The 144,179-nt window shown below is 45.0% G+C and overlaps 1 long non-coding RNA gene across 1 annotated transcript; it reads left to right on the top strand.

Annotated features, from left to right (window-relative positions):
• Positions 1–37,191: 37,191 nt before the first annotated feature.
• On the top strand, positions 37,192–121,127 carry LOC139232914 (uncharacterized). The gene is made up of 3 exons (XR_011588100.1): positions 37,192–37,243; positions 120,145–120,298; positions 120,995–121,127. It is a non-coding gene; the product is annotated as an uncharacterized lncRNA (long non-coding RNA).
• The last annotated feature ends 23,052 nt before the right edge of the window (positions 121,128–144,179 follow it).

Here is a 144,179-nt window from a genome sequence, read left to right as displayed (position 1 = left end):
GGTTTTGGGAGTAACTCATTTACGTTTAAAATTCTCCAATCTTTTGCGTTGGATTGGCCAATTCCGCCCAGACTGTGCTGATAGAACTTGTGGAAACTCGACTGTCTGTCTCTACTAATATATTAAAATCTTACATCTGCGCGTACTTATTGTCAACTTTTTCTACTATAAGTTCCTGCATCCACATTTATAATGGAAACTAGCAATGCAAACTTGCCGTGCTATAATTATACCCTCCCCTTTTAGACGTGCTTCAGCACCACCACTGCCATAGGACCATAGGAACAGGAGTAGGCCATTCAGCCCCTCGAGCCCATTCAATGCAATCATGGCTGATCTGTGACCTAACTCCATATACCCACCTTTGTCCCATATCCCTTAATACCTTTGGCAAACAGAAATCTATCAATCTTCGAATTAAAACTAACAATTGACCCAGCATCAGTTGCCGTTTGCGGAAGAGTTCTAAACTTCTACCACCCTTTGTGTGTAGAAATGTTTCCTCATTTCAATCCTGAAAGGTTTGGCTCTAATTCTTAGATTATGCCCCCCAGTCCTAAACTCCCCCAGCAGGAATAGTTTCTCTCTGTCTACCCTCTCTGTTCCCCTCAATATCCTGAAAATTTCAATCAGATTCCCCCTTAACCATTTAAATTCTAGGGAATACAATCCTAGTTTGTGTAATCTCTCCTCGTAACTTAACCCTTTGTAAGGTTCTGCAAAACCAACCACGGAGACATGTGGCAGGGAGAATGGGAAGATGCCATGTTTAAAATGGCCAACAGCCTGTAAACTGCGGAGGATGATGGGACTCTGGCCACCCTGTACAGTAACAGAGAGTGTTGCAGGGGCACGGAACCAGATGGGGGATGAGCCAGCTACTGTAAGGGGGAAGAGTGTACATTCGGTTCTTCCAGGAAAATGGATACAAGGCAACTTTATATTTTAAAAGGACATTTCTCCAGCTTCTCGCGTAAAACCCTCACAAAAGAGGCAACATGTCCAGGCAAGTCTCCCCAGTAATTCACAAGGCAACACAAAGGGTATCAGTTTGAATAATTAAACAAAGGCCCACAGGTCTGATGCAATCATTTTGGCCAGCCCAGACAGAGTGGCACCTGTCGAGATAGTGAACAATCATCTTCATTCACTCCATCAGCGAGCGACAGGATACAGGAGGTGTGGCTAATCTCCCATTCCAGACAGATCGATACACATCGAACTGCCATTCACACCCCATTTTATTCAAGGAAGACCCAAGACAATGGCATGCAGTTTTGGCGTGAAGATGAACGGACTATAAGAAAAGCTGCAAAAACACAGAGGTGGGAGGTGTTGGAGGTTGGAGGTTGAAGTTGGAGGTTGGAGGTTCGGAGGTTGGAGGCTGAAGTTGGAGGTTGGAGTCAGCTTTTTGCATTGTGGTTGAGTTGAGTTGAGTTAAAGGGGAGTTGAGTCAGCTCTTCACAGGGCCCTCGCTCTGGGGAAGGTGTGCTTAACTCCAGCAGCTTTTTGCTTTGGAGCCAACCAAGAGGCAAATAGAAGAAACCGACGCAACATTGAGGAGGAAAACCGAACCGACCAACAACGTAAAACCTACCCCAGAGGGACCCCGAGCTGGAATAAGTGCCCCCCCAGAACCCCGGAGTTGATAGGATTGTGAATATAGCCCAAACCTCCTCACTGACTCAATTTAGGATAGGAATTGGTAAGAAGGGTGAAAGTGTGGAAGTGGGAGGTGGGGTTGTGTGTGGGTGGAATGTTTCAACCTCTGATCTCCCCCTTCCCTGTTGTGAGAATTTTTCGTGTTGTTGAGTGAGATTGTGCCATTACTGCTATTTATGACCTCTTCCTATGCCCGCCATCTTTGTGTTTACTATTCTAAATAAACAACATTAGCCATTTTGCACTCTTACCCACTGTGTCTGGTGCCTCATTACTCACCCATCCTCATAAATCGCACGTACAGAACCTCAGGGGAGTGTGGATTCGAACCCACACCCCAGCTCCCCTTACATCTTGGAGTGCGGGTATCATTCTGGTAAACCCACGCTGCACACCCTCCAAGGCCAATATATCCTCCCTAAGGTGGGGTGCCCTGACAGTATATACAATTTGTACCCCTGAGTAATCTCAAGGTTGTTCTCTCATTTGTGCGTGTGGGGGGATGGGCCCGAGAGTGGGCAGGGTTCGACGGTTTAGGCTGCTTGAGCTTTGCTTTTGCAGTTCGTGACACCATTTGACCTCCACAGTCAAGTAGCCATGATTCGCTGTACAATTGCAACATAAAGCTTGTTTACGTTTGAACGGCATACACTGGACATGCATTCCAGTTTAAATACAACAGCAACAAATTAAAAAGTAACAAATGATAAGGCTTGCCGCTTAAATCTCTGAGTGGCATGCACAAACAATATGGTGATAACAATCGACGGGTTCATCAGACTGTGATCATCATTGCTGGAAGTATGTTTAATTTAGTGTGCTATCTATCAAATAGTGTGACCTTGCCTTATCTACTATTATGAAAAGTAAGATATGTACAGATAGATTTACTTTCAATATCCAGGTATTTGCGTATAAGCAGGATTACAGGATATTTTATCTTCCAGTTGCATTGCATTAAACCAGTTGAGCTGCTTCTTTGACAACATTGAGCAACAGACATTGTCTGAAAGCTCTTTGAGAAATCAGTCACCCTGATAGCTAATTTGAACAATAGTCTGTCATGTTGCACAAAAGAGAATAGTAAAGAAATCATCAAAATATTTATTTGTTGTTCTGTAGATGTAATGGAAAAACTCTTGTAGTGTTAAAGCAGAATGTCTCCCCCGCCCCCTGCCCCCCCACCCCCCCCCCCCCCGCCTTTAATCAGGAATGTGCAGATTCTGTCAGGCTTTACATGAAGAGAAACAAAAATCAATCCTTCAAAATGAACGATCTCGCATTGCCAGATGGTATTATATTTAAACACAGCGCAAGTTGTCGGAAATGCCTCTACTGCCTTCTTGATCTGAAAAAGGTCTTGTGTCCAGTACCTTTCAAATGTGGCACATGCTCATTCACTCTCTTAATTAGTCCAAGCTGGATTTGCCATGTGGGAGCAATTAGCAACGAATACTGTCGAACCTATCTCACATTCTATTTTGAGTGTAAGTGAATAAAACAAAGCTGCATTGAGTGCCTTCCAAGAATTTGAATTGGGGTAGCTTTTATTTGAACTTTCTGGGGATGAGCGCATTGCTGGCAAGGCTGACATTATCCGCCCCGAGTTCCCGAGGGGATGATGGCAGGCCGTCATTTAGAACCGCTGCAGTTATCCTTTGTCGCACTTTAATGCAACTGAGTGGCTGACTCGGGCACTTCAGGGGGAAGATAGGAGTCGACCATATTGGTGTGGGAAGGTGTTACATGTAGGCGAGTCCAAGTAAGGACAGCGAGTTTCCTTCCCTAAAGGGCATTTGTGAACCAGTTCAGTTTTTATGATAGTCCAACAGTTTTATGGTCACTGTTACTGACCCAGTTTCTTATTCCCAGATTTGTTTGTAAACTAAATTCAACATTATTAAACTGCCATGGTGGGATTTGAATTCACTGTCTGGATTATGAGTCCAGTAACCAAACCACCACACTACTGTGGCCCCAATAATTATATCTGCCAATAAGAAATTTTAACATTTCAACCAAATCATGGATTGTCCGCTTACACAAGGAGCCAAGAAGAATAATGAGCACGGATTTTGTTTCGTCATTATAGACGGAAAGAATTTGCATTTATATAGTGTACCTTTGAAATGGAGTTGCTGTTGTCATGTCGGGAGGCGCAACAGCCAATCTGTGCACAGCAAAGTCCTGCACTGAGGTAAATGTCCACTGAAATGGTTTTTAGTGATGTTGGTTGAGACCGAAATGTTGGCCAAGGCAATGGAAATAGGGAAAAAAAAAGTTAAATTGTCGCCAGAAGATCAACTTGAACAGATCCAGATGTCATAATGGTATCTATGGTAATTAGAAAATGATCCAAGATTGCTGAATGTTCCACTTTCTGACATGTTGTACTTGGCATTGTGATTTCACTATGTTCATACTTGCTATCTCTTTCTATTTTTTCTAATAATATAATAGTAGTTTGTTATTTCCATTGTGCATCTGTATGCTGCAGTTTTGGAACAAAGGTTGATGATTGCGGGGATGTAAGATTCAGTTCTAATTGCTTTACTTGCAAACGTTCAAACATGGAATTTGAACCAAGCAAAAGGAGTGGCGGTATGGGAACTAAGAATGATTCCGTTGAGGCTTTCCTCGGGGTATGAATTGGCACGGCTCACATTTTCGACTTCAGCCAATGTTGAGAAAGAATGTTCATGTGATTCAAACCGGCTCGGTTTGAGTTTATAAGTCGGCGGAGAGTGGGGTCAACGAGCAGGGATCTGCTGAGCGACCCCGGAGCAGGATAAGGTTGATGACAACATTTGTAGGCAGAATGATGAGATGAGATTGAATTTTTTGCCTCACATCTTAAGAAGAAATCTTTAATGTAAATGGGAAATTCCTCCATGGCAGCGAGGCAACAGACTCTGAATCAGTGAGGGTGGTACAGGATTGCTTTTGGCTGTTGTCCCAAGAGCCTCTCAAAGTAACTTTCATCAATTCCCAGAAGCGGACTGGCCATGTGAGAAATCTATATATTTTTCCATTTAAACCCCGAAGGGCTCCCTGCTCTTTCTGGGGGGACCTCGGTCTAGGCCTGCTCCTACAAACTCATTTGGATAATCACAAAGTTGCAGTGGGATTTTTAGAAACTACCCGGAGGGTGGTGGGGGTCTGGAACTCACTGCCTGAAAGGGTGGTAGAGGCAGAAACCCTCACCACATTTAAAAAGTCCTTGGATGTGCACTTGAAGTGCAGTAACCTGCAGGGCTACGGACCGAGAGCTGGAAAGTGGGATTCGGCTGGATAGCTCTTTGTCAGCCGGAGCGGACACGATGGGCCGAAATGGCCTCTTTCCGTGCTGTAAATTTCTATGATTCTTCTATGATTGTTGTGACCATTATTTGATTAAATTTAAGATTATTTGACATTTGGCCCCAGTGCGGACCAGAACAACACTACATCAGTGTTAAAAAAAAGAACATTTCAAAGGAACAAATGATGAGCTGAAAGAAATGAAACAAGAAATATTGTTGTTTCGGTTCAGAAAAGAGACATTGATTATAAAACTGTAATGTTGAGTATAAAGGTAAATATACACTCAAGTCAAATGTGTAAACTGAATAAGTATTCTCCAAAATGGATCAATAGATCAATTAAAATGGAATAAAATAGTAAAAGCAACTACGGAGGGTGGGAAAAAGAGAGGGATTTCTTGTAGGTATGTTGGCATTTGCTAAAAAGGATCAAATGAGATGTTAGAAGGACCCTAGAGAGAATATATCTGAATATTTTTAGAAGACTATTAAGTCCTTTCAGAATCGGAAGGAATAGTTTAATGCTGATGGGGACTGAAGGAAGATTTCTTCTATTTCCTATTGTATCAGCAGAATTGTGAAAGCATTAATAATTTTGCTATCAGAGCAAGTCTTAAAAGTACTTAGTGAGCATTGGAAACCTCCCTCCTTTGTGAACTGTACATAGTGCATTTGTCTGTAGAGTTGGCCAGAACACCATGCTGCATCTGATGCTGCATATTAATAATGTCATTACAACATTGGACAGGCTAACATCGATTCTAACCGTCACATTTATATCGAACAACAGTTATTTTCATATCATTGTGATTCTTCTTTTTTGCAGCAATGCCCATACTTTGCAATGCTGCTATCTTATTCGATACTCACAAACAAAATTGCAGGGAAAGGGGTAAACCATTTAGGACCGAGATGAGGAGAAACTTCTTCACCCAGAGAGTGGTGAACCTGTGGAATTCTCTACCACAGGAAGTTGTTGAGGCCAATTCACTAAATATATTCAAAAAGGAGTTAGATGTAGTCCTTACTACTAGGGGGATCAGGAGTATGGCGAGAAAGCAGGAATGGGGTACTGAAGTTGCACGTTCAGCCATGAACTCATTGAATGGCGGTGCAGGCTCGAAGGGCCGAATGGCCTACTCCTGCACCTATTTTCTATGTTTCTATGTTTCTAAGTTCAAATAGAATGCAATCTGTTTATTCGACTACTTTGTGTGATCTGTGAGTGATACTGCTGGTATATTGTGTAAAATTGTGTCAAAGCCTTAACCACTTCTGTTGTGTATGTATATACCCTGTACACTCAATGTACAGTTACAGAAGACCAATGAATATATCTTTACACTGTATACAATATGCCTGTACCACCAGAGGGTGCAACTGGTGGAGACCGAGAGGTCACCTGCACACCGCAAGTAACCAGGTATAAAAGGGAGCCCACCTCACTGTAACCTCATTCAGGAGCTGCAATATAGAAACATAGAAACATAGAAAATAGGTGCAGGAGCAGGCCATTCAGCCCTTCTAGCCTGCACCGCCATTCAATGAGTTCATGGCTGAACATGAAACTTCAGTACCCCATTCCTGCTTTCTCGCCATAACCCTTGATCCCCCGAGTAGTAAGGACTTCATCTAACTCCCTTTTGAATATATTTAGTGAATTGGCCTCAACTACTTTCTGTGGTAGAGAATTCCACAGGTTCACCACTCTCTGGGTGAAGAAGTTTCTCCTCATCTCGGTCCTAAATGGCTTACCCCTTATCCTCAGACTGTGACCCCTGGTTCTGGACTTCCCCAACATTGGGAACATTCTTCCTGCATCTAACCTGTCTAAACCCGTCAGAATTTTAAACGTTTCTATGAGGTCCCCTCTCATTCTTCTGAACTCCAGTGAATACAAGCCCAGTTGATCCAGTCTTTCTTGATAGGTCAGTCCCGCCATCCCGGGAATCAGTCTGGTGAATCTTCGCTGCACTCCCTCAATAGCAAGAATGTCCTTCCTCAAGTTAGGAGACCAAAACTGTACACAATACTCCAGGTGTGGCCTCACCAAGGCCCTGTACAACTGTAGCAACACCTCCCTGCTCCTGTATTCAAATCCCCTCGCTATGAAGGCCAACATGCCATTTGCTTTCTTAACCGCCTGCTGTACCTGCATGCTAACCTTCAATGACTGATGTACCATGACACCCAGATCTCGTTGCACCTTCCCTTTTCCTAATCTGTCACCATTCAGATAATAGTCTGTCTCTCTGTTTTTACCACCAAAGTGGATAACCTCACATTTATCCACATTATACTTCATCTGCCATGCATTTGCCCACTCACCTAACCTATCCAAGTCACTCTGCAGCCTAATAGCATCCTCCTCGCAGCTCACACTGCCACCCAACTTAGTGTCATCCGCAAATTTGGAGATACTGCATTTAATCCCCTCGTCTAAATCATTAATGTACAATGTAAACAGCTGGGGCCCCAGCACAGAACCTTGCGGTACCCCACTAGTCACTGCCTGCCATTCTGAAAAGTACCCGTTTACTCCTACTCTTTGCTTCCTGTCTGACAACCAGTTCTCAATCCACGTCAGCACACTACCCCCAATCCCATGTGCTTTAACTTTGCACATTAATCTCTTGTGTGGGACCTTGTCGAAAGCCTTCTGAAAGTCCAAATATACCACATCAACTGGTTCTCCTTTGTCCACTTTACTGGAAACATCCTCAAAAAATTCCAGAAGATTTGTCAAGCATGATTTCCCTTTCACAAATCCATGCTGACTTGGACCTATCATGTCACCATTTTCCAGATGCACTGCTATGACATCCTTAATAATTGATTCCATCATTTTACCCACTACTGAGGTCAGGCTGACCGGTCTATAATTCCCTGTTTTCTTTCTCCCTCCTTTTTTAAAAAGTGGGGTTACATTGGCTACCCTCCACTCCATAGGAACTGAACCAGAGTCAATGGAATGTTGGAAAATGACTGTCAATGCATCCGCTATTTCCAAGGCCACCTCCTTAAGTACTCTGGGATGCAGTCCATCAGGCCCTGGGGATTTATTGGCCTTCAATCCCATCAATTTCCCCAACACAATTTCCCGACTAATAAAGATTTCCCTCAGTTCCCCCTCCTTACTAGACCCTCTGACCCCTTTTATATCCGGAAGGTTGTTTGTATCCTCCTTATTGAATACCGAACCAAAGTACTTGTTCAATTGGTCTGCCATTTCTTTGTTCCCCGTTATGACTTCCCCTGATTCTGACTGCAGGGGACCTACGTTTGTCTTTACTAACCTTTTTCTCTTTACATACCTATAGAAACTTTTGCAATCCACCTTAATGTTCCCTGCAAGCTTCTTCTCGTACTCCATTTTCCCTGCCCTAATCAAACCCTTTGTCCTCCTCTGCTGAGTTCTAAATTTCTCCCAGTCCCCAGGTTCGCTGCTATTTCTGGCCAATTTGTATGCCACTTTCTTGGCTTTAATACTATCCCTGATTTCCCTAGATAGCCACGGTTGAGCCACCTTCCCTTTTTTATTTTTACGCCAGACAGGAATGTACAATTGTTGTAATTCATCCATGCGGTCTCTAAATGTCTGCCATTGCCCATCCACAGTCAACCCCCTAAGTATCATTCGCCAATCTATCCTAGCCAATTCACGCCTCATACCTTCAAAGTTACCCTTCTTTAAGTTCTGGACCATGGTCTCTGAATTTACTGTTTCATTCTCCATCCTAATGCAGAATTCCACCATATTATGGTCACTCTTCCCCAAGGGGCCTCGCACAATGAGATTGCTAATTAATCCTCTCTCATTACACAACACCCAGTCTAAGATGGCCTCCCCCCTAGTTGGTTCCTCAACATATTGGTCTAGAAAACCATCCCTTATGCACTCCAGGAAATCCTCCTCCACCTTATTGCTTCCAGTTTGGCTAGCCCAATCTATGTGCATATTAAAGTCACCCATTATAACTGCTACACCTTTATTGCATGCACCCCTAATTTCCTGTTTGATGCCCTTCCCAACATCCTTATTACTGTTTGGAGGTCTGTACACAACTCCTACTAACGTTTTTTGCCCTTTGGTGTTCTGCAGCTCTACCCATATAGATTCCACATCATCCAAGCTAATGTCTTTCCTAACTATTGCATTAATCTCCTCTTTAACCAACAATGCTACCCCACCTCCTTTTCCTTTTATTCTATCCTTCCTGAATGTTGAATACCCCTGAATGTTGAGTTCCCAGCCCTGATCATCCTGGAGCCACGTCTCCGTAATCCCAATCACATCATATTTATTAACATCTATTTGCACAATTAATTCATCCACCTTATTGCGGATACTCCTTGCATTAAGACACAAAGCCTTCAGGCTTGTTTTTTTAACACCCTTTGTCCTTTTAGAATTTTGCTGTACAGTGGCCCTTTTTGTTCTTTACCTTGGGTTTCTCCGCCCTCCACTTTTCCTCATCTCCTTTCTGTCTTTTGCTTTTGCCTCCTTTTTGTTTCCCTCTGTCTCCCTGCATTGGTTCCCATCCCCCTGCCATATTAGTTTAAATCCTCCCCAACAGCACTAGCAAACACTCCCCCTAGGACATTGGTTCCGGTCCTGCCCAGGTGCAGACCGTCCGGTTTGTACTGGTCCCACCTCCCCCAGAACCGGTCCCAATGCCCCAGGAATTTGAATCCCTCCCTGCTGCACCACTGCTCAAGCCACGTATTCATCTGCGCTATCCTACGATTCCTACTCTGACTATCACGTGGCACTGGTAGCAATCCCGAGATTACTACTTTTGAGGTCCTACTTTTAAATTTAGCTCCTAGCTCCTTAAATTCGTTTCGTAGGACCTCATCCCTTTTTTTACCTATGTCGTTGGTACCAATGTGCACCACGACAACTGGCTGTTCTCCCTCCCATTTCAGAATGTCCTGCACCCGCTCCGAGATATCCTTGACCCTTGCACCAGGGAGGCAACATACCATCCTGGAGTCTCGGTCGCGGCCGCAGAAACGTCTATCTATTCCCCTCACCATTGAATCCCCTATCACTATTGCTGTCCCACTCTTTTTCTTGCCCTCCTGTGCAGCAGAGCCAGCCACGGTGCCATGAACTTGGCTGCTGCTGCCCTCCCCTGATGAGTCATCCCCCTCAACAGTACTCAAAACAGTGTATCTGTTTTGCAGGGGGATGACCACAGGGGACCCCTGCACTACCTTCCTTGCACTACTCTTCCTGCTGGTCTTCCATTCCCTAGCTGGCTGTGGACCCTTTCCCTGCGGTAAGACCAACTCACTACACGTGATACTCACGTCATTCTCAGCATCGTGGATGCTCCAGAGTGAATCCACCCTCAGCTCCAACTCCGCAACGCGGACAGTCAGGAGCTTGAGGTGGACACACTTCCCGCACACGTAGTCGTCAGGGACACCGGAAGTGTCCCTGAGTTCCCACATGGTACAGGAGGAGCATAACACCCGACCGAGCTCTCCTGCCATGACTTAACCCTTAGATACACTTAAATTGGCAACAACAATGTTAAAAGTTACTGACTAATATAAGAAGAAAAAGAAAAACTACTCACCAATCACCAGCCAATCACTTAACCCCTCGGCTATGACGTCACTTTTGTTTCTTTCTTTGCCTTCTCCCTGTAGCTGCACCGGTACGCCTATCGCCGACCCTGGACTCGCGCTGCTCCGAGCTCCCGCCTCCTCGACTGACTGCTCGAACTGCTCGACTCCCGCTGGCCTTTATAGGCCTCTCGCCGACCCCGGACTCGCGCTGCTCCGAGCTCCCGCCTCCTCGACTGACTGCTCGAACTGTTCGACTCCCGCTGGCCTTTATAGGCCTCTCGCCGACCCCGGACTCGCGCTGCTCCGAGCTCCCGCCTCCTCGACTGACTGCTCGAACTGCTCGACTCCCGCTGGCCTTTATAGGCCTCTCTCCGACCCCGGACTCGCGCTGCTCCGAGCTCCCGCCTCCTCGACTGACTGCTCGAACTGCTCGACTCCCGCTGGCCTTTATAGGCCTCTCGCCGACCCCGGACTCGCGCTGCTCCGAGCTCCCGCCTCCTCGACTGACTGCTCGAACTGCTCGACTCCCGCTGGCCTTTATAGGACTAAGGTCAACAGTTCAAGTGCAATACCTTACCTCGTGGAGTCATTACTAGAGTGCTTACAGATACCACAATTGGCGACAAGAATACGAATTCCATGTGAAAAATGGCTAACCTTGGCAACTTTCAACAGTTCGCTGATGGGGAAGATTGGGATGCCTTTGTGGAAAGGCTAGAACACTACATCACGAACGACCTGGCTGGAGACACACCGACCTCGCTGGCTGATAAGTGCAGAACTATCCTGCTCAGCAGTTGTGGGCCCACCGTCTATGGCCTCGTCAGGGACTTGCTAGCCCCAGCGATGACGACAATTAAAATGTTCACAGAGTTCGTAACGCTGATACAGGAACAGCTTAAGCCAAAAGAGAGCATCCTAACAGCTAAACACCAGTTCTACACACACCAGAGGCCCGAAGGCTAAGAAATCGCAAAATATGCTGTAGACTTGAGATGATTGGCTGCACTTGTGATTTTGGCGACCACCTCACCGAAGTACTGAGGGACAGCTTTGTTATTTGAATCGGCCACGAAAGCCTCCTCCATAGGCTGCTCTCTGCAGACACCACCATAACCCTGCAGAAGGCAATTAACTTGAGCCAAGCGTTCATGGCCTCGGCCTACAATTCCAGAAGGATGATGACTCAACCTCAGGACTCTAACACGGCAAGTACAGTGAACCGAATGGCGCCTTTCAGAGGCAAGACTGTGACCCCAAGCCCCGCAACCCTGAGTCCGCCGCAGAGGGCCAACCGGCCAGCCCCATGCTGTGGAGGAAATCACAGAGCCCACCAATGCAGATACAGAGACTATATTTTCAAGGGCTGTAACACTAAAGGCCATCTAGAGCGAATGTGTAAAAGAAATTTTACTCACAGAGTCGCTGAAGAATTGGTAGATCACCCGGGCTCCAGCGCTGGTGAAGACGAAGAGAGAGCCCAAGAGGCAGCTCAGCCCCAGGAAGAGGTGTACGGAGTGTTTACCTGCTCCACTGAGAGTTCCCCATTGAAAATAGAAGTTGAAATCAACGGTGTTCCAGTCTTGATGGAGGTCGACACAGGGCGAGCCAATCGCTGATCAACCAGGCAACCTTCGAGAAACTCTGGGACAACCCTATCGAACAACCTAAAATGTTACCAATCCAGCTGAAGGTGCTCACTTACACAAAAGACACCATCTCAGTCATTGGCAGCGTGGATGTCCAGGTGTCCCATGGTGGCGCGATGCACAGATTACCTTTGTGGATCGTTGCTGGTGATGGTCCAACGCTGCTAGGAAGAAGTTGGATGAAGCAAATTCAAGTCTGTTGGAGCTGGGAAAGCCTCCAGCCCCTGGCGATCGACGTCCTAGGCGGCCCCAAATTTGGATCCATCGCAGCACTTGAAGATCCTACCGTCCAACTCGACTGCGCGGCGACGACACAGACCGCACAACTCAACAGCGAGATGATCCAACCCGAACGATCAGAACTCGCCTTCCGGGCCGTGGCAGGACTCCGAAGGGAGAAGATTGACGCAGAAGGTATTTCCCCGGCTTCAGTGGCAGAACCTGGGGAGAGAAGGATCACCGCAGCCTACCTCGAGGAGAGTGAAAAGATGGCGCCCGCGCCACGAGGCGAAGTGCCTGAAATCAAGATGGCCGCGACCAGACCACGAGGGGCAGCATTGAGAGAGCAACGCGTGATGTTGGGGTAAAGATTGCAAGGCCCTCTTAAAGGAGACTGACAACCCAGAACAATTAAAGGGACAGTTCCACTTTTTGTACAGCGATGCCAGTGATACTAACGTGAGAGATGTAATTAACAAATGCAAGTATTTAAATGGTCCCTAGAACGAGGATGACTTGCTTTCACATGAGTTCACAGATGTTTCAATGAAGGACCCGATGTTCCAGTCCTGAACTCCAATTGCCCGTCTCACTAACTATCCACTCATGCAAGGGATAGGAGCGCTTTTCGTCATTCCATAATACTGTTTTTTTTTTACGTAACCCTTTGTGGTTAGTGAGAAGTTAATTTAATGTTTTTTTTCATATAAAGGATCAACCTTCCTCACTGGGTGGTGAAAAGCTTCCATCTTTCAGTTGACATTTAATTCTTGTGGTGACCTTTTTATGAGATGCCTCAAAGTCAAACAAAATGAAGCAGCACTGTCAATCAAGCAGATCTTTGACTTGAGCTCCTTGCCCTACAGCACTCTTCGCCACTCAGCTGAACAGCGATGCAACTTCCAGCGAAGCATCTTCAAAGATAAAAGGTCGCTCATCAAGTCCCTGTCCAATCCTCATACTTATTCAGCCTTTCTGCTTTTACCTGCGGTCTTTGTGGGAAAGGTGAAGATACCCACATGGGTAGAATTTGAAAGATTGTTTCGGTAAACTGGCAGAGGCATGGATGGGAGCTGCCAATCGGCTTCTGAAGTATTTCCTTTGTTTCTTTGTACTTGCCCCCCCTCCCCTCACTTCAATTTTTCTTGCTGGCTTCTGTGTACCTTATCAGTTTCTCCCTTTTCCAGGTCCTTGGTTGCATACAAACTGACGTCTGTAATGCTCAGCAAGACTGTAACTGCTCTGTAAGTAAGAGTGATTGGTTTCTCTCTAGCTGAAGAGAATGGGTGAACTTTGCCTTCATTCAACTGAAACTAAGCACTTGTAGAAAGCGTCTTCTGATTAGAATGCTGTGAATTTGGTGACGAGAAAGATTGGTGTATGGAACTGAATTGTGCCTCTTGCTGAATTATATCCCTCGGACCAATGTCCACTTGAAACTGACATGTATGTAACGATGTCTGAGAAAGGAGCTAATTACTTATGTTTTGCATGTGCAATATCCTTTATAGGCAGAGTATTAACTGAAAAAGTCCGCCCTGATGTTTCTGTGTGATTCCTGCCATGTTTGATGAGGTAAAAGCACAAGTTGGTTTTGATAAACACTAAGAAAATGTTCCTCTCAAATTACCACAGTCCAATTCAAAGTTGCTTTCTGCTCAAAACAAATCTGAATGCTCCAGTAATTCGTATCACGCAATTTAAACACAATAGCACACGAGCTATTTTTGCATGATTTCAATTCAAATTAAGCAAATTCAGATGAAGTGGATGAAGCTACAGGGTTATGGGGAGAGAGCAGGCCAGTGGAATTAGTTTTGGATTGCTCCAGCAAAGTGCCGACAAAACACATTGGTCTGAATTGGCTTGTTCTGTGCTGTAAAATTGTTTTGGTTCTGTTGAATTAGGAGGTGTAGATGGTATCTCTCGATCCAAACGAATTGATTGATTGATTCAATGGTGGAAGTGGCTTGGTTGGAGAAGCAGTATAATGACATGGGTCATGCAACTGGAGAGGGGAATGAAATGGTCACTCAGATAGGTGGGAAGTTGTACTGCATTGATGGAATAATACTTAATGTACAGTTTTCAAAACGTTTGCATCGACGAGTGACTAGGGAATGTTTGAAAAGAATCTAAAGTCTCTTCAGGATGGGGCTCAGTCAGATCCCTGATTTGTTGTCCCATGACAAGATGGTAACCAGAATTTGGACATCACACATTTCCTGGCCCTGTGCTCAGACAATGGGAGCAAAGCATGTTTGTTTTGAATTAATACATTTTTTTGAAGTTGCTGATGTCATGTATCTCACACTACTGTACATAACTGTATCTTACCATGCTATACATGACTGTAACTAGAGATGACCTGTAACCACAAGCTTACCTTACCACCAGGGGTGCATTTGCAGGAGACACTGGATACCTGTCCCAGACAGGTATATAAGGACAGGTCTCAGGCAAGTGAGGCATTCGAGAGCAGTGTAATAAAGGTGCAGGTCCTGAGTGACCTTGATTTCAACATGTGCCTCGTGTGAGTCTGTACTGCAGGGACAGGACTTTACAGCTGATGGTTTGCTTTTGTGTTTCTCATCGTGCGGTAAAATGTAAACAACACCAGGATTGTTGGTGACCTGATTCTAGGTGTTTGGTGAGAATTAATTCCTCTCTCTCACTGTCTCTGCCCTGCATTTTTTTTTTCCTTTTCAAGTATATATCCAATTCCCTTCAGAAAGTTACTATTGAATAACTCTTTCTCGCTCACTCTGTGTCCCTTACTTTTTCGCTCTCGCTCTGGTCGCCCTCGCTCTCTCTCACTCGTCTCTTTGTTGTTGTTTCTCTCTCTGAGCGGGTGGCCAAATGTTCTGTCCGAAGAATTCTGTTGCCTGTAGCTGGCCATCGAGTGCGCTTGATGTTAAACTTCCAACTTCATTTTTCCCCGTGTCCTGCCTCTGGAGAAGGGGCTTGCCTCTGCTTCATGCAACAGCGGTCCGCTCATTTGCCAGCGTTCCTGTTTTTAAGAAAATAATCCCGCACTGAGTCGCTGAACATGTAACTTTATACATCGCCCTTTTCTGTTCAACGGACCTGTTTACGTAAATTACTGCAGACTTATACATGGGGAGTATTCAACATACTTACAGGTCAGAAGTTCCTAAAATACTCTGTGAACCATCTCCGATTATGTCTGATCTTTTTGTTCTCTATATTAAAAGGTAGAACATTAAAAGCATCTACAAAATCTGCTTTCATCATCTAAGTGGTGCAGGGCTGTAAGTCCAGTGTATCTGAGTTGATTAAAACATGAAGCGACAGCATTGCTGCAGGGGAGGATGCACAAGTGCTGCTCTACAAGTGCCATGCATTATGTAATAGCCATCATAGGTTGGACATTATTAAAGAAGGCTAGTCAAATGAAAGTAAAAATGGCAGAATACTGTCTGTCCTATTAAAACATAAGCAGCAAATTGAAAGGTAAGAATCCGATCTAGTGAGCTGAATCTTGGTAACAGTTTTCCAAGAAATGTGCTTGCTGTATCTTGAGGGGTAGGATGGAGTTGGATTGAGGGGGAACTTAAAAGTGGAACTCGTAGCTTGGTCATTTATCCAGTTACAGAATTAGTTAACAATTAATGAAATATCACTTCAATATAATAGGTAGTTTATTCAGTTATAATTGGCTGTCCAACTGTGCTCTAACGTAAATGTAATTATTACTTTTATGCTTTTTTTAATTGAGAAACTTGAGTGAACAGGCAAGGCTCATAGAGCAAGATGCCTCTGAAGTTGAAAAGGGTTGGAGAAGGTGAGGTAAATCAAGCAGCATTAACTAGGTTACATCAAGCTTGTATTCTCTTCAAAGCCTGAAGGTTGCTTTGGGGAGGAATTGCATTTTAGGTTGCGTGGAATAATCTCCCTCTCTGATTTCATCGCAATTCCCCGAGGTGGAACCGGTGCCCGACAATCTGGATGTTGTACCTTTTCCATAAACTACTCGCCCAGTTGCATGACCCACAGGATTGCCAATTACCTTATTTTCAGTAATCTGTGCACTGACTTAATTAAAGCACAATTTTCTTAGAAAATGGCAGCCTATCTAACACCAGCCACAGTTTGTACAGGCTAAAGGAATTAAAATATTTATTTACAATTTGATGGAAATATGAAGCATAACATAATTTGTCCAAATACTAATACAATACAATACAGAAATATAGAACAAAGCCTGTAATGGGATAATTACTTTTAAAAATGCGTTGAGATTGTCAGAATTGGCCTGTCTTTTACCTCTTGACCCCTTTTGATATTGGTGCGAATTGGAATTGGCTTATGATTGGATAATGCCAGGTTTACGTGACAAAGTCCCTCTTCACAGACAAATCTGAGAAGTTAGAATTGAACTGAAAAAAGTTCTTCATCTAATTTGTTGCTTGCCAAACTTGACAAGATTTAAATTCATGGAAACAAAAGGGTTCATTCAACAATTTAGATTAGATAGATTTCTTTCAGAAAATAGTAAAAAAATAACATTATGGGATACAGTATGAGTAATTTGAGACATGATATATTGTAAGTGTAACATGCTTCAGAGGAGCAGTTGACTGTGCCACATGTCTGGTCTACTTAAGACTAATTGATAGAGATTGATTAGCCTATAACTCCATTATCATTGTATCAGGATGGCAGAAGCGAACGAGATGGACCATGGTGTATTTTCGATCAGCAATTCCTAAGTTACTATGCAATTTGAATATATTTCTATGCAATAGTCAGCTTTACAGATATTTCATGATTCAAACAGAGAAAGAGATTTGTACATGTGACAGTCAAAACACCATCTGGAAGAATGTTTGTTTGCATCTAAGTTTGTGGTTAACGTATAAATGTCAACATACGCATATTGGCGAGTTCAAAAGGGAGTTAGATGTGGCCCTTGCAGCTAAAGGGATCAGGGATTTGGAGAGAAGGCTGGGGTGGGGTACTGAGGTTGAATGATCAGCCATGATCATATTGAATGGCGGTGCAGGCTCGAAGGGCCGAATGACCTGCTCCTGCACCTATTTTCTATGTTTCTATGTTTCACCTCATAGTGAAACAGTAAGTACAGCTATCTCCAAATGCAGCCTTTATCAATTTTACATAGGAAAGGGCACCTTGCTTTTACCTCTTGGAGGGGGGCGGGGGGGAAATTAGGTATGGTCTGAACTAGCATGGGCAAGTCTAGGCACTGTTAACAAAAGGAGCTGTTGAGTTCCACAGATTTGAGGACCTGTGAAAGAATGAATAGGAGTAGGAGACTGCTGGAATGATTCTTGATTTCAGCACAGTGATGTATTCAGCAAGAAGGAAGATCCTGTAAGATAGTGAAGAGCATGTAGAATGGGATTGTTGGAGCTCAGGGGGATAGTTGAAAGAAATACTTGGATTTATATAGCGCCTTTCACAACCACCGCTCGTCTCAAGGTGCTTTACAGCCAAATAAGTACTTGGAGTGTAGTCACTGTTGTAATGTGGGAAATGTGACAGCCAATTTGCGCACAGCAAGCTCCCACAAACAGATAATTGTTTTTTGTTACGTTGATTGAGGGATAACTAACCAGGATAACTAACCATAACTGGCCAGGACACCGGGGATAACTCCCCTGCTCTTCTTCGAAATAGTGCCGTGGGATCTTTTACGTCCATCTGTGAGAGCAGACTGGGCTTCGGTTCATCCGAAAGACGGCACCTCCAACAATGCAGCACTCCCTCAGCACTGCACTGGAGTGTCAGCCTAGATTTTTGTGCTCAAGTCCCTGGAATGGGACTTGAACGCACAACCTTCTGACTTGAGGCGTGTGCACTACCCATTGAGCCACATCTGTGACAGCTGAGTTGAGGACCAATTGCTAAAATAGAGAGTGACAGAAAAGATTTAATTAAATATGGATTCAGGCTTTACTTGCATCATGATTTCTATAAATGGTAGTTAAAACTGGTGAATTTGCACATCTTAGTACCGCAGACCGTTTCATCATCCAGTCAGCATCCCAATCTAATCAATACCAATAGAAAATAAAAAAACTCCTGTATTAGGCAAAAGTAATTGTGCTTCTCAAATCTGTCAGCTCCAAGTTAAATTTTGAAGTAGATTCAGCATCTGCGGATCTTTAACCGCCAGGGAATTAAGGATCTGTGTTGGGAACAGGGATTGTATGTCATGGATAAAAACAGGAAATGCTGGAACTGCACAGTATCTGTGGAGAGAGAAACGGAGTTAACTTTTCAGGTCGATGACCTTTCGTTTCTGGCGAACCATCGACCTGAAACGTTAACTCTGTTTCTCTCTCCACAGATGCTGCCTGACCTGCTGAGTACTTCCAGGATTTTCTGTTTTTATTTCAGATTTCCAGCATCCGCAGTGTTCTGTTTTTCCTGTATTGTATACTCATGTGATGTAAATTGAGGAATGCATCCTACCCTGACGTTTGACCATCTTTCACTTCAGATGGCTGTCTTCTGTTCTGGGACATGGCTTCCAACCACTCGACTTGCATTGTAGTCCCTGCATTTTAAATTGGTAAACTGATCTGCAGTCTGTGTGGTCACAGTCCGATTCGACACAAAACCTGGAGTGTTCCCAACTCCACCGGATTACAATCCAATTGAAACCTCCCATGGCAGTTGATTACTTGCTCCGTCTGCCGGTTCTTCCTGGGACACGTGCTTATTGCTATAGCTTTTGCGACACAGAGGCAGTTTGTGACATTCTGCGGAAGGTGCTCAGACATGGTGAGATCATCAGGCAGCTCTGCAGTGCTGCAAGCAACTGCAGCTGCAAGTGTGGCCGGATGAAGCAACACCTCTTGTGCTAAGTTTAATTTGACTATCTTCAACCACTGTAGCAGTGGACCTGACCTTCAGTCTAAAAAGACAGCTGAATAACATTTACATTATTCTTTATTGATAACCCTTTAGACCTCCGTGTGTGGAGATTGAATAATTCAAAGCTTCCTACATTTTAAAAGGCAAGATACTTTTTGGTACTGCAGGCAACAGGAACAATGGTAAAGTTAAATTTTGTAAATATGGAAAAAAAAAGTTTATATCCTGTGTTATGTATAAACATGAAAGTTATGTATGATGTTTGTTATAATAACTTCTTCATTAAGGAGGGAGAAGTGTAATGTCTGTAAGCTTGTAATGTTTGTAGCTCCACACTGTGGATGTGGACGTATTGTGTACTGCAAGTGCAGGGTTAATAATAAACAGAACTAGGCAGATTTCCGGAGGCTTCCGAGAGAGCTGCCTACCATGTTGGAAGCTGTGTGTGCTTGTACTCTGTGAATATATCACAGTTGGCGGCGAGATGGGATTTTGCGGATGATTTAAAGCTTAAATTTTGTTGGTGAAGGATTCAGCCAGCCGACAGAGAGACTTTGGAAGTTTCTATCTGTGGAAAAAAGCTACAAAATCTGAGGTAAAATACAGCTAGAGATTAAAATGGCAGGTGCAATCGGACATTTGATGGAATATAGACACGACTGGGAATGTTTTAAAGCGTATGTGGATTGGCTAGAAATGTATTTCACTGCAAATAACATAATCGAAGTTCCAGACAATGCAGTCCAGAACCGGGCTGTGTTGGAATGTAAGAAAGCGATCTTCTTATCGGAGGCGGGTCTGGCATTATACAAAACCCTTGTAAATCTGCTTGTGCCTGACGAGCCAAAGGACACAATGCTTAAAGAGATTTTAACAAAACTGGAGCAGCACTATAACCCCAAACTGTTAGAAATTGCTGAAAGCTATTGTTTCGGGATTCGGAATCAAAAGGCTGATGCAATTATCAGTGATTACATCATAGCATTAAAAAAGCTATCGATGCACTGTAATTTTGGAAACTTTCAAAACCGAGCATTACGGGATCATTTTGTTTGTGGGGTGAAAAATGATGCGATCAGAAGGAAGTTATTGATGACGGATGACTTGACTTTTGAGATTGCTTGTCAGATGGGCATGGCCGAACAATATTCCCGAGAATTAAATAATAATTACGGTCATCAGTCAACCGAGGTAAATCACCTGCAGGTTCAAAGTAAAAGACGGTGGGGGCCCAAAGTCTCAGAAACTGGAAATTTTAACAGAGTGTCGAAGTTGTGCTATCAGTGCCTGGGACAACACATTGCTCAAAGTTGTCCATACATGAAGGCAGAGTGTTTCTTCTGCAGAAAGACTGGGCATCTTGCGAAGGCATGCCGACTGAAGGGTAAACCAGCTTTTCAAGCTATGAGTCCAGCGTTCAAAGCTATGAGTAGAAATCCCAAGAGACTACATAGCATGGAAGAACAACAACAGGACGAGGAGATATTAGAGTTACACGTCATCAGGAGCACGAGGTTAACGGACAGCGATTCGGAAAGCATCAAAATCCACATAGATGTTGCGGGATTCAAGAGACCAATGGAAATTGACATGGGTGCGTCCGTGAGTGTAGTAACCGGAGTAGCTGTACCTCGACAAATTGCGTGATTTCCAACTGGAGAAATCCAAGATAGAGCTGCGAGGCTACTTGGGAGAGAAAATTCCTGTGGTAGGTTGTATCACCTTACCGGTGAAATATAAAGATCAATTTCAGAACTTGCCTCTAATAGTAGTGAAAGGAGACAAGCCTGCCTTACTAGGAAGAAATTGGTTGAGCTGGATTGGAGTAAGATTTTCTGTGTGGAAGTGAGATTTTCATCAATGGATGAGGTTATCAAGAAGTATCCGAAGGTGTTCTGCGAATTGGGCAGTCCAATCCAAGGCTTCAAGGCGAGTGTCAGGGTACAGAAGGATGCTAGATCGGTTTACTACAAGCCACGTTCCATACCATATGCACTCGAGGAGAAAATTGAGCAAGAACTCAAAAGACTAGAGACTGAGAACATTATTTCTAAAATAGATCGATGTAATTGGGCTACAACCATTGTTGTTGTACCCAAGTCCGATGGTAAGGTAAGATTGTGTGGTAATTATAAAGTAACCGTAAACCAGGTTCTAGAGGGTAATGTCCCCAATACATTGCCGAATATAGAAAATTTGTTCACAACACTGACAGGTGGTCAGATCTTCTCAAAACTGGATCTTACGAATGCCTACTTGCAGCTTGAACTAGATGAGGAGTCCAAGTCATGTTTGACTATAAATACTCATCTAGGCCTATATCAATTTAATAGGCTACCGTTGGGAGTGTCTTCCGGCCCTGCCATATTCCAAGGGGTGATGAACCAGATTTTGCAAGGTATTGAAGGGGTAGTATGTTATTTGGATGACATACTAATTTCAGCACCAAATAGGCAAATTCATAATAACATATTGAATGAAGTCCTCAAATGGCTAGAGAAGCACAGAGTACGAGTGTCTGCTCGTAAGTGTGAGTTATTTAAAAACTCAGTGGAGTACTGAGAATACAGAGTAGACAAAGATGGTTTACATCCAACCATGGAATAATTGGATGCGATCAGAAATGCACCCACTCCCAGGAATGTCACTGAACTTCATTCATTCTTGGGTCTTTTGAACTATTATGGGAAGTTCCAACCAAATTTGGCTACAGTATTACATCCACTGAATGAATTTTTGAAAAAACAGGTCCATTGGAAGTGGTCAAAAGAATGCGATACAGCATTCAAGGAGTGTAAAAGCAAATTGGTAGAGAGCACCATGTTAGTTCACTATGACATATCTAAGGTGATTAAGCTAGCATGTGATGCCTCTCCGTATGGAGTTGGGGCAGTAATCTCTCATGTAGTGGGGAGGAGAGACCAATTGCTTTTGCTTCACGCACTCTCAGTGCCAGTGAGAGTAATTATGCGCAAATTGAAAGGGAAGCTTTGGCATTAATCTTTGGGGTCAAGAGGTTTCACAAAAACTTGTATGGTCGTAAGTTTACCATCGTTACGGACCATAAGCCCCTAACAGCAATCCCCCATCCAAAGTCCCCAGTTCCAACATTAGCTGCAGCCCAAATACAGAGATGGGCTTTGATTTTATCAGCATATACATATGATATTGAATACAGACGATCAGCTGATCACAGTAATGCTGATGCAATGTCTAGATTGCCTTTCCCATCACAAGTTACACTCGATAGGGAAGAAGTGTTTTATTTTTCATACATTGATGAACTGCCAGTCACAGCTGAAGAGATTGGTAAAGCAACCAAACGTGACCCAGTGATGTCAAAGGTGTATGAGTATATTACAAATGGATGGCCAAACCAGGTAACAGACAAAGATACACACCCATTCTTCATTCGTAGGAGTGAATTATCAGTCGATAAAGATTGTATCATGTGGGGTGCAAGAGTGGTTATACCAAAGAAATTCATGTCCAAATTATTAGGAGACCTCCATGACCAGCACCTGGGAATGTGCTTGACCAAGAGTTTTGCACGCAGTTATTTATGATGGCCAGGTCTTGATAAAGATAGAGAGTACATCGTGAGTCAGTGTACGACATGTCAATCGGTAAGCAAGCAACCACCACCAGTACCATAACAGCCATGGAAATGGCCACCCAGGGTGTGGCAAAGGCTACATATTGATTTTGCTGAGTTCGAAGGACAACAATTGTTCATTGTGATTGCTAGCCATTCAAAGTGGGTTGAGGTGTTTCCAATGTAGAAAATAACAACACGTAAAACATTGGACATTTTACGAAAATTGTTTTTTTCATTTGGCCTCCCTGAAGAAATGGTTTTGGATAATGGACCACAATTTTGTTCAGAAGAATTTGCACAATTCACGAGCAAAAATAGTGTGAAACATACCAAGGTTCCACCATACCATCCTGCTTCGAATAGTGCAGCTGAGCGCATTGTACAGATTGTAAAACGTGCCCTCATAAAACCAATGTTAGATCCAAATCCAAGGAAACGACAGTTGTCATTGGATCACAAATTGGCTAATTTTTTGATTACATATCGAAATACTCCTCATACAACTACTGGTAGAACACCAGCAGAGTTGTTTCTCAAACGACAGCCAAGAACCAGATTCTCGTTATTAAAGCCAAATTTGGCACAGTCCGTAGAAGAGACACAATTAAGACAGAAAGAAAATCATGATAGAGGTAGAGTAAAAGAGAGAAGTGTGAAATTAAACCAGAAGGTGAGAGTAAAGAACCATCACCATAAATGGTTAAAGTGGTTACTAGGAAAAGTAGTGAAGATATGTGGTCCTCGCACATATTTGGTAAAGATGTTTGATAATGGACAGGTTAGGTTTGTTCATATTGATCATATTTTACAGACAGACATGGAAGAAGTTGAAGGTGGGAATGATTCAATTATTTCTGACTCATCAGATAGTTTTGATACACCAGTAGCAAATCCTAAATCCAATGTACTGGAAACAAATCCAGGAGAGAATCAGAATGTAAGTCCGAGTCCGAGTCAGGCAAACAAATAACCTGAAGTTAGAGTGAGTTCAAATGAAAATCAAGGAAATTCCATGGAGGAAAACATTCCTCAGGACGAGCCTCGAATGTGTGTGAAATCGACACCATGTTTGGAAGGTTCTGTTCGAGAGCGAAGGTATCCTCTTCGAAACAGAAAACAAGTGGTAAAGTTAAATTTTGTAAATATGGAAAAAAAAAGTTTATATCCTGTGTTATGTATAAACATGAAAGTTATGTATGATGTTTGTTATAATAACTTCTTCATTAAGGAGGGAGAAGTGTAATGTCTGTAAGCTTGGAATGTTTGTAGCGCCACACTGTGGATGTGGACGAATTGTGTACTGCATGTGCAGGGTTAATAATAAACAGAACCAGGCAGATTTCCGGAGGCTTCCGAGAGAGCTGCCTGCCATGTTGGAAGCTGTGTGTACTTGTGCTCTGTGAATATATCATACCGTTGAACAGCAATGCCGGTAGGATACGCGGAAAAGATGTAATTGATGAACACAAGTATCTAAATGTAACATTGTACAGCGATGGCGGTAATATACAGGGAAAATATGTAATTGAGGCGAAAGATGTAACCGACCAATGTGAACTGGTACCTGAAGGTGATCAGAACAAATGTATCATGAATGTAAACGATGGAATAATGTGAGATGCTGGGTTCAAGATGCACGCTAACAAAGCCAAGGGCAATCTCCCGTTTGAAGCAACCAGGTCCAGCGGGCTAACCGATCATGTAGCCTCCGGGACCAATGTGATGCCCCAAGGAGGATGGCCACACAAACAGTGGGAGCATACCCACTGCAGGGCCAGTGATCAGCGGACGGCACAGGCACCACTATTAGTACCCTGCCCCAGATCGGTCCTACCCTTCTGGCCACCGGGGCCAGCACCGGGAGCAAGAGGCTAGCACCCTCCAGCCCTCCGATGGGACCTGGGATGCCTGGCTCCCACTATCACTGAAGGGCAGCAGGGAGACACCGCAACCCTCAAAGGAGGACAAGGAAGCCACACATTCCTGTGGCTCTGCCCACCCCACTAGGCAATGGCAAAGGCCCTGAGACTCAGCCAGGTGAGCGATCCGAGCCTACACAGCTGGCAGGGGACACAGCGCCGCCATCAGACAACCTGGACACAGTCCGGTTACTCTGGAACTGGCGTCCTCACCCACCTGCACCTACACCCCAGGGGCAAGACTGTGATACCACGTATGTACCTTACCTGTAAAATGTACTTGTTCCACTACTGCAAAACTCAAACAGTCATGTAACCAATCCTATCTTTTGTACATGTATGTAAATGCAGCTGTCGAGCCACACACATGGTCTATGTATGGAGGTGGGGGGGGGCGGTGCTGGGAATGGGGTTATGTAACCATCGACACATGGATCACGCCCAGAAGCCACACAACTCTCACTACTGATCATTTCCCAATATCGTGAAAATAAGGACTTGGGGTCTACAGGGAGAGAGCCATTCCCAAGCAGACAAAGTGCAAGGGCTTTGGGCACTCAAGTCGAGGGCCAAAACACCCAGTTTAAAGGCCAGAGGCACAAGACTTAGGGGGGGAGTGTTGTTGTGTATGTATATACCCTGTACACTCAATGTACAGTTACATAAAACCAATGAATGTATCTTTACACTGTATACAATATGCCTGTACCACCAGAGGGTGCAACTGGTGGAGAGCTAGAGGTCACCTGCGCACTGCAGGTAACCAGGTATAAAATGGAGATCACCTTACTGTAACCTCATTCAGGAGCTGCAATAAATGGACTAAGGTCACAACAGTTCAAGTGCAATACCTTGCCTTGTGGTGCCATTACTAGAGTGTTTACAGGTACCACAACCTCCTCAGTATTTCCCTTGTGGAAGGAGTAAGTATGCAGGTTGGTGGCTGGCTTTCAGCGATAGACGAATGGGATCCAGGTAATTCTGTCTCACCTACCTTGTCATGAACTGGCCCTGTAACTGATTGAACGGTATCTCCTGCTACTCGATCCTGCCCTCTTTCTGGCACATCTACTGTCTACTGATGCATTTAGGGTAAGCCATTTAGGACCGAGATGAGGAGAAACTTCTTCACCCAGGGAGTGGTGAACCTGTGGAATTCTCTACCACAGAAAGTTGTTGAGGCCAATTCACTAAATATATTCAAAAAGGAGTTAGATATAGTCCTTACTACTAGGGGGATTAAGGGGTATGGCGAGAAAGCAGGAATGGGGTACTGAAGTTGCATGTTCAGCCATGAACTCATTGAATGGCGGTGCAGGCTCGAAGGGCCGAATGGCCTACTCCTGCACCTATTTTCTATGTTTCTATGTTTCGATGATGCAGTACTGGATGGGCCCAATGGGGGCACTACCTTGAATGATTACAGCCTCATCCATGCCTACTTCAACCATGTCACCGCTTTTGGGCACTTCCTCAGCATGTCCACTGACCTCCATGAAAGAGCACCTGTGAATCCGTGTCTCAAGGTTCTCTTAATCCAAGCACCCAACAATTGAAGCTGGTTAGTGGAATGTCTTGTACATTGGAGCTCAAGGAGTTATGGGGAGTGGACATGGAAGTGGTCCTGAGTCCATGATTGGATCAGCCATGATCGTATTAAATGGCCGAGCAGGCTCGAGGGGCCGTAAGGCCTACTTCTGCTCTTATTTCTTATGTTCTTATGTTCTATAAACTTCATTGGCTGTAAAGCGCTTTGAGACGTCCGGTGGTTGTGAAAGGCGCTATATAAATTTTAGTCTTTCTTTCTTTCTTATAGCAGGAGTGTAAGCATTTAAGAGAAACACACCCAATGCGTTTAAGACCTATATCTCTGAAGGGTCTGCTGCAGATGCCCTCTGAGTTATGGCACATTCCATTAAGGATCAGATCAGACTAATGAACTCCTCTGTTCTGCAAGCTGCACCTTACAAGATATTTTGCATGAATTCAGGTTGCTCTTATACATGACCCTGCTCACACTGCAGTATCCTTTTCTAAACAAGCCCCACAAAGTCAGAATCCCTCGGCAGTACAGTAGGGACAGGCACTGTGCAGACTCTCTGGGCACCAGATGTCGTCTGCTCCTCTAACACTAGCACTTGCGAACAATTATTCACACAGTGCTATCTCCTCAAGCTCGCAACCAACAACTTTTGGGGCGTATGTAGTTATGCCGGTGCTTGGCACAGGTGGTGAGGTGCTGACTTGCTCCAGACACTGGTTGTGCTGATAACCTATTCTTCCAGACCTACAAAAGCAGAAGAACAAATGTCAAAAGGCTGCCTCAAAGAATGAACTTCAAGCAATATGCTGTGTGTGATTTTTGAGGTTCTGTGCCAGTGACTGAGTAAAGGGACAAGACATAACTGGACCAGAATGATATTAATCCCGAACTTAGGGGAAGCTTTGAAGTTCACCCCTTCCGATTCTCTCAATGGTATTTTGACCAAGGACATCCAGGGTGATCTCCTTAAACTGTCAGGTGCTTATAGTGCCTCGGTCCTCTGCCAATCAGTGTTTTGCTCCCTTTTATTATGTCAGCTGTGGCTCAGTGGGTAACACTCTCGCCTCTGAGTCAGAAGGTTGTGGGTTCAAGTCCCACTTCAGTGACTTCAGCACAAAAATCTAGGTTGGCACTCCAGTGCAGTGCTGAGGGAGTGCTGCACTGTCGGAGGTGCCGTCTTTAGGATGAGACGTTAAACCGAGGCCCCGTCTGCTCTCTCAGGTGGATGTAAAAGATCCCATTGCATTATTTCAAAGAAGAGCAGGGGAGTTATCCCCGGTGTCCTGGGGCCAATATTTATCCCTCAATCAACATAAAGAAAACAGATTATCCGGTCATTATCACATTGCTGTTTGTGGGAGCAAGTTGGCTGCCACGTTTCCTACATTACAACAGTGACTACACTTCAAAAGTACTTCATTGGCTGTAAGGCGCTTTGAGACGTCTGGTGGTCATGAAAGGCGCTATATAAATCCAAGTCTTTCTTTCTTTCTTTTTTCCTTTCCTTTCTTATATCGTGCCGTTCACAACCTCAGGGCATCCCAACATGTTTTACAGCCAATGAAGTGTCATTAAGCTGGACCCTATGAAGCTTTTACTTTAGAAGCTGTCACTAACTGATTTTTGAGGGTTTTTTTAAAGCACTTCCCTCAACAAAAATTATATTTTTAACAACAGTAACTAACATTGATTCCCCCTTCACAGAGGAGTCTGTATTTTGGAGTTAATTCAAGGCTTTTATGAGATGCTGACACTCCCTGAAGCCTTTCTTTCAACAGGGACATTGGCAGCTAACTGGTGCCAATTGCTGTAATAACAGGTTTGTTGTGTCAGCCACTGATTACAAAGCATCATGGGGATCTGGTTGTCCATAACTTAAAGACGTTGACAACCTGCAGGGGTTGAAGTTCATTATATTTTTGTGATACATTTCACTGACTTAATTGACAAAAATTGACCCCCCTACAATAAATCCATTGGAAGTGAATCAGTTTGTTTGCTATTTGTCCAGTGTACAGTTATAGAACTTTTTTGTCATAATCTTTTGGATCTGAAGATTAGATTTGTCTGTGTGGAACAACACTGCTATTATTCTGTCTTCAAGTCTGACAAAGCGTGTTCCTATTAAATTGAAAACCTCAAAGAACATCATGCTGTGAGTACAGCAGGGGCACTATAATGTCATCACTAAATGGGAAATAATTATTGCTAAATTATAGAATGCCCTACATTTGACCTTTAAGATATGCCAGGCTGATCCTTCGGTCAGTTTTAAGAACAGTGCTGGAGCACTGAAGATGTAATACAAGGCCAGAATAAAAATTGGATGCAATCTATGATTTACAAACATAACTACACAGCACCATTTGATTTCTTCTGAGTTAATTAAATGCAGTTGCAATGGTCACGATTGTTTGGCTGACAAACACAATGGGATCTCCATCTAATGCAATTTGCCCGCTATAGACCTTGGGTGGTTTAAAGGCAAATGCCAAGGCCACCAAGTAGCGAGTGACACCTGAGCTTAGAGAATGAGGATGTGATGTGGGGATGTCCCAGTGTTCTCACCCAAGGTCCCTACACCTGTACGTTGCAGCGGGAGCACCGCATAGGCCCGGGAATAACATAGAAACATAGAAACATAGAAAATAGGTGCAGGAATGGCCATTCGGCCCTTTGAGCCTGCACCACCATTCAATATGATCATGGCTGATCATGCAACTTCAGTACCCCATTCTTGCTTTCTCTCCATACCCCTTGATCCCTTTAGCCGTAAGGGCCACATCTAACTTCCTTTTGAATATATCTAACAAACTGGCCTCAACAACTTTCTGTGGTAGAGAATTCCACAGGTTCACAATTCTCTGAGTGAAGAAGTTTCTCCTCATCTCGGTCCTAAATGGCTTATCCCTTATTCTTAGACTGTGACCCCTGGTTCTGGACTTCCCCAACATCGGGAACATTCTTCCTGCATCTAACCTGTCCAATCCCATCAATTTTATATGTTTTGATGAGATCCCCTCTCATTCTTCTAAACTCCAGTGTATAAAGGCCCAGTTGATCCAGTCTCTCCTCATATGTCAGTTCATGCCATCCCGGGAATCAGTCTGGTGAACTCCCTCAATAGCAAGAATGTCCTTCCTCAGATTAGGAGACCAAAACTGAACACAATATTCCAGGTGAGGCCTCACCAAGGCCCTGTACAACTCCTGGTGTCTGGCAGCTGAGATCCCATCTGCAACGAGTTTGAGAGGAGCACAGACATTTGCACCACAGAGAAAGAATTGGCACGGAGAGTGAGATTCCCAACGTACAACAGTGACTACACTCCAAAAGTACTTAATTGGCTGTAAAGTGCTTTGAGACGTCTGGTGGTCGTGAAAGACGCTATATAAATGTCAGTCTTTTTTTAAAGATAAATGGGCAGTTGGAGATAAGAAGCATTATCAGAGGGAAGGAAGCCACAGGTGATCTGGGATAGCATTTATTCAAGAAGCTTACTTATTTATTGAAGCAGTTAACCATCTAGTGAACTCCTGTTTCTGACTGAAATACACAGAGTGTTTAACACACTACAAGCGGTAAGTTTGCAATTGAAGTGGAAATGGAAAATAGTTGGAGCTTTTTGCCTGATTTAAATGTGGCTGTCTTCAGTGGTGGGGGCTGTATTTAAAACATAAGACTCGAAATTGCTTTAAAGGATCGGTTTATGCTGCTGGTGACAAATAATAATGCCACAGTGGTCAATTATATGAACTTGGGAACGTGATTTGATGCCTGTTGCTCAACCGTAACAAAATTGCAGAAGGAGGAATTTGTCTCCAGTCATTAACGTGTTGATTTTGTGCAAAACACCAATTAACGTGATAAATTAGGCACTTAATGGGTAAAGCATCCCAATGTGTCACTAGTGTGATGTGTTCCTCTTGCCCGAGCAACATGGGGATTTCTGAAAGAGGCTGCAGTGAGAAAGCTGGAGTCTTTAGTTAAAATTAGTTCCTCACATTTTCTTTCTATTTTCTGAGTGTTTGTGCATTGCGCATTCAGTGTTCGTCTAAGAGTAAACATGGCGGAGGACGATCATAAAGATATCCGGTGACAACCTTGGCATGCTGTGAAATCCCACTGAGCTGGTAGACAGTGGGTCTGCTGTGCCAGGAACAGCTACCTAGTGATGTCAGTGATGTCAGTGTCAGTATCAGTGGAGATGTGCCATGAAGAGGCTGAGCTTCAGCAGGGGGCATTGACAGAGTTGTGCCAGCTCCTGTCGGAAGCCTTTGCGTGTGGCACAACTAGTGCCAAAGTCAGCGTGGCCCTCAAATTTTAGTGTTGGCCTCCTTTCAGGCTGGAACTGAGAGCGCCTGCAGCATTAGCCAGTCTGTTGCCCAAGATGCATAGACGAGGCCGCAGAGACATTGTTTGGCAGGACCGACAACTTCATCACTTTCACAGCTGAGCAACGAGCGAGCCATGCTTCTAGCAGTATCTCAGCTTCTGCATAGGGTATGTGCCTTCACACCTTGGTCAGTCTGGTGGAGCATTAAAATATTTCCAACACTGGAGAGCTTGCTCGTGGAGTTGTAGACTTGGCTGCTGGAGAAGTGCCATCTCCCTCCAGAGGGCCTGCACATCCTTTCTCTGGGCATAACTCCCTAGGTGCCAAAGGAGCTTTTGCTACCAGTGCCACGTGCTAGTCAGAGTAGGAATCACTGGATAGCTCAGATGAATAAGTGGCTTGAGGAGTGGTGCAAAAGGGAGGGATTCAAATTCCTGGGACATTGGAACCGGTTCTGGGGGAGGTGGGACCAGTACAAACCGGACGGTCTGCACCTGGGCAGGACTGGAACCGATGTCCTAGCGGGAATGTTTGCTACTGCTGTTGGGGAGGGGTTAAACTAATATGGCAGGGGGATGGGAACCTATGCAGGGAGACAGAGGGAAGTAAAATGAGGTCAGAAGCAAAAGGTAGAAAGGAGAAAAGTAAAAGTGGAGGGCAGAGAAATCAAATCAAAGACAAAGATCAAAAAGGGCCACATTACAGCATAATTCTAAAAGGACAAAGAGTGTTAAAAAAACAAGCCTGAAGGCTCTGTGTCTCAATGCGAGGAGCATTCGTAATAAGGTGGACAAATTAACTGCGCAGATAGCTGTTAACGGATATGATATAATTGGGATTACGGAGACATGGCTCCAGGGTGACCAAGGCTGGCAACTCAACATCCAGGGGTATTCAATATTCAGGAAAGATATTCAGAAAGGAAAAGAAAGTGGGGTAGTGTTGCTGGTTAAAGAGGAGAGTAACGCAATATTAAGGAAGGACATTAGCATGGAGGAGGTGGAATCTGTATGGGTAGAGCTGTGGAACACCAAAGGACAGAAAACACTAGTGGGAGTTGTGTACAGACCACCAAACAGTGACGTTGGGGATGGCATCAAACAGGAAATTAGGGATGCATGCAATAAAAGTACAGGAGTTATCATGGGTGACTTTAATCTACATATAGATTGGGCTAACCAAACTGCTAGCAATACAGTGGAGGAGGATTTCCTGGAGTGTATAAGGGATGGTTTTCTAGACCAATATGTCGAGGAACCAACTAGTGAGCAGGCCATCCTAGACCAGGTCTTGTGTAATGAGAGAGGATTAATTAGCAATCTTGTTGTGCGAGGCCCCTTGGGGAAGAGTGACCATAATATGGTAGAATTCTTCATTAAGATGGAGAGTGACACAGTTAATACAGCGACTAGAGTCCTGAACTTAAAGAAAGGTAACTTCGACGGTATGAGGCGTGAATTGGGTAGGTTGGACTGGCGAATGATACTAAAAGGGTTGATGGTGGATAGGCAATAGCAGACATTTAAAGATCACATGGATGATCTTCAACAATTGTACATCAATGTCTGGAGTAAAAATAAAACGGGGAAGGTGGCTCAACTGTGGCTTACAAGGAAAATTAGGATAGTGTTAAATCCAAGGAAGAGGCATATAAATTGGCCAAAAAAGCAGCAAATCTGAGGACTGGGAGAAATTTAGTATTCAGCAGAGGAGGACAAAGGGTTGAATTAGGAGGGGGAAAATAGAGTATGAGAGTAAGCTTGCAGGGAAGATAAAAACTGACTGCAAAAGCTTCTACAGATAGGTGAAGAGAAAAAGATTAGTGAAGACAAATGTAGGTCCCTTACAGCCAGAATCAGGTGACGTCATAATGGGGAACAAAGAAGTGGCAGACCAATTGACCAAATACTTTGGTTCTGTCTTCGCTAAGGAAGACACAAATAACCTACCGGAAATACTCGGGGAACAAGGGTCTAGCGAGAAGGAAGAACTGAAGGAAATCATTATTAGTTAGCAAATTGTGTTAGGTAAATTGATGGGATTGAAGGCTGATAAATCCCCAGGACCTGATGGGCCACTTCCTAGGATGCAGACTTAGAAATAGTGGATGCATTGGTGGTTATTTTCCAACATTCTATAGACTTTGGATCAGTTCCTATTGACTGGAGGCAGCTAATGTAACCCCACCTTTTGAAAAAGAAGGGAGAGAGAAAACAAGGAATTATAGACTGGTCAGCCTGACATTGGTGGTGGGGAAAATGTTGGAATCAATTATTAAAAATGTAATAGCAGTGCATTTGGCAAGCAGTGACAGGATCGGTCCAAGTCAGCATGGATTTATGAAAGGGAAATCATGCTTGACAAATCTTCTAGAATTTTTTGAGGATGTAACTAGTAGAGTGGACAAGGGGGAGCCAATGGATGTGGTGTATTTAAACTTTCAAAAGGCTTTTGACAAGGTCCCACATAAGAGATTAGTGTGCAAAATTAAAGCACGTGGTATTGGGGGTAATGTACCTACGTGGATAGAGAACTGGTTGGCAGACAGGAAGCAGAGAGTAGGAATAAATGGGTCCTTTTCAGAATAGCAGGCAGTGACTGGTGGGATACCACAGGGTTCAGTGCTGGGACCCCAGCTATTTACAATATACATTAATGATTTCGACAAAGGAATTGAATGTAATATCTCCAAGTTTGAATATGATACTAAGCTGGGTGGCACTATGAGCTGTGAGGAGGATGCAAAGATGCTGCGGGGTGACTTGAACAGGTTAGATGAGTGGGCAAATGCATGGCAGATGCGGTATAATGTGGATAAATGTAGTAAAAACAGGAAGGCTGATTATTATTTGGTAAAGGGGGAGGTGCAACGAGATCTGGGTGTCATGGTACATCAGTCATTGAAGGTTGGCATACAGGTACAGCAGGCGGTGAAGAAGGCAAATGGCATGTTAGCCTTCATAGCGAGGGGATTTGAGTATAGGAGCAGGGAGGTCTTACTGCAGTTGTACAGGGCCTTGGTGAGGCCACACCTTGAATATTGCGTACAGTTTTGGTCTCCTAATCTGAGGAAGGACATTCTTGCTATTGAGAGAGTGCAGCGAAGGTTCACCAGACTGATTCCCGGGATGGCAGGACTGACATATGAAGAAAGACTAGATCGACTAGGCTTGTATTCAATGGAATTTAGAAGAATGAGAGGGTATCTTATAGAAACATATAACATTCTGACGGGATTGGACAGGTTAGATACAGGAAGCATGTTCCCAATGTTGGGGAAGTCCAAAACCAGAGGTCACAGTCTAAGGATAAGGGGTAAGCCATTTAGGACCGAGACGAGGAGAAAGTTCTTCACTCAGAGAATTGTGAACCTGTGGAATTCTCTACCGCAGAAAGTTGTTGAGGCCAGTTCCTTAGATATATTCAAAGGGGAGTTAGATGTGGCCCTTACGGCTAAAGGGATCAAGGGGTATGGAGAGAAAGCAGAAATGGGGTACTGAAGTTGCCTGATCAGCCATGATCATATTGAATGGTGGTGCAGGCTCGAAGGGCCGAATGGCCTACTCCTGCACCTATTTCCTATGTTTCTATGTTTCTATGACTTCTGACCTTTTATCTCTGCTAGCGTGCACCTACCTGAAGCTGCTGAGAATCTTGCAGCCATGGTCATTCGCAGACTCTCCAGATGGTGGCGCTCTTTCTGACACTGCTTTACAATGTTAAAGTGCAGCAACAACTCTCGCTCTCTCCTGCTCTCCCCCTCCTGCTCTCCCCTTCCTGCTCTCCCCCTCCTGCTCGCTCTCTCCTGCTCTCCCCTCCTGCTCTCCCTTTCCTGCTCGCTCTCTCCTGCTCTCCCTCTCCCCTTCCTGCTCTCTCACTCCTGCTCTCTCCCTCCTGCTTGCTCTCTTCTGCTCGCTCTCTCCTGCTCTCCCTCTCCCCCTCCTGCTCTCCCTCTCCTGCTCTCCCTCTCCCCCTCCTGCTCTCCCTTTCCTGTTCTCCCTCTCCCTCTCCTGCTCTCCCTTTCCTGCTCGCTCTCTCCTGCTCTCCCGCTCCCTTTCCTGCTCTCCCTTTCCTGCTCTCCCTTTCCTGCTCGCTCTCTCCTGCTCGCTCTCTTCTGCTCGCTCTCTCCTGCTCTCCCTCCCTCTCCTGCTCTCCCTCTCCTGCTCTCCCTCTCCCCCTCCTGCTCTCCCTTTCCTGTTCTCCCTCTCCCTCTCCTGCTCTCCCTTTCCTGCTCGCTCTCTCCTGCTCTCCCTCTCCTGCTCTCCCTCTCCCCCTCCTGCTCTCCCTTTCCTGCTCGCTCTCTCCTGCTCTCCCTCTCCCCCTCCTGCTCTCCCCCTCCTGCTCGCCCTCTCCTGCTCGCTCTCTCCTGCTCTCCCTCTCCCCCTCCTGCTCGCTCTCTCCTGCTCTCCCTCTCCCTCTCCTGCTCTCCCTCTCCTGCTCGCTCTCTCCTGCTCTCCCTCTCCTGCTCGCCCTCTCCTGCTCTCCCTCTCCTGCTCTCCCTCTCCTGCTCGCCCTCTCCTGCTCGCTCTCTCCTGCTCTCCCTCTCCTGCTCGCTCTCTCCTGCTCTCCCTCCCCCTCTCCTGCTCGCTCTCTCCTGCTCTCCCTCTCCCCCTCCTGCTCGCTCTCTCCCTCTCGAGTCACTTGATGGGCGTCTGGCTATTTCACTGCTGCAATCTGCCCAGATTTCCCCCTCTCCCAGCAGCAGAGAACTAAGGAGTAGGATTCTTGCTTTCTTGCCTGGAGATTAAATGAGCTCCCCGCCACACCCCTCCAGGAAAATCCAGGCCTCAGGCTCACCAACAAGGGTTGTCTGAAACAACGGAAAATCCACAGTAAACAAGTATAATGAGAACGGGAAATCAAAAACCCACAATTACAAATTTAGTTACAGATTATATGATACATAGAAGCAAGAAACATAGGCCAGATACAATTGTCAAAACGGCGCAGCATACAAACTGAGATTGACTGTTTTCAAGTATTCGGCCGTTCTTTTAGTTTCTCTCCACCTGGTCCATCACCATTAATATAGAAAAGCTCGAAAATTGCAAAACAGACGATTCATTCTGCTGACCTAGCCCTGATTACTTCAGTCCGCCCAACCAGTAAAAATGCCTCAATTTTAACCGTAATGTGATCTGCTAGCAGTTCCTGTCAAGCAAGACACAGTCAAAACTCAGAAAGGTGCCAACAAGTCATAACTTATGGGGAGTGTGGGGCCGAAACATAGAAACATAGAAAGTAGGTGCAGGAGTAGGCCATTCGGCCCTTCGAGCCTGCACCGCCATTCAATCTGATCATGGCTGATCATTCACCTCAGTACCCCTTTCCTGCTTTCTCTCCATACCCCTTGATCCCTTTCACCGTAAGGGCCACATCTAACTCCCTTTTGAATATATCTAACAAACTGGCCTCAACAACTTTCTGTGGTAGAGAATTCCACAGGCTAATAATTCTCTGAGTGAAGAAGTTTCTCCTCATCTCGGTCCTAAATGGCTTATCCCTTACCCTTAGACTATGACAAAACAAAACAAGTCGAGCTGATGGCCTGATTTTGAAACCTTTGTCTGTTCTTAAAGATACAAATGCTTAATAATGGCCAGTTAACGTCTGTCTTTTGTGAGACGGCTTCTCTGTTTGAATGTGTAGGTTCAGACAAGAAGCAGATTGTGATATTTCACTGTACAATTGTAGTTACTGCATCTCTGCCTCAAAATATGAAACATGACAAAAATGGGATTGTTTTAGCTTATTCTAAGGTCATTATGAATGGAGAAATATTCCACAGTCATGTATCAATCTCTAATTTGGTTTAATGGTCATTATTGCAATGTGACCAGAAATATCTTGTGCGGATATCAGCTTGTGGAAATAAAATTGTACATATTTTGAAAGCTGGAAGTTGTGGAAAGGTATATACTGAAGGAATATCTCATTCTTTCTCATGGCCATTTCCACATTGGGAGATTGACACATACACACACACACACACACATTATAATAAGCAATTCCACTAAGCAGCTTACACAGGATACTGCAGTGCACAAAATATCGTTCAACAAATTACTTTGCTGACATCCTCAGGAATGTCATAGAAACATAGAAAATAGGTGCAGGAGTAGGCCATTCGGCCCTTCGAGCCTGCACCGCCATTCAATGAGTTCATGTCAGGCTCCCTTTTATTATAAGATAGAAATTAATTTCTTTGTGTCACAACTCAATGCAATAATCTCATGAATGTGCCGCTTGGCTTGATTTGAGATAACTTGTGTGGCATTTAAGGCTGTTTCTGTAACATTGAGGTTAAAGTTGACCATTTTGGTAAGGAGATGGATTTTTCAAAATCCTCAGGTTTTGCAAAATGTTTGTCAAAATGTATTGCCATGCTTATTTTTCACTATACACTGTCACTCTTTAAACTTCACTGCAGCGCCAGTGAACTGCTATCGCCAACAGAAGTGATTCTCTGATTGATAGGAATGAAAGTGGAAACAGCGTTCCCTACAGGAGATGGTATCAGACAATAAGGTCACATAAGCGTGACTCTCCTTATGTTGACATGCTGATTAAGGTATAGTTGTGAAATATAGTCAGCTGTGGAATTATTCACTCTATTTATCCATGGATTTAATTTGCTAATGTTGTGAAGCTAAGTGCAGATTATTTCACAATCGCAGCTCACGTATTTAAATCTTTCTGTTCTGCATCGCCTTTAAGAACTCGGTTTGCCTCGGTTTGAAAATGCTTCATTAAGATAATTGATATGTCTCTTGGAAAAGTACTATCACTTGACCTATTTGGAAATAGCTGTAACACTTGCCATCGGATAATATCTCTGCGATCAATTTGCACTGGGCAAAAGACGAAGCTTCAAAGTTTAAATTCCCACTCCAGTATTTTAGCAACCCTGGATGCCACGATCCCGCCCATGATGCTGTCACCCTGCATTGCCATGGTGCAAAGAGTGAGAAGTATGTAATATTCCCCATTACAAGACGTTTCCGCTCAAACACATATTTACAAATCTGCCATGAACCAACGTAATCCGGTATTGTTTCAAAACATAATTTAAAAAAAATTGCCTTGAAGAATATTTCTTGATATATTTCAGAATGGTAACTTGGTAAAGTTTGATTAATATAGCTGAAAATGGGTTCATCACAAAAAATCTCAGTGTCAATCCACTACCTGTGAGTAGCCCGATTTTAAATGACTGAAAATGACTTAAAAATATATACAAAGCTGTTCTCGAGTTAAATTGGAGTCTAGTAGTCAGTCCTTCAGTAAATTCTTTTTTTATTAAAAATTTCAAAAAATAGCTTTTCGTGTCCTTGCGCCCAAAAGATCCAGCTTAATTTCAGGAGCATCCTCGAAGGCCCGCAAACAAGCGCGATTAGCAGAAACTCCCAATGGTGATTAATTCACTCTGGGGATGTGGTCAGTTGAGGGCCCGGCCTGCTTCGAGGGCAATGTGTTTTTAAAACTTGTGCAAAAGATCGCGAAAACTCGAGTTGCGCCGAATGCAATTTGCGCTTAAAATTCCGCCATCTTTTGCACCGGTTTGCCGATATCGGGGGAATAGCGCCAATTAAACCAACGCAATTGAGCGAAAACAGCAGGCCATTGTTCAGCGCCATCCTTTCTGGCTGGAAATTGCGGAGGTGACGTCAGATTACGGAGATAACGCCAGAGGGAAACCTGCCCCGCTGTTTTCATTGTCTCCTGTGACCGTGCTGCAATTTGGTATCGCTGGGTTGGGGGTGCGGAGGTTTGGCAGCGGCAAGGGGGCCCTTCTTTCAGGTAACACTGAGGTGGAATCCTCAATCTTTCCAGTGCTTGGAGTTTCTGGGGTTTAGCGGCACAGAGTGGTCCTGGGAGTTGGTCCTAATGCATGTGTGAAGTTCATGTCACATTCAGTATATTAGTGCATCAACTTATTACATCAAAACATTATTTCTAACTCACAATAAAAGACAGCATCTGGTGTCATTGGTTGACACAGGATAGATTTTAACTTTCATTGCCAGGACAAAACTGGTGGTAGAGGATTGGCCGCCTGTTATACGCTCCGGCCATTAAACAATTCGTCCTTTATGCACCTCGCCTGATTTTCCCTTTCATTGGCATCACACTCACAGCTGATTGGTATATAATCAAATTTATCCTGCCTCAGTTCACGTCTCTTTCACCTGATTGGTTAATATGCAAATCTATTAATTGAGATTCACTCATTCCATGTTTTTCTGTATATTCGTTTCTTTGTTGAGGAATTTGCATTGGACAGTGCATGACTGTGCATTTAGAATAGTGATATCAATCTACCTATTTGTAATATATTAAATACCTTGTGTATAGCACATACTTCCTGTAAGTATAACATTTATTTCCTGTGACATTATTCTCATCTGTTTTTCCTCATACTTGGTCTGCCATGCTTTTTCTTTTATGCATTTTCTATCACACCACCATTTTTAGCCTAATATCTTCTAGTTAATTCAGTTTTTCTCATTTTTTCCATCGAGCTTATGAATTTGTAAATTTGTGGTAACCAATTTGTGATTTATCCAAGCTTCCTGCAGTTGATTTGGTGAGACACGAATTATTCTATCTCGAACAATTTCCTCCAGCTAATTGCATGACTTGCAAATTTCCGGATTGCAATTCAGACCCTGTCATCTCTCTCTCTAATGTTTTCACTCCTCAGTGCTGCCAAGCTCTGAGATCCTCTGCGCTTTGTCATGGGAGACACTGTGGTATATTCCACCCCCCCCCCCGCGCCCCCCCCCCCACCACAGTGCTCTCAGACCACAGGCCTCCATATCCAGGCCTCTGCTTTCAGTAAGGCCAGCCTCCAACATCCTCCCCATTGCTGCTGCATCCTGAGATCCTCTGGTCCCAGTGCTAGCGGACCCTGAGAACATCCCTTGTTTTCCCAGCGACTCGACATTCCTCTTTATAAAATGGGCGAGCTGCCTGTGGCGGTGCGATGGGCACGCGCAGCTCAGCCAGATAATGCAAACAGGGTTTGAGGCCCAATTTCGGGCAGGTCTGCTCTGACCCTAAAAACGGACCTCGGCCAATCTTTACCCCTGTATCTTCTGATGTGAGCATTGCCAATGGAGGTCTGCTAATGTCCTTACATAAACTTGTACAGATCAATAAATATAATTATTATATAGATTCGTGGTTAAAAGATAACCTCGGTGGTTTTTAACTATTTGAAGCATTTCAGAATTGCTGGCATTCTGATGACAGCACAAGAGCAAGAGAATTGAATCCTTCCCGCTAGCTGTGGAACTACATGGCCACATCATTTTCTGTTTGATTCAGTATTTCTACAGATCACTTGTGCAAAATATATATTTTTTTAATTCATTCATCACTGGCAAGGCCAGCATTTATTGACCATCCCAAATGGCCCTTGAGAAGGTGGTGGTGAACCGCTGCCTTGAACCGCTGCAGTCCATGTGGTGAAGGCGCTCCCACAGTGCTGTTAGGGAGGGAGTTCCAGGATTTTGACCCAGCGACAAGGAAGGAATGGCCGATATATTTCCAAGTCAGGATGGTGTGTGACTTGGAGGGGAACGTGGAGGTGATGGTGTTCCCATGCGCCTGCTACCCTTGTCCTTCTAGGGGGTAGAGGTCGCGGGTTTGGGAGGAGCTGCCGAAGAAGCCTTGGCGAGTTGCTTCAGTGCATCTTGTAGATGGTACACACTGCAGCCACGGTGCGCCGGTGGTGGAGGGAGTGAATGTTGAAGGTGGTGGATGGGGTGCCAATCAAGCGGGCTGCTTTGCCCTGGATGGTGTCGAGCTTCTTGAGTGTTGTTGGAGCTGCACTCATCCAGGCAAGTGGAGAGTATTCCATCACACTCCTGACTTGTGTCTTGCAGATGGTGGAAAGGCTTTGGGGAGTCAGGAGGTGAGACACTCGTCACAGAATACCCAGCCTCTGATCTGCTCTTGTTGCCACAGTATTTATGTGGCTGGTCCAGTTAAGTTTCGAGTCAATGGTGACTCCCAGGATGTTGATGGTAATGCCACTGAATGTCTTGTTGAAATGGCCATTTCCTGGCACTTGTGTGGTGTGAATGATATTTCAATACATTCATTTGCTCACTCATTCTGCAACTCAATTGAATTGGAAAATGCTCTCTGATCTTTAATAGGATGCATTGGTGTGACAGAGACTGTTCTGCTAATACAACTTTTGGTGGACATGCAAATACGGTAATTGGGTAAAGTTTTATATTTGGATCACAATTTCCTTTAATTGAGGAACCTAGGTGAAGGACCTTTGTCATAATGCAAAATGCCTTCAAGATTGAAAAGAGTTAGAGAGAAGCCAAATAAATGGTGATGAGGGAGCAGAAAGGTTGGATTTTAAAAGCCTGAGGTAAAGAATTCCACAGTTTTGAGATCTTGGAAAAGAATGGAGATGGTGGGATGAGCCTTGATTTCAACAGAATGTAAAGACTGGGTCAGGAAATGGGAATGATGGGATGGGATTTTTTACATAGGAAATCTGTCCTTGGATCAAAATTTGTTTGACGCCAGATAAAACCATGTCCAAACGAAACCTATAAATATTCCAGCAAGATCAGAAAAACAATTTGTTCAGTATTAATGCTTGTGGGTCACCAGACACCAGAGGGCGCCGCGGTCGGAGGTCATCGGGCTGTACACATGTGGCATGTGTGCTTGGTCACCTGTGTATAAGCTGGGTCACGCTGGCACTCTTGGGCTGGAATAAAGATGGATCAGGTTGCATCTGAGTGAGTTTACAGTAACCAGACTCTTGAGTCATTACACAATTCAAGGTAAAATGTTTAGTAGCTCGATTCCAATTGGTTCCACTAATACAGTGTGCCAAACACATATAAAGCCAAAAATAATGATTGATATGTTTTTAAAGTTCACTTTCGAGGAAGAATCCTTTAAGTGTAAAAATAATCAGCCAAGATCTGTAAAGAAATACATCCCATGGAGAACAAAACTGGAATTTGTAGACATCAGGGAAAACAGAGAAGTGTTGAGTGAAGCGATTGTGTTCAGCTGCAAGCAGCTTTCAGTATTCAAACACTGGCTCCACGTCAGTAGGTGATCATAAAGTTGCGTTTGTGCTTAAAATCAACAGTGTTCACTCAGTAAGTAGCCTTTATAAAAACAAATTACTGAGGTAAATTTCAAGGATTTGCCTTTTGTTTTTATTCTGCTCCTTTTTCAGCCTGTTAGGACCTAAGCTGGACCGAAGCTGTGTTACGCTTATAATAAAGTGATATAACTGAGTACTGTAAGCAATGAGTAAGTGTGACCTTAGCTCCTTTAATTAGACTCCAGTGTGCAGGTACCTTGTGGGTGGCCTGCTTATATACAGTGCTCCCAAGGGATGCTGGGATCCCTTGGGACTCCAACAGGTAGGCCCTCTGGTAGTGGTGCGATACAGGTTGCCAAGGGTTAAATACATAACATCACTCCCTCCCAAAGTCAAGAGTACACTTATTTACAGGGTGAGACGATCTGGGGCTTTTCGCTCCCTTGTCGATCATCTTGGTACAAATGCAAGGGTGAGTTTGGTTTCGTGGTCAACCGTGATGTCGGTTGCCACTTGTGTGTGTGTGTTGGAGAGTCGAAGTTGGTGGAGTCCTCTTCGGGTTGCTCGTGGCTGTTTGTGAACCGCAATTTGGTTTGGTATAAATGCTTTCTGCACGTTAGTCCATTGGCCAATTTGACCTGAAACATCCTACTCCCTTCTTTGGCTATGGCCGTGCCAGCAAGCCATTTGAGACCATGTCCATAGTTGAGTACAAATGCAGGGTCATTGACTTCAATATCACGTGACAAATTTGCGCGATCATGGTACATGCTTTGTTGATGCCGCCTGCCCACAACATGATCATGGAGATCAGGGTGGACAAGAGAGAGCCTTGTTTTGAGCGCCTTGTTCATGAACAGCTCGGCTGGGGGAACCCCGGTGAGCGAGTGGGGTCTGGTGCGGTAGCTGAGCAGGACTCGGGACAGTCGGGTCTGCAGGGAGCCTTCCGACACACGTTTCAAGCTTTGCTTGATGGTTTGAACTGCCCATTCTGCCTGGCCGTTGGATGCGAGCTTGAACGGGGCAGATGTGATGTGCTTGATCCCATTGCGGGTTGTGAATTCCTTGAATTTAGCTCTGGTGAAACACGGTGCTTTGTCGCTGACTAGGACATCAGGCAGGCTGTGCATGGCAAACATGGCTCGTAGGCTTTCGATGGTGGCGGTGGATGTGCTTTCAGACATTATTGCACATTCAATCCATTTTGAATAAGCATCCACAACAACCAAGAACATTTTGTCTAGAAATGGGCTCGCAAAGTCAACGTGGATCCTCGACCACGGTTTGGAGGGCCATGACCACAAACTTAGCGGTGCCTCTCTGGACGCATTGCTCAGTTGAGAGCAAGTGTTGCATTGGCGCACACATGACTCTAAGTCTGAGTCGATGCCGGGCCACCACAAATGGGATCTGGCTATAGCTTTCATCATTACTATGTGGGTACTGTGTAGGTCGCGTATGAACGTTTCCCTGCCTTTCTTAGGCAAAACCACGCGATTACCCCACAAAAGACAGTCCGCCTGTAAGGACATTTCGTCTTTGCGCCTCTGGAACGGCTTGATCTCTTCCTGCATCTCCGCTGGGACACTGGACCAGCTCTCATGGAGGACATAGTTTTTTACCAGGGACAGTAAAGGATCCTGGCTGGTCCAGGTCCTGATCTGGCGGGCCGTAACAGGTGACGTTTCATTTTTGAATGCATCCATCACCAAAAGTCGGCAGGCTGTGCCATTTTCACCCCGGTGGTGGGCAATGGTAGCTGACTGAGAGCATCAGCGCAGTTCTCTGTGCCCAGCCTGTGGCAGATTACATAGTTGTATGCAGACAACGTGAGCGCCCATCTTTGGATGCGGGCAGAGGCATTGGTGTTAATCACTTTGCTCTCTGAGAATAGCGATATGGGCGGCTTATGGTCAGTTTCTAGCTCAAACTTGAGACCAAACAGATATTGGTGCATTTTTTTCACCCCGTAAATGTAGGCCAGGGCTTCTGTTTCAATCATGCTGTAAGCCCTTTCGGCCTTGGAGAAACTCCTGGATACATAGGCGACCGGTTGCAATGTTCCCGATTCGTTAGCCTGTTGTAACACACAGCCGACTCCATCTGATGACGCATCGCAAGCTAGCACTAATCGTTTACATGGGTTATACAGAACAAGCAGTTTGTTGGAACATAACAGATTTCTGGCTTTCTCAAAGGCAGCCTCTTGTGCTAGAAACATAGACATAGAAACATAGAAAATAGGTGCAGGAGTAGGCCATTCGGCCCTTCGAGCCTGCACCACCATTTAATAAGATCATGGCTGATCATTCCCTCAGTACCCCTGTCCTGCTTTCTCTTCATACCCCTTGATCCCCTTAGCCGTAAGGACCATATCTAACTCCCTCTTGAATATATCCAATGAACTGGCATCAACAACTCTCTGCGGCAGGGAATTCCACAGATTAACAACTCTCTGAGTGAAGAGGTTTCTCCTCATCTCAGTCCTAAATGGCCTACCCCTTATCCTTAGACTGTGTCCCCTGGTTCTGGACTTTCCCAACATCGGGAATATTCTTGCCGCATCTAACCTGTCCCGTTCCGTCAGAATCTTATACGTTTCTATGAGATCTCATCTCATCCTTCTAAACTCCAGTGAATAAAGGCCCAGTTAATCCAGTCTCTCCTCATATGACAGTCCAGCCATCCCTGGAATTAGTCTGGTGAACCTTTGCTGCACTCCCTCAATAGCAAGAACGTCCTTCCTCAGATTAGGAGACCAAAACTGAACACAATATTCCAGATGAGGCCTCACTAAGGCCCTGTACAACTGCAATAAGACCTCCCTGCTCCTATACTCAAATCCCCTCGCTATGAAGGCCAACATACCATTTGCTTTCTTCACCGCGTGCTGTACCTGCATGCCAACCTTCAATGACTGATGAACCATGACACCCAGGTCTCATTGCACCTCCCCTTTTCCTAATCTGACGCCATTCAGATAATATTCTGCCTTTGTGTTTTTGCCCCCAAAATGGATAACCTCATATTTATCCACATTATTCTGCATCTGCCATGCATTTGCCCACTCACCTAACTTGTCCAAGTCATCCTGCAGCCTCTTAGCATCCCCCTCACAGCACACATCGCCACCCAGTTTAGTGTCATCTACAAACTTGGAGATATTACACTCAATTCCTTCATCCAAATCGTTAATGTATATTGTAAAGAGCTGGGGTCCCAGCACTGAGTCCTGCAGCACTCCACTAGTTACTGCCTGCCATTCTGAAAAGGACCTGTTTATCCCGACTCTCTGCTTCCTGTCTGCCAACCAGTTCTCTATCCACGTCAGTACATTACCCCCAATACCATGCACACCAATCTCTTGTGCAGGACCTTGTCAAAAGCCTTTTGAAAGTCCAAATACACCACATCCACTGGTTCTCCCTTGTCCACTCTGCTAGTTACATCCTCAAAAAATTCTAGAAGATTTGTCAAGTATGATTTCCCTTTCATAAATCCATGCTGACTTGGACCGATCCTGCCACTGCTTTCCAAATGCTATTTCATCCTTAATGATTGATTCCAACATTTTCCCCACTACTGATGTCGGGCTAACCGGTCTATAATTACCCTTTTTCTCTCTCCCTCCTTTTTTAAAAAGTGGTGTTACATTAGCTACCCTCCAGTCCATAGGAACTGATTCAGAGTTGATAGACTGTTGGAAAATGATCATCAATGCATCCACCATTTCTAGGGCCACTTCCTTAAGTACTCTGGGATGCAGACTATCAGGCCCCGGGGATTTATCGGCCTTCAATCCCATCAATTTCCCTAACACAATTTCCCACCTAATCAGGATATTCTTCAGTTCCACCTTCTCACTAGACCCATTGTCCCGGGTTACATTCAGAAGGTTATTTGTGTCTTCCTTCGTGAAGACAGAACCAAAGTATTTGTTCAATTGGTCTGCCATTTCTTTGTTCCCCATTATAAATTCACCTGAATCCGACTGCAAGGGATCTACATTTGTCTTCACTAATCTTTTTCTCTTCACATATTTATAGAAGCTTTTGCAGTCAGTTGTTATGTTCCCTGCAAGCTTCCTCTCATACTCTATTTTCCCCCTCTTAATTAAACCTTTAGTCCCCCTCTGTTGAATTCTAAATTTCTCCCAGTCCTCAGGTTTATTACTTTTTCTAGCCAATTTATAAGCCTCTTCCTTGGTTTTAACAGTATCCTTAATTTCCCTTGTTAGCCACGGTTGAGCCACTTTCCCCGTTTTATTTTTACTCCAGACAGGGATGTACAATTGCTGAAGTTCATCCATGTGATCTTTAAATGTTTGCCATTGCTTATCCATACCCAGTCATCTCCCTTGTGCAGTAGCACATGTAGGGGTTCTAGCAAGGTGCTTAACCCGGGTCGGAAATTACCAAAATAGTTGAGGAGTCCCAGGAACGATCGCAGCTCCGTCACGTTCTGTGGTCTCAGCATGTTCTTGATGGCCTCCGTCTTGGCGTCGGTGAGTCTGATGCCGTCTGCCGCGATTCTTCTTCCTAAGAACTTGACCTCTGGCGCCAGGAAAACACACTTTGAGCGTTTCAACCTGAGTTCCATGCGATCTAGCCAACTTGGAACCTCTTCCAGATTCTTCAAGTGTTCGATGGTGTCCCGACCTGTGACCTGTATGTCATCCTGGAAAACCATGGTGCGTGGAACCAACTTTAGCAGGCTCTCCATGTACCGTTGGAAAATTGCCGCGGCCAACCGAATCCCAAACGAGCATCTGTTATAGATGAACAGACCTTTGTGCGCGTTGATGCAGGTGAGGCTTTTTGAAGATGCCTCCAGCTCCTGCATCATGTAGGCCGAGGTCAGGTCCAACTTGGTTAACGTCTTTCCTCCAGCCAGGGTCGCAAATAGGTCGTCTGCCTTGGGTAGCGGGTACTGGTCCTGTCGTGAAAAACGGTTAATCGTTACTTTATAGTCCCCGCAAATTCTGGCCGTGCCGTCGCCTTTGAGAACCGGAACAATCGGGCTGGCCCACTTGTTGAACTCCACCGGCGCGATGATGCCTTCTCGCTGCAACCTGTCCAGCTCAATTTCCACTTTCTCTCGCATCATATATGGTACCGTCTGTGCCTTGTGGTGGATGGGTCATGTACCGGGAACCAAATGGATCTGCACCTTCGCCCCCGAGAAGCTTCCAATGTCTGGCTTAAACAACGATGGAAATCTGCTCAGAACCTGGGCACATGAGGCGTCGTCGACTGACGAAAATGCTCAGATGTCGTCCCAGTTCCAGCGGATTTTTCCCAGCCAACTTCTGCCGAACAGTGTGGGGCCATCTCCTGGTACAATCCATAGTGGGAGCTCGTGCACTGCTCCATCATAGGAAACTTTTACTTCTGCGCTGCCAATTACTGGGATCAGCTCTTTGGTGTAAGTTCTTAGTTTGGTGTGAATGGGGCCTTAGCCTATGGGCCTGTGTGCCTTGTTGCTCCATAGCCTGTCGAAAGCCTTTTTGCTCATTACAGACTGACTCGCACCCGTGTCCAATTCCATGGATACTGAAATTCCATTCAGTTCAACTTTTAACATGATTGGTGGACTTTTCGTGGTGAAGGTGTGTACCCTGTACACTTCTGCCTCCTCGGTTCGAGTCTCTAGTTCAGTTTGATCCGCCATGGATCGGTCTTCCTCTGCAATGTGGTGGTTTGCAGGATTTGCAGCTTGTCTGCACATTCTCTGGAGGTGTCCCATTGTTCCCCAGCCTTTGCACGCATAGTGTTTGAAGTGGCACTGATGGGCTCAATGATCACCTCCGCAGCGCCAATGAGGTGTCAATTGCCTCGCATTAACGATTGATGGTGGACACTGAGTCATCTGAGGTCGCGCAGCTGCCGGTGTGCACGTTCTGCCATATGCATTCCTGCCTGAAAACGGCGTTACTTTGTGCACAGTACGAGACAAAACCTCTTTATACTGTGAAATTTGTTTGGTGTTATCGCTGGTGGACATAAATGCCTGGGCTATCGTATGGCTTTGCTCATATTCGGTGTTTCAACAGTCAGTCGTTTGCGAAGGATAACCTCATGGCCAATGCCAAGCACACAAAGTCTCTTAGCATTTGTTCAAGGAATCCATCGAATTCGCAATGTCCTGTCGGCGATGTAGCTCGCCACTTCCTGGCCTTCCGACCGTTGACACATGTAGAACCGATACCTCGCCATCAAAACGCTTTCCTTCGGATTTAGGTGCTCCCAGACCAGCGTACACAATTCTTCATAGGATTTGATTGTTGCTTTCACTGGAGCTAGAAGATTCTTCATGAGGCCATATGTTGCTGCCCTACAGATGGTAAGGAGGATCGCCCTTCAGTTGGCAGCGTTCTCGTCCCCTTCCAGCTCGTTGGCCACGAAGTATTGGTCGAGTTGCTACACGAAGGCCTCCCAATGGTCCCCCTCTGAGAATTTCTCCAGGACACCAATGGTTCTTTGTGTTTTCGCATAGTTGTTCGTTATCTCGTCGCCAATTGTTACGCTCATAATAAAGTGATACAACTGAGTACTGTATGCAATGAGTAAGTGTGACCTTAGCTCCTTTAATTAAACTCCAGCGTGCTCGTACAGCATGGGAGGCCTGCTTATATACAGTGCTCCCAAGGGATGCTGGGATCCCCTTGGGACTCCAACAGGTAGGCTCTCTGGTGGACAGGTGTGATGCAGGTTGCCAAGGGTTACATACATAACAAGCTTAACCTAAGCTGCTGGTTCATATCAAGGATCAAAATCAGCATCTATTGGAGAAAACAAATCACTGTGCAAGACTTGCATTCTATTTGTGTGTGTGTGTGTGTGTGTGTGTGTATATGTATGTATGTGTGTGTCTGTGTGTGTATATGTGTATGTGCGTGTGTGTGTGTATGTGTGTGTGTGTGTGTGTGTGCATGTGTGTCTGTGTGTGTGTATATGAGTGTGTATGTATGTATGTGTGTGTGTGTGTGCATGTGTGTCTGGTGTGCGTGTGTGTGTCTGAGTGTGTGTGTCTGGTGCGCGAGTGTGTGTGTGCGCGAGTGTGTGTGTGTGTGAGCGTGTGTGAGTGTGTGTGTGTATTGATCGTGTGTGTGAGTGTGTGTCTGTGTGCGCGTATGTGTGTGTGCGCGCGTGTGTGTGAGCGTGTGCGTGTGTGTGTGTGCGTGAGCATGTGTGTGTGTGTACACGTGTCTGTGTGTGGGAGTGTGTGAATGCACGCGTGTGTGTGCGTGTGTGTAAGCGTGTGTGTGTGTGTGAGTGTGTCCGCGTGTGTGTGTGACTGAGCGCGTGTGTGTGAGTGTGCACGCGTGTGTGTGAGAGTGTGTCCGCGTGTCCGCGTGTGTGTGAATGTGTCTGTGTGTGTGAGTGTGTGTGTGTGAGTGCGTGAGAGTGTGTGTGTGTCTGTGTGTGTGTCTGTGTGTGTGAGTGTGTGTGTCTGTGTGAGTTTGTGTGTTTGTGTGTCTGTGTGTGTGTGTGTGTCTGTGTGTGTGTGTGTGTGTGAGTATGTGGAGTGTGTGTGTGAGTATGTGGAGTGTGTGTGTGTCTGTGTGTGAGTATGTGGCCAGAATAAAATGACTTCAATCTTCGGGAAAACAGAATTACCGCAAATGATTTTTTTTCCAAATGCTTACCAATTATAGGTTGGAATATTTAACGACTAAATTTGGTAAACATCATCTTGTTAAATGCTTACATGTCATTGGGGCACATAAAATGGGCAGTTTGTGACCTGGGTTGTTCCCCTTCAGCTCTTCGCTCCTACCCCATTTTCTGAACCTTGCCGGATTAGTTTTGTGTGGAACCTACAGCTGTTCTGCGTTTGGCTAAATGGTGTACATAGCGCGAGTTTGTTTACTCTGCTGTTACCACGGAGCAAAAACTGTGACACCTCATGATTATGGTTTTCAACCAGCCACAAATCAAAAATGATTAGAACCGGCTTTATCTCAACAGTCTGGTTTCAAACCGTGGGATTTTTCTGACTCAGTATATCTGACTGCAATGTGATCATATTTGGGGAATAAAGTGCTGTGTAAACGGTCAGGAAGAAGTATATTTGCTCCATACATTTACGCAGGCCTCAAGCTGCAAGTTGAATGGTTTCTCCCCAACCAATATTGCCCTTGTAACAACCAGTGTGTGTTAAATTCCTGCGCTGAGAGAATGGTACTGCAGACGGGATTCCTAGGATTTCTCTGGGTGCAGATTGTGTCATTTCCCGAGCCAGCCTGAAGGGTGTCACCCCGTCATTTAATCACACCAGGGCATTGTGCAGCAAGTCCGGTTGTAAGATGAACCGAAACGAATTCAAAGCTTCATTATTCACTGCATCAAGGTTTACCAGCTCTGTGTTCCATGATCTTTCCTCCTCCAGCTGACCCAAGGCTTCAAGTACAGGAAGCAATGTAATTGCAGATTAGTTTCCAATGATCCAGAGGAAACAGCCAGTAACCTTGCACCGCTTGTTAATTGGACGAGGATAGACTTTTAGTCGTGGCAGATTTGATGCCTGTTATTTGTGGGGGAAAATGTATAGAATTTGTCAGCTTTCTCTGCCTCCCCCAGAAAACCCAGGCAAGACTAGAATTTCCCTCCATTTCCAGGGGCATCCTGTGTGAATGTGAGGAGGATTACTACTTGCTTTGTTAGTCGAATATTAATGTCAGTGATCTAGCGTTGTATTTATCGAAGCCACCCTTAAAAAACAGAAACCTGAGCTGTGGTCTTGTAGCTCAAGGAATTGAGTGCTTAATTTTCAACCAGAAGGCTTTGAAATGTAATCCCGAGGCATGAACTAACAATCTAGTGAACATAAATTCAAATTCCACCCTGCCAGTTTGAGAATTTGGACTCAGTTTAAAAAAAAAACTGGAATTAAAGAGCTGATATCCGTAAGTTATTAGCTGGCCATAAATATCCAACTGGTTCCCGAATGACCTTCAGAGAAGAAAGCCTGCCGCCCTACCTGATCTGGCCTATATGTGACTCCTGTCTCACGCTAAAACATTTGATTCTTAACTTAGCAAGCCGCTCAGTCTGGGCAATAAAACTAACATTTCCAGCGATGCCCATATCTTGGGAATGAATACTTTAAAAAAAAGAAAGAACTGGCATTTATATAGCGCCTTTGACAACCTCAGGACATCCCAAAGCAGTTTACAACTAATATAGTAGTTTTGAAGTGTAGTCACTTGTAATGTGGGGGTGGGGGTGGGGGAGATATGGAGCTCTTGCCTTGTCCGTTACCCAAACTCATTTGCCTTGCTAGAGTGAGCATCTCGCTGGTGGAAAATGTGGTAGTAAATTGCTCAATAATGGTGACACACGATTGCCAGAATCTCTCCGCTCACCTATTTGAAAGATGTCTTCTATCAGGGAGTGGTAATCATTTTATCTGAAGTGAAATCTGTACCCCAGGTTACTTCCATAGTTCCACACTTTGAACTAAATGAGCTGGTGTGAGGATGAACAATCCCGGGAATAGGAATCTGATGGAAAGTTAAAAGAAAAAAAATTATCTAAATGAAGCAGCCATTAATACCATTAATATCACTTGCCCCACTTCAATTTAGAGATATGAATTTGAGGGTTTATTCTTTTCCAGTATTTTATGTCCTTCTCTTTTGGTAAAGGCTTACGCAGTACACGCACACAGCCAGATGAAGCCGCAGATTATAGGATGCCTATCGATTTCTGAAGATCACTTTATGAGAGACTATAATCAGATTGTAAGAATATGACCATCTCATGCAGATCTGAATTATACTTTTTGAATCTTAGCATCAACAAAGATAAATTTCCAGGAAAAAGTAGATTGAATTTAAAAGTTAATGAAACCTGATCCATTTTTTAAAATAAGTTGAATGAGTTCCTTTTTATTTATATATAAAAAAGCATGTCCCAAGGTCTTTCTGTGTCAGAGTCTAAGCAACAGGATGAGCAGGTGATATAAACAGTGGCCGGCTGCCATTTTGCTCTTGGTAGACAATAGCAAAAACAGCCCAGGGTAACGCAGCCTTTAGATTCAATCTTCCGCCATCCAATCTTCAGGATCCTTCTTCCTGCAGCTGACCTCGTAGTTCAAGTACAGGAAATTCCCCCACCACCCCCTGCGGCTCTACACCTGCCTCTTGCTTGATCTGTCCCTGGTGGAGCTCGAATTTGATTCCCTAGACATCCAATCTGCGATTGAAAGATATTGTGTTACCACACATGCACCATTCGTTATTGATTTGTCCCAGATTAATTTTGCACAACATTCTTTGCTGACTAACTATGCTAAAATCCACCATAAATAACACAATAAAATGTTTACCAATGTAGCATTGTTTTATTCTATTGCAGCAATGTGCGGACATACAGAAGAAACCAGAAGCAGACGGGGTCGATTGAGCCTTCACGTTGAACACTGGGAGAAACTGGACAAAAGTAAGATTCTGGAAAAACTAGACTGAGGGCAGGAGAAATGTTGAAAAGAGATTGGGGAATGGAGAGAGCAAAGGAAATAGGAAGGGCAGTCTGGAAAAAGCAGTGAGGGCTTTGAGTAAAACATAATTGCTGTCTGCACCAGCATTTAAAACAGAAAATACGTGAGAAAATCAGCACAGATGGCTCTGAAAGCTGTTTGCAAGCTCAGGATCCAACATGCCCCATGTCACAAGCCGTTTATGAATGGAAGAAACACATTTGTTGAGCGTTTTAACGTTGGCAGGATCACAGACTTCTTTTGTATGTCGCCTGCCCCCTTACAGAGCTGCCATCATTTGCTCTTGGCATGTGTCTAAACAAAAGAAAACGTCCATTGTGATTCGAACCACCGCTGCATTTGGGTTAATAATTAATGAAGCACAAGACAGTGGAAATGAAGAAGCTATCAGGAAAGGCAGCTTCTGGATTTTAATAGCTTTAGCAGTTAGTATTAAACTGTAAAGTGATTTACCTTATTGCTACTTCCATTTCACTGTAAATTTACAAGACCCTGGTGCCTAATGCCAGGCGTTAGCCTGCCCCGATAACGTAAAAGTGCTAATAGGTTTTAGTCATTTCTGAAGTGAACAGGAAATAACATTTAAATGCAGCTGAATACTGCGGAATGTAATGGCCTTGAGTAGATAACTGAACAGCTCTTCACAAGCAGACTTCCAGACAGTTGGATTAGAGGCTTCGTTGTCTACTGAGACAAGAATAAATACGATTTGGAAATGATTTTCCTGTGTGTGTAAAGAGGGCATTTTATTTAACTGTGAAATTAATTCAAATATTTTTTATAGAGTATCAAAATCTGAGTGTTTACATAATATAAATAATGCAATTGTGTGTCAGCTGTGGCTCAATGGGCAGCACTCTCGCCTCTGAGTCAGAAGGTTGTGGGTTCAAGTCCCACTCCAGGGACTTGAGTGCAAAAAGAATCTAGGCTGACACTCCAGACTGCTCTTTCTATTTCCTTTGCTCTGTCCGTTCCCCAATCCCTTTTCACCATTTCTCCTGCCCTCAGTCTAGTTTTTCAGAATCTTATTTTTGTCCAGTTTCTCCCAGTGTTCAACGTGAATGCTCAATCGACCCCGTCTGCTTCTGGTTTCTTCTGTATGTCCGCACATTTGAGGGAGCGCTGCACTGTCGGAGGTGCCGCCTTTAGGATGAGATGTTAAACCGAGGCCCTGTCTGCTCTCTCAGGTGGACGTGAAAGATTCTATGGCACTATTTCAAAGAAGAGCAGGGGAGTTATCCCCGGTGTACTAGCCAATATTTATTCCTCAATCAACATAACCTAACAAAAAAACAAATGATCTGGTCATTATCACATTGCTGTTTGTGGGAGCTTGCTTATGCACAAATTGGCTGCCGTGTTTCCTACATTACAATACTGACCACACTCCAAAAGTACTTCATTGGCTGTAAAGCGCTTTGGGACGTCCGGTGGTTGTGAAAGGCGCTGTATGAATCCAAGTCGTCGTCTTCTTCTTCAATACATAGTGCCATTATTCTATTTTGGTTGGAGTGGTACACATCTCCCTGTATTATAATGTGAAAGATTTGAATCACTGGGCCCACTAGTCTATTATTGGGAAGGTGGGCTGTGGACAAATGAAAAGTAATGAGACTAAAGAAATAAATAGTGGAAATATAAACTTAGTGGCTCTAAGCCAAAGGATATGTCAGGAGCGGGATCCCATAGACTAGAATCATAGAACGGTTGCAGCACAGAAGGAGGCCATTTGGCCTGTCGAGCCCGTGCCGGCTCTCTGCAAGAGCACCTCAGCCAGTCCCACTCCCCCGCCCTTTCCCAGTAGCCCTGCAAATTCTCTTCCTTCAGATACTTATCCAATTCCCATTTGAAAGCCACGATTGAGTCTGCCTCCATCGCCCTCTCAGGCAGAGCATCCCAGATCCTAACCACTCGCTGCGTAAAAAAGGTTTTCCTCATGTCGCCTTTGGTTCTTCTGCCATTCACCTTAAATCTGCGTCCTCTGACTCTCGACCCTTCCACCAACAGGAACAGTTTCTCTCTATTCGCTCTGTCCAGACCCCTCATGATTTTGGGGGTACGAAAGCAAAATACTGCGGATGCTGGAAATCTGAAATTAAAACAAAAATGTTGGAAACACTCAGCAGTTCAGGTAGCATTTGTGGAGAGAGAAACAGAGTTCGTGTTTCAGGTCATTGGGGCTGATCGTGGTGGGATTCTGAGGTCCAAGAGTTTCAAGGGCACCCATGCTGATGGAATAGATGGCAATTGAAGAATCAATCTGTCAATGGTGCGAGAGGTAAACTGGTTGGAGACTTGTGTAAAGGCTTGCAGCATCCCAAATCTGTTGTGGAAATGCAATTTAGAGAAGGTAATGGTTAAGGGAACATTTCTTAATCTGCTGGGAGCTTTGACTTGACGTTTGAAGCTATCAGTTCATCAGCTGATTCAATGGCCAATGACCTCCCGCCTCAGCTTCACAGACAAAGTCTAGGTACAGCGGGAAACTGGTGGGTGACCTGTCAAAATCAAAAAGCTGGCAAAAAAATCATTGTAAATGTTATGTCTTTAATACTCTTATGAATGACTCCACGAGGTATAGTATTGTACGTGAGCTGTTGTGACCTTAGTCCCATTTATTGTAACTCCAGAGTGAGGCACAAGCATGGTGGGCGGCCTTTTATACTGGGTCCTGCAGGTGACCCTCAGGTCTCCCACTGCTGTGCCCTCTGGTGGCACACCATATGTGACTATACAGTTAGTATACATAGTCTACATACATGACAGTAAACAAGCCAGTTAATTGCCTCTCCCGTCACTGCGTGTTGGGTCTGCTGAACGCTGACCGACCCGACATTTAGTAAAGGCATGGTGGTGGGTTCACAGCGGGGTCCCGATCCGCTGGGGAAAAAAATATTTTCCCAACTGATCTGCCATCGATCGTACCCACTGACCCACCTGAAAAATTCCGCCCAACCTTTCCAGTCGATGATCTTTTCTGCAGAACTGGAAAAAGTTAGAGATGTAACAGATTTTCAGCAAGTGCAGGGGCAGGGACAGCGGGGAGGGGAGGACAGAACAAAAGGGGGAAGGCCTGTTATAGGATGAAAGGCAGGAGGATGATGGTGCAAGGCAAAGGGAGATGGTAATGGGACAAGTTAAGAAACAAAAGGTGAGTCTCGATGGGGTGTAAATGGGAATGACAGAATCATTAGCAGCTGTCAGCGAAAAAATAGGGGCGGGGTTCTGGTCTGAAATTATTGAACTCGATGTTGAGTCCAGGAGGCTGTAAAGTGCCTAAAGGAAAGATGAGGTGCTGTTCCTTGAGCTTGTGTTGAGCTTCGTTGGAACAGTGCAGGAGACCGAGGACGGAGAGGTCAGAGTGGGAATGGAGTGGGGAATTAAAGTGACAGGCGACTGGAAGCTCAGGGTCACACTCACGGACTGAACGGAGGTGCTCCGCAGAGCGGTCACCCAATCTACACTTGGTCTCCCCAATGTAGAAGAGATCACATCGTGAGCAGCGAATACAGTACACTAAATTGCAAGAAGTACAAGTTGCACCCGAAGAAATTGAAGAGCTGGAATTGTTTACGCAGAAGAGAAGGTTCAGGGGAGATAGTATTCACATATTCTGGATTCTTGTGTAAATAGATGAAGTGTAACCATGAGGATCTATTTCAGCTTGCTAAAACTTGCGAATCAGGGCACGTGGGCTCAAGTTTCAAAGAGGGAAGATGCACAGCTAATTTAGATTGAACAACTTTATGCAGATGCTGCTGAATGTGCAGAAAAATCTGCCCAAGGAGGTAGATGGTGTGGAAAATTTAAGGAGAAGTAGTTAAATATTTGAAGATGCGATTATTGTGAAGTATTATTTTTAGGGTTCCACCCACATTGGAGTTTTTTTTCCTAATTCTGCGTTTTCCAAGTCTTGTGAAGAGAATTCTGCCCCTGATTGATTTTCACACTAAAGCCCCTGGCCTGTATCCTGCAGAACCAGACCTTTTGTGTTGTGACCTACTAGCCACCCCACTCTTCCATCCAGCATAGGGTGACCCTACGTCCCCATTGTCCAGGGTCAGTCCTCTGATGAGGGACCAAGGGCCCGAAATTGATGAAGGCCAAGTGCCGCCCAAAGAATCGCCGATGGCCGCCGAGAGACCGGGCGGTACTTTACCGGGAAGATTCCTCTAAAAGAGGTGGCGGTACCGACCGGCGGCAAAATAGCAGCTTGCGCCGTCAATCTGGGCGGCAGCGGGCGGGAGCTCTCAATCTTGACGGCAAAGGCTTTTGCCGCCCAAGTGCCGCTGAAGTTGGAGTCGGGCCCAGGGAGGGTGGAAGACCTGAAAATAAAAGGCATTACCAAAAAACAACCAAAGGAACATCCTCAGGGGACCATCCAGGTAAGTCGCTGTGAAAATAAAATGTTAAATATGTTCACTAACTTTTTTCCGTTCTTCATACTTGCCATCGGGGTTAGACCTGCCTCCACGCAGCGGTCCTTCCCCCTGCCCACGTCGACTCCCGCCCACACCAATCTGGCAGCTCGGCGGGCGGGAGGCCACTTACGCGGCTTGGCCACCAGAGGACGTCAGTGGGCAGTTCCCGGCGGTGCTCCCCTCCCACTTACTCCAGCTCAAGTGGAAACTGGGAGAGCGAGGAAACCGGAGGCAAAACTCGCCGGCAGCAGGCGGCAGTGGGCAGTAAGGCCACCAAAATGTCCTGGAAGAGTCCCCGGTTCAGGAAACCCGTCCCCGAATACGCGCAGGTGCAGATCAGGAGCCATGTGACCACAAGCTGCCCTGCGGTCGGTCAATAAAGTGGGCGGGGCTGTGCGGCAGGGCGGCTTCCGATTGGTGGACGCACTGAGGGACTTTAATTTATGTAGAGATTGCGCTCCGTGGCCGCAGTACATGTGCTCCGCCCGCGCTCTCCCCCCCCCCCCCCCCCCACCCCCACCCTGAACACCTCAACCCCACCGAACCCACGGATGGTCCTGTGAAATTCGGTTGAAGAGAAATCGGCCCCGGAGCCAAAATGTTCGAGTAACGGGGGCCGCTGGTCTTAACCGGCAGCAGGAGCCGAGCCATGTGGATGTGCCGGGAGTCGGATCAGAGCATGCTCCGAGGCCTTGGATGGTGTGGGTGAGTGTCGGGCTATGAGGAGGGGGCAGGAGCCCGTGATTGTGGCCGGCAGATGCTGTCAATGACGGCCGCATTATTCAGGCAGCAAGTTCTGCCGCTGCTTTTTGCAGATTCTGTTTACATCAAAATAACAAACAATTTTGCCTCGCTACACTGCACACCCTACATTTTCCATCTGTGCTCCCACCCTATGGGTCCCTGGATTCAGTTTCGAAATTATAAAAAAGAAAGACTTGAATTTATATAGCGCTTTTCATGATCACTGGACATCGCAAAGCGCTTTACAGCCAATGAAGTACTTTTGGAGTGTAGTCACTGTTGTAATATAGGAAACGTGGCAGCCAATTTGCACACAGTAAGCTCCCACAAACAGCAATGTGATAATGAGCAGATAATCGTTTTTTTTTTGTTATGTTGAGCGAGGGATAAATATTGGCCCAGGACACTGGGGATAACTCCCCTGCTCTTCTTCAAAATAGTGCCGTGTGATCTTTTACATCCTCCTGAGAGAGCAGACAGGGCCTAGGTTTTGTTGTGTTCAAGTCCCTGGAGTGGGATTATGAACCCACAACCTTCTGACTCAGAGGCGAGAGGACTACCCACTGAGCCACAGTTCACATGTGCCAAAATATGGTCACCCTAATCTAACACAGCCTCTGTCGTGTTCAACTTGCATTGTTTAGAACCGGCCCAATATCTGACATATCAGTACCACTCGTCCTCCTGCCACACAGTGTGAGATGCCTGTATATTTGACTCGTCCTGTCACACAGTGCAATGCTACAAGACCATCTGACTGAGCTGCAGACCACCACAGATAGCACGTGACTCCATATTTTCTGTGCGGCAAGATCCTAAATTCAGCCGTAGCCACCCTGACAAATGCTACGGCTGGGACCTGGCATAACCTGGGCTCTAATCTACAGCAGTCTTTATTCTCTGTAATATACAGTATTAATTGCGCTAGTTCATTTAGCAGTGAAATACATTCTGTACAAAGAAAGAAGAGCATCTCCTTAACTTAATGAGCCCTCGGTTTAAAAAAAACCATTAATTGGATGTGAAGGCCAGCATTTGTTGCGCATCCCTAATTGCCCTTGAGAAGGTGGTGAAGGTACTCCCACAGTGCTGTTAGGGAGGGAGTTCCAGGATTTTGATCCAGCGACAATGAATGAACGGCGATATATTTCCTAGTCAGGATGGTGTGTGATGGTGTTCCCATACACCTGCTGTCCTTGTCCTTCTAGGTGGTAGAGGTCGCGGGTTTGGGATGTGCTGCCGAAGAAGCCTTGGTGAGTTGCTGCAGTGCATCTTGTAGATGGTACACACTGTAGCCACGGTGCGCCGGTGGTGGAGGGAGTGAATGTGCCAATCAAGCAGGATGCTTTGTCCTGGATACTGCTGAGCTTTTTGAGTGTTTATTCCAGATTTATTTAATAAACTGAATTAAAATTTCCCAACTGCCAAGGTGGGATTTGAACTCTAGCCTCTTGATCATTAGTCCAGTAACCACTAAGCTACTGTACTCCTCGGGATCTTTTGAACCCTGCTAGCTTAACTCTCTGTTAATGTACTCAAATATTTCTCAAACATCAGAGTAAACATCTAAAAGTAAACAGGAATACCAAGAATCACAACAGTGTTACAAGACAAATTACATAATTATGAGCAAGAGTCGGCCATTCGGCCCCTCGAGCCTGCTACGCCATTCAATACGATCATGGCTGATCTTCTACCTCAACTCCACTTTCCTGCACTATCCCCTTATCCCTTGATTTCCTTAATGTCCACAAATCTATCGATCTCTGTCTTGAATATACTCAAAGACTAAGCCTCCACAGCCCTCTGGGGCAGATAATTCCAAAGATTCACCACCCTCTGAGTGAAGACATTTCTCCTCATCTCAGTCCTAAATGGCTGACCCTTTATTCTGAGATTGTGACTCCTGGTTCTAGACTCCCCAGCCAGAGGAAACATCTACCCTGTCAAGCCCTGTAAGAATTTTGTATGTTTCAGTGAGATCACCTCTCATTCTACTAAACTCTAGAGAATATAGGCCTAGTCTACTCAATCTCTCATTTTGGATTCAACTAAATCATTTTCAAACTCAGTATAAAATTCTATCATATTATGGGCACTCTTTATTACAAGCTTATTAATGAACCTTTTCTCGTTGCACAATACGACATCTAAAATAGCCTGTTGCTCGGTTGGTTTCTCACCCATCTCGAAAACCATCTTGTATACATTCCATTAATTCATCCTCTACACTACAGGTTCGACCTCCCGAATCCGGCAACCTCGGGACCGAGGCCGAGCCGGTTTTCGTGTTTTTCCGGACTTCGGAACGTCTTTCTGACGTCACGAATCTGGAAACACCCGATCCCAGGTTTGGGTATTTCCGGATTTCAGAACGTCAGAAAGGGGGGAGTGGGGGGGTGGGGTGCTCACCGAGGAACTGTTCGGGTCGCTGGCCCCATTGATGAGGTCATTGGGCGGGGCCTGCCGCCATGGAGGAGTTCCTTGTCTGACCCGAGGTAGGTGGGGTCAGGCAGCCGAGGTATAGGGAGAGGGGGGGCCGGGGAGGGAGGGGGGCCGGGGCGAGGTCGGGGTGGGGCGAAGTCTGGATAACGGAACATTTTCCGTTTTCCGGATGACCCCGCCACGGATCAACCCGGTGTCTGGATTCCGGAACATTCTGGATTCTGGAACTCCGGATTTTGGAGGTCGAACCTGTATTACTGCAAATTTGGTTTGCCCAGTCTATATGTGGATTAAAGTCCTTGTTACTTGCACCTCTAATTTCCTGATTTATCCTCTGCCCTACATTACCATTACTGTTTGGGACCTATAAACAACTCGCACCAATGTTTTCTGCCCCTTGCGGTTTCATAGCTCCACCCAAATTGACTCTATTTCTTGATTTTCGGAGCTAAGATCCTTTCTCTCTACTGTCTTTATCCCATTCTTTATTATCAGGGCTACCCCTCCTTCTTTTCCATTTTGCCTATGTCTTCTAAAAATTAAGTATCCTGGAATATTTAGTTCCCAACCTTGGTCACTTTGCAACCATGTCTCTGTAATGGCTATTAGATCAAACCTATTCATTTCTAGCTGCTCTATTAATTCATCTATTTTGTTGCGAATGCTTCGCACATTCAGGCATAGTGCCTTTAGCGTTGACCTTTTTCTATTGTCCCCTGATGTTCACCTGAGCCACTGATGCCCTATTTCCGTTATTACTCTCTCCGTCCCTTCTTGGCCCACTCTGTTTATTTTTACCCAGAACTCTGCTCTGCTCCACAGCCGTGACATTTCTCTGGCTCTCAACAGAAGGTAGTGCCAGCTGCTGTAAGTCTATAATTGATTAAACATTAATTATTGGCCGTGCTCTGTAATCTCATTAAGTTGGAATGGAATTTATCCAGCATAAAGCAAGACATAAATTGTAAGGTTAGTGTTGTTTCCTCTTAAACAAGAAGAATTGTGTACTTGGGGTAAAATATGGAGTCTTGGCAAGAGGACACAAACCATATAATTTTCTGGACTAAACTAAAGCTGGAATAATATTATTTAAAAAATGAGATATTAATTATACAATTAATGGATAAATACCTAAATGACAGATACTTTGTTAAACCAAGAGTCTCAGTGCAAACCTGCTCTAAGTTGATCCTTGTACTAATGAGAAGGACTCGTCCATTGGTGGGCAAGTTGTCAGAATGTTTAGCTGAAGAATAAACATTATGATGCCCACTTAAAGCTTAAAGTAAACACACTGTACATCTACTGTCAAGTGTATGCTGTAAATCCATTCATTATCTAACGACCTGAGACCACAACAATGTTTTACAGGATTCTGTGCAGTGCTCCAGTACCAGTCCTTCAGGCAACAGCTGCATTATTTGGCAAAAGATCTACTCTTCAGGATTACTTGTAAAACACTAGTGTTGCCATTTTCTAATCAGCACTAAATACAAACCAAATTTTAAAAAAAGAGAATGCTTATTTTTCTTTCTAAACTAAGCCAAGTGCTTAAAAGACTGAAATCAAAACCGATTGCTGGAAATGCAAAAGAGACTATTCAGAAAGAGAAAAGATTTCAGATGCTGGCCAACCTGCTGAGTATTTCTAGCCTTTTCTGTTTTTATTTCAGGTCGACAGGATTCAGTTTTGTTACTTATATCAAAGTGTTGTTCTAGAAGGCAGAGAACCAATAGGAAAGAAAGAACTTGCATTTATATATTGTCTTTCACGATGTCAGGAAGCTTTACAGCCGATTAAATACTTTTGAAGTGTCATCACTGTTGTAACGTAGGAAACGAATCAATATTTTTAGCAGATGAAGCAATTAGAGACCGAGAACATTACACATTTGATTTCTAATACTTCACAAGCCTACTACAGAAGTCTTCATGAATATTACTTTGAGACGATTATTTCCTATTGATGAGCAACTACAGAAAACAAAGCACAACAAATAATACTTAGTGGGATTGGAACCTTCCCAAATGTGCTGGCGCTCTCTGTGTGGGATTTTTCTGGCAACTTGAACCATATTCTTGAAGGTTATGTATTTGTGTGTTGTCTCCTGCGTTTTAAATTGCATGCTCTTTTACTTTTATAGACACAGCTCAAGTTATTCCTGCTTTCCTGAAGCCCACTTAGTGCATTCTCAGTGATGTTGATGTTTTGGCTGATGAAGGTTCAGACATTTTGCATGGGTGACATTGTTCTGATGCCAAAATAAGCACATTTGATTTCGATGTATTGCCTTTCTAATGCGAACAGTTCAGTTCACTGACACTTGGCCTGTGTGCTTTCTCTTTTGTTTTTCATCCTTTACTAGTACCAGTGTAAATAAATCGGCGTCATCTGCACAGATTGAATAACTCATTAAAATGAGACATTTGAGCATTTCAACTAATATCTGATCACGTAGCTGATAACAATCGGTTAAATTGCAATGGATCAGCATATTCAGTGTTACTAGCTTAATAGTAATTGCACATGATTTTAAACCCTACGCTCGAAATAGATAGCATTACAATACTGGGTTATCCCAGAGGTATTATAATAAGCCTCCGTGTGATGAAAATCACAGGTCTGGTGTTACAGAGAAATAGATGGAATTGCACAATGCAGTTCCGCACATTTTTCCATGAAATCCCTAACCTGGAAATTCCTCTAATCTTATGTGAAAAAAAGTGGAATGTAACTTATTCAATCATCATAAACCAATGTTCCAAATTATAACCACACGGAATCATGGTATGTGGTTCCCAAAACAATGGTTCCCAAACCGCTGTAATCTCCTTTCCTGTACATTAGATGGGTTCATGAACTGCTTATTGAGGTTCACAATCTCGGCTAGTGTCTTGTTCGAGAGTAATTCTCCAGAATGTTGCAATAAGTTGTAGCGTCGAACATGAGTATGTGCAGTGATTCCTCACAAAGTAACTTCCTAACTTTAACCATGCCATTGTGGGCAGTTGCTAACTGGACTCTCGGTAGTCTGGTCTAGAAATTCAGCAACATTCCGTCCATTTACCACTAAGAAAGAGATTACCGCCCAAATGATGGTCAAAGTGGAAATTACCGCCCATATATCGCCGGCGGTTAATTCGGCAATCAATTACCGCCGGCGGTAAATGGTACCATACGCCTGTTTTTTTAAATGGATTCTGACGACATTTCTCGTGCACCGCCCAAAATTACCGCCGGCGGTAAATTCAGCAAATTGCCCATTTTTACCGCTGGACTAAAATATCCCCCAGAAAAAGCTGCACTCACCTGATCTTAACCCAGCAGTATGGACACCACGTTTTAAATCAGATGAACTTATAGAAAAGGCTGCTTCAAGTTGGTGGAAGCATAAAAGTCATTCGTGAGTGGTGTTTGAAAATATTGCAGATTATCTGAGCACATTGTGGTCAATTTACAGTACATTTGTGGTTGTTGAGGGCAATTGAAGAATTTTGATGACAGTTTCGGACATTAAAAGGAATAGGGCCTGTAATTTCTGAGCCAATATTACTGACTACTTACATGCTGCGGAATAGAGCTGGAAGAAGATTAATTGAAGAGCCTTATGTGCCCAAAGACGTGGCGGATTGTTGAGAAGCAGGATACCTTACCCCCAACGCATTTACAGGGATAAGCGGTATCTGCACCTGTCCGATACACAGTGCGTTAGAAGGCTGCGCTTCTGAAAATGAGATATGACAGCTCATTAAGAGAGACCTGCAGCCTACCAGCACCATCAGGACCGCACTGCCCGTTGAGGTGAAGATGACTGCGGCACTTTCCTTCTATACATCGGGCTCCTTTCAGGCCTCAGCTGGTGATATATGTTGCATCTCTCAGAACGCCACACATCGCTGCATTCGGCACGTAACTGAAGCACTTTACGCACGCAAGATGGACTTTATAAACTTCCCAATGACCAAGGTGGCACAGAGTGAGAGGGCTTTGGGTTTTTCGAGAATAGCAAACTTCCCCAAGGTCCAGGGTGCTATAGACTGTATGCACATCGCCCTGCGAGCACCTTTAGAGGAGCCGGAGGTGTACCTGAACCGAAAGGGATTCCACTCCCTGAATGTGCAGCTCATTGTCGACCACAAGCAAATAATTATGGCAGTAATTTTCCAGGGAGCATCCATGATGTGTACACCTTGTGTGAGAGCACTGTCTCTGACTTGTTTAAGAGTCAACCACATGGTCACTGCTGGATGCTGGGGGACAAAGGATACGGTCTTGCTACTTGGCTCTTGACACCCCTCCGTTAGCCTCAGACAGATGCCGAGCATCTCTACAATAACAGCCACATAGCCACATGCAATTTCGTCGAAAAGACAATTGGAGTACTGAAGCAGCGCTTCCGATGCCTGGACCACTCTGGAGGCAGCCTGCAATACCAAGTCGCGGAGTTCGTTGTGGTGTGTTGCACAACTTAGCCATTATGAAGGGACAGGAATTGCCACGGGGACTGCAGGACCACCTCAGGATAGAGGAGAGGAGGCAGAGGGGGAGGAAGAGGAGGTCAAGGAGAACGAGCAGCCTGGTGATGGGCCCATGACATCACCCACCCTACACCACAGGAGAAGCCCCATGGTACTTACGCACCTACAATACTGTTACGTCAGCAGCTCATAAATGAATGCTTTGCTTGAATGGTGAGAGTTATGTTTCATCCTTGCCTGGTCATTGTTTGCAACCCTTTTAATGCCCCACCTTTGTAAGTCCACGATGTACAGGAAGACAGCAGCCAACATATACTGGATAAGTATTTGAGTCTGAGGATAGATTATGCAACAGCGAGTAAAACACACACAGGTAAGGGAGAAACTGGGATGTGGGGGTTGTGGCTGAGGGAGGAGGGTGCGTGTGATTAGTCCTTGATACTGGCATGTTAGATGGAGTGGGCACAGGTGACTGGAAGGGTGCCCTGTGCCTGTGCCTGGGGCTGCAGTGTGAGAACAAAGAAAGGAAGAAAGACTTGCATTTACATATCACCTTACATGACCACCGGTGGTCCCAAAGCGCTTATGAAGTACCTTTTGAAGTGTCGTCACCGTTGTAATGTAGAAAACGTGGCAGCCAATTTACGTAGAGCAAGCTCCCACAAACAGCAATGTGATTATGACCGGATAATCTGTTTTTGTTATGTTGATTGAGGGATAAATATTGGCCAGGACACCGGGAATAACTCCCCTGCTCTTCTTCGAAATAGTGCCGTGGGATCGTTTACACCCACCTGAGAGAGCAGACGGGGTCTCGGTTTACATGTCTCATCCGAAAGACATATGGGGGTGGGGTGGGCGGCTGAGAACTGGCTGTAGAGTCCAGGCCTAGGACATAATGACAGTTGGAGAGGGTAGAGGAATCACATTGGGTACTCAAAGGAATTTAAGTGGAATTGGTGACTTTTATGGTGGTTTCTGATTGTTTGTTGGCAACAATTTAGCTATGAAGTCCGAAAATATTTTAATATTTTTAGTGATTGTGGCGTTTGAGCCCATCAGTATGCCTCAACTATCTTCCCATACTCTAATGGCATTTATTTTGCCTCATCATCATCATCATAAGAATCGAGGAAGACTTGCTTCCACTCTAAAAATGAGTCCTTAGGTGGCTGAACAGTCCAATACGAGAACCACAGTCCCTGTCACAGGTGGGGCAGATAGTCGTTGAGGGTAAGGGTGGGTGGGACTGGTTTGCCGCACGCTCTTTCCGTTGCCTGCGTTTGCTTTCTGCATGCTCTCGGCGATGAGACTCGAGGTGCTCAGCACCCTCCCGGATGCAATTCCTCCACTTAGGGCGGTCTTTGGCCAGGGACTCCCAGGTGTCGGTGGGGATGTTGCATTTTATCAGGGAGGCTTTGAGGGTGTCCTTGTAACGTTTCCTCTGCCCACCTTTGGCTCGTTTGCCGTGAAGGAGATCCAAGTAGAGCGCTTGCTTTGGGAGTCTCGTGCGGACGATGTGGCCTGCCCAGCGGCGCTGATCAAGTGTGGTCAGTGCTTCAATGCTGGGGATGTTGGCCTGGACGAGGGCACTGATGGTGCATCTGTCCTCCCAGGGGATTTGTAGTGAAGAAGTGTCATACATGAAACTTTTAACTAAAGACATGGATATTCATAGTGTAACTACAGCCAGTGCAAAATCCACTTTTTTAAAATCTCCCATTTTTCTTTGCAGCCAATTTTCTCCTTCCCTCTCCCTTTATTTCTTCAGTTGCACACTGCTAGAGTACAATATCGATCACCCTCTGGTACTTAGCTGATGTGGCCATTCTTTATAGGTATCCAAAAAGTGAGTATCAAGAGGCTAGTTGCCAAAGCTGGGACGTTCTTGATCTGTATGGTTCATGCTGACCACGGCATTGAGCTGCTGATCCATGAGGGGAACCAGGACCAAGTCTTAGATTGGTGTTATTTTTCGAAGTGAAAAAGAATTCTAGATGCCCAATCTACTTGTATCCAATTTTGTACTTATCAGAAATCTGTCCGGAATTCAGATGCAGCGCCTTATTCATGGAAACACGTTGGGAAGATCTCTGCCTCCCCCCCCACCAATCCACAATGGCCCATTAAGTGGCATAAATGCGGTTTGCCTGTGCTGTTGCTAAACATGTCCCTCTACTGAATCAGCTCCTGCTGTGTAAAGATAGCACATGTCCGCTGCTCTACTTTTCATATTGTTATGTTCCGGGCAGCGAAACCACGACAATTGCTTCATTGTTTTGCTGACATCCTCTGCTTGTTTTCTTTTTGGCTGCTAGGCGATTCATTTTTAATCTTGTACAGCTGTCCAAACCTTTAACATGACACAGATGTTTTATTGCCCTGCTCGAGCTGCTGAAACATAGGATGAGTGTTTGTCTTAAATCCTTGACCACTGTGTGAGAGGTTGGAACAAAGTCATTTGTGGTAAAGTTCAACCTATTCTAGAATATCCTGTCCCATAATGTATTACTTAGCTAACTAGAACTTTAGGTTTATTGGCCTGCTCATTGCAGCCGACACTATATACACTACTTTACTTTCAATTTATGTTTACCGCGTGGTAATGGCAACCATCGGATAAATTTCATTTGCAAAAGGAACTAATTGGTCACTGCCAGCGAGGCAGAACAGGGTTGTTGTGGCTGGGGGGACAAAATGAGCCTCTCCCCAGAGCTTACGGTCTATTAATGTCGACAGAGATGAAGCCAAACTGTTCAGTTTTATTTAAAAGAGGGTCAATCCCTTTAGCCAGTGAGGGACAAAACCGAAGCGATGTGTTCAAACGTTATTGGAGGAGGGTTAGGCTTAGCGTCACCAATCTACACACTCTAAACACATTTGGAACTGGTGGTCATTTTAATATTGGGCCGAAAATTCCGGCCTCTCCGGGTGCAAAAGCCGGTTCTCGGGGCGCGATGCACATGCGCCGAAAACCTGCTTTTCCGATCTGTCAAAGATTTCTCCATACAGATCCTCATCATCCCCGGGAGAAGGACATCCGTGCGGGAGAGATCGGGCTATTTGCCCAATTCCCGCCCAGTGAATGTCCTTCAAACTTTTATGCCTGGTAAAAGCTGGCGCATAACTTACTTTTACCAGCGCAAGAGTTTTAAAACATATAAAAATGAAATGTAATCATTCATTTTTATGTTTAAAAACCCTGTCCATTAAGGTAAGTTTATTTTTAACCATATTAAAACACATCAAAAAATTTATCCCAAATTATATATTTTTTCTAAAACATTTAATTACATTTAATTTCAATTAATTTTCAATATGTGAGGTGTTTTTTTTTTATTTATTGTGTTGTGTTTCTTGTTTTAGGGGGTTATTCTCATTGATAGTAATGGGAGTTCCCATTATTATCAATGAGAATACTATCAAGTGATTGGTGGTCCAGGCCCACGTGACTCCAGTATTTCCGTACGTACAGGGAAGACCTCTCCCCATCCGCTGCGCAGCAAATGAAGGCCTCCGACCGGAATCGAAGGCGCTCACCAGGTACTTTTGTAAAAAGATTTCAGGTCACAGGCGTTCGTCCGAAAGAAGCCTCCAACCGCAATTTTCCCCCATTAATCCCCTGCATGTATTACATCGCCAAGAGTAGATATTACATAGGATGGGCTTACATCAGATATATGGCACAGAAACAGGCCATTCGGCCTAACCAGTCCACGAGATAGAGAAACTTAACTTTGACTACCCCGAGTGATTGTGGTATCTTGGTCATTTTGCAATCTTTCAGTACCAAGGTGAATTCCAAATTTATTGTCAAACAGCCATTTTGGTGCAAATCTACATACAAAGGAACCGTGTTGCTGCTGCGTCTAACCTCCCAGACAAAAAATCTCAACATCTCCAATGTAACATAATGTTCCTCACATAAATGCTTGAGATTAACCATATTATAATAGCCACTGTTAAATAGGTCTACCAAAATTCTGATGTTGTTTCCCATTGCTTAAGCTGTAGGAGGGCTGACCAGCAACTGACATTCAAACAGGAGAATGCAATTGTCAATTGTGTATTGTGAACAGCAGCAGTTTCTCACATTATGTAAGCAAAAGTTATTTTCACAAGACAGGTAGAGACAATGAAGGCTATTAGACCCAGATTAGGTCGTCCATCTAGGAAGAATCTACAGTCTCCCATCACAGCAATCAACAGTTCCTTCAATGATTCTCAAGTTTTCCCCTGCACTACCCTGCCCAGAAGTTTATCCCATGGGTTGATCACTTTGTGTGAAGAAGATTTTCTTGACATCGGTCCTAAATTTGACTTTTACGAGAGAGAACTGTCTCCCTTTGTCCTGTTCTCACTGTTTAGTTTGAAGTAATATTTTGGATCAACTTTTTCAATACCATCTAGTATCATGTATGCTGTTATAAGACCATTTCTCTGATGCCTCCTTACAAGCCTGACAAAACTAAGATTCTCTAGACCTTCTTCACAATTCAGCCCTCTCTCACTGGGATCAGTTTTGCATGTCTTTTCTGAATTACCCCACGATCAAGTGAGTCTCCCTCAAATCTCAGTGGTCTTTACTCAACACAGTACCCAACATGTACTCTAGCCAGAATACTGTACAACTTGGCCATGTGTCCTTCTGACTTGCACTCTGTTTTGGCTGTATGGTTCAGCATTCTATTCACTTTGTTGAGTTTCTGTCTATGCTGACGGGACACATGGAGCATAAAGTCTATTAATATTCTCCTCTTTCAATTTTATCCCTGTTATGTATTTAACCCCTTGCACCACCAAAGGGCCTACCTGTTGGAGTCCCAAGGGATCCCTGCATCCCTTGGGAGCACAGTAAATAAGCAGGCCTCCCATGAGGTACCTGCACTCTGGAGTCTTATTAAAGGAGCTAAGGTCACACTTGCTCATTGTTCACAGTACTCAGTTTCATCCTTTATTATGAGTGTATCAATCCCAAACTACGACTACACTATCCATTTTTTATTCTTCTAGCAACCCAGTACTCTACAATCGTCAACATCTTGAGAATACTAATGGATATCACTGAGGTAACTTTGATGTTTGGGTCATGTAACACCTTAAGCCGTAGATCATTAGCCGCCTTGACTTCCTGGTACAAGTTATTGTCTTCCTGCAACAAATCTCTAAAATATTTCCAGCAACGTAAGACTGCTGTGTCTAGCAGCAGGGTCCTCAAGCTGGCTTCTGCTCCAGTTTACTGATTTGGGGACCAAGATATATATTGAATGAGGAGAGGAAGAAGCTTAAAGAAACAGGTTGAACGAGTTGATACTGTTCCAAATACTCTGATCAGTGCCAAAAGGCTACCGACAACTGAAAATATGTCAGACAGACACTTTTTCATACGGAAAGAACTCCTAGTGACACAGTCAACAAGAGTTCAAGCAAATAAATTGCCCCTTATGAAATAAAGCACAGAATCTCTCTCCTCTGAAAAGTACAGCATGTTCATCTGTCTACATTATAATTTGTCATCTGTATTTTAGTTTTCATTTTAAAAAATATGCTTTGAATTTATCATCTTGAAAGGGCAGTGGGCAAATCGTTATCAGCAATACAACGCTTTTGGTCTCTCTTTGACCCATGTACTTTGAATCCTGTTGGATTTAGTTTTGAAGGAATTAATCACTGTAATTTTTTCTAGCTCTATGATTGGGCAGTTCCACAGCAAAACTGTTCCACACAAAAGATAATGCCATCTAATGGCTTGTGATTGAAAACCTGCTGACTATTGACCTCACTAATTGAGCTGAATTTTCCATTTATTGAGTGATAAAGCACAACCGATGGCAGAATAATTTTGTAATTATTCCTCTACCGGTTTGTGAGATTGGTTAGCTGTCGATGTCACCGTGACCCGTAGCATTTATGCCACAGGGTCATTGTAGGCTGCAGCAGGAAACGCCTGCGACATTAGAGAGGTTTCCAAGGCTCTCTGAGCCAGGAGAAAGACATACACCAAGTTCCCCCGTTTATGTCCTGTTTACATTACACTTCCCTCAGGGCTCAATTTCCCTCAAAGCTGTTTTTAGGCGTACTTGAAGAGTTACGCCTGTTTTCTTGGGACCCCAAGTACGCCCCAAAAAATGTTCTAAGTTTCCCCGTTGGATTTCTTCATTTTGGCATGGCCTAACCGGTCCTTTAGTTTTGGGGGTGGAGCCTTGATCTGCGCCAAAAAGATCGGGTTGCCACGGTAACCAGGGACACAATGCGAGCTGAGGCTGCAAAGTGAAACATACAGCCAGCTCCCAACACATTTAAACACATTGCACCAACTTAAAAACACATTCAAACACATTGCATCAACTTACCTCCAATTATTAAAGCCGCCCTCCAATGCTGGTGCCTATCCCTGCCCCTATCACAGGCCGAAGGGCCTCCCGGTCTGCTTCCCCCACCCGCCCCAAGCCTCGAGTGCCTTGCCGGTGCCGGTCCCGCTCCCCCGCCCCTATCCCAGGCCAAATGGCCTCCTCCCTCCCGCTCCCCGCACCTAACTACACCCGAAAGGCTTCCCACCACCGCCCCCGCTCTCTCTCTCTCTCTCTTTTCCCCCCCCCACCTCTCTCTTCTCCTTTCTCTTACCTTTCCTGCTGCTACTGTCCTGGCATCTGCTACACCGATTCCCTTGCCTGCGTGAATTCCCTCACCTGGGTCAATTCCCTTACCTGGGCCGATTCCCTTACCTCCGTCAATTCCCTTACCTGCACCGATTCCCTTACCTGGGCCGATTCCCTTACCTGGGCCAATTCCCTTACCTGCACCGATTCCCTTACCTGGGTCGATTCCCTTACCTGGGTCGATTCCCTTACCTGGGTCGATTCCCTTACCTGGGTCGATTCCCTTACCTGGGCCAATTCCCTTACCTGCACCGATTCCCTTACCTGGGCCGATTCCCTCACCTGGGTCGATTCCCTTACCTGCACCGATTCCCTTACCTCCGTCAATTCCCTTACCTGCACCGATTCCCTTACCTGGGCCGATTCCCATGCCTGGGCCGATTCCCTTACCTGCGCTCATTTCCTTACCTGCGCCGATTTCTTTAACTCTCTGGAAGGTTTTTCTGGAGAGGCCACATACGCCGGCCTAAGCAGATCTGGCGTAACTCTCAGCTGGCCAAACTTCCCTAAATGGCCAGAATTGGCGCGGGTGGCAGGTTACGCCCCCTTTGGCTGAAAAAAAAACTTACCTAAAAAAATCGTAACTGACTGAGTTACAACGGTGCAAATTGATTGGGGAAACCGTGGTTTTTTAACTTAGGCCAAAAAAAGCAGCCTGCTCCAAAAAACAGCGCAAATCACTGGGGAAATTGAGCCCTATATTAGGCAATTTTAAGGACTGAAGAATAAAGCCCGCTCTACAGAAACTGCCAAAGACACTCAGCTGCGGTGGTTTTATGCCAAGACTAGACCAGCAGTTGGAATGAAGAATAGCAATCCATATAATTATACAAAAATGGTGCTTTACAAATGATTTCGGATGGCCTCTGGATGAGACTCAGTGGAAGCAGAATTGCAAACTGTTACAACTGATGTTCCTGCTGATAAACAGATGTGTCCCTTTTGTGTGGAGGTGCACAGACCTCCCACACACATCCTGATGTTGTTCCGGCCCTTGTGCTAAAAAGGTTGTTTGACTTCTTCACAAATTGAATGGTCAAAGGTTTTCTATCTCCTTTGTTCTATCTTTTCTGTTCCCTTTTATCGATTTCTGACCTGTGACCTCCATGCAGCTCTTCATACCTCTCATTTGGGAGGACAGAAACGTAGGTTAGAAATGCAATCAGCCTTTATAATAGACATTTTACTGAATTAAAACTCCCGACACCTCAATAATGTTACATTTGTGCATGTGCCTTTGCAGCTATTGTACAAGAAAAGGTATAAATAAAGATGACTTACAAAATCTATATATATTTTATTACCCCCGTCTCCATCTTGTACATACCTAGTGACCATCATGGAAAGACACATGGGAACAGTAGCATAGTGGTTACATTAATCCCCTGGGAGGACAGATGCACCAACGTTAGTATCCTCGCTCAGGTCAACATCCCCAGCATCGAAGCACTGACCACAATCGACCAGCTCCGTTGGGCGGGCCACATTGTTCGATGCCTGACACAAGACTCCCAAAGCAAGTGCTCAACTCGGAACTCCTACATGGCAAGCAAGCCCAAGGTGGGCAGAGGAAACATTTCAAGGACACCCTCAAAGCCTCCTTGATAAAATGCAACATCCCCACCGACACCTGGGAGTCCCTGGCCAAAGACCATCCTAGGTGGAGGAAGTGCATCCGGGAGGGTGCTGAGCACCTCAAGTCTCGTCGCCGAGAGCATGCAGAAATCAAGCGCAGGCAGCGGAAGCAGTGTGGGCAAACCAGTCCCACCCACCCTTTCCTTCAACCACTGTCTGTCCCACCTGTGACAGAGACTGTAATTCCCGTATTGGACTGTTCAGTCACCTAAGGGCTCACTTTTAGAGTGGAAGCATGTCTTCCTCGATTTCGAGGGACTGCCTATGATGATGATGGTATTAATGGACGTAATCCAGAGGCCTGGAGACATGGGATCAAATCCCACCACAGCAGCTGGGTAATTTAAATTCAGTTAATCAAATAATGTCAGTAATGGTGACCATGAAACTACTGGATTGTCGTAAAAACCCATCTGGTTCACTAATGTCCTTTAGAGGTTGAAATCTGCTGTCCTTACCTGGTCTGGCCTATACGTGACTCCAGACTCTCAGCAAAGCTGTTGACTCTTCCCTGCCCTCTGAAATGGCCTGGCGATTGTTGCACCAAACGGTGACAACACCGACTGCAGCGGTTCAAGGTGGCGGCTCACCAACACCTCCTCGAGGGCGCGCAGGGATGGGCAATGTGATGGTCTTGCCAGGGGCGCCCACATCCCGCGAATTAATTTTTTGAAAAAAATAAATAAATAAAGTAACTTCCTCATCTCTGAAGACATCATCGTAAGGAAGCGCCATGATGGAAGGATAGGCAGGGCTAATGTCCCTCCTCACACCCGAGTCAGAAAATTGATGCTTTGTCTTTTTGTGAAGAAAACTATATCGGAAAATTACAAATGTCCCTACTGGCTGCCACCACTCCTTAACCTGTGGCAAAAGAAAGCGACGAGAGAAGCTCCCATAAATGAGTATGAGCACTGAGTGTATGGTGATCCCAATATGGTCAAAATGTGGATATTCCAAAAGGTGGGGAATGAACACTGTCCGTGAATCAACTGATCCTTCGCCACTCTGGTTTTCTTCTGATTCACTCTCACCTTCAGTCAATTCTTCCTCGTTCGATGATGATTCTTCAATCCTCAATCTTCAATCCTCCCTGTATTTCTACGTTCTGCAGCACGCAACACACTACAGTGATGCTATAGACATTATGTGGGACGCATTATGGAGAGCTACCAGACCTGTCCAGCCACCTGAACCTTTGCTTCAATAGCTCAGTAATCTGCTCAGTGATGTTCTTGGTGGTCCCATGACATGTGATTGTACCTGAGCTGTCGAGGCGTGATGGGGTTAGGGATGAGTGTCACCAGCCATGTGTGCAGGGTAACCCTTAACCCCAAGCCACCATACACTTGCATTCCTGGAAGGTTGGAACAGTGGGGGGGTGGTGGATGAGTGTTTCAGGGTGAAGGCTTTGTGACCGATTTCTACGAAACTGACACAGACTTGCACGTTCCTCCTGTGGTGATCACACACCAGCTGGACACTCACTGAGCAATGGTCCTTCCTGTTGGCGAAAGATGCTGGTTGATCTTCTGGTGCCTTGATGGCTACTCTGAGCCCAATGCATAATTCCCTGGACACCAGGCAAGCCCAGCCACTGCTGCAAATCCCCAAACTGCTCTCATTTTGAGTGCTTGTATCCATGAGAAAGGTGATGTATAGGTTGGCCATGGCAAATAGGACATTGGTGACCTGCCCAATGAAGCTACGCACTGCACACAGGGAGATGTGGGTCATATCCCCTATAACAGCCTGGATGGAGCCTGAGACAAAAAAAAGTTAGATACTAGATAAACACACGAGGGAGAAAGGGATAGAAACATAGAAACATAGAAAATTCGAGCCTGCACCACCATTCAGTATGATTATGGCTGATCATGCATCTTCAGTAACCCATTCCTGCTTTCTCTCAATACCCGTTAATAGAAGTGCTGGTGGGGTTAGACGAAGAGGGGTGGGTGGAGGCTTGTGTGGAGCATAAACGCTGGCATCAGTTGAGCCGAATGGCCTGTCTCTGTGCTGTACATTCTATATAATCCTCTATAAGAATGACAGTGACATTGACCGCCACTGGCAAACCAGATCCAGCAGACAGCGTCCCGTCACAGGAGATTGCATAGATCAGAGATAGCCTGCCTGGTGCTCCTCCGTCATATCGAGGCCTGTAGACCCAGCAGTCTGGGTAAAGCCTTTTGCGTGTACCCCCCCCCTGACCTGCTATTTCCAACACGTCCATTTAATGCTCACCCCGGTTGTTCAGGCCGTTGCTGCTCCTCTTCCTCCAACAGTTCCTCCATTCAAAGCAACAAAACAAAACTGGCACCCATCATAATCTGTGAGAGAAAAAAGCAATGTCCAAGCTTCAAACCCCGAAGCGCAACAGCACACCGCTCGCTATGATCAGAGTGTCTGCAGCTGAATGGCCCTCGTAATAGTGCTTCATGTCTGAAGCCAATCCCGCCAGGTTTTATACAGTGGGTTGGTCACTGAGCAAGCCCTCTGACCCACTCATTTCATCCTAAGACCCTGATTTGGATGCATTCATGAGGCACTCAGCTGTTTTGGGCAGGCACCTTGGCCACCTAAATGAAGTGAGCAGTTAAAATGATGACCAGCACAAGTTCAGCAGGAACTGGGCAGTCAGTCAAATCATTTAATTGCAATGCCCCTTCTCCACCCCCACCCTCGTTCCAGTCAGGTGGCGTGGTTTTAAAATCAACCTCTTAATTTTAATCCAGTTTGCAGTCATGGGGGGGGGGTGGGGTGGATTCGGTCACGCCTCAGTTGGGGCGGTATCCCGCGGAGCGGTAAATTTTGCGCCGGCAAATGGTTTGCCTCTGCAGCCACAAAGTTCATCAGCTGGACCCGGAGTTTGGCAGGGGGCACTAAGGGAGGGCTTGCACACCTCTTTTAGGGCGTTAGGCCGGCTGAGCAAGCGAAAATCCCGAGCTAAACAGCCGGCCTCGGAGCAGGATATCCGAGGCCTGGGGGTGGGGGGGGGGGAATAAATCCTGAAGAAAACCCCACCAAAAACATTCTCAATACATAAATCGCAAAAAGAATATTCAAAAATACAATCACAATTACCTGAGGTCGGCATTCCTTACCTCACTGCGGCCCCTGGAACTTGGAGCACCCGCTTTCACAGGCGCTCCCACTAGGGTGCGCTATGGAGCGATGAGGGTCGGGCTGGAGCCAAAAATCAAACCAGGGACGTTGCACACCGGCACGCCACTGCCGGGCGGTAATGCTCCGAGCCCTGTCGATACCGGCACCGAACGTCCCGGCAGGGCGCTGGGAGCTGGCCGCCTGGGCGCAAGTGTTTTCGGTCGCCATTGCTGTCCCTCCGGGGCGCTAAGAGGGGTGGCAGAAGACCACAAACCCAGCCCGCAGATACTTATCCCTTCTAAAATAAAAACAATTTCAAGTCTCGTGTAAACACTGACAATTAATTACTTGGCTCCTTCTCTTCCTGTTTCAATGAGTTAAACTTAGCCAGTAGGAATATTAATTATTTTATATTCTGGAATTCTATTGCTGCTCCCTAACCTTTCTCAATTGTCTTGGCACGTGGTAAGTAGATGTCGATTCGAACTGTAGATGAACTAATCCCACTGCCCATGTTTCCCCGCCATTGCCCAGTATTTTGCACTGCCGCAAAATATTTATCCACAAAGATTGTTTTTTCTCATGCTTATTTCAGTGCCAAGTGAAAAATTGAGAGTTATCTGCTTAGGCTGGCAGAGTGAGCTAAACAATAGCAGATGTAATCATTAAACAGCATTCCATCTGGTTAATAAGGTCTTGGCCTCTCAATAAGCAAACTTTTCTTTTGCATTCTGCAGGCCAGTCAATAGAATGCTACTTTGACACAGCGATTTTTAATGATTACTCTAGAACATTTGCTCTCTCAATATTGAGTCGCAATCCTTCAAGCTAAGCGGAGCCCCAATCTGATCAACTTTTACGATGCAGAGATTCGAGGGACTGTTCAAAATCTGGCTTGTGGCACCAGATACTGATTCTTTCAAGATGTGTGAGAAAACCACAAAGGCGAATGGAAAACCCTGTTTGGTTTTGGATGGGAGGTGGGGGGAGAGGAAGCATTTCTCAATAATATGACGGTCCGGATCTTGCAGGAAAAATAATGATATGTTAACAACACATGCCGTTATTAATGTGCAAAATCGGCAGCATATTTAGGGGATTAAGACATACGCCGTGAAATGTGTAAATCCAGCTTGTTCAGCAAGTTACACGATCATTTTCTTTTAGAGCAGTTGAATTTTATTTGCAACTTTCTCATTTTGTTCCCATTTGTCCAAACTGCCTTGCGCTCTCACTGGCCATGGTCTGACTCACGACACAGAGCTACATTCAGTGCCATTGGGAGATTTATCCTTATATGCCAGATCTAAGTAAGAGATAGAATTTCAAATCTTATTGATTCACTACACAGAAAATATATTTAAAAATGTAAATCATAGAATGATACAGCAGAGAAAGAGGCCATTCAGCCCAATGTGCCTGTGCCGATTCATTTTTTTAATGATCTCTACATTCATTTAGTTGGTAATTTGAAATTCAATCTGTAGTCCTTGTGCATTTTATGAGCATCACTGATAGACAATCTTGTGACATTAATCTAATCACATGGACTGCACTCAATCAGCTTCAAGCAATATGTCACGATTAGATAAATTGTATTTTCTATAGAAGACAACTTTTGTAAATGATTTTAATAAAACCATGAATATAAAGCGTTTCTTGATATGAGATTCCATCTATTCTTGATATTATGAGCAATAACATTTTGCCAGATCATAAAATGTATATTCCAGAAACTTGCAGAGTTTTACAATAATTATGTAAACAAAGCAATCAAAATGATGCTGCATTTATTGTGACTGATTTTTCAAGTCTTAATGAAATGTTCCTGGCCATCTGAAATTGCCCCTGCCAGGTTCTCTCATTCTCTCAAGGGCTCATGGTATTGGAGGTAATGTATTAGCATGGATAAAGGATAGGTTAACGGACAGAAAACAGAGAGTAGCGAAAATTGCGTCTTTTTCAGGTTGGCAGGCTGTAATTAATGGGGTGCCGCAAGGATCAATGCTGGGGCCTCAGCTATTTACAATCTATATTAATGACCTAGATGAAAGGACCGAGTGTAATGTATCCAAGTTTGCTGACGATACAAAGCTCGGTGGGACAGTAAGCTGTGAGGAGAACACTGGGTGTTTGCAAAAGGATACAGATAGACTAAGTGAGTGGGCAGTGAGGTGGCAGATAGAGTATAATGTAGGGAAATGTGAGGTTATTCACTTTGGCAGGAAGAATAGAAAAACAGAATATTTTTTAAACAGTGAGACACTTTTAAATGTTGGTGTTCAGAGAGATTTGGGTGTCCTTGTGCAAGAAACACACAAAGCGAGCATGCAGGTGCAGCAAGCAATAAGGAAGGCAAATGGCATCTTGGTCTTTATTGCCAGGAGTTGGAGTATAAGAGTAAGGAAGTCTTGTTCCAATTGTACTGGGCCTTGGTGAGACCACACCTGGAGCACTGTGTACAGTTTTGGTCTCCTTATCTAAGGAAGAATATACTTGCCTTGGAGGCGATGCAACGGAGGTTCACGAGATTGATTCCTGGGATGAGAGAGCTATCTTATGAGGAGAGATTGAATAGATTGGGCCTATACTCTCTCTGGAGTTTAGAAGAATGAGAGGTGATCTCATTGAAACATACAAAATTCTGAGGGAGATTGACAGGGTAGATGCTGAGAGGTTGATTCCCCTGGCTGGGGAGTCGAGAACCAGGGGGCATAGTCTCAGGATAAGGGGTCGGCCATTTAAGATAGAGATGAGGAGGAATTTCTTCACTCAGAGGGTAGTGAATCTTTGGAATTCTCTACCCCAGAGGGCTGTGGTTGCTGAGTTTCTGAGTCTATTCAAGGCTGAGATCGATAGATTTTTAGTGTCTAGGGGAATCAAGGGATATGGAGATCGGGCGGGAAGTGGAGTTGAGGTCGATGATCAGCCATGATCTTACTGAATGGCAGAGCAGACTCGAGAGGCCGTATGGCCTACTCCTGCTCCTATTTCTGATGTTCTTATTCTCCCCAGTGCACTCTGACAGCTTCTGTCTACAAATTGATTGGGTTAACCAAACTGGTAGCAATGCGATGGAGGAGGATTTCCTGGAGTGTATTAGGGATGGTTTTCTAGAACAATATGTCGAGGAACCAACTAGAGGGTTGGCCATCCTAGACTGGGTGATGTGTAATGAGAAAGAACTAATTAGCAATCTTGTTGTGTGAGGCCCCTTGGGGAAGGGTGACCATAATATGGTAGAATTCTTTATTAAGATGGAGAGTGACACAGTTAATTCAGAGACGAGTGTCCTGAAGTTAAGGAAAGGTAACTTCGATGGTATGAGACGTGAATTGGCTAGAATAGACTGGCGAATGATACTTAAAGGGTTGACGGTGGATAGGCAATGGCAAACATTTAAAGATCACATGGATGAACTTCAACAATTGTACATCTCTGTCTGGAGTAAAAATAAAATGGGGAAGGTGGCTCAATCGTGGCTAACAAGGGAAATTAAGGATAGTGCTAAATCCAAGGAAGAGACATATAAATTGGCCAGAAAAAGCAGCAAACCAGAGGACTGGGAGAATTTTATAATTCAACAGAGGAGGACAAAGGGTTTAATTGGGAGAGGGAAAATAGAGTATGAGAGGAAGCTTGCTGGGAACATAAAAACTGACTGCAAAAGCTTCTATAGATATGTGAAGAGAAAAAGATTAGTGAAGACAAACGTTGGTCCCTTGCAGTCAGATTCAGGTGAATTTGTAATAGAAACATAGAAACATAGAAAATAGGTGCAGGAGTAGGCCATTCGGCCCTTCTAGCCTGCACCACCATTCAATGAGTTCATGGCTGAACATGCAACTTCAGTACCCCATTCCTGCTTTCTCACCATACCCCTTGATCCTTAGTAGTAAGGACCTCATCTAACTCCTTTTTGAATATATTTAGTGAATTGGCCTCAACAACTTTCTGTGGTAGAGAATTCCACAGGTTCACCACTCTCTGGGTGAAGAAGTTCCTCCGCATCTCGGTCCTAAATGGCTTACCCCTTATCCTTAGACTGTGACCTCTGGTTCTGGACTTCCCCAACATTGGGAACATTCTTCCTGCATCTAACCTGTCTAACCCCGTCAGAATTTTAAATGTTTCTATGAGGTCCCCTCTCATTCTTCTGAACTCCAGTGAATACAAGCCCAGTTGATCCAGTCTTTCTTGATAGGTCAGTCCCGCCATCCCGGGAATCAGTCTGGTAAACCTTCGCTGCACTCCCTCAATATCAAGAATGTCCTTCCTCAGGTTAGGAGACCAAAACAATACTCCAGGTGTGGCCTCACCAATGCCCTGTACAACTGCAGCAACACCTCCCTGCCCCTGTACTCAAATCCCCTTGCTATGAAGGCCAACATGCCATTTGCTTTCTTAACTGCCTGCTGCACCTGCATGCCAACCTTCAATGACTGATGTACCATGACACCCAGGTCTCTTTGCACCTCCCCTTTTCCTAATCTGTCACCATAAAAAATGGGGAACAAAGAAATGGCAGACCAGTTGAACAAATACTTTGGTTCTGTCTTCACGAAGGCAGACACAAATAACCTTCCGGAAATACTAGGGGACCGAGGGTCTAGTGAGAAGGAGGAACTGAAGGAAATCCTTATTAGGCGGAAAATTGTGTTAGGGAAATTGATGGGATTGAAGGCCGATAAATCCCTGGGGATTGATAGTCTGCATCCCAGAGTACTTAAGAAAGTGGTCTGAAAAATAGTGGATGCATTGGTGATCATTTTCCAATAGTCTATCGACTCTGGATCAGTTCCTATGGACTGGAGGGTAGCTAATGTAACACCACTTTTTAAGAAAGGAGGGAGCGAGAAAACGGGTAATTATAGACCGGTTAGCCTGACATCAGTAGTGGGGAAAATGTTGGAATCAACTATTAAAGATGAAATAGCAGCGCATTTGGAAAGCAGTGACAGGATCGGTCCAAGTCAGCATGGATTTATGAAGGGGAAATCATGCTTGACAAATCTTCTGGAATTTATTGAGGATGTAACTAGTAGAGTAGACAAGGGAGAACCAGTGGATGTGGTGTATTTGGACTTTCAAAAGGCTTTTGACAAGGTCCCACACAAGAGATTGTTGTGCAAAATTAAAGCACATGGTATTGGGGGTAATATACTGACGTGGATAGAGAACTGGTTGGCAGACAGGAAGCAGAGAGTCGGGATAAACTGGTCCTTTTCAGAATGGCAGGCAATGACTAGTGGGGTGCTGCAGGGCTCAGTGTTGGGACCCCAGCTCTTTACAATATACATTAATGATTTAAATTATGGAATTGAGTGTAATATCTTCAAGTTTGCAGATGACACTAAACTGGGTGGCGGTGTGAGCTGTGAGGAGGATGCTAAGAGGCTGCAGGGTGACTTGGACAGGTTAGGTGAGTGGGCAAATGCATGGCAGATGCAGTATAATGTGGATAAATGTGAGGTTATCCACTTTGGTGGCAAAAACACAAAGGCAGAATATTATCTGAATGGTGGCAGATTAGGAAAAGGAGAGGTGCAACGAGACCTGGGTGTCATGGTACATCAGTCATTGAAAGTTGGCATGCAGATACAGCAGGCGGTGAAGAAGGTAAATGGCATGTTGGCCTTCATAGCGAGGGGTTTTGAGTATAGGAGCAGGGAGGTCTTACTGCAGTTGTACAGGGCCTTAGAGAGGCCTCACCTGGAATATTATGTTTAGTTTTGGTCTCCTAATCTGAGGAAGGATGTTCTTGCTATTGAGGGAGGCAGCGAAGGTTCACCAGACTGATTCCCGGGATGGCAGGACTGACATATGAGGAGAGACTGGATTGACTGGGCCTGTATTCACTGGAATTTAGAAGGATGAGAGGGGATCTCGTAGAGACGTATAAAATTCTGACGGGACTGGACAGGTTAGATGCAGGAAGAATGTTCTCGATGTTGGCAAAGTCCAGAACCAGGGGACAAAGTCTAAGGATAAGGGGTAAGCCATTTATGACTGAGATGAGGAGAAACTTCTTCACTCAGAGAGTTGTTAACCTGTGGAATTCCCTACAGCAGAGAGTTGTTGATGCCAGTTCATTGGATATATTCAAGAGGGAGTTAGATATGGCCCTTATGGCTAAAGGGATCAAGCGATGTAGAGAGAAAGCAGGAAAGGGGTACTGAGGTGAATGATCAGTTATGATCATATTGAGTGGTAGTGCAGGCTCGAAGGGCCGAATGGCGTGCTGTAAGGGGTGGTTTGCAGGGGGTCAGCTTTCCCTTCTGATCTTATATGAGCGGTTCCGAATCGCTCCCACGCCCTTGGTTCTAGACACTGGAATTATGAAGGGACTGTGACAGACTTGGACAGACAATCGGTTTCAAGGTAGGAAGCAGGTATGGCTTTATTGTGTTTAAAAAGAAGTAAAAGGCACACCTTTAATAACACACACAGACCAATACACACTGAGGGGTACAACACATTGAATAAATTGTCTAATTACAGTCTGTGGGGAAAAGAATACAGCTTAAACTCTAAATGGGGTAAAAAGGCGAATGCAGATACATTTACACAAGTTATCCCAGCCTCCCTCCTCCCAATTCCCTAACTAACGAAGTTATAGCTCTGGGGGGTTCAGGGGCTATGCTCACCAATCCCTTTTGACAGTTGCCGGTGAATCGTGGTTTCGGGGTTCGCTACACTTGGTCTTCTAGGCGAGCCGTACCCCGGTCGGAGGAGAGGACTTCGGACTGCGTAGTCTTCGGTTGGGGTGCGTCCGTTGATGCGGTAAGTTGCGTTTTGGATGTATGGGGTAAGTACCCACTTTCTTTGGTTAGGAATAGTTTAGTTAGTCCCTTTTGGTAATTTCTCACCCGTTGGTCGTTCCGAAGTAGATTGTTGAGTGGAAATAAATGTCGATTCTTCGGTTTTTGCTGAGTTGGTTTTGGTTGGTCGTTTCGGTGGTTGTGGTGGCCCAGGTTGTCAATTTGGTTGCTGACAACCTTCTGTTTCGTGGGCCTCGTGCTCGGTCAGTTCTTGATGAGTTCTAGTAGTTTCCTTTACTGCTCCATTTCTTCACTCCCCAGCTCCGGCTGCTTGTGTCTGTGTCTGTGTTCCAGTCTGTGCTCTGCTTCTCTCCTGTCTTCTGCTAGTTTCTGTGTTCTGCTAGTCTGCGTGCTGCTCCTTGCTGGCCTTTCCTTGTAAAACTGGGGGATAGATATATTCCAAAAAAAAAGGCTCCGTTATCTCCCATCAAATTTTCAAATGTCTCCTTTGTCAGCAGTAACTCGATTAGGGTGTGAGAATGTGCTATCACTGGTTTTGCATTGTTTTAGAATTGTCCAGTTTCTTGACCATGATTTCCATTGTGCTTGATTGGGTAATTCGATTATCTCTTAGAGGGTGAATAGTTCCCCCAGACAGTCTGGGGTCTTTAATACATGAATTTGGCCCCACCTCCTGTATTTGGTAACACTTTTTTTTTGCAGCCAAAATGTTGTAGAATCTTAAAATTGATATGCTCCTTCCCAGAGATGTTTAGGGGATCTCAAGATTCTGTAATTTAGGTCCATTTTAAATTCCCTTTCCTAGGAGTCCAAACACTGGGGCGGGGGGGGTCTCCATGAATGCATCCCCTTTTATCCCCCGCAGGCTTCGTCTGTCCCTTTAAACTCATTTTAAAAGCCCAGAAAGGGATTCTTCTCCTCTGTAGGGGAAAGGTACCTGGAATCTTAGCGAGATACTGGTAAATTATACATTCCCCCCTGTGATACCATATCACTTATGGTATCATTCTTCGAGGTGAGCAAAGTTCCTGACTCCCAAGAGATAACCTTCCCCATAAATTAGCTAAACTAATACCCAAAATTCATTACACTTATGCAACATCACCATAGATGCACACTTTTCCCTTTACAGGTACAAACTTTTTACATTGAACCCCCTCCAAGCTGGGAGGGTATCAATCATTACAATTGCATTTCAGCACAGTTACATTTCATTTCAGTTACATTATATTCACCAGCATATAGGCAACGTACAACCACATTACAGAAGGAAAAAAAACCTAGATTAAAATTAAACAACATCAATTGGTCTATGTCTGGATCCTGCCCTTGAGAACTGCTCTCAGGCTGGCTGACACACAAGACAAACTCAAAATAATCACCTAAACATTACTGCAATATTACCCTCAATTCTAAACTAAACCTTAAAATATCCTTAAACTAAAATTAGAGCTATGTACAACCGCCACCCGTCTCCGGGTGGCCTGGTTAGTCCCTGTCAGGCCCATGCCTTGTGCGGCCTGATAGCCGCCTGGATGCTAGGGTTTCCCCGCAGCCGGTGAGCTGGAGACCCTTGTGTCTGGGACAGCTCGTTGCTACTGCTCCTGTGAGACCCTCACTGCTGGAGGCGGCTGGCTGGTGGTCCCTACTCTGAGCGGCTTCTGTACTTCTGACCTTCGGCCTTTCCTGTCGGGCTGCCCTTCTCCTAGGGTAGAATCGCTGAGGCTCAGATGCTGGTGACCACGGTATCTTTGGCCGTGGTGTACGGAGGGTCTTCTCAGGGCTTGGGTTACTGGGGGTGCGTCCGAATCCCAAACGATGGGTGAGATAGCCCCTCCAGTACTGCAATTCACCGCCCCTATAGGCACGGTTTCTGAGCCTGCCACATTCCCTGTGGGCCCTCCACCGTCGGGGGCGGCCAACGGAGGGTCCCTGTCCTGAGGACGGTTCACCCCTCCCGGCTGCCCTCTGTGGTTGGCTGACCCTGGGTTGTACAGCTTACACTGGTTGATGTGGAACCACTTAGTACGGCGGGGCAGCTTTATGGCATAGACCATCGGGCTTGCCTTGTCCACAATGCTATATGGCCCCATATATAATGCTTCAAAAACCCCGACCCGAGCATAGTTCCTCACCATGACCTGATCCCCTATCTCCCATTTGTGGTGTTTGCTGGGTTCTAGCAGCAATCGGTTACTCTGATGCTGTCTGCCCATGTTACTAGCAGCTTGCCAGTGAATCTGTTTGAGGTGTTCAAACAGGTTCCTGACAAACCGGTCCCGGTTCCCCTCTCTGAGCTGACCTTCTGTGAGCACCGGGGCTAGGACATGGGTGGGGGTCCGCATGATCCGGCCAGTCATGAGCTCGTATGGGGAATACCCGGTGCTCTTTGACTGGCTAGCTCGGATCCCCATTAGGACCAATGGTAAGACCTCCACCCACTTTTGGGGTGAGTCTCCCGTTTCCTTCGCAGCCTTTCTTTGATGGTGCGGTTTAAACGCTCCACAATACTGTGGATTGTGGGCAACGTGCCATTTCCCCTCAATGCCGAGCACCTTAAGGGTTGCCTGCATTACCTGCCCAGTGAAATGGCTCCCTTGGTCCGACTCCACATACTGTGGGAGTCCCCACCGGGAGAACACTTCCCTCACTAGAATCTTAGCTGTCCCTAGTGTGGTGGCTGTTCGGCAGGGGAAGGCTTCAACCCATTTTGAGAACACGTCCACCAGGACTAGGCAGTATTTGTAGCCTCCCTGGGCGGTGGGTAGGGGCCCGATGTAGTCAATTTGGATTGACTGCCATGGTCCCTCTACCCTCCTGACGTGTCCTAGGGATACCTTCCTTTTCTGGGGGTCAGGGTTGTTCGCAGCACACACCAGGCAGTTCGCACAGAACTCGCGGATGTCCTCCCTGAGTCCCGGCCACCATCCTGCCTGTTCCACCCGTTGCCAGGTGGTCTCAGGCCCGGGGTGGCCCGCTCCTGGACCCTCATGGGCCAGTTTTAGGAATTCCCTCTGGTGCTGTTGCGGCACGACCCATTGTCCCTCTTTAAACAGCATGCCTTCCTTAACGGTAATGGCTGCTGTGCCGTACGGACCTTCTACTCTCTCTCCTCTAGCTAGCGCGTTCAGGACAGCTTTCAGGACTGGGTCCTATGCCTGAACTGTTTTTAAGTCCGGGGCCAAAGCTATCCCTGTACTCTCTGCTGCCCTGTGCTTACTCTTGACCGCTGCTCTGCGGCCGGTGTCATAGGGGTCCCAGAACTTTCCCGTGCGGGCACCTTCTTTGGCCAGTTTGTCAGCCTGTTGGTTTCCCTCTGCACGGGGTTCGGTTTTTGAATGGGCCTTCACCTTATGTATATAGACCTTTCTTTCTTCCCCCACCGCTGTCATGATTTTCTCCAGCAGGGACTTGATTGCCAGGGGTCTCCCATCAGCGGACGTGTATCCGCGACGGGACCAGATAGCCAGGTACTCCGTACATGAATTGCAGGTGAACATACTGTCCGAGCAAATCGTGTACGGGGTAGGGAATTCCTCGGGGTGGGTCACCACATACATCACAGCGGACAGTTCAGCGTGCTGGGCGCTCATGGTGCTGGGGAGCTTGATTGCCCTTGGGTCATAGACTCTGCACCCAGTGAGTCGCTCGCCAGCAGATACCATGCTGGACCCGTCCACGTAGATGTCCCGGCCTGTAGGGTGTAACCCTGCCCGAAGGCCAATGTTTACCTCCCATACCCCTTCTATGGAGCACCTGTGGGCTTTCCCTGGGTAGATGAGGTTGGCTGCGAGCCTTGGCTCGTGGGGGCCTTCTATTCTGAGGTCCATCTGGGAGAGAAGCAGTGTTCAGCGAGCAATGCGGGCACTGCTCACCGTACCGTCCTTAATCCTCCCATCTAGGAGCATCTGAGTAGGTGTGTGGTGGGTCAGGAGTGTTAGAGGAGACCCTCCCGTGAAGATCAAGGATCTTTTCACTGCCCAATGTGTGGCTAGGAGGTGTCTCTCACAGTTGGAGTACCCTTTCTCCACATCTGTGAGGATCCTGGAGGAGTAAACCACCGGTCTCAGCTGGCCGTGCCGCTCTTGAAGCAGCACTGAGCTCAAACTGTCCCCGCTGGCTGCCACCTCCAGGAAAAACTCCTTTCCTACATCTATCGCTCCTAAGGCTGACGCGGTCTGCAAGTCCTTCTTGAGCTGATTAAATGCTGCCTCGCAACCCTCATCCCAGTCCCACTCTACACCCTTGTCTAGGAGCCTGAGCAGAGGGGCTGCGGTGGCTGCATAATCCTCAATGAAGTCTCTGCAGTACCCGGTGAGTCCGAGAAAGGACCTTACCCCTGTCACTGTGTTGGGGGCTGGTAACTCCTGTACTGCCTCCCTTCTAGCCTTGTCTATGGCCCTTTCCCCAGCGCGCACAGTCAGCCCCAGGAATTTGACTTCCTTCTGGCCGATCTGTGCCTTCTTGGGGTTTACTTTAAACCCTTCTTCTTTTAGCAGCTCCAGCAGCTCAGCCAGCAGTGGGCCATGCTCCTCCCCCTGATCGGTGAACAGAAGCAGGTCATCCACATACTGCACCAACTGCTGGGGTCTGCTAAAGCCCTTTAAACAGTTCGCCATGCATTGGTGAAAAATGCTGGGACTATTGTGGAAGCCTTGGGGAAGACAGTTCCACGTGTACTGTTGGCCCTTAAAGGTAAAGGCGAACTTGTACTGGTCCTCCCGTTTTAAAGGAATGGACCAGAACCCATTTGAAATATCCAGCACCATGAAAATGGTCGCAGATGCTGGAATACTCCCTATGAGATCCGCTACGGCTGCTACAGTGGGTGCACAGGCAGGGATATTCTTATTTAATACTCGATAGTCAACGGTGGCCCTCCATGAGTTGTCCGGTTTCTTAACCGGTCACAGTGGAGAGTTCACATGGGTTGCTATCGGTCTTAACACCCCTTGCTCTACCAGTGATCCCAGCGCCGTTGTCAGGTCTGCCTCTGCCTCCCTGGGGAAGTTATATTGCTTTTGTGGTCGGGTCATGGGGTCCCCTACTATACTAACTTCCACCCCCGTTACCCTACCACAGTCATGTTTGTGGGTGGCAAATGCTGCAAGGTGTGCCCGTACATATGCCTGGTACTCCACTGGGGTGTTACTGACCAGTAATTCCAAGTCATAACCCTCCTTTGGCTTTACAGTACACAAGGTTCCCTTGGCCCCTTTTTCTGGGATCACCGCCACCTCACCTTCCCTGTCAGTCACTATGGCTCCCCATAGACAGTGGTTCCTGAGATCCACTAGGATCTGGTGGCCAATGATAAAATCAGCTCCCAGGATCCCTTTTCCCTTCTGCTCCCATTTCATCAGGTCACACTTCCATTTGGTTTTGAGTGTCCCTAACTGAATGGTAAGCGGGATGGAAAATGAACCAGTTTGCTCATTGCCTGTGAACCCCACTAGACTGTACGGGACCCTGTTCGATAGAGGTGAGGTAGCTGGGTTATCTGCATATACAAGGGTGCTGGAAGCACCAGTATCTAGCAGGTAGGTCCCTTTCACTTTCTCCACCTCCATCGTAACGCACGGTCTCTTCCAGGTATCGTACTCTAGGGAACACAGGTACACAGGCTGCACTGGCCTTAGTCATGCATCTGGGTGGGTTGGAGCAGAGGGTTTTACCGTACCGGCTACTGTACCGGTTGCGATAGCTACTGCTCCCTGTCCGTTTATGAGTGTCTGTAGGGCGGCTACGAGTGTCTCATATGTGTCGGGTGTTCCTGCCCCGGCCTTGCGGGCTGGGGCTGGAGTGGCCTTTCCCTTAGTCTCTTTCCAGGGGTTCCTACAATCCTTCCTCCAGTGCCCACTTTTCCCACACCCAAAACACTCGCCCTCTTTGTGGGGAGGGTTCCCACCTTCCTGATGCCACTCTCTCTTGCCTTGGCTGGGTTTAATCTCATGGACCCTCCCTTTAGAGGAGGGCTTCTCTGTCCCTCTACTGTTCCGGTAAGCCAGTGTCAACTGCCTGACCACTGTCTCCTCGGTGGTTCTGGGATCTCTTGGATCGAACCAGACCTCGGCTTTTGCCTTTACTCCAGGTAGGCTGTTTGCCACCAGGCTGCGGAGCCAGTGAGCCAGCTCGTTAGGGTTCAGGTGGGCCCGGTCAAGAACCCCACTACAGGCCCTTTCGTAGACCAGCCACAACCTGTCGGCGAAAGCGTGTGGAGTCTCCTCATCGAGCTGCACTGTCTTCTCCACTCGGGAGAAAGGACTCCCGTCGCTCATACCCATGGCCTCTAGAACCTCCTCCTTAACCGTAGCGTACGTGTTTCGCCCCTTTCTGCTGTCTGCAGAGAGGGAATGGCACAGCTTGGTGTCTAGCGAGAAAAGCAACAGCTTAGCCTGCTCTGAATCATCGCACCCGTTAATATCCCCTGTGTGTTCCACTTCCAGGAAGTGTACCGAGGGATCCCCCTGTTGGGTGAGCTTACTTAGGTGGCCTATCATAGCCCTCAGTTTTTGGGTGTCATGGGGGACTACGAAGTTGCTTTCTAGGGGTCCTGCTGCCCCATTGGCATCAGGCGGGCCAAACTTCTGCTGCCGGACCGGGTGCATTGGCCCTGGTTCCGGCCCTTGTATTGGCTCGCCCTCTTCCCCCTGCTGCCAAGCCAAGTTAAAACTCGGGGCTGCCGGTGTTGGTAGTTCGCAATCCTTGCCTGCCCCGCACTCTGGCTGACACCCCTGCTGCTCCAGGCCGTTCCCGGGAGCTACAGGCAGTGACTGAGGGGTTTCTCCTTGCCCAACCAGGTGTTCCTGGGCTAAACCCGGGTTTAACAGGCACACCATGCCTTTAGCCCGGGATAGAGCAAGGTTCAAGCTTTGTATCTGCTGCTGGCAGGGGCCGTGGTCTCCTGCCTCAAATTCCCTGGTACTGGCTACCTTATAGGCTACCTGAATGTCTCTCACCCTCTCCCCGTACTCTTTAACTTGCTTGGCGAGGCAGGAATTCTCTTCCCGCAATGCCCGTTCGCTATTCTTGGCTTCAATAATCTGACACTGTAAAAGGTCCAGTTGGGTTTTGTACCTTTCTTTTGTGAGCTCTCTACTTTCTTTTAACTGTCCCACCTCTGTCCACAGCCTTTCCCCGATTGTGGCCCTTGCGCTGGACCTCTCTTCTGCCTGTCTCAATACTCCCTTTAATTTCTCATTCTCCTCATCTAGAAGCCGGATCTGTTGCTGAAGGCAAATTAGCCAAATGGCCTTCTCTATCGACCTTTTATGGTCCTTGCTCTCGGTCCATTGAGCTGCAGCATCTTCTGGACGCTCAGCATACAATAGATCGAGTACCCACTCCTTAGCCATATTTACCCTCTTAAACACATACAAGGAAATCCCCTCTTCCATTTTGCTTCGTTTCCTGAAACCAGTCTCTCTCTTATCATGTCCCTTGTACCAGTGTCCCATCTGGGTCGCCATTATGTAAGGGGTGGTTTGCAGGGGGTCAGCTTTCCCTTCTGACCTTATATGAGCGGTTCCGAATCGCTCCCACGCCCTTGGTTCTAGACACTGGAATTATGAAGGGACTGTGACAGACTTGGACAGACAATCGGTTTCAAGGTAGGAAGCAGATATGGCTTTATTGTGTTTACAAAGAAGTAAAAGGCACACCTTTAATAACACACACAGACCAATACACACTGAGGGGTACAACACATTGAATAAATTGTCCAATTACAGTCTGTGGGGAAAAGAATACAGCTTAAACTCTAAATGGGGTAAAAAGGCGAATGCAGATACATTTACACAAGTTATCCCAGCCTCCCTCCTCCCAATTCCCCTAACTAACGAAGTTATAGCTCTGGGGGGTTCAGGGGCTATGCTCACCAATCCCTTTTGACAGTTGCTGGTGAATTGTGGTTTTGGGGTTCGCTGCACTTGGCCTTCTAGGCGAGCTGTACCCCGGTTGGAGGGGAGGACTTCGGACTGCGTAGTCTTCGGTTGGGGTGCGTCTGTTGATGCGGTAAGTTGCGTTTTGGATGTATGGGGTAAGTACCCACTTTCTTTGGTTAGGAATAGTTTAGTTAGTCCCTTTTGGTAATTTCTCACCCGTTGGTTGTTCCGAAGTAGATTGTAGAGTGGAAATAAATGTCGATTCTTCGGTTTTTGCTGAGTTGGTTTTGGTTGGTCGTTTCGCTGGTTGTGGTGGCCCAGGTTGTCAATTTGGTTGCTGACGACCTTCTGTTTCGTGGGCCTCGTGCTCGGTCAGTTCTTGATGAGTTCTAGTAGTTTCCTTTACTGCTCCATTTCTTCACTCCCCAGCTCCGGCTGCTTGTGTCTGTGTCTGTGTTCCAGTCTGTGCTCTGCTTCTCTCCTGTCTTCTGCGAGTTTCTGTGTTCTGCTAGTCTGCGTGCTGCTCCTTGCTGGTCTTTCCTTGTAAAACTGGGGGATAGATATATCCCAAAAAAAAGGCTCCGTTATCTCCCATCAAATTTTCAAATGTCTCCTTTGTCAGCAGTAACTCGATTAGGGTGTGAGAATGTGCTATCACTGGTTTTGCATTGTTTTAGAATTGTCCAGTTTCTTGACCATGATTTCCATTGTGCTTGATTGGGCAATTCGATTATCTCTTAGAGGGTGAATAGTTCCCCCAGACAGTCTGGGGTCTTTAATACACGAATTTGGCCCCACCTCCTGTATTTGGTAACTCTTTTCTTTTGCAGCCAAAATGTTGTAGAATCTTAAAATTGATATGCTCCTTCCCAGAGATGTTTAGGGGATCTCAAGCTTCTGTAATTTAGGTCCATTTTGAATTCCCTTTCCTATGAGTCCAAACACTGGGGGGGGGGGTCTCCATGAATTCATCCCCTTTTATCCCCCGTAGGCTTCGTCTGCCCCTTTAAACTCATTTTAAAAGCCCAGAAAGGGATTCTTCTCCTCTGTAGGGGAAAGGTACCTGGAATCTTAGCGAGATATTGGTAAATTCTACAGTACTCCTGCACCTATTTTCTATGTTTCTATATTTCTATGTACCTTTCTCTTTTCCCCTTATTACGATCCACTTTCTTATCACTCTGTTGCCATCCTTTTTCTTCCCCTTTTTGTCTTTGATTTCCTCCTTCTCTCTCTCCATCACTGCCATATACTCCACCCCTCTTTCAATGCCATCCATTCCTCCTTCCCTGCCGCTGAAATCCATTGGACCCTCCCTTTCCCACTGCTATCACTCATTCCCCTACCCTCCCCGCCACTTGCCATGCAATTGCAGTTGTTGTTCCTTTTACTTTCGTCCATTCTTCCTCCTCTCTTTCCCCTTCCTTTCCCCATCTATTTGCCCGTGTCCACTTGTCATCCATCTGCCCTCCTTGCAATCCATCCCCTTTACTTGCCCACTGAACAGTGACTAATGGACCCGACAAGCCACCATCTCCTCTTCGTGAGCTCCCAGCATTAATAGCAGGTATTTGCACCTCTGTGAACTATAGATGGGAACATGCCAAGAGGAGGTGTGAGCCTGTACATGCTGACGGGCCTATCCTCCACCTCGCTCCATGCTTTCCTCTCTCTTTCCCCCCCCCCCCCCCCCCCCCCCCACCGCCACTCGCCCCCCCAGCTCAAAACGCAAGTTGCCATGTTTGGGAGTGTGATTAGCTGTTCTTCAATATGGTCCAATACGTGTCTGAACAAGGTAACTTTATTAATCGTGTATCCATGCATACCATCTTTCATCACTTTAAGATGGCAGTGTTTCAGGCCTTGTGTTAGCTTCTCATTGTTTCGCAAGAAAAATAAGCTTTTTCACTTGGATTGAGAAAATCAATTTGAACTGATCAAATCAGTTGGAAAGCAGTTGTGATCAGTTGTGATCAGTTGTAGGGCAGGACAGGATCCTGTTAGAACTGATTAATTAGACCTTACTATTCTCCCACGTTTGATTGTGCCAACATATGAGGCAGAACAGTTTTAAGCTGATGGTTTCTAAGACTGGCAATTTTAGGTGCATTTATTTAATGTTTGTCCTTAAATTAACATGTAACAAATAAGCTGCTTAGAAGCTGGTTCTAGAAACTTTTCATTTTCATCAAAGGACTTATGGGACACATTTTGCTCATGTCTATGTCTATGTATTAATACTTCTTGCAGCTGTGTTTTGAGATAAGGTGGATATTCTTTGTCGTTAATGCATTAAGTGGCTTTATTTATCATTTCTGTCACTATACTTCAGGATATTGTTAGAATTTGCAAATAGAACAGTAAGATAGGAGTGATGTTGAATTTTATTTATAATTTTTAAAAGTACAATGCGGTTCCGACAGCTTTTACGACAGCGTACTCATGAGATATGTGAGTTGGACACGAACGGATTTAGCATCCATTTATGCTGTAATTTCTAGACTTGTCTTTTAGTTTATAAAAACAAGAAATATTTGAAATGCATAGAAGTTTGCTTAGCATCTAATGAAGGACAAGATGGGTTAATGTTCAGCTGTAACCCTTCAGTAGAACTCAGCTCTAAGGTTTTGATTCAACAAAATTGACTCACGCTTAACCCTCTTGAAGCTGCTTAAATATAAATATTTATTTGATATGGTTAAATCAGAATATCTTTCATCCAGGTAATGCTCTTCCTGCCTCTGGACTGCCGAGACCTTACAGTTCTCCCACTTCTAATTGTGCCAACATTGAGGCAGAGAAGCTTTAAGATGAGCTGATGGTTTCTGAGAGTTGCAGTTTTAGGTTAGTGTTTGGGTAAGGACAGTTCTGATATCGATCCAGTTTTGGCTTGTGCTCCTGGAGTGTACGGCCTGCTGAGATCAGTGCAGGTTGCAAATGGTTTCAGTTCTCAAATTAATAGGATGTATCGAGGGTTAACTTCCCAATGACAGAAATCTAATTAAATTGAAGACCCGACAACTACTTTTATGTTCTTATTTAAACTATCTGCTAACTCTTTCTGGAGAAATTATTTTCGGCTTGATAGGCCAGTGTCCTGAAAAATGCATCAGATGAGTTACATCGAAGTACATCAAATCTATAGCCCATTCAATACAAATGGTCTATGCCAGTGTTTATAGTCCAGACAAGCCACCTCCCACTCTAATGGCATTTTCCCACCCAGCCCCTTCATGTCTCTCTATTCCCTTCTCTCTCATAAAAAGTTATTTTAATAAATTATTCCTCCGGGTTTTTTTTTAGACTTGTTCTAAACATGTGGGAAACACGAGTGTGGGATTACAGGCCAGACTTGGTCGCGGTGGAAGGTGACTCCTAATTTTCTGGCAAAGGAGGAATCCCTATATTCAGCTAGAAAATATATCTCAGGACTTCGCATTCAATTCGCCTTCAACCATTTCTGAATCCACCAGTGCATAAACTCTGCTTTAAGTTTTTATGTCCTGCTCCTCCCGGTTTCACAATCAGGTGGGTATATTTTAAACACTTTGCTTGTTGGTTGCAGCTTTTTACGGGTGCCATGTTAAGGACCTGGTTTTACTAAATGCCATCGTGGCAAATTAATCTTGCCGCAGAGGCCTCAAACATGCACTAGGTCTTTTATTTGAATATGCAAAGGGCCCAACGCTTGTTTCAGGCTTGGTACTGGATGCATAAACCAATATGGCGGGTGGAGCACTTCTAGCTTGAAATGAAGGACACTTCTTACTAGCCGTAATGGAGGCTTAGGCTCCTGCGTATTGCCCAGAAAATGGACGTGGCTTTATCTAATTTCTAGGCCTTTAGTTTTTGTGTCATGACATCAACATTCAGCACTGTTTTTGAGCTGTTAGCTTTTAGAACTCTGTCACCTTTTTAAAATCGCTGTTCAGCTTTTGCTCATTCTCTAGGTGAGTAAACCTGCGTAGCTCCAACATCAATTAATAGGATTAGAGCTTTTTGACACAGAGCTCTTAATTTTGGCACTGGTAAATTTTTGCTTCTTACCCATGTTGCAAAGTGGAGTTCCTCATTATATAGGGTACCAGAATAGTACATGACCTGAACAAACCTCACCCAGTTTTGTCCATTTTATTCCAATGTGAACACTCTTGTTGCCGGTTAATCAACGATTGTGGCAAATAAATGCTCCTGACCTCGAGTACAATAACCTCAAATCTGAAGAGGCAGGAATTGGTTCTTTTCAGGGATTCTGAAGTAAAATATATTCACTAGAGGATTTGCAAAGAAACTCAGCTTTTGTGCATAACAAAAGAATTGTTAATGTACTGCTGGGTCATTGGGGTCAAAGGATATTTAAAGCATTCAAAATAATTATAGCTGTTCTGTCTTCAAATTTTCTCCACATCAGGTAGCTGAATCTCCAGGTATTTTTAGATGTAACAAAAATGATGAAAAAAATTGGGTACCAGCATTTTAAACGAAGAACAATGAGTGGCAGAGAAAGGAGAACAAAGACAAAGAGAAAAAATATTCACGGGATTTAAAAGCCTAATCCTACCACCCGAGCAAGCTAACCTGATCGTTCCTCCTCTGCCTTCATGACTGAGGGAAGAACTGATCCTAATGAGAGAACACATCAATTCATCCCACTACATCGCACTAAGCACAATAACCCACATCATTATCATCCACAGTCAGCACACAATCTCCGGTATCCCCCCGCCCGCCCCCACCACCTCTCAATTCACGTTTTCCCCACACTCCTCGCGCTTTGTTGGCAAATGACTTTGGCTCTCTCTCAATGAATAGTGTGGTTTTGTTGTAAACAGCTGTCTCATCCATATCCCTGCAAGTACTATGTAATGCATCATGACCTAACCAAATATTTTCTACAGCTCAGTTTAAACAAAACACAAAGACAGCGACAGAAAGGGTTTATATATTGTGTATAAATCATTAAAAAGCCAACTTCTCCCTCATACCACCATAGTCATTACCATCAAAAGTGTTTCAGTTACTGCAATGTTATTGATTTCCTCCAGACCATTCAGGAGATTAAAAATGTGTTTTTATTTTCAATTCTTGAAAGAATAGTTGCTACCTCTTAACTTTGACTGTGTGACCTTAAGTCCTTCTTCATCTATCTGCATTCTTTCCCCTCACACTTTCCTCTGATTTCAACTGAAACTCCCACATCCCCGCTATTGCTAGAGCTTCTTTCAAGAAACTCGCTTTTTGTCTTTTGTGCCAAATATTTATTTTCACTTCAGCAACTCATAACGCTGTAAAGTTCAAGGCTCGGAAAACGATCCCAATATCTGGGGATTGGGGGGTGGGGTAGGGGTGATTCACTCTTCTCCCACGCTCCTGGACAAGATAGAAGAAAAAGCTTGGCATCTGATTGATGATCCGTCTGGCCTCCAAACTCTTCCTCTGTTGCAGTTTTTCTTAACTTGCACTATTTTCCAATATTACTGCAGGGTAATGGCAATTATACCTCTGAACTTTCTTCTCTTGTTCTTCTTAACCTGAAAACCATCTTACATAGTCTTCTTTTTTCTAAGCCTCTTTACTGTGTTGAAATCTGATCTATCAAACATTCTCTAACTAGAAATAATTCATTCCTCATTTCCTCAGAATGATTAATCTTTATTTTCTTCTCTCAATCTTCTGGTTTTTAAAATCCAAGTTTGGAATGACCTTGTCATTACTTTGTGTTTACTTCTCTTTTGTTCCAATCCGTTTAGTCTGGCATGGATGCCCCAAGAGCCTTGACTATTCAGTTGATCTCTCAGAAAAAGATTACTCAAAATACAGGTTGGCAATAATAGGGGACACTGCTGATCACTGTTATTGAAACAACCATATGAAATGTTACTTCTTCTGTATTCTTTATTTCAGTGCTTAAAACTTTAGCCAAAAAAATCCTTTTCATTGACAGATTAACATTGATTTCAGTCAGTTTATCAACAGTTCTGCACTTTGGGCTAGCTGCCTGTTAATGAAGAAAGAAAGAACGTGCATTTATATAGCGCCTTTCACAACCTCAGGATGTCCCAAAGCGCTTTACAGCCAGTGAAGTACTTTTGAAGTGTAGTCACTGATGTAATGTAGGAAACGCGGCAGCCAATATACACACAGCATTCTTCTCCTAGGCAGTCCCTCGGAGTCGAAGATGACTTGCTTCCACACATTGGGCCCAAGTTTCGAGCCGCGCCTAGAATGGTGCAGTCCCGACCTGGATGCCCATTTTTCGCGCCACAAAGTGCGCCTAAAAAAAACTTCCAGATTCTCCACCTCTCTGCAGGTTCTCTGGCCCTCGGCGCAGCGCAGCAGGAGCTGTCGGGGGCGGAGCCAGGTCGCTGCGCTGAAAACAGTGCCGGGACCTCTGCACATGCGCGCTACAGTGGGCACGCATGTGCAGTAGCTCCAGGCGCCCAAAACTGTGTGGGAGGGGCCGAAGCACGCAGCCCCTAGCCCTGGCCCAATGGCCTCACTGGGGCTGCGTGAATAAGGCTCCTCCCACGGCCAGCTCCTGCTTCCTCCTGACCCGACTCGACTCCCGCTTCCCGCACCCCGCCTCCGGACCGGACCCGACACCGATCCGACTCCCGCTCCCTCCCCCCGCCCCTGGACCAGACCCAACGCCGACCCCGACACCGACACCGACCCGACTCCCGCTTCCCCCCCCCCCGCCCCCTGCCTCCGGACCGGACGCGACACCGACACTGACCCAACTCCCGCTTCCCCCTCCCCCCCGACTTGACCCGACCTGACCTCCCTCCCCCCGACCTGACTTCCCTCTCCCTCCCTCCCCCCGACCCGAACCGAACCGACCTCACTCCCACCACCCCCCTGACCCCGACCCACGCTCCCGACCCCGACCCACGCTCCCACCGACCCAACGCCACCTACCTGTAAATCTGGTGCTGGGGACGGGCCCTGCCCGAAGTCTCGGGCCCGGCCGGGCCCGGCCCGTTCAGCTTCCCTCCCACTTCTCCTTTACCCCCCCCCCCATCTCCTTCCACCCCCCATCTCCTTCCCCCCCCTTCTCCTTTCTGCCCCCTTTTTCTTTCCCCCCCTTTTCCTCCTCCCCCCTTCCCCCTTCTCCTCCACCCCCCTCCCCCCCTCCCCTTCGCCTCCACCCCCTCCCCCTTCTCCTCCACCCCTCCCCTCCCTCTGCTCCCCCCTCTCTCCCTCTACCCTCCCCTCGCTGTCAGAAACACAGACACTGACAGACAGAATGAGAGACACAGACAGACAGACAGACAGAGAGATAGAGGCACTGACAGAGACACATTGGGGGGCATCCCAGCACGCTGTTGGAGGGCTCCCGGTGCTGCAGTCGGTAAGTAGAAAATGTTTTATTTATTGATTTAAAAAAAAATTATTTATTAATTTTTTTTGATTGATTTATTGTTTGATTTATTGATGTTTTTATCATTTATTATTGATGATGGCTCTTTATTTATAAAACTGAAGTGTTTAATGTTTGTAAACTTCCCTTTAAACCCCCCCCCCCCCTTATTCCCTACGCCTGATTTGTAACCTATGCCTGATTTTCTAAAGTGTAGACAAGGTTTTTTCGAGCGTACAAAAATCTTCACTTACTCCATTCTAAGTTAGTTTGGAGTAAGTTTTCACTGACGAAACTTTGAAAACAGGCGTAAGTGGCCGGACACGCCTCCTTTTGAAAAAAAAATTCTGTTCCAAAGTGAAACTGTTCTAACTGACTAGAACTGGAGCAAACTAAATGGCGAGAATTCCGATTTCTACGATACTCCGTTCTACACCAGTTGCTCCTAAAAATCAGGAGCAAATCATGGCGAAACTTGGGGCCAAGGAGTTCTCAGGTGACTGAAAAGTCCGATGTGGGACCTATAGTCTCTGGGGCAGACGGTGGTTGGAGGGACAGGTGGGTGGGGTGCTTGATTTGTCGTACGTTCCTTCCGCTGTTTGCACTTGGCTTCCATGTGCTCCCGGCGAAGAGATTCGAGGTGCTCAGCATCCTCCCGGATGCTTCTCCTCCATTTTGAGCGGTCTTGGGAAAGGGATTTCCAGGTGTCGGTGGGGATGTTGCACTTTTTCAAGGAGGCTTTGAGGGTGCCCTTGAAGCGTTTCCTCTGCCCACCTGGGACTCACTTGCTGTGTCGGAGCTCTGAGTAGAGTGCTTGTTTTGGGAGTCCAGTATCGGGCACACGGACAATGAGGTCCGTCCATCGGTGCTCATCGAGTGTGGTCAATGCTTCGATGCTGGGGATTTTGGCCTGAGCAAGAACACTGATGTTGGTGCATCTATCCTGCCAATGGATTTGCAGGATCTTGTGGAGGCAGTGATGGTGATACTTCTCCAGTGCTTTGAGGTGCCTGCTGTACATAGTCCATGTCTCTGAAGCATATAGGAGGGCGGGTATCATTACTGCTCTGTAGACCACGAGCTTGGTGCCGGGTTTGAGGTCCTGGTCTTCAAACACTCTCGTCCTCAGGTGACCGAAGGCTGCATTGGCACACTGAAGGCGGTGTTAGACTTCGTCATCGACGTTTGCCCTCGTTGACAGTGGATTCCTGAGGTATGGAAAATCATCCACGTTGTCCAAGGCCTCAACATGGATCTTGATAATCGGCGGGGGGGACGCAGTACTGTGTGACAGGGACAGGTTGATCGAGGTTTTTTGTCTTATGGATGTTTAGTGTAAGGCCCATACTCTTGTAAACTTTCAGTGAAGGTGTTGACAATGGCTTGGAGTTTGAGCTCTGAGTGTACGCAAACGCAAGCGTCGTCTGCGTACTGTAATTCAATGACAGACGATGGGATGACCTTGGATCTGGCCTGGAGGTGACTGAGGTTGAACAATTTCCTGTTTGTTCTGTAGATTAGTTCTGTAGCATATTGAGGGTGAGATGGAGCATTGCAGCAAGGAAGATCGAGAAGAGCGTTGGTGCGATGACACAGCCCTGCTTGACCCCGATCCGCACGTGTATTGGCTAATGCCCCACAAACAACAATGTGATAATGACCAGATAATCTGGTTTAGTTGTTGGTTGTCAGTTGCTGTCACAATTTTCAGATTTTACACAGATATTCTTTCAGGTTCAGCAACACCAGTCACTCCCATAAATGGACCTCCTAACCTCGAGGACCCAGAGTGCAACTTTTATTCAGCACAATATCTAGATAGGTAATAGGAGAATCCAAGGAGATCACTTATACTGCCTGCTGAAATATGATGTATACTGCCATATGAAATAACACTTTATTGAGATGAGCCACAATTTCAGATCATAAACTGTTTTATTTATAATAAAAGTGAACAATGAATAATTTTCACAATGAAACGATCAATTTCCCCATACTCCTCAGTTACCCAAAACAATGAAGATGCCACTTACTATTTCTCTCGACAAACATAGGCTCACCTTCTCGAGCTAAGCTTTTGAAGCTAAACTCGTTCAGATCTTTAAAACAGACAGCTTCTTGGTGCTGCTGTGAAAACGCAGACCACGTTATGTCTGAGGGAGTGAGAGTGTACCACGCTGCATCCCTAAGTCTCTGAGATGGGGGCCCATCAAGCTGTTCGTACCCACGGGGGACTGTCTTACAGCTTCTACTGGTTTAACGGAACAGATAATATCAATACTCTGTTAATTAATGTTGCTGAACATGCTTTATTAATCATTTAGAAATGATATCACGGAATTGATCTGCCATTGATAACAGTTCCTAAATGACAAATGGGATGCTATTTCGCATTGGCTTATTCTGGAAAACTGGACCCGTTTTATCATTATCTTTGTCATTCTGTTTATTTATAATATTGGGCCAAAAATTGCAGTCAGAGGCTTCCCGTGGGCGAATGCCTTCGGACAAAATTTATTTTACGGAAGTACCTGGTGGCCCTGGAGGAATGAACACTTATGCTCCGAGGCCTTGATGTGCAGCCCAGCGCAAAGGCCCACATATTCCAGGAGTGTAAGCAGATCCCGGGATCACATGGGCCTGGACCACCAATCACAATGTAGCATTCCCATTCAGAGTATTACTATCAATGACAATACCTCTAAAATCAAATAAACACCAACATAAATTTTAAAAAAACACTTCACTTTTTAAAAATTATTAGAAATTGCATTAAATTAAATGTTTTAGAGAAAAAATTATTTTTTGAAATTAAAAAAATGTTTTAATAGTGTTAAAAATAAACTTACCTTCATAGACAGGGTTTTTAACATAAAAATAATGAATAACATTTATTTTTTCTGTCTATTAAAACTCTTACACTGGTAAAAGAAAGCCTTACACCTTCTTTTACCAGGTGTAAGAGTTTGAAGGACATTCGTTGGGCAAATAGCCCAAATCTCCGCTCGCGAAGGCCCTTCTCCCGGGGATGCGTGCGATCTGTCTACAGGTGCTGGGTTCAGGTGCATGTGCTTTGCGCGCCTAAACCCGAAACTAGCGGCGTCTTTTTGGCCTCATGCACACATCGTACACACCCGGAGAGGCCGCAATGTGTAAAGACCAATCTTTCCATCACACTCATTCACTATGTGCTTCCCCTATGATGACACATGTTGCAGCCCACGTAGCTTCTATCTGATAATGATAGCACCTGCTGTCTTCTGGTATCGAGAATGTGGTGAAACTGAATGTGCAACAACATTTCTTGTAGTGCAACAGCAAATTACACGTTCTTATATGTTGGAATAGCATTCTCCCTCTGCTGTCCATAGTCTTCTGGGATCCGACATGGTAAGGAGGTTATTATTTTAGTCCCTTTATCATTTACTGTTGGTGAGCACATAGCTAAGATGGAACCAACTGAAAGCAGCGAATGTATTATACAATATTCACAGCTCAGACACAGGTTTGGGCTGGTCTTTATGCTCCATACAGGCCTCCTCCCACCCCTCTTATTCGAACCCCCATCAACATATAATAGAAACATAGAAACATAGGAAATAGGTACAGGAGTAGGCCATTCGGCCCTTCGAGCCTGCACCACCATTCAATAAGATCATGGCTGATCATTCAACTTCAGTACCCCATTCCTGCCTTCTCTCCATACCCCCTGATCCCTTTAGCCGTAAGGGCCACATCTAACTCCCTTTTGAATATATCCAACAAACTGGACTCAACAACTTTCTGTGGTAGAGAATTCCACAGGTTCACAATTCTCTGAGTGAAAAAGTTTCTCTTCATCTCAGTCCTAAATGACTTGCCCCTTATCCTTAGACTGTGACCCCTGGTTCTGGTCTTCCCCAACTTCGGGAACATTCTTCCTGCATCTAACCTGTCCAATCCCGTCAGAATTTTATGTGTTTCTATGAGATCCCCTCTCATTCTTCTAAATTCCAATGAATATACGCCTAGTCGATCCAGTCTTTCTTCATATGTCAGTCCTGCCATCCCAGGAATCAGTCTGGTGAACCTTTGCTGCACTCCCTGCAATACAAGAATGTCCTTCCTCAGATTAGGAGACCAAAACTGCACAAATCCTTCCATTCCTTTCTCCCTCGTGTCTTTATCCAGCTTCCCCTTGAATGCATCTATGCTAGTCACCTCAACCACTCCCTGTGGCAGCGAGTTCCACATTCTAACCACTCTCTGGGTAAAGAAGTTTCTCCTGAATTCCCTTTTGGATTAGTTAGTGACTATCTTATATTGATGGCCCTTAGTTCTGGTGTCGCCCCGCAAGTGGATTTTTCGGCATGACTTGCCAGCTCACCATCAAGAGTGGGGGAAACGTGGCAGATTTTGCCCATCACTAGACTAGGAGCACCAAGTACATTATGAGCATGCCTACCCCACACCAAGTAAGATCAATTATCTCGGTTCAGACAGGGATTGCATCTGAGACCTTCCGATTCTAATTTTTGAGGGATAGATGCTTCAAAACCATTTACCTTAAACAGATAGGGCCCGAAATTTATCGACATACCACCCACTACCGCCCAAAAATGCAATTTTGGTGAAAAAATACCTACATACTGCCAACATACCGCTTGGCGGAAAATTCATCAGTGACATACCACCGGGTGGTATGCACACTGCCCGGCCATGCAGACCGCCGACATACCGCCCAAAAGTGCAAAATTCATGACAGACCGCTGGAAATGCATACCGTCCTGGAGACGGTGCTTTTAAGTCGATCTGAAGTGGGCGGTATGAACAAAGAGCTGACAGGTTTGGTTCATAGTGCACAGATCTTTATAGTTCTCCACAGTTTGATGTATTTTTAAATGGATCATAGTATTTTCTAGTGTTAGGCAATAATATAAATGATCTAATAAAGCCTTATTTACTCCTTTTTAATGAACTATAATAAAAATATTAGTCACTCCCACACCCTAGTCTCTCTCTCTCTCTCTCACCCCTCCGGTCTCTCTCTCTTTCTCTCTCTCTCTCTCTCTCACCCACCCACCCTCTCTTCTCTCTCTCTCTCTCACACCCCCCAGTCTCTCTCTCTCTCTCTCTCTCTCTCGCATCCTCAGTCTCTCTCTCTCTCTCTATCTCTCTCTCTCTCACCCACCCTCTCTTCTCTCTCTCTCTCACACCCCCCAGTCTCTCTCTCTCTCTCTCTCTCTCTCTCTCTCTCTCTCTCTCTCTCTCTCTCGCATCCTCAGTCTCTCTCTCTCACCCCCCAGTCTTTTTCTCTCTCACCCCTCCGGTCTCTCTCGCTCTCTCTCTCTCTCACCCACCCATCCTCTCTTCTCTCTCTCTCTCTCTCTCTCTCTCTCTCGCATCCTCAGTCTCTCTCTCACCCCCCAGTCTCTCTCTCTCTCTCTCTCTCTCTCTCTCTCTCTCTCTCTCTCTCTCTCTCTCTCTCATACCCCCCAGTCTCTTCCCCCCCCCCCCACCCCCACAGCAATCTCTCTCCCACCCCCCCACCTGATACAGCGATCTCAGGCTTCCCCACAGTGATCTCTTCCCCGCCCACAGCGCTCTCAGGCTGGCAGCCTTTGGCCTCTCGGGGAGTGGAGTTTGAGAGCTGCATGCGCACAACTCGGGAGCCGAAGAGTCAACAGGCCTCCTCCTCCGCACACCGCCCACTGCACTCCGCTCCTGTTACCGCCGAGAAAATGGGAAGTGGTACCGGGCGGTAAAAAATGACGCACCACCCGGGACCGCCGAAAAATGGGCGGAACTTGAGTTTCACCAATTTCAGCCCCATATACTTGCACCATGTGACAAGTGTTGTAATGGCCTGAGAATACATGGTTACCTCAATGTATGCTTTTGATAGTTTTTGCCAACAGGTTTGGATCTATTTGAGACAGGAAACCAATATGGGTTAATGAGTGAGTACAAACATTTACATTTACATTAATTGACTTGACATTTGTGCTTGATGAAGCTATAAATAGGGTACACTGCTAAAACGTGATAACTTTGATCACCCTGCTATCAGATTTGGGACTAATTAGTGACTCGAGATATTGGAGATGTCACAAGGGAATTGAGCTAGTAAAATCAAAAATAGGAGAAAATCCAGAACGTGCTAAATGCTAATTATAGTCCTATAACTATTAGTCAACTTTTTCTAATGTTTTTGACAGAATAATGTAGAATTTCATTGTTCATTTCTGGCAAACGTGATTAATATACACTGTTAATGAGTTCTCTCTTCTCAGCTTTTCTGATCATTTCTGGGTGTGATGATGACTTGTTTACTGGTGCAATGTTTCTTGTGCAACAAAGACCTTTAGAACTGTAAATCACAAGGCATTTATCAAAGATGACAAGGTTATGGCCAACTGCAGAGATCACAAGCTGGTTCCTCACATCACCGCAGCCATTTTCAAAGGGTTGTTGATCACCACGTTGTACTTGATTTAAAACCACTTTAGCCTGGAGCTCCCTCCGGCTCTGCTCTGGGTTCACTTTTATTGATTTACTTGAAGGTCCATCCATGGCAAAGTAGTTTAAATGCATCTGACATTCTGTCCTCCCCAATATGTCTGGCTGGAAAATAATAGCTGTTCTCTCAGTCTTACTAAAAGGTATATTAGTTGTTCCAACTCGAATAGATTTGGTATGGTTCAACAGTTTAGTGCAAGTGCTGAACTTCCCACATTACAACAGTGATTACTCTCCAAAAGTACTTCATTGGCTGTAAAGCGCTTTGAGATGTCCGGTGGTCATGAAAGGCGCTATATAAATGCAAGTCTGTCTTTCTTCTTGTTGTGTATGTATAATATAAGTATACTCCCTGTACACTCAATATACAGTTACATAAGACTACTGGATGTACCTTCACACTGTATACACTATGCATATACCACCAGAGGGTGCAACTGGTGGAGACCTAGGGGTCACCTGTACACGACAGGTAACCAGGTATAAAAGGGAGCGCACCTTACTGTACCCTCGCTCAGGAGCTGCAATAAATGGACTAAGGTCACCACAGTTCAAGTACAATACTTTGCCTCGTGGAGTCATTACTGGAGTGCTTACACACACAATACGTCTTTATTTCTTTCCTTTGGAATTAAGGTATAATAGTTCAGTCTTTCTCCTGATAGTAAGCTACCTACACAATCAGCAACATCAGGTAAGGAATACTTGGTTAATTGTGAAAAATGTATGATTCTCAATACCCTGGTCTTACCAGTGACTGTATTCATATTAAGGTGCTAGAGAGTGAATTATTTACTTGTGACTAATCTGTTACTCATGCCTATGTCAGTGTATGTTGTGAACTGATGGAATAACAACTTGTTCTTTTAACTAATTGGCAGTTTGTGAGAATTCACCAGTCGTCGAGGAGACCGGTTTTGTCACCTCTGAATGTATATTCCTCTATACGTGGAGTCACCTAATGAAGATGAAACTATTTTGTCTCAATACAATTGATCATATATTTTATTTCAAATAACTGATACACTTTGTGTCTGTTACAGTTTTGGATTGGTCTAGCAAAGAGCTGGTACAGAAGCAATGGGCTGAATGGCATTCTTTTGTGCTGTAAACGTCTTTGGTACTATGGGTGGCCGGTCTGTTCTTCACAGGTGTCACAGAATACCACTTATAACCAATGTTTATGCAGGAGATATGTACATATAATGTAGTAATATTGCTTGCAACAACAACTTGCAATTATATAGCGCCTTTAACATAGTAAAACATCCCAAGACGCTTCACAGGAGCATTAACTAAGAAAATTTGACACCAAGCCACATAAGGAGATATTTGGGCAGGTTTTAAGGAGTATCTTAAAGGAGGAAAGAGAGGCGAAGAGATTTAGGAAGGGAATTCCAGAGCTCAGGGCCCTGGCAGCAGAAGGTACAGCCACCGATGGTGCACTGATTAAAATTAGGGATGGGCAAGTGGCCAGAGTTGGAGAAGTGCAGATATCTCGGAGAGTTGTAGGACTGGAGGAGGTTACAGAGAAAGGGAGGGGCGAGGTCATAGAGGGATTTGAAACCAAGAATGAGAATTTTAAAATCGAGGTGTTGCTTAAAGGGGAGCCAATGTAGTTCAGTGAGCATAGGGGTGATGGGTGAACAGGACTTGGTGAGAGTTAGGATAAGCACAACAGAGTTTAGGATGAGCTTAAGTTTATGGAGGGTGGAAGATGGGAGGCCGGCCAGGAGGGCATTGCAATAGTCAAGCCTAGAGGTAACAAAGACATGGATGAGGGTTTCAGCAGCAGGTGAGCTGAGGAAGGAGCGGAGTTGAATGATGTCACAGAGGTGGAAACAAACAATCTTCGTGATGGCATGGATATGTGGTCGGAAGCTCCTCTTGGAGGCAAATAAAACACCAAGGTTGCGAAGAATCGGGTTCAGCCTCAGATAGTTGCCAAGGAGAGGAATGTAGTCGGTGGCGACCAAAGACAATGCAAATGGTAGGTCTGATTTTTGAACTGTCTCTTTGTTGTCGAATTCATTCGAGATTGACTTCCTGGTTTTTTGATTACATCAGTGTCATCACTGGACATAACGTATTGGTACCAGCACGTTATGCAAAAAAGCTCTTAATTCATCTTCACCTTCAGTTGCGTTCACTGCTACCATCAGTGATAGACCTGTAACCACCAATACTTTAGCAGAGTATTATGAAGCTCCAACGGTTCTCTCTTTACATAACCCAAAATGTATAATTGTACTGCTGGGTCCAGTTTACTCACAGTTCAAGTTCATTACACTTTGCTGCAAGTGCAGGGACGATGTTTAATGGTTTAAATACTGAACTAGTAACTTGGGGCCTGAACTTGGTCAGAATACTGCCCACAGCCACCGAGATACCGCCCAAAAAAAATGTTTCCTGAAAGATTCCTGACGTACCTTCCATCTTCCGCCCAGGTCCCGCCCGGCGGGAATTCCCTCCGTGAAGTGTCGTCGGCACAACTTCCTGTCGCCCGCCCATCCCGGTGGCTCCAAAAATGGGATTTTCTTTGTGCACGATCGTCTAAGATCGTGATCCCGCCCGCCAGAACGACCGCTGGCAAAAAGGTGTTTTGAGCTGGCTGTAAATCGGGCGGCAAGGGGAATCGCTCAGAGTGCTCCAGCGTTGCACGTCCCGGGGAGTCTCCATACGCTGCACCATTATCACAGGCTCAGAGTGAGTTATCTGATCGACCTTAACCTGCACAGAATGACTTCACAGATGTAAATGAAAAGTACTCCATTGAAGGGCAGATGTGATACAGGAAGCGGCAATGAGTTCCGAAACACAGTAAAGGCCCTATGGAAGTGCGCTATTATGGTTTTTAGACCATTGCAGGTAGAACAGAGTTATTGACAGAATGTGAGTGTACACATGGTATGAACTTATGTCAAAGTATATCGGCAATAATGAAATCATGTAATGCTCTGTCAGGTGGCAGGATGTGATAGTGAGAGCAGCATGAGCTGAAGTATATAAGACGAAGAAAGATATATAATGGACTGCAAGGTCACTGAGGAACATGTCATATCAGGGGTGGGACTCCGTGATGGCGGACCTAAGAAAATGTGGACTGACGTGTACGCCTTAAGGTGTGCCCTCCAAGTTGTGCAACTGTCTCTCATTGAATTGTAGCCTTCCTGCATTGGTCACTCTTACTTGTCGTAGCGCAATCACCTGATGACAGGACCCATTAAAGAGTCGCATCATGTGTGGACGGCAAGATATTCCTCAGACAGCAGTACACCTGAAGGAGATTTGAATGTTTCTCAGGACGCACCCCAGATGTTGTAAAAGTGAGACACTGACCAAAAGTAGGTGGACAATGTGACTGAATTGAATAGTGCAGCATGACAAGTGACAGAACATGCAAACAATTGAATACAACATATATACTTTATCTGAGAAACCAGTCAAGTCACATTCACAATGATCCATGTGAAACAACAGCTGCAACTGAATGAAGAATAAACAACATCTCCACCACCAACACCCACCCCTCTACCCTCTACCCACCTCTCCTCTCCCCCCCGCTCAATGTGGGGCCCATCGTCCCCTTCATGGCTCTGTCTTCACCACGGCGAGCCGCACCCCTCACTGCCTCTGCTCCACCACGTTGTGCAGGAGGGCAGCCCTGCCGTGTTTGTCTTGGAGAGAAGGCAGGCGGCGAGATTAAAGTTGCTGGTATCTCCGGCTCCTCGGGATCTGTTGGCCTTGATGGTGTGGGCTCGGGGGGTTGCAGGATATGTCCCGAAAGCATCGATTGCCACATGGCCTCGACAGAGTCGGTGTTGCATTCCCCTGCACTAATGAGCCGCTCCATACTGGCAGTGTGCTGCTGAGCAAAGGTGGCGATGCTGGCAGTTATCCCAGCCATCGCCTGCAACAGATCTCCAGCTAGGTCGACGCTTGTCCTCGACAGCTGGACCATTTCCTGAATCGCTGTGAGCCGTCCTCCATCCTCATTGGATTGTTGCATCATCCTGGATGCTGGTGGCTTGGTGGCTTTTCCGGCATGGCCTCTGCGCCTCCCAACACTTGTTCCGGCTTCATCCGATTTGAATCCTAAATAGTCGGACCCCGACACTGATGTTGGCCAAACAGGTGGCACACATGTCAGGAGGCTGGAGTCCTCCTCTTGCAGCTCCTCGACCTCAAGTGGTTCAAAGACTGGCCCTTCTTCCTCCTCTCCCTCCTGGTCTTTGTGACTCTTCGTGACGGAGGTGGACGCGGTGGATGTGGGTGATCTTGAGGCGGGGGGTGGGTGGTGGAGGAAGGAGCTGGTGTGTTGGCTGGTGACAACATCAGGGTGGGAGACGTTGGTGTCACACTCGGCCTTTGTGTGCCAGAGGTGGATGGGGAGCATTGCTCGGTGCTGTCCGAATCAACATCTGCAAGGTGAGGCCAACATTTCGGTGCACAGCTGGGGGGTGGGGTTACTCAAGCTGACATATGATCTTTCACATTTTACATTCTTACTTCAAGAACTTCCATCGTTACCTGAGCACACCATTAATGGCCGACACAGTGTGTTGAAAGGCATTTGACTTAACATTGCATGACATGAGTGTAACGCAGACGGGAGATTAGTATAAGCTTACCATGCTCTCGCACAGGATCTGCAGCACCCTTTGTGTTGGCACAGGGGTGGTCACCCACCAATGCCAAGGCACGCTCCTCTAGGCTCCTTTAAGGGCAGACGTGCCACCCAACCACAGGCAGTTTCCTGCGGGGGAAAGCTGTCGGCGGACCCGACCAGCGGCCGCTCCGCTCCCACGGGGCAATTTCCATGCAGGGCAGAAAGGGGGTCACCGCCGGTTGGTAAGGTGTCAACTGAGCGGCAACACCGGCAGGGCGGGAACGTCCACCGCCCCCGCACACCCCCCCCCCCCCCAAAATGTGGCCAATGTTGCGATTTCGGCGACTCGGCGCGGACCGAGCAGTGAGTGATTTCCGCGCTGTCACTGCCTCTTTGAGGCAGTAATGGCTCTTTTAAAAAAGGGGCCATTTCGGCCCCACCCTCTCTTATGGATTTCAGAAGGGTATAATGAATGTTTTAATTTAGTATTAGCTGATTTTAGCTTTGCTTTGGTTTCTTCTTTGACCCCCTTGCCCTCTTGAACTCACTCCCTAATGACTTCCTCTTTACCATGTTCCTTGCTGCTTTCAGCGGCTCCCTAAGAACACTTCCCTTTGACGGTGCTTTCATATCCTCTACTTCCTTTCTATTCCCTCCTGCCCATTGTATATTTTTATCGCCAACCTGCTAAAGTGCTCTGAAACATCTTTTTATACCTCAAGAGTATTATAAAAATGCAAGCCGTTGTCAGTCCTGTATTTGTAGATTTCATCCTCTGTAAGGCGCAGGACACACATCATTAAAACATTTGTTGAGCATGTCGCATACCATTTGCACAGGAGGTTGGAGATGTTTCTAAAGAACTTTACTCTTGATTTTGCTATGTATCTATCTGAGCTACTAGATAAATAAATATTAGCTCTTCTGTCACCAGATCAACTTATCCTGTTTTAAATATCACACCTTCTGCTCTGGTGGTTGTATAAGTGCACTTGTATATGACACTCAGACGCTGACTGAAGCTAGATATTTCAGTTTCTGTTGTAAAGAGGCAAGCTCCAGACTATTTCAGTGAGTCGAAAAGGATATTACATCAAGTCTAATGCCAGAAACAGTCCATTCGGCCCAATGGTCTATGTCGACATTTATGCTCCACACGAGCCTCCTCCCACCCCTCTTCGTTTAACTCCATCAACATATCCTTCTATTCCTGCATCCCCTTAAATGCATCTGTGCTATTTGGCTCAACTACTCCCTGTGGTAGCGAGTTCTACATTCTTGTCACTCTCTGGGTAAAATAATTAGTATTCCCAATAGCTAAAGTGAAAACCACTGATGGCCCAACAGAAAGAGAAGCAAACACGATGAAAGGAAATAAAATGATAAGATGATGCTCTGCGAATTGGGTTAAAACCTACTGCAAATTAGCAGGCAGCATGTGGAAACTCCCCTCCATCCCCCCAAGCGAAATGGAAACAAAATGTGCTAAAAGCAGCCAAGAATAGATCAGAAAGGTGAGCCGAGAAATTGCAAATAAATATCAGCACTTTCTGTGGGTTGTTTGTAGAAATGGTTGAGCAGTCAGGCCTGCACAGGAAGGCAGTGCAGTAACTGAATGAGTCGATGCACTGAGCAGGGAGGGCTTGAGCCAGGAAAGTCCCACCTTTGGACACTGGTCTGAGCTGAGTCAGCTGATCATTGCCAGGGTGACGAGGTTTGGGTTGGCTTTGGGGATCTCCAGCAGACCAGTCAGTGCTCCGGATTGTGACACCATGACCCCTGCACCCTGTGATCCCTGCACCCCATGATCCCTGCACCCGGTGACCCCTGCACCCTGCGACCCATGGTTGTGCATGGCAGGTGAGTGCAAGATTGAACTGAGCCATGAGGCCCCCCATGGTAGAATATCATTTCAAAAAATAGTTACATAACTTAAGTTCACACCTGAATAATGGCTGTCAGGATAGGAAAGAAGAAAGCTGCAGAATCAAACCTTACTAAAAGAGAAAAATATTTCCAAATCTTATAAGCCCATACAAATGAAGGAATGAACTGATATATAGAATCATAGAAACATAGAAAATAGGTGCAGGAGTAGGCCAATCATAGAATGGTTACAGCACAGAAGGAGGCCATTCGGCCCGTCGAGCCCGTGCCGGCTCTCTGCAAGAACACCTCAGCCAGTCCCACTCCCCCGCCCTTTCCCCGTAGCCCTGCAATTTTTTTCTTTCTTGAATTAAACAAAGTGCTTGATAGCATGGAGCAAACATCAACAAAGAAGTCTCTGGTGTACATTCATAGAGATTGTCTGAATGTCACATTAGTCCAGATTACCCCACTACCAAATGTAAAATGCTTGTGTTGTTAAATATTTGTTACCACATTTGTTCAAAAAGCTCATGCCAATTCTGCATGTTATACGGAACATTCCGGAAGAGAGGATGAATCCGAGACCAAAGTAGAAGCACTGGTTTTCTATTGCTGGAGGGTGATTCCTTTGATTATGATCAAGTATTGGCCACTAACTTCCTAGATCTTTCTAGAACCTCCAGACAATAAATATCTCCTAAAATAAGCACGTTGTTCATAGTGATTTTTAAAAATATCTTTGGCATTTTCTTTGAGATCTTTCCCCAAAGGGTTGAGAAATGGAACCCTCTCCAAATATACAAACAGAAAGAGCCATTGGAATTGGAGAGTTACCAACAATTCTTGTTTTGGCCCATTGTGTTTGATATAACTTGGTTGGACACCAATATCCTCTGTGAAGTGTACCTTCAGTGAAATGGCCTCATTTGTATCTTCGTACAGCACTCATCGGCCACCACAAGAGCCCCTTGCATTCCCCTTTACGGTTCTTCACTGTTCTAACACATTCCTACACATTGTTCAGGTTGTGATATTATTTTCCCTGTGGGTTTCAGGCACAAGGAAGGGGGCATCTGCTTTTGGGATAATTTTACTTCACATACTTTTTTTTTACATCGCTCTGAATAGGTTTTTATGATATGAAACAGACAACCATGCCTTCGATTTTCATAATTGCCAACAGGGGAAAGACATTCATTTCTCAACTATAACTATATAATGAGCACCAAAAGTAAAGTAAAAAAAAATACAAATATAAATCGGGACTGACAAACTAAATCAATAATTTACTTTTGAACTTGGCTAGGCATTCTACAGAAAAGCCAAGAATCTTAGCATTGACTTCTTACATCATTAATGGTTTATTTTCTGAAAACCATGGCTATGAAATAAGGCTGCACTCGATCAAGTAACCATATATGGTCATGAGCTGCATCCTGTTAGCTGTAGAATTTTTATGGTCAGCAGTAAAATGGCCCAGGCAGCCATGTATCATTCAGTTATGTGGTCTGTCAGATATATCATTGTAACATGTTATGACACTGGCTATAAATGAGCTTCGATGAAAGTACACATTTGTCACTCACAGTTTTAGTGCAATGTTGTCCAATAAAGAACATAATGCCTGCAATCTTGCTTCTTCTGCCTTTGTTGCAATATCGGGCTTCGCTGGTTTCTCATTATCTTGTGAAATGGCTTCTAAGGATGTCATGAAGCAGGGAATCCTTCACCAAAATATTTGGTGTTTTAAAACAACTTGTATGTCCTCAACCTGTGTGGTTACCTGCTCATGTCGCTGACATATGCTCTTCTATGTGACCTGGTCTCTCATTATGTATTGGTAAGCTCATGAGGTCAATTCATCATGGATAAATGGTTTAACCAGCTACGAATGGGAATGTTGAACAACCAAACGAAAGAGATTTAAGATAATTGGCAAAAAACCCAGGGGGAGGAAATTAGATTTCTTTTTACGCAGCAAGTTGTTATCATCTGGAATACACAACCTGAGAGGGCGGTGGAAGCAAATTCAATAGTAATTTTCATAAGGGAATTGGATAAATACTTGAAAAGGAGTCATTTGCAGGGCTGTGGGGAAACAGCAGGGATATAGGACTAATTGGATAGCTCTTTCAAGGAGCCGGCACAGGCATGATGGGCCGAATGGTGTCCTTCTGTGCTGTATGATTCTATAACATCAATAACTTTACAATTCCTAAAGTGCAGGAAGACATGCAAGGGCACTGGGGTTCATGCACACTCGCTTCAGATTGGATACCTGAATGGTTAGGAAGGAAAGCTCCCATGTTTGTGCATCAGATCCAAGTGAAGACAACATAACTCTGTTCACTAACTTCAGGAACCAAAACGACAAGCCATTTGCACTTTGTAAACTGTTAATGTAGCCAGAATAGCAAGAAAATGAAAGTGAGGACCTGCAATGGAAATTGTAAATTTAAAATTCACTCACGGGATGTGGGCGTCGCTGGCAAAGCCGACATTTATTGCCCATCCCTAATTGCCCTTGAGAAGGTGGTGGTGAGCTTCAATTTCAGAGGGCAGATAAGAGTCAACCACATTGCTGTGGGTCTGGGGTCACGTATAGGTGAGTGTAAGATTTTGGAAAAGTTTGCTGCAACTTGACCAAATTTTATGCACCAGCATGCCTCGTGAGGCCAACAGGACTTTCTGCTGTATAAATATAAATTAAAACTGCTGAACCATGACCGAGCAAATGGTTGAGCTATTTCGAAACCTGTTCTTTCATAGAGAAAAAGGTGGCAGTCCTTGACCAAACAAATGGTTTGGGCTACTTCGAAAGCTGTTTTTCACAGATAAGGGAAATAGCAGCCTTCAGACCTTGAGAGCTTTGGAAGAACAGACTCAGAAACATGAACATCGCAGACATGGAGGGGCCAAAATTCAGGACCATCAGAAAGCTGGCGGATCTACCTTTTTCTTGAAGTTTATTCCGTCAGGCTCGTTGAGGCGGCCTTTCCGTTGATTTTCGGGGCTTTGTAGTTTTTTGCCATTGGACCAGAAGTCGATCATAGTGGGGGCAGAAGTGCGGCGGAAGGTAAGGCTGAGGGGCGGGATCGGGATTCTGCTGCTGTCACTCAGAGGCTGAGCGGTGGTGACATCACAGCGCGTGTGCGTCATCACGCTCTCTCCGTTAAAGGGGAGAGAATCTGCCATTTTTTAATCTTTGGCCACTGGACCATCAGCAAGGGTTTCGGCCAGGCCAGTGGCACTATTTTGCCGGCTGATTGAGAAGTTATCCGTCAAATAAAAAGACACAGTGGCCACAGCAGTGGGCCCTCCCCTTGAAGGGCCGACGTGCTACCAGGCCACACACAGTCAGGAAAAGGTGCACTGACAGAAAAAGCTATCGGGGGCACCGCGCAGCAGGGCAACAATTTTTTTCCACTGAATTTCGGGCGCAGCATTCTGCAGGTGAGGGAGAGCAGTGGTGCACATTTTGATGACGCACTTGCGGCGGTCATCAGCAGCCGGGCAGAATTGGGGACAGGCCGAAAAATCCCCGACCTGAATTTGGGTTGGGGCGACCAGTGGACTGCAACGTGGCGGCCTCTCGATTCCGCCACTAAACGGCGGAAGTGGGTCTTATACATACCCTGAATTTCGGCCCCAGAGTCTCCAGTTTGAGGCCCACTGATTAACAGTCTTGTGTATTGATAAGGAGAAGAGAAAAACAACTGCAGTCATTAACTCCTATTGAATGCGACACGTACACATGAAGGGACTGCCTAGTTTTGGGGCTGTAAAAAGTGCTGCTGCAGTCAGGGGCGACCACATCAGTTGCCACATCTAGTCACCGCCGAAACGACCATTCTCTGATGTTAGTCGGTGTGAGTTTCTGCTTATGATTGCTTGAACTTTAAGTAAAGGAATATATCTGTGCATGCATATTTGTAATCTGGGATGATACGGTACTATTAGATGCTTACTTGTAATCTCTTGTTGATTTTAAGTGAAGATAACTTATTCCAGAAACCTTTGTATTGAGTTGTCTGGTCCATGGGTCCGAACTCTATAAACTGCTTGATGGGGCGAGGTGTAATTTGACATGTCTTACACCAGACCGGGTAAGGGTGGCAGATTTCCTTCCCTAAAGGACAATAGTGAACCAGATGGGTTTTTACGACAATCCGGTAGTTTCATGGTCACCATTACTGAGACTAGCTGTTTATTCCAGATTTATTTAATTAACTGAATTAAAATTCCCCAGCTGCAGTGGTGGGATTTGAACTCATGTCTCTGGATCTTTAGTCTCGACCTCTGGATAACTAGTCCCATAACATAACCACTATGCTACCGTACCCAAATTCAATCTATATCTGATTTTGATTCCTGTTTGTTCACAAATGCAAGCTGTTGGAAATCACTCTTCAACTTAATTAGTAAGTTTTTTTTAAACAATGTTCGACATATTTCTAATATATCTTTTGATGAACCATTTATCAGAAATAATTCTGACCATCTGCTGATTAACAATTTCACATAGGACGGAGTCTTGGAGATACCAACCAGTCCCGTCTCTGCTGCACACTTCATGCTGTTTGCACTTTTCAATTTGTCTGAACTGAGCTCAGTCAATGGTATTATAATCATCATACATTACTGTCACTAGCAGCGGCTGAACAGACTACAGCATTCAATTTTAATTTTCCTATAGTTATTATATGTCAATAGTAATGATAACAATTTAGTTCTCTTGATTGTCCTACAATGCACTTTTGTTGCTTCTGGTAATAGGATAAATCCATGCTCCCACCAATGTGAAAGGGATGGAAATGGAATTAAGCAACAACTAGGACTAAGATGTTACAGAAATAGGGCTGAGAGATTTGGGTTTCATTGGATGGTTAATTGTGCTTTCCAAATGCTGTGGGGGGATTTTCATTTTCTTGCGTCTACCAGTTGGCTGATTCTTGATCATTTTGACTCTCTCAGATTTAGAGGAGAGCAGAGATCTCAAAGTCCTGTGGGACTGGAGGGGGCTACAGAAAAAGGGAGGGGCGAGGTCCCGGAGGGATTTATAAATAAGGATGAGAATTTTAAAATTGAGGCATTACCGGAGTGGGAGCCAGTGTAGGTCAGCAAGCACAGGGTTATCGGGACTTGGTGCGAGATTGGATATGGGTAACAGAGTTTTGGATGAGCTCAGGTTTATGTCGGGTGGAAGATGGGAAGCCAGCCAGGAGAGTGTTGGAAGTCTAGATGTAACAAAGACATGAATGAGGGTTTCAGCAGCTGAGGTCGGGGCTGAGTCAGGCGATGTTACCGAGGTGGAAGTAGGCAGTCTTGGTGATGAAATGGATATGTGGTCGGAAACTCATCTCAGGGTCAAATACGACACCAAGGTTGCAGATGGTCTGGTTCAGCCTCAGTCAGTGGCCAGGGAGAGGGATGGAATCAGTGTCTAGGAAACGCAGTTTGTAGCAGGAACCGAAGACAATGGCTTCGGTCTTCCCAATATTTAGTTGGAAGAAATTTCTGCTCATCCAGTACTGGATGTCGGACAAGCAGCATGATAAACGGCATTTAATCGAAAAACTCTGCAGAGTGTGCGTGAACAGGGAGACTTAGGGGTTCCAACGCATCATTCATTGAAAATGCAAGTGCAGGTAGATTAAAAAGGTGCAACGCATCTTGGGTCTTTTAATTTGGACATAGTTACAAGTGGCAGGATTTGTAAATATCTTCCACCTGTTCTTGCACATGTGAAATGAGTTCTGGCTGTTCCTACTGTGTCACCAGTACACATACATCCTCTGCAAACACTGCTTCGAATTGGCAGTGTGTCATTGGTTGAATGAAGCGTGGTTTGAAAGATTATATTATCAAGGGCATTATTCTGTATGATGATAGTCAACTTGCGTTGTTGAGGGTTTTCCTGGGCAACAATCATCAGAAGGAGAGGCAGAAAGTTTTATTTCTAGCTGTGGTACATCTCTTTTATATTTTATATTAAAAATTATACTTTTAAAAAGGTAGAATGAGACATTGATAACTTTTAAGGAACATATTTGTGTGTTGTTCAGGTAGTTTAAAACTGCAACTGCAACTCTAGATGCCTCGACTGAAATCAATCAGAGTACAAACTTGCAACCTGCAACAATAACTTGCATTTATATAGCACCTTTAATATAGTAAAACGTCCCACAGCAGCGTTATTGGACAAAATTTGACACCAAAGCCACATAAGGCAATATTATGACAGGCTTGGTCAAAGAAGTTGGTTTTAAGGAGCATTTTAAAGGCGGGAGAGGTAGAGGTGCAGAGAGGTTGAGGGAGGGAATTACAGAGTTTAGGGCATAGACAGCTGAAGGCACTGACAGCTGATATTCAAGGTCTGACAAATAGAGACAAAATAAGGTTGATTTTCACTTTGGGTGGACTTCAGACAGGCAGTTGGAGAACCAACTTCGAGTGGTAGCTGCAGAATCCATTCACAGCTGGAAGTACTTCTTTTATATTGTCTGGCTGCGATTTGGGCCAGAGGCACACAAGAGAGCTCTGCACATGGGTACTTACATACTGTTGAGATTAACTTATCTCCGGTCTTTCAAATAAACAGGGACGAGTGCAAACCAATATGGTGGGTACATTGTGCTTAATTGGAGTTTAGGATGGAATATAATACACTAGTTATACAGCAAAAACATACGACTGTGACAAGTAGCTGGTACCGATCCGATCGGACAGGCGGCTGGCAAGCATGAACAGCTCTTTGGCTTACAGCCTTTCTCCCTCTCTTTGTCTCTTCTAGAACCACCAAGAATGTAAGACATTCTCGAGCGCTAAGGATTTTTCGGGTCTTGCTTTTATACCCTTTTTAGGGGTGGACCTGGGGTAGAATATGAACAAGATCATTTAACCGATTGAGGTTCCCATTAAAACAAGGTGCCCAATGATATGTCAAGTTCTTTGTTTAAGCCATGGAAGAAGGCCAACCCTCCTGTTATCTCCCACCTGTCTTCTCACAACCATTACACATGGGTTCTGTATGAGCAATCATGGCCTCACAGCTTGTTGAGGATTGTCTTCCCCTTATTTTATCCGGCCCTGAGGATAGAGTCTTTTATCTCAAACTCATTTTCCAGGAAAACAAAACTTGAGCAGTTCCAGTAAAATACAACTTATACATTAACCCCTTTCTTGTCTCAAGCCGTAATACAATCATCTAAACACAGTATTATTCACATCACAATTTCTCTCGCGTAACCATATACATTTTAGATACCTCTAATTTCTAACATTACATGAACAGATCTCTGCTCCCAGCCAGCAAATATGAAATGTATTGAAGCAAAATTTATATTCCATGTAACGTCAACTCAAGCAGTGCGAGACTGCATCCTCCAAGGGGTCCCTTGTTGGTCGCAGCTAGTAGACTGAAGTTGCATTATGAACACACCCTTAGACAAATGTGGCTAGATGTGGCACTTCAGAGGAAGGATAAACAATCCTAAGTTATTTCATCATGCAGAAGGTATGCTTCTTGTTGGCAAATCACGAAGCTACTATCAAAACAGCGAAGCTTGTTTATCATAAATCCGCCCGACCAGTTCAAGGAGGTGGCGTGAAGAATTTAAAAAGGGTGAAACAGAACCAATTAATCAAGAAAAGTAAATGTTCATTTGCATCCTAATACTATCTCATTCCAAATCATTTCTTCTTTGGATGTTCGTGCTGTGTTTGTTTACCAATGGGCCAACTTTTATCTTCGTGTAAATACCACAATTTGGATAGAGGCCGGTATTTGGTTTGAAATTACAGAGTTGACTAAAATTAACAAGTTTTTTGGTGGATTCCAAGAATACTTCAGACTTCAATATAGTAGACTAGACAATGCGGTTCTGGGTCCAGAAATCAGGCAACTTGTACTGGTCCAGTCAAGTTGGGAGATTTATCGTTAACAGCTTTAAGGAGGCATTAGACCATCGGTGGCGAATGAATCACTACAGAACTCCTTAATTAATATAATTGTGTTTTTCTATTGGTTAGTGTATTCTATAGTGAGGTTGCTGCTTTGAAGTAAATGTTGATTTTTTTTTTTAAGTGGTCCCTTCTTGACCCATTGGTCTCTGTAACACTGGATATTTAAAATGAAGTAATGGGATAAATTCATTTAGAAGTTCAAACTTAATAAAATACAAATCTTGAATTTGAAAATGTTAATTAACAATGGCCCTGAAATTCGGGGTGCGTACGATTTGCGCACGCGCCTGAAGAGGACCCACAAGTTCTGGGTTTAGCATGCCCCTGAACCCGACACACGTGCTCTGTCTTTTGATCGCACGCATTCCCGGGGTCCCAGCACTGATCCCTGCGGCACCCCACTGGTTACTGATTGCCAACCCGAGAATGAACCATTTATCACGACTCTCTGTTTTCTGTTAGTTAGCCAATCCTCGATCCATGCTAATATATTACCCCCAACCCCGTGAACTTTTATCTTGTGCAGTAATCTTTTATGTGGCATCTTGTCAAATGCCTTCTGGAAGTCCAAATACACCACATCCACTGGTTCCCCTTTATCCACCCTGTTTGTTATATCCTCAAAGAATTCCAGCAAATTTGTCAAAATGACTTCTCCTTCATAAATCCATGCTGGCTCTGCCTGACCGAATTATGCTTTTCCAAATGTCCTACTACTGCTTCTTTAATAATGGACTCCAACATTTTCCCAACCACAGATATTAGGCTAACTGGTCTATAGTTTCCTGGTTTTTGTCTGCCTCCTTTTTTAAATAGGGGCATTACATTTGCAGTTTTCCAATCTGCTGGGACCTCCCCAGAATCCAGGGAATGTTGGTAAATTACAACCAATTCATCCACTATCCCTGCCGTTACTTCTCTTAAGATCCTAGAATGCAAGCCATCAGGTTCAGGGGATTTATTCGCCTTTTGTCCCATTTATCTTACTGAGTACTGTTATGTTCATAATAAAGTAATGTAACTGAGTACTGTAGATGTGAGTAAGTGTGACCTCAGCTCCTTTATTCTAACTCCAGAGTGTTGGTACAGCATGGGAGGTCTGCTTATATACAGTGCTGCGATCCCTTGGGACGCCAACAGGTACGCCCTCTGGTGGTGGTATGATACTGGTTACATAGAGTTGCATACGTAACAAGTACCACCTCCTTAATGATTGTGATTGCGTTAAGTACCTCCCCCTCTATAGCCCTTGACTATCCACTGTTGGGATATTGTTAGTGTCCTCTACCGTAAACACTGATTCAAAATATTTGTTCAGAGTTTCTGCCATCTCCATGTTCCCCATTACTAATTCCCCGGTTTCGTCTTCCAAGGGACCAACATTTACTTTCGCCACTCTTTTCCTTTTTATATACCTATAGAGATTCTCGCTCGGAGCTCCCATTACTATCAGTGAGAATACTACATTGTGATTGGTGGTCCAGCCCCACGTGATCCCAGAAAGAGCATTCACTCCTGGAATATGTGACCCTCTGCGCTGCACATTGAGGCTGCACAAGGTGTTCGTTCCTCCAGGTACATTCGTAAAAAGAATTTTGGTCAGAGGTACCTGCCCGTGGGAAGCCTCCGACCGCAATTTCTGACCGAATATCAAAACCTAAGCTTTCTTTGCTTGAAGTATTTTTATAAATTAAAAAATATACATTCATTATGCCAAACATTTGATCTCAATAGTTAACTTGCATTAGGGAGTAGGAATTTGTAGCCTTTGACATATATATTCTATTTTAACAAATAATTCTCCAATTTTGTCGTTAAAAATCAATAAAGTATCTAATTTGGAGCATTGCACTGAGTGAGTTGGAGATTACAGATGAAACCAGAAGATATTTGGTGGAAGTGACAAAGAATAAGGCAACACATTGTTACAATTAAACATACCATCATTTTCAAACCACTTTTTGGAAAAGAATGATTTTGATTTAAATTCGGATCCTTTGTTCCACATCAATTCCTTTTTCTGAGGGCGGATCAGAGAATACCAGCTTCAGGACAATTAGAGAATGGTTCTTTTAAGTGATTCCAGAATACCAACACAAAATCTTGTGGTCAACCCATGAGAGTTGGTTATTTTTTCTGTCGGAATTTTTTTGTCTCTAACAGCATGAAGCAATTCTTGGTTTTTGTTTTTTTTTGTTAAACCTGTGTTGATTGGAGTGACTGCTGAACCTGTTAGAGAATCTATTTAATGCTTTGCACCTGCTGTCATAGGAAAAGTGCCACGAAATTGCCTGATGAATGCCTTCAAGATTTGTTGGGGCAGTGCCCTGAAAACTGCCTGAAATGTGTTCTCAAAATGGAGTTTTAACTTGAAAGCTGTGCACAAGATGGAATCATATTTGAACTGACTGCTGGGACGTAACCAAGAATCAAGGGTGAAAGCTTTGCAGGATTCTTCACTAATTATAAACCATAAAGCTTCTACACCAAAAGCAATAAAGGCTTGTATTATACAAACAAGGCATTCCTTACATGTGTTAGAAAGCTATGTGAAAGACGCAGACTCAGAGAAAGAGCACTTAGTGAGATATAAATGTCACATCCTCTCATATATGTGTTGGACATCTTGATGGAAAAGGAAGGTGGGTTTTTAACACATTCAGGCCTCAGTAACTCAAAGACCATGCTCCAATTGCTCAAGTGTATCTCCAGGAGCCTCCATGTTTATTCAAAGTGATTGACCCTTTATATATCTCACTCAGATTGGTCAATGGAATAAAAATAAAGACTTGGATTTATATAGCTCCTTTCACGACCACCGGACATCTCAAAGCGCTTTACAGCCAATGAAGTACTTTTGGAGTGTAGTCACTGTTGTAATGTGGGAATATAAGAAGCTTCTCCTTGAAAACAAAATCCTGAATTGTGACAGCTCTACTGTTAATGGATTTTCTAAAAGCACCAAAGATACACAATTCACTAAAATTAATGAGACAGGTTAATAAGTCCATTTAAAAAAAGCAAACCAAACACATGGACTGATTACTAGAGGGATAGAATTGAAAAGCAGAGCAGTTCTGTTAAACTCTAATCAAACCTTGGTTCGACCATACTTGGAGTATTATGCACAGTTCTGTCTCCATATTATAAAGATGATATGGAGGCACTGGGGAAGATGCAAAATAGATTCACAAGGTTGATACCAGAACTGAGAGAGGCTGAACAGTGTAGGGCTCTTTTCACTAGCAAAGAGAATGCTGAGATGTGACCTGATTAATCTTTACGATTATGAAAGTGTTTGATAGGGTAGAGATAGAAAGTTTGTTGGTGAGATAAGAACTAGGGGCATAAATATAAGATAGTCATCAATAAATCTAATGGGGAATTCAGGAGAAACTTCTTTACCCAGAGAGTGGTAAGAATGTGGAACTCGCTGCCACAGGGAGGGGTTGAGGCGAATAGTATCGATGCATTTAAGGGGAAGCTAGATAAATACATGAAGGGGAAAGGAATAGAAGGACGTGCTGATAGGGTGAGATGGAGAGGGAAAGGAGGAGGGTCCTGTGGAGCATAAACACCGACATAGACCATGTGGACCGAATGGCCTGTTCTGTGTTGTAGACTCTTTAAAACCTCCTGTTATTTTTGCCCATGATTTAATTGTAAATCCACCAAATTTAAAAAAAATGTGTGAATAAAAGTAAAAGTACTGTGTAACATTATTATTTCAATGTAATTCTCCAAAAAAGATTCTCCAGCTAATTGAGGGAATACTACACTCCACATGTAGACTACATGTGTAGGAGGTGTATCCTGCTGCAGCTCCTGACAGACCGCATTGTGGCACTGGAGCTGCACATGGATTCACTCTGGAGCATCTGCGATGCTGAGGATGTCGTGAAAAGCACGTTGAGTGAGTTGGTCACACCGCAGGTAAAGGTTACACAGGCAGATAGGGAATGGGTGACCATTAGGCAGAGCAGCAGAAGGAAGGTAGTGCAGAGGTCCCCTGGGGTCATCTACCACCTTGGGTATTGTTGGGGGAGATGACTCATCAGGGGAAGGCAGCAGCAGCCAAATCCATGGCACTGGGGGTGGCTCTGCTGCACAGGAGAGCAGGAAAAGCATGGGAGAGCGATACTGATAGGGTATTCTATTGTAAGGGAAATAGATAGGCGTTTCTGTGGCTGCAAACGAAACTCCAGGATGGTATGTTGCCTGCCTGGTGCAAAGGTCAAGGATGTCTCGGAGTGGCTGCAGGACATTCTGGAGGGTGAGGGTGAACAGTCAGCTGCCGTGGTAAATATAGGTACCAACGATATAGGTAAAAAATGGGATGAGGTCCTACAAGATGAGTTTAGGGAGCTAGGAGCTAAATTAAAAAGTAGGACCTCAAAGGTAGTAATCTCAAGATTGCTACCAGTGCCATGTGTGAGTCAAAGTAGGAATGGCAGGATAGCTAAGATGAATCCGTGGCTTGAGGAATGGTGCAGGAGGGAGGGATTCAAATTCCTGGGACATTGGAACCGGTTCTGGGGGAGGTGGGACCAGTACAAACCGGAGAGTCTGCACCTGGGCAGGACCGGAACCAATGTCCTAGGGGGAGTGTTTGCTAGTGCTGTTGGGGAGGGGTTAAGCTAATATGGCAGGGGGATGGGAACTTATGCAGGGAGACAGAGGGAAGTAAAATGGGGGCAGAAGCAAAAGATAGAAAGAAGAAAACGAAAAGTGGAGGACAGCGAAACCCAAGGCAAAAATCAAAAAGGGCCACATTGCAGCAAACTTCTAAAGGAACAAAGTGGGTTAAAAAGACAAGCCTGACGGCTCTGTGCATCAATGCGAGGAGTATTCATAATAAGCTGGACGAATTAACTGCGCAGGCAGCTATTAACGAATTATAAAATTGGGATTACGGAGACATGGCTCCAAGGTGACCAAGGCTGGGAACTCAACATCCGGCGGTATTCAATATGCAGGAAGGAGGTGGGGTAGCGTTGCTGGTTAAAGAGGAAATTAACGCAATAGTAAGGAAGGACATTAGCTTGGATGATGTGGAATCTGTATGGGTAGAGCTGCGGAATACCAAAGGGCAGAAAACACTAGTGGGAGTTGTGTACAGACCACCAAACAGTAGTATTGAGGTTGGGGACAGCATCAAACAAGAAATTAGGGATGCGTGCAATAAAGGTACAGCAGTTATCATGGGTGACTTTAATCTAAATATAGATTGGGCTAACCAAACTTGTAGCAATACGGTGGAGGAGGGTTTCCTGGAGTGTATTAGGGATGGTTTTCGAGACCAATATGTCGAGGAACCAACTAGAGGGCTGGCCATCCTAGACTGGGTGTTGTGTAATGAGAGAGGATTAATTAGCATTCTTGTTGTGTGAGGCCCCTTGGGGAAGAGTGACCATAATATGGTAGAATTCTTCATTAAGGTGGAGAGTGAGACACAGTTAATTTAGAGACTAGGGTCCTGAAGTAAAGGAAACGTAACTTCGATGGTATGAGATGTGAATTGGCTAGAATAGACTGGCGAATGATACTGAAAGGATTGATGGTGGATAGGCAATGGCAAACATTTAAAGATCACATGGATGAACTTCAATAATTGTACATCCATGTCTGAATTACCAAAACGGGGAAGGTGGGGCTCAACCGTGGCTAACAAGGGAAAATTAGGGATAATGTTAAATCCAAGGAAGAGGCTTATAAATTGGCCAGAAAAAGCAGCAAACCTGAGGACTGGGAGAAATTTAGAATTCAGCAGAGGAGGAAAAGGGTTTAATTAGGAAGGGGAAAATAGAATATGAGAAGAAGCTTGCTGGGAACATAAAAACTGACTGCAAAAACTTCTATAGATATGTGAAGAGAAAAAGATTAGTGAAGACAAACATAGGTCCCTTGCAGTCAGAATCATGTGAATTTATAATGAGGAACAAAAAAATGGCAGACCAATTGAACAAATACTTTAGTTCTGTCTTCACGAAGGAAGACACATATAACCTTCCGGAAATGCTAGGGGACTGAGGGTCTAGCAAGAAGGAGGAACTGAAGGAAATCCTTATTAATCAGGATATTGTGTTAGGGAAATTGATGGGATTGAAGGCCAATAAATCCCCATAGACTGATTGTCTGCATCGATGAGTAATTAAAGAAGTGGCCCTCGAAATAGTGGATGCATTAGTGATCATTTTCCAACAGTTTATCGATTCTGGATCAGTTCCTATGGACTGGAGGGTAGCTAATGTAACACCACTTTTTAAAAAAGGAGGGAGAGCAAAAATGGAGAATTATAGACCGGTTAGCCTGACATCAGTAGTGTGGAAAATGTTGGAATCAATTATTAAAGATGAAATAGCATCGCATTTGGAAAGCAGTGACAGAATCGGTCCAAGTCAGCATGGATTTATGAAAGGGAAATCATGCTTGGCAAATCTTCTAGAATTTTTTGAGGATGTAACTAGTAGAGTGGACAAGGGAGAACCAGTGGATGTGGTGTATTTGGACTTTCAAAAGGCTTTTGACAAGGTCCCACACAAGAGATTAGTGTGAAAAATTGAAGCACATGGTATTGGGGGTAATGTATTAACATTGATAGAGAATTGTTGGCAGATACATTGCAGAGAGTAGGGATAAATGGGTCCTTCTCAGAATGGCAGGCAGTGACTAGTGGGGTGCCGCAGGGCTCAGTGCTGGGACCCCAGCTATTTACAATATACATCAATGATTTAGATAAAGGAATTGTGTGTAATATCTCTAAGTTTGCAGACGACATTAAGCTGGGTGGCAGTGTGAGCTGTGATGAGGATGCTAAGAGACTGCAGGGTGACTTGGACAGGTTAGGTGAGTGGGCAAATGCATGGCAGATGCAGTATAATGTGGATAAATGTGAGGATATCCACTTTGGTGGCAAAAACATGAAGGCAGAATATTATCTGAATGGTGACAGATTAGGAAAAGAGGAGGTGCAACGAGACCTGGGTGTCATGGTGCATCAGTCATTGAAAGTTGGCATGCAGATACAGCACGCGGTGAAGAAGGCAAATGGCATGTTGGCCTTCATAGTGAGAGGATTTGAGTATAGGAGCAGGGAGGTCTTAATGCAATTGTACAGGGCCTTGGTGAGGCCTCACTTTGAATATTGTGTTCAGTTTTGAACTCCTAATCTGAGGAAGGACGTTCTTGCTATTGAGGGAGTGCAGCAAAGGTTCACCAGACTGATTCCCAGGATGGCGGGACTGACATATGAGGAGAGACTGGATCGACTGGGCCTGTATTCACTGGAGTTTAGAAGACTGAGAGGGGATCTCATAGAAACATATAAAATTCTGCCGGGACTGGACAGGTTAGATGCAGGAAGAATATTCCCGATGTTGGGGAAGTCCAGAACCAGGGGTCACAGTCTAAGGATAAGGGGTAAGCCATTTAGCACCGAGATGAGGAGAAACGTCTTCACTCAGAGAGTTATTAACCTCTGGAATTCTCTACCACAGAGAGTTGTTGATTCCAGTTCATTGGATATATTGAAGAGGGAGTTAGATTTGGCCTTGATGGCTAAAGGGATCAAGGAGTATGGAGAGAAAGCAGGAAAGGGGTACTGAGGTGAATGATCAGCCATGATCTTATTGAATGGTGGTGCAGGCTCGAAGGGCCGAATGGCCTACTCCTGCTCCTATTTTCTATGTCTATGTTTCTATGTTTCAGACTAGGCGGGAAGTGGTAGAGTCGAAACATGTTGCCCGCTGGACATTGGACAGCGGAGAGGCGGGTTGGAGTTTGCTATGGTGTTTTGGTGGAAGTCGGAAGATCACCACTTTCCTGTCACTGTTGACCCTCCTGAGACGGTGACGTGGAATTATAGGGTGGAGTGAGCCTGTGGCGAGAGGTTTTGGTAAGTGACCAGTCTCCATAAGCTGTTGGGGAATATTGGTGCATTCTCTCCTCCTCACCCCTCCCTTCACACCACCACAGACATGCAGACACACACGCACCATTCTACCACAGAAAACAGATGCATACTCACATGTGCGCTGGCAGTGATCAGATGCAGAAACCCACAGGCTGGTTGATACCATACCCAGAGAGCAAGGAAAAGCTAATTATTTACATTTTTCCCTGGATCACCATAGATCAGGCGCATAATTCAAATAATGGCTAAGGAAGACGGTTTGAATGCTTTCCATGGTACTGGATAGAAGGCAACAAACATTGTTAAATCAACTGAACTACATTGTGTCTGATGCTCATTACACAATCTTCCTTAGCCGCATCTTCTCTGAACACCTTCTGTAGCAACCACCCATCTGTCACAAAATGCAGAATGGTACTACCACGGAATATGGATTGGACTATTATTGCTTTACAATCACTCCCGCCAAACCACAAGGAAACAGAAAAATACCCCTCGACTACCATAAATAAATAAAAATGATGTAACTTGCGGTGCCTTCAGCCACAGATGGCATCTTTTCTGCCCTCACGCTCTAATGTGGCAGAATATGTCATGCAGCATTGTCTCCTCTCCACATCAAAAGATTAACTCAAATAAAATGTCAATGTTCTTGAACATTCAGACCACTTCAAGCTATACATCAAATGTGAATATTCATTCCTATCCAGTAATTGTAAGCAATGACTTATTTTCATTTTAAAAAGGGGCCTGCAAGGTCACATTGTGAATACTGAGACATCATAAAGAAAAAGGAAGACTTAGATTTATATAGTGCCTTTCACAATCACCGGATGTTTCAAAGCGCTTTACAGCCAATGAAGTACTTTTATGTTCACTGCAAGCTTACTGTTATACTCTATTTTCCCCCTCCTAATTAAACCCTTTGTCCTCCTCTGCTGAATTCTAAATTTCTCCCAGTCCTCAGGTTTGTTGCTTTTTCTGGCCAATTTATATGTCTTTTCCTTGGATTTAACACAATCTCTAATTTCCCTTGTTAGCCACGGTTGAGCCACCTTCCCCGTTTTATTTTTATGCCAGACAGGGATGTACAATTGTTGAAGTTCATCCATGTGATCTTTAAATGTCTGCCATTGCTTATCCACCGTCAACCCTTTAAGTATCATTCGCCAGTATATTCTAGCCAATTCACATCCCATACCATCGAAGTTACCTTTCTTTAAGTTCAGAACCCTAGTCTCTGAATTAACTGTATCACTCTCCATCTTAATGAAGAACTCTACGATATTATGGTCACTCTTCCCCAAGGGGCCTCGCACAACAAGATTGCTAATTAATCCTCTCTCATTACACAACACCCAGTCTAGGATGGCCAGCTCTCTAGTTGGTTCCTCAACATATTGGTCTAGGAAACAATTCTTTATACACTCCAGGAAATCCTCCTCCACCGTATTGCTACCAGTTTGGTTAGCCCACTCTATATTTAGATTAAAGTCACCCAAGATAACTGCTGCACCTTTATTGCACGCATCTCTAATTTCCTGTTTGATGCCATCCCCAACCTCACTACTACTGTTTGGTGGTCTGTACACAACTCCCACTAGTGTTTTCTGCCCTTTGGTAATCCGCAGCTCTACCCATACAGATTCCACATCATCCAAGCTAATATCCTTCCTTACTATTGTGTTAAACTCCTCTTTAACCAGAAACGCTACCCCACCTCCTTCTCCTTTCTGTCTATCCTTCCTGAATATTGAATACCCTTGGATGTTGAGTTCCCAGCCTTGGTCACCCTGGAGCCATGTCTCCGTATTCCCAATTACATCATACCCGTTAACAGCTAACTGCGCGGTTAATTCAGCTACCTTATTACGAATGCTCCTTGCATTGAGACACAGAGCCGTCAGGCTTGTTTTTTTGAACACTCTTCGTCCCTTTTAGAATTATGTTGTAATGTGGCCCTTTTTGATTTTTGCCTTTGATTTCTCTGCCCTCCACTTTCCTTATCTCCTTTCTACCCTTTGCTTCTGCCCCCATTTTACTTCCCTCTGTTTCCCTGCATAGATTCCCATCCCCCCTGCCGTATTAGTTTAACCCCTCCCCAACAGCACGAGCAAACATTGAAGGGCAGCATCCAAGAAACAAGCTCTATCCTGCCTATGCATAGTGCCATCTAACGGAACAAAACTATCTGTATAACTGATGGTATGTTATTGCCAATTGGTAACCACTATCTATCACTGAGATTACCTGGATATGTAACGTGTACACGTCTGTGAGTGCTGTGTAACCCTGCATTCACCACAACTTGCCCAGACAATGATAAAATCTGGAAAAAACATCTTCACCCAAAAAGGAGATGTTCAGAAGGCAATGAATTTTTACATGGAACAGCAACAATCAACATCCAAGAAACAGATTTGAAGAAGAGAAATTGGAGGACTTGTAGAAAGAAAAAGGGAAATAAATCTGTGTATTTCGCATTCAGTTAATACAGGTCTGATATAAAATATTGTCATTGTCAAGGGGAAGATAGAACTCAAAGGAACTATTAGTTATTTGAATATCTTAACAGGGACAGTAATCTATCGATTGTAGCTTCTGGTGCAGCTTTACTTCATCATGCTGGTTATTCCAGCTGCAGTAAAATCAAACTGATGGATTTAGTCTTCTGACTAACGGGATTAAAAATTGAATGATTTGATAACTCTGAAGCCATTTTTTAAATCCTCACTACTAAATAAAAAAATGTAATGTTGTTTCCTCTGCTACTATCCTTCTGTTAATAATCCCCTGTGCTTATAAATATCCTTAACAGCTGCCAATGCCGGTTACATGCAGCATTTTGGAGACTCCAGTCCAAATCTAAATAATAAACAAATTATAACATGTATTATCAATACAGAATAAAAATAATTATGTGAGATAATAAAAATTTGAAGCCCAGAGGCAGTCATCTATCTGGAAAACCAGCACCAATGACATTATTGAATCTTTGCACAGTAATTCCTCATGTAGTTAAATCCAGGTCAAACAATGGTCATCAAGAAAATTGCATCGGTGATGAGGGAATGAAGTGGACACTGAAGCCACAATGTAGTGAGCAGGGCAGAAAATAATTTTTTGTACACATATTTTGTTTACGCCTTTGAACAGTATCATTTCGATAAAGGATTCATTACATTTCAGGATTTTAGAAGTGTTACAATTAGTAAATTAAAATGAAAAATTATTTTGAAAGCTTATTGGATTTAGGTTAATAATTTCCACCTTCAACTACTTCACATAGGACTGTATGAGCACCTAATGCAGAAAATTGTGCTTTAACGCACTTGATGCACATCAAGTGATTGTATGCTGCCCGAATGGTTTAATGCTCATCACTCTGATTGCTGCATAGAGAGGCAAACAGAAAGCTGCTTTTGCAAGATGTTGGCTCGATGCAGCCTAATGCACATCTTTGGTGAAGTGCCCAAAGACAAAGAGCCGACATCATTACTGTTATTGCATTAAAATAATTGAGGAAATGTATAATCCTTGGGAAAAGGCTGTCATTATTCCTCAAATTGTCTCAGGCAGAGCATTTCTGTGCTGCAAGAAATCTATTCTGCGCTTTCGCCTTCTACAATTGTGCTTGAGATATTTCTAACGGAAAGTTGTGGGGAAAGCAGACTGCTGAAGAAAGGAAATTAAAATTCTTAGACTGACGTGGCCCATTTAGCTGCTGATAGATAACTTTTGCTTAAAGCCATGGCTCATCAGTTATTTCACATTATCTGACGTTTTTTAAGAACTGTTGGTGAAATAGTTTTGATTTTTAATCACACTTTGGAGGTGATCTAAATCAAGTATTAATGGAGTCTCGGAAGGATTTTTTTTCTGCATCATCTCATCACTCAGGCAATGAATGGAGTCAATTTTTATGTCATAACGTGATATGAATTTCAAGCTGTCGGTAAAGATTACTGAAATAGATCGGTCTTTTCAAACTGCTGATCCTTGGAAAAATGTTAACACAATGAGGAAAAATAGAGAAAATATCGAGAAAATAACCAGCTAATGGCGGGAAACTATAAAAGCTGGGGACATACCTGAAAAACCCATCTACATAACATAAGAAATAGGAGCAGGAGTAGGCCACATGGCCCTCGAGCCTGCTCCGCCATTCAATACGATCATGGCTGATCCGATCATGGACTCAGGATAAGGGGCCGCCCATTTAAAACTGAGATGAGGAGAAATTTCTTCTCTCAGAGGGTTGTAAATCTGTGGAATTCGCTGCCTCAGAGAGCTGTGGAAGCTGGGACATTGAATAAATTTAAGACAGAAATAGACAGTTTCTTAAACATTAAGGGGATAAGGGGTTATGGGAAGCGGGCGGGGAAGTGGAGCTGAGTCCATGATCAGATCAGCCATGATCTTATTGAATGGCGGAGCAGGCTCGAGGGGCCATATGGCCTACTCCTGCTCCTATTTCTTATGTTCTTATTATGTTCTCGTCTCCCCCGTCAGTGGAAACATCCTCTCTGCATCCACCTTGTCAAGCCCCCTCATAATCTTATACGTTTCGATAAGATCACCTCATTGTTCTGAATTCCAGTGAGTGGAGGTCCAACCTACTCTAGAAGTACAATTCTTCAAAACATGGTATAGGTGACCAGCAATAAATAATCATCTTTTTGAGGAACTCCTTCTCCTTCTCCCTATCCCTTCCCTTCCCTCCCTCTTTCTTTCCCCTTTAGCGTCACTTTCCTCTCTTCCCTCCCTCTCTGCTCTTGACTCCCCATGTGCAGCCCCACTGGAAATTGACCAGTGTTCTACTAAATAGTTTTGGAGCATCCCATTGGCCTGTGAAAATCCTCACCGAATGTTTATTGAAACGAGGGCTGCTTTGAGCAAGGATAGCAACCATAGTGTCTCCATGTGTGCTCCAGTTGGGCGAGGCTCCCTCCCAGGAGCACCCAGTTTAAAAATCGGCCTAATATCGGCATAGAGGGACAATTTGAGGCCGGTTGTTGACTGTGACCTGAACAGACATGCTACTTAATAGCCTCTGTCAATGTAACACAATGCCCGCTCCCATGCACATCAGGCCTAATATTTCACTTGAACCTATGAAGCTTTAAATTGATAGGAATAAGGAACAACGTTCTAAATTAAGGGCTGTCAGGTATAAACTTAAACATTGTTGTCATCTGTTTATATTTGATTGTATCTGCTGTCATGTCGCCAGTGGTACAGCTAAAACTTATTCAAACATGCAGCAACTAGAACAGTTGCTCAGTAGCCTGGACTAATCAATTCTAGCATTATTTGCTTAGCAAAGCAGAAGAACTTGCTATCGAGCATTACAGTGGAACACTTAATTATATTCTGACTTAATTGTCTTAGCAAGTATTCACGTCTCATTATAATCCAGCAATGAGTTAGTTTATATAGAATGATTGGGCTGTTTAGCAATGTTTAGCAATGCTTGAATCTATGCCCCCTGGTTATTGACCTCTCTTCCTGTTCACTCTATCTCGGCTCCTCATAATCTTATACACCTCAATAAGGTCTCTCCTCAGCCTCCTCTGTTCTAAAGAAAACAAACCCAGCCTATCCAATCTTTCCTCATAGCTAAAATTCTCCAGTTCAGGCAACATCCTGATAAATCTCCTCTGTACCCTCTCTAGTGCAATCACATCTTTCCTGTAATGTGGTGACCAGAACTGCATGCAGTACTCTAGCTGTGGCCTAACTCATGTTTTATGCAGTTCAAGCATAACCTCCTTGCTCTTATATTCTATGCCTCGGTTAATAAAGGCATGTATCCTGAATGCCTTCTTAACCACCTTTTCTACCAGGCCTGCTACCTTCAGGGATCTGTGGACATGCACTCCAAGGTCCCTTTGTTCCTCTACACTTCTCAGTGTCCTACCATTTAATGTGTATTCCCTTGACTTGTTAGCCTTCCCCAAATGCATTACCTCACACTTCTCCGGATTGAATTCCATTTGCCACTGTTCTGAATGATTCATATAAATAAAAAGGCTCTTGATGGTTAGTTCGAGCCAGCCGTCATCATGATGACAAAGGATAAGTAATGGTCACTGCGATCCGCTTCTTGGGTGGGTTTACGGAAGTTTGGTTGTTGGTTATTTGTGAGCACAGTATATTACTGTGGTTCTTAATTGTCATCCAGGAATGAAAACTACGCCAATCGGTTGGATACAAAACAGATGTTTATCCATTAAATCAAACTTTTAAAGTCTTATTGATGATCGAGCAGGAATTACACACGTCATCCTTCATTCTCGGACTTCAACCTTGGGTAAGGTCTCCTGTTGTATAATATCAGTGGCTAACTGATGCTGCAGTTTCTTAGTGAATGAAAGTCATGAACTGTGTCATGGTTTGGTTAATAATCTTGTGCAGAACATATTTTAAAGACTGGTAGACTGCCAGTGGCATTGTCGCAGTTAGTGACAAATGTACGTAAAAGATGGCCGCAGAGTTGCTGGACCTCGGAAACCTGCTCCACAGTGCCACCTACTGGACATAGTTTGCAGCTTCATCATTTGCAGCAACTTTTTCTGCATTTCCATTCTGAATGTTTACACAGGCAGTTTCAATGCTAAATGTTGACGAGAAAGAATGAGCAAAAATTGTGACAACAGGAAGTTGGACAGAAGTGTAAGGTTTTTAATTATTTATAGATATGAACCATCCATATTGCCATCTAATTGCAGAGCACGGCTTCAAATTACTTGTAGCTTTCTCCATTGAAATTGTTCCTTACAGATCCCGAATATGATTTCACTCAACTCCTCTTTGACATAAATAACTTTTTGACAGTGTCTCCTCATATCAATTAAACCTAATATTGATTAAAACTAAAACAGAGGTGCTCCAAACACACAATGTTTTTTTCATAATTTATGTCTGCCCCTTTATACATCTAAAAGAAAAACTTGCATTTATATAACGCCTTTCTAGGCTTCAGGAGAACCCTAAGTGCTTCACAGCCAATGAAGTATGTATTTGGAATTCTAATCTAATTGAGATGTTCAAAATGATGAAGGGATTCAATACGTTAGATATAGAGAAACAATTTCCTCTGGGGAGGCGGGGCTCGTGGGGAAGACCAGATCAAAGAGGTTTCATTTTAAAACTAGAGCTCGGCAATTCGGGTGGGGAGTCAGCAGTTGTTCACACAAAGAGTACGGGAGATCTGGAACTCTCTCCCCAAAAGGCTGTGGATGCTGACTCAATTGAAATTTTCAAGACTAAATTTGATAGGTTTTTGTTGGGTAAGGGGATCAAGCGATATGGAGCAAAGGGAGATCAGGTACAGATCAGCCATGGCCTATTATTGTTGCTATAAGTAATGTAGTGAAATGTGGCAGCCAGTTTGTGCACAGCAAGGTCCCACAAACAGAAATGAGATAAATGACCCAATAGTATGCTTTGGTGGTGTTGGCTTGGGGATAGATATTGGCCAGGACACCAGGGGAGCTCCCCTGTTTTTTTCTGAATAGACTCCCGATATCTTTTATGTCCACCTAAGCGGGCAGACTCCAGATAGACTAAGAGGGTTTACTCCAGATATTTCACAAGTTATAACAAGAAGCTCCGTGAGAGAATAAGACACGCTCCTGGTATAAAGCAGTCTGGCAATTTTGCTTGGAATCATCCCCCATCATCATCATCATCATAGGCAGTCCCTCGGAATCGAGGAAGACTTGCTTCCACTCTAAAAATGAGTCCTTGGGTGGCTGAACAGTCCAATACGGGAACCACAGTCCCTGTCACAGGTGGGACAGATAGTCGTTGAGGGAAAGGATGGGTGGGACTGGTTTGCCGTACACTCTTTCCGCTGCCTGTGCTTGGTTTCTGCATGCTCTCGGCGACGAGACTCGAGGTGCTCAGCGCCCTCCCGGATGCACTTCCTCCACTTTGGGTTGTCTTTGGCCAGGGACTCCCAGGTGTCAGTGGGGATGTTGCACTTTATTGGGGAGGCTTTGAGGGTGTCCTTGTAATGTTTCCTCGGCCCACCTGGGACTCGTTTGCCGTGAAGGAGTTCCAAGTAGAGCACTGGCTTTGGGAGTCTCGTGTCTGGCATGCGGACAATGTGGCCCACCCAGCAGAGCTGATCAAGTGTGTTCAGTCATGCTCCCTCTACTTGCTGAAGCTGTCGTGCACACGCTCTGAGGTGGTTTCACAATGTGAGGAGCAGGAAAGTAGAAGGACTTGCATTACTTTTGCATCTTTCACAACCACCGGGCGTCTCAAAGCGCCAATGAAGTACTTTTGGAGTGTAGTCACTATTGTAATGTGGGAAATGCGGCAGCCAATTTATACACAGCAAGCTCCCACAAACAGCAAAATGATAATGACCAGATAATCTGTTTTTGTTATGTTGATTGAGGGATAAATATTGGCTAGGACACTGGGGATAACTCCCCTGTGCTTCTTTGAAATAGTGCTGTTGTGTATGTATACTGTATGTACTGTAACATTAGACCACTGAATGTATCTTCACACTGTATACACCATACCTGCACCACCAGAGGGTGCTACTGGTGGAGACCTAAGGGTCACCTGCACACTGCAGGTAACCAAATATAAAGGGGAGCTCACCTCATTGTGTCCTCACTCAGGGAGCTACAATAATCAGACTAAGGTCACAACAGTTCAAGTACAATACCCTAACTGAACATTACTAGAGTGCTTATATATATAACAACTGGCGATAAGATTACGAATTTCCACGCACAACATGGCTAACCTGAGCAACTTTCAACAATTCGCTGATGGGGAAGATTGGGATGCCTTTGTGGAAAGGCTCGAACACTTCTTCATCGCGAACAACCTGGCTGGAGACACACCGACCTCGCTGGCTGATAAGCGCCGAGCCATCCTGCTCAGCAGTTGTGGGCTCACCGTCAATGGCCTCGTCAGGGACTTGCTGGCCCCAGCGAAGACGACAACCAAAACGTACACGGAGCTCGTAACAATAATACAGGAACAGCTCAAAGCTAAAGAGAGCATCCTCACAGCCAGACACCGGTTCTACACAAACCGGTGGCCCGAAGGCCAAGAAATCGCAAAATGTGCTGCAGACCTGAGACGATTGGCTGCACCATGTGATTTTGGCGACCACCTCACCGAAGGACTGAGGGACATTTTTGTTATTGGAATCGGCCACGGGGCCTCCTCCACAAGCGGCTCTCTGCGGACACCATGGTCACCCTGCAGGAGGCAATTAAAGTGAGCCAGGCATTCATGATTTCGGTCCGCGACTCCAAGAGGATGATGACTCACCCCCAGGACTCTAACCCGATGAATACAGTGAACCGAAAGGCGCCTTTCAGAGGCAAGGCTGCTACCTCGAGTCCTGCAACCCTGAGTCCGCCATGGGGCAGATTCAGGGTTGCAGGACTTGGGGTAGCGGCTAACCCCATGCTGGTGCTGTGGAGGAAACCACAGGGCCCACCAGTGCCGATACAAAGACTATACTGGCAAAGGCTGTAACACTAAAGGTCATCTCCAGCGGATGTGTAGAAGAAACTTTACTCACCGAGTCGCTGATGAGTTGGCTTATCACCCGGGCTCCAGCGCTGATGAAGACGAAGCTGCTCAGCCCCTGGAAGAGGTGTACGGAGTGTATACCTGCTCCACCGAGAGTTCCCCGTAGAAAATGGAAGTAGAAATCAACGGAGTTCCAGTCTCGATGGAGGTCGACACAGGGGCGAGCCAATCGCTGATGAATCAGACGGCCTTCGAGAAACTCTGGGACAATCCCGCCAAACGACCCAAAATGCTCCCAATCCAGGCGAAGCTGCTCACTTACACAAAAGACACCATCCCAGCCATTGGCAGCGTGGATGTCCAGGTGTCCCATGACGGCGCGATGCACAAGCTACCTTTGTGGATTGTTGCTGCGGATGGTCCATCGCTGCTAGGAAGAAGATGGTTGAAGCAAATCCAAATCTGTTGGAGCTGGGAAAGCCTCCAGGTCCCAGCGATCAACATCCTATGCGGCCCCAAATTTGGATCCATCACAGCACCTGAAAATCCTACCGTCCAACTTGACTGCGTGGCGATGACACAGACCGCACAACGCAACGGCGAGATGATCCAACCCAAACGACCAGACCTCACCTTCCGGGCTCCAGTGGCAGGACTCCAAGAGAAGAAGATCGGCGCAGGAGGTAGATTCCCAGCTTCAGTGGCAGAACCTTGGAGAAAAGGATCACCGCAGTCTACCTCGTGGAGAGAAAGAAGATGGCGCCCGCACCACAAGATGAAGAACCTGAAATCAAGATGGCCGCGACCAGACCACGAGGGGCAGTATTGAGGGAGCAACACGTGAGGCCGAGCAGTGAACCGGATTGGAGTAAAGATTGCAAGGCCCTCTTAAAGGAGACCGGCAACCCAGCACAATTAAAGGGACAGTTCCACTCTTTGTACAACGATGCCGGTGATATTAATGAAAGAGATGTAATTAACAAATGCAAGTATACAAATGTACCATTGAACAGCAATGCTGGTGACACTAATGTAAAAGATGTAAGCAACAAATGCAAGTATATAAATATACTTTTGAACAGCGATGCTGGTAATATTATTGAATAAGATGCAATTAACAAATGCAGATATGTAAATGTAACCTCGCACAGAGATGCTGATAGTACACAGGAAAGTGATGTAATTGACAAATGCGAAAGTGTAAAGACAACTAACAATGTTGAGTGGGCTGATTGCGGTCGGAGCCAATGTATCATGAATGCTAATGATGAAATGAGAAGTGATACCGGGTTCTACATGTTTGCCAACAAAGCCAAGGGTAACCTCCCATGGGAAGCACCTAGGTCCAGCGGGCTACCCGATCATGTAGCCTGCGCCTCTGGGACCAATATGATGCCCCAGGAAGGGTAGCCACACACACAGTGGGAGCATACCCACTGCAGGTCCAGTGATCAATGGACAGCACAGGTACCACCACTGGCACCCTTCCCCAGATTGGCCCTACCCCCCCTGGCCACCAGGGCCAGTACCGGGAGCAAGAGGCCAGCACCCTCCAGCCCTACCAACGGGACCTGGGATGACCAGACTCCCGCCACCATTGAAGGGCAGCAGGGAGACCCTGCAGCTCTCAAAGGAGGACAGGGCGGCCACACATTCCTGTGGCTCTGCCCACCACTAAGCAATGGCTAAGGCCCTGAGAAACAGCTAGGTGAGCGATCCGAGCCCACCCAGCTGGCAGGGGGCACAGTCCAGCCCACTTGCACCCACACTCCAGGGGCAAGACTGTAATACCATGTATGTACCTTACCTGTAAAATGTACTTGTTCCACCACTGCTAAACGCAAAAACAGTGATAACTAATCCTATCCTGTATTCTCAGTACATGTACGCCAATGTAGATGTCGAGCCACACATATGGTCTATGCATGGCGGGGGGGAGTGGAAATGGATGTATGTAGCCACGAACACACATGGATCACACCCAGAACCCACACAACCCTCACTACAACCTCCAACCGTCCACTGCTGACCACTTCCCAATGTCGTAGCAATAAGGACTTGGGGGTCTACAGGGAGAGAGCCAATCCCAAGCAAAGACAAAGTGCAAGGGCTTTGGGCACTCAAGTCGAGGGCCAGAGCACACAGTGCAAAGGTCAGTGGCACAGGACTTGGGGGGGGGGGGGGCGGAGGAAGTGTTGTTGTGTATGTATAATGTATGTACTGTAACATTAGACCACTGAATGTATCCTCACACTGTATACACTATACCTGTACCACCAGAGGGTGCTACTGGTGGAGACCTAAGGGTCACCTGCACACTGGGAGCTCACCTCATTGTGCCCTCACTCAGGGAGCTACAATAAACAGACTAAGGTCACAACAGTTCAAGTATAGTACCCTACCTCGTGGAGTCATTATTAGAGTGTTTGGCGTAAAAATAAAAAAGGGAAGGTGGCTCAACCGTGGCTATCTAGGGAAATCAGGGATAGTATTAAAGCCAAGGAAGTAGCATACAAATTGGCCAGAAATAGCAGCGAACCTGAGGACTGGGAGAAATTTAGAACTCAGCAGAGGAGGACAAAGGGTTTGATTAGGGCAGGGAAAATGGAGTACGAGAAGAAGCTTGCAGGGAACATTAAGGCGGATTGCAAAAGTTTCTATAGGTATGTAAAGAGAAAGAGGTTAGTAAAAACAAACGTAGGTCCCCTGCAGTCAGAATCAGGGGAAGTCATAACGGGGAACAAAGAAATGGCAGACCAATTGAACAAGTACTTTGGTTCAGTATTCACTAAGGAGGACACAAACAACCTTCCGGATATAAAAGTGGTCAGAGGGTCTATTAAAGAGGAGGAACTGAGGGAAATCTTTATTAGTCGGGAAATTGTGTTGGGGAAATTGATGGGATTGAAGGCCGATAAATCCCCAGGGCCTGATGGACTGCATCCCAGAGTACTTAAGGAGGTGGCCTTGGAAATAGCGGATGCATTGACAGTCATTTTCCAACATTCCATTGACTCTGGATCAGTTCCTATCGAGTGGAGGGTAGCCAATGTAACCCCACTTTTTAAAAAAGGAGGGAGAGAGAAAGCAGGGAATTATAGACCGGTCAGCCTGACCTCAGTAGTGGGTAAAATGATGGAATCAATTATTAAGGATGTCATAGCAGCGCATTTGGAAAATGGTGACATGATAGGTCCAAGTCAGCATGGATTTGTAAAAGGGAGATCATGCTTGACAAATCTTCTGGAATTTTTTGAGGATGTTTCCAATAAAGTGGACAAAGGAGTACCAGTTGATGTGGTATATTTGGACTTTCAGAAGGCTTTCGACAAGGTCCCACACAGGAGATTAATGTGCAAAGTTAAAGCACATGGGATTGGGGGTAGTGTGCTGACGTGGATTGAGAACTGGTTGTCAGACAGGAAGCAAAGAGTAGGAGTAAATGGGTACTTTTCGGAATGGCAGGCAGTGACTAGTGGGGTACCGCAGGGTTCTGTGCTGGGGCCCCAGCTGTTTACATTATACATTAATGATTTAGACGAAGGGATTAAATGTAGTATCTCCAAATTTGCGGATGACACTAAGTTGGGTGGCAGTGTGAGCTGCGAGGAGGATGCTATGAGGCTACAGAGTGACTTGGATAGGTTAGGTGAGTGGGCAAATGCGTGGCAGATGAAGTATAATGTGGATAAATGTGAGGTTATCCACTTTGGTGGTAAAAACAGAGAGACAGACTATTATCTGAATGGTGACAGATTAGGAAAAGGGAAGGTGCAACGAGACCTGGGTGTCATGGTACATCAGTCATTGAAGGTTGGCATGCAGGTACAGCAGGCGGTTAAGAAAGCAAATGGCATGTTGGCCTTCATAGCGAGGGGATTTGAGTACAGGGGCAGGGAGGTGTTGCTACAGTTGTACAGGGCCTTGGTGAGGCCACACCTGGAGTATTGTGTACAGTTTTGGTCTCCTAACTTGAGGAAGGACATACTTGCTGTTGAGGGAGTGCAGCGAAGATTCACCAGACTGATTCCCGGGATGGTGGGACTGACCTATCAAGAAAGACTGAATCAACTGGGCTTGTATTCACTGGAGTTCAGAAGAGTGAGAGGGGACCTCATAGAAACGTTTAAAATTCTGACGGGTTTGGACAGGTTGGATGCAGGAAGAATGTTCCCAATGTTGGGGAAGTCCAGAACCAGGGGTCACAGTCTAAGGATAAGGGGTAAGCCATTTAGGACCGAGATAAGGAGAAACTTCTTCACCCAGAGAGTGGTGAACCTGTGGAATTCTCTACCACAGGAAGTAGTTGAGGCCAATTCACTAAATATATTCAAAAGGGAGTTAGATGAAGTCCTTAGTACTCGGGGGATCAAGGGGTATGGCGTGAAAGCAGGAAGTGGGTACTGAAGTTTCATGTTCAGCCATGAACTCGTTGAATGGCGGTGCAGGCTAGAAGGGCTGAATGGCCTGCTCCTGCACCTATTTTCTATGTTTCTATGTTTCTATATGTAACAAGTGCCAAGGGATCTTTTACATCCACCTGAGAGCAGGTGGGGCCTTGGGTTAACATCACATCCGAAAGACGGCAGCACTCCCTCGGCACTGCACTGGAGCATCAGCCTAGATTTTTGTGCTCAAGTCTCTGGAATGAGACGAACCCACAACCTTCTGACTCTGAGGCGAGAGAGCTGCCCACTGAGCCACGGCTGACACTGATAGCGGCAGTAAAAGAGTAACTATGGCAGCCCAGCTACATCCCCAGTGCTGCATCAGGACAACCGCAGTCGTCCTTCACGTTGTCTGCACAGCATCTACCATTCATTTATCTAGTGTTGTTATGATTTTTTTTTAAAGAGTTGGAAAAAGTGAAGGGGTGACTAAAACTTCTTGTGTACCATTGCATGGCTTTGCAGGGGCTGCTCCATGCACAGCTCTGAGTTCTTGGACCAAAGCAAAGCTTTTATAATCTGCATACATGGTGTTTCCCTTTGTTGCATGGAGTTGGAGCATTGCGCTGGAGAGATCGTCACCGCAGTGTTTTTGTCAGAAGGGCAGATTTTAAGGTTTTTCTGTCTTTGGTACTTGTTTGTTTAAAAAAGCGACAACAACAACCGACATTCGTATAGCGCCTTTAATGTGGAAAAACATCCCAAGGTGCTTCGCAGAGGCGTAAGGAAAAATACGGACACTGAGCCAAAGACGGAAATATTAGAAGGGGCGATGGATTTTAAGGGGGTTCTAAAAGGAGGAGAGGTGGAGGGGTTTAGGAGGGAGTTTCAGAGCATGGGCCCAGGCAGCTAAAGGCAGAGTCACCAATCGTGGGGCAAAGAAAGTGGGCATGCACAGGAAGCTGGAAGGGGCATTCAGTGAGGGGTATATTGTTGATTATTTCTCAATCAGTTATTTCCCAAATCATTTGTTCCTTAATTCTGAGCTCTCATTAACCAAATGTACGTAACTCGAGATAAAATGCCTTAACAAGAGCTGAGCTGGGAAATGTCCCTGAAAAAGGATGCTGTCTCTAATGCTTTGACATATATTGATTGTAAAATCATTTTAAGCAAAATGCTAAGTAGATTATTGATCTTGGGCTCGTAAAATGATTCAGCATGGTAAATCGTTTTAGAGTTTCTTGAAACTATGCAGGAAAGAGCAGTTTGAGGAATGCTTTTTTGGAAAGCACTTACCCACAGCATTCCAGGATTTCAGACCACATAAGTAACTGAATCCCTGCTGCTTTATTCAGGAATTAGACGGAGTCATCACCAACTTTAGTTATGACTCTATTATTGCACTGTTCTAAATTGTTCTTCTATATCCATTATTTTTGTGCGGACAAATTTTGCTTTGGTTTAGTGGTAAATGTAAATCTCTTGTAATGGCTTGAATAGCACTCCGAAGCAGATCTGCTAGACAGTGCCTTACTCAGTTAAATTACACAAATACATTGTCACAGACAGCACATATTATAAATTCCAAGTGCAGCAAAGCCACAATGGGGACAGGGAAAGAAACCGTGGACAGAATGACCGATGAACATATTAATGGGCTGGAAATTGCAGTCGGAGGCTTCCCACAGGCGAATGCCTCCGATACGCAAGTAAACTCCTGGTGCCTCCGTACCTTTGGACTCTTGCGGTCCTGGGCCTGTGGAAGTAGGCCTCTGTAAAGACCCACGTATCCCGGGGCGCCGGCAGTTCGCAAGCGTCCCTGCGATCTCGTGGGCCGGCCCAACCAATCACAAAGGGGGATTCCCATTATGCTAATGGGGATTCCATTTATGTACGGAATCCCCATAGCATAACCCCACTGAAATAAAAATAAATCATCATGTGTTCAAAATTATTTCAAATACAATTTAATTAAACATTTAAAACAAAAATGTTATTCTTTGAAAAATAAATTAACATTTTTAAAGGGGCCAAAAATGACCTAAACTAATTTGACAAGTTTTTGAAAGTTTCAATGATTTTAACATTTTTATTTTAATATTTATTTAAACCCTTTATGCTGGTAAAAGAAGTCCCTAAGCCTGCTTTTACCAGGTGTAAGAGTTTTGTGGGTATTCGCTGTGCAAATAGCCCCACTCTCCGCTAGGGAATGTCCATTTCCTGTGGATTCGTACGACCTGTCAAACTGAAACTTGACAGATCGCAAGTTCCGGATTTTTGTGTATGTGCATTCCTTGTGCAAGTCCACAACTCGCGGGTCACTTATGACAACGTACGCTGTATAAAATCCGGGCCAATTTCAACAAAAACAATTCTGCATTCCCGAATACCATAGAGGGCACCCTTTGCTTAGCGGTCTGTTTGACCTTTGACCTTTGACACCCCATTGTACTGGAGAGGCCTGCCTATTAAAAACAAATCCATTGGCACAGCATTCATTTTGTTTACCCTGGGACTGAAACTCTTATGCTCAAATTTATAAAGTGACAAAATGCTTCAGACTCACTCCTGAACAGAGTTGGTGTTTTCTCAGTAGTGTATGAGCTTGTGCAAATGCCATTGTAATGGAGACGGCAGGAAATGAGGTTTGCTTTAAAATGACATCTTCTGATCACCTGTGGACATAAATTGGCCATGAGCATTCTGCTGCCTTTGCCATTTGGACTTCGAACCCTACCCCCAAAGGAGTGAGCAAGCACAGCGGGCTTGTCTGGACCATCAGCGGGCTGAGAGAGCGTGGATTGACCAGGAAAAACACAATTTGTAAAAAGATCATTGCATCAACTGACATCAACTCAAGAAGCATTCAGATACCCAATAACCTGGCTCAACAGCTCCACTGGAAAAACATCCCGACATCTCACCATTTGAAAAATGAATTGCCTCTTTTTATTTAAAAAAAGAATTATGAATCTGGATTATTATAAATTGGACCAAAATGTAGATACTTTCAATAATTCTGACTTAAAATTAGAAAATTGTTTTGGTGCTCACTATGTGTACATACTGGCTCAGTTTGAAAGCAAATCAGCCCTCAGTGATTCTCATACATTTCTACTAATTCTATTGGTTAAAAAATGAGCCTCATACAAAACTGCATTATTAGTATGTTTTTTGAACCACTGAACTTATCCAAGCAAAACTTCTTAGGTCAGATCCAGAATGGCCATGACTTGCATTTCCCGTTGCTTCACAAACCTCTGATCTGGACCACTTCAATCTCATTTTAGAAAAAAAATAGTTGATTCCCATTCTTGTGTCTCCAAAATTGCTGCCAACAAGTTTTCTGTATCACTCTCATCATCATCATTGGCAGTCCCTCGAAATCGAGGAAGATTTGCTTCCACTTTAAAAGTGAGTTCTCAGGTGACTGTACAGTCCAATACGGGAATTACAGTCTCTGTCACAGGTGGGACAGACAGTGGCTGAAGGAAAGGGTGGGTGGAGAGTCTGGTTTGCCGCACGCTCCTTCCGCTTGATTTCTGCATGCTCTCGGCGATGAGACTCGAGGTGCTTAGCGCCCTCCCGGATGCTCTTCCTCCACTTAGGGCGGTCTATGGCCAGGGAGTCCCAGGTGCCG

This window comes from Pristiophorus japonicus, chromosome 20, assembly GCF_044704955.1.
Source record: "Pristiophorus japonicus isolate sPriJap1 chromosome 20, sPriJap1.hap1, whole genome shotgun sequence".
In the NCBI taxonomy this organism is placed as follows: Eukaryota; Metazoa; Chordata; class Chondrichthyes; family Pristiophoridae; genus Pristiophorus; species Pristiophorus japonicus.
This window is presented reverse-complemented; position numbering and strand designations above follow the sequence as displayed.